Source organism: Cavia porcellus, unplaced genomic scaffold (assembly GCF_034190915.1).
Source record: "Cavia porcellus strain 051 isolate PalLab524CR breed Dunkin Hartley unplaced genomic scaffold, mCavPor4.1 scaffold_1, whole genome shotgun sequence".
NCBI lineage: Eukaryota > Metazoa > Chordata > Mammalia > Rodentia > Caviidae > Cavia > Cavia porcellus.
Genome location: NW_026947484.1, coordinates 30,174,598 through 30,310,549, shown reverse-complemented (window position 1 = coordinate 30,310,549; position 135,952 = coordinate 30,174,598). Strand labels below are relative to the sequence as shown.

The 135,952-nt window shown below is 40.8% G+C and overlaps 1 protein-coding gene and 2 long non-coding RNA genes across 3 annotated transcripts; 2 read left to right on the top strand and 1 right to left on the bottom strand.

Moving 5' to 3' along the window:
* Positions 1-32,657: 32,657 nt before the first annotated feature.
* On the top strand, positions 32,658-53,712 carry LOC134475524 (uncharacterized). The gene is made up of 3 exons (XR_010046703.1): positions 32,658-37,786; positions 38,230-38,356; positions 52,979-53,712. It is a non-coding gene; the product is annotated as an uncharacterized LOC134475524 (long non-coding RNA).
* A 13,613-nt stretch (positions 53,713-67,325) lies between these two features.
* Positions 67,326-85,045, top strand: LOC100726021 (stereocilin). The gene is made up of 29 exons (XM_063232461.1): positions 67,326-67,374; positions 67,546-68,460; positions 68,538-68,562; positions 69,289-70,543; positions 71,491-71,553; positions 71,632-71,742; positions 71,912-72,078; positions 72,213-72,399; positions 72,505-72,620; positions 72,883-73,015; positions 73,363-73,545; positions 73,831-73,869; positions 74,049-74,216; positions 74,296-74,355; positions 74,827-74,952; positions 75,200-75,258; positions 76,408-76,531; positions 76,643-76,755; positions 78,015-78,150; positions 78,548-78,744; positions 78,914-79,004; positions 79,183-79,339; positions 80,190-80,359; positions 81,481-81,636; positions 82,017-82,159; positions 82,334-82,482; positions 82,716-82,813; positions 82,900-83,047; positions 83,261-85,045. The coding sequence occupies exons 1-29, from the start codon at positions 67,326-67,328 to the stop codon at positions 83,344-83,346; spliced, it is 5,424 nt and encodes a 1,807-aa protein (XP_063088531.1). The 3' UTR covers positions 83,347-85,045.
* Positions 85,046-95,412: 10,367 nt separating this feature from the next.
* Positions 95,413-102,837, bottom strand: LOC134475526 (uncharacterized). Its single transcript, XR_010046704.1, has 3 exons — positions 102,242-102,837; positions 96,991-97,055; positions 95,413-96,891 (listed from the first exon to the last, which is right to left on the bottom strand). It is a non-coding gene; the product is annotated as an uncharacterized LOC134475526 (long non-coding RNA).
* Between the last annotated feature and the right edge of the window lie 33,115 nt (positions 102,838-135,952).

Here is a 135,952-nt window from a genome sequence, read left to right as displayed (position 1 = left end):
CAATAGTTTTTGAAGCATTCAGTAAGGAACAAGGAAGATAGCTTATTTATTAGGAATTTTATACTCGATAAAATGATAACATTTTTCCACAATTACTAATGTCATAAAAATGATAGTGATAATATTCTGAAGGAATATCATGTAGTTCCAATGGCATGTCTTGTATTATTTTAATCCTTCATTTTAGTCAGTATTTTGTCTTGCCAAGAGATCTGACCTCTTAGGTTTTGCTTATTTTTTTTACGGAAAGATCTTTTAAACTAATAAGCTGTACAACAAATCACATTTTCATTCACACTATTTTCTTTTCATGGCTGAATTTGAGTCCTGCAAGATTAAGCTGGAAAATACAACTTTAATACTATCTGCCTTTTGCTGCTGCCTTTGATAGCCCATTTAGGGGAGGACTTAGCCTTGCTGAAGAAACATTATTTGGCAAATAATTTGATCAATTTCATTTATATTCCTGGCAATGAAATGTTAAGAGCCTACCTTACCATTACATCATCTATTTAGTGCAGAGTCCTTGGTAGGAGATTAGATTTTGAACCAAAGATCCAATTTCATGGAAATAAAGTCTTACCTAAGTGCATTAAATAGATCTTTAGTAGAGTAGTTAATACCAATTAAATGTTGATCTGTCTGAATCATAAATTATCCATTCAGGCATGATTTTATTTTTCTTTAAATAACTTTCTAGAGACTAGTTCATCTTCATTTCTTTTGGCCACCCAGATTTGAAATTTCCTGTGTTTTACAAAGCAATGATGGGAAATGCCATGAAGGGTCAGCAATTTATGTAAGACAGGAGGCAGTGTTAGGTACCTTGCATTTGATCAACCATAAGGACAAACACAAAGGATAGTCTTAGTGAAGTTTTAAATAGAATGAATATAAAATTGACTTGGCTTCTCTTTGAGTCTTTTGAATGGCATGAAAATAATACCGGATAGTGAGATCAGAACAGAGAGAAATACATGGTTCTCTTCAAAATAAAGCTTGCATTTGTACTTTGTTGGTTGCTATATGCTAGTTTATGTTAAAGATGCAGCCTACCCAGTCTTTTCTCATCCAGACATGCTTTAAAACATGTTACTTCTCACTGTGTTGAAAAGTTAGTTCCATTCAGATGCTGAATTTAACATGGTTTATCTCCTTTACATTTGCAAAGTTGCAAGGTCAGGGCTTGTACCGAAGCAGAGAACAATGGGCAAGTTGACTCAGTACTCAGAGAAAACCTATGTGCTGGAGCCTGTGCTACGTGCTCTTGCGTGTTTATTCTTAGTGACCACTGGGCGACAGCTCTTCCTCTTTCACAGCTAAGGAAACTCAGTGCTTAGGTGGTTCGTCCGAGGTTACACAGTGATGGAGTTACAGTACACCAGGATTTGACTCCAGACTTCCAGCTCCTGGGTATTTGTTGTCTTTGGTATCTCCTTCCTGCAGAGCATATGCCAAACAAAGGAGAAGGATTGAGTGGGGTTGGGACAGGCAGAGCTATAAATGCTGCTGCTTTATATTTTTACATAACACTAATTATTAACAAGGATGTCACACCCGGCACCCTAAAGAAGTACTAGTTATTCAATAAAAAACTATGCAAGCAGAAAACGCCACTTCATAGTTGAATTTTCTCTTAACTTTGAAATGAGATCTTCATGAAAGCCTCATAGACTCATAGGGGAACTGTGGGTTATAGCCAACATTGGCCTCTTGGGATAATTCTGGGCATGAGCTATTTGGGGTGCACTCTCACCTATATCAGAGAATGTGGGCCATTTGGAATATAAAACATTGGGATTTCCTGGGTACATTTTGGAGCCCTCTCATTAGGCCACAGCACTGGGACACTTAGGCAGTAAGTATGTCAGCTGCCAGCCTAAAGTTCCTATGACAGATGTGATCTAGGAGGAGGAAAAGAAACATTCTTTTGGGTACGCCTAATACCCACCTTGGACTTGAGGCACAGCGGATATGTCAGCAGACTGGCTGTCTGATAATGGAGTAGAGTACTTTTATAACCTCCGAGTGACTGGAGATTTACAACAATTCTCAAAGGCACTTGGGCCACCTCTCTTTAACCTTTTCAGGGTACCATCATAATTTCTTTTTTTGGGGTCTTTTTCGTTTTTATCGGTACCAGGGATCAAACTCATGACTGCCTGCTTGCAAGGCAGGCGCTTACGCCACTGAGCTAAACCCCCAGCCCCCCATCATAAATTTCTTTAAAACACGTAACTTTTTGGCTTCCTTAAATAATGTGAAACACTGCGAGTGTTGACAAAGGACCAAATTTTTTCTTCTTTGATTGCCCTTTGAATTTAACACTTAGGAAAGTCAGCTTTTCTGGAAACAGTTGCTGCTTACATTTCTGAGTGCCGAAATTCCCCAGAAAATTTATAAAGTCCATTTAAAAAAATTTTTCTCTCAGTTAAGGAGTGGTTGTTGTCCCTTACTGGCACAATTTTGCAAACAGATTTAAGAGAAGTCAAATGAAATTATTTTAGGAGTGGACAGATCATTAAATTAAAAACTAATTTAATAAATTAATTTTATTAAATTAAAAATTAGTCATTAAAAACTTAATGAGTCATTAACGAATTTAATACTTTGCTTTGTGCCTATTTCTCAAGGGATAACTGCTTGTCCCTTATGACTGACGCCTGGTTTGTGCAGAAGTGTATAAGTAAAACGTGACTTTGAGGAGAGAAGAGGAAACATTTGCAATTTGAAAGCTTGTGAAGAAATGAGACTTCTAAGGGACTGGGTGTGGTCTGTACGTTCCAAAGACAGCTTTGGGAAGAGCTGTGGATTCTAGTCTCCATGTGGGGGAGCTCTCCTAGCAGGGCAGGGGCTGGGTGTGCACGGGGAGCAGAAGCTGGAGTGGACGGGCTTAAATATTCACCAGCTGTCTGGATTTTGAAATTTTTATTGGGGACCAGATGATCTGCCACAAAATGCTGGAAAATCGTCATTTCCCAAGAACTTTTCTGTAGACATTTTTTTTTTTTTTTGAAAAGGTAATACATGCAACATGGGAAAAATGCAATCAGTCTGAAAAGATATACAGGGGGGAAATGTCTGTTTCTCTCAGAAACAACATTGCTGCTGCCAATTTCTTATGTCTCTCTAGGGATTTCAACCTCACCGCCGTGGTGCCTCGCAATCTTGGAAAGTCAGCACCTCGAAGGTCCTCCTGCACGTTCGGCAGTTTGCTTAGTCATTTCCTCCTATTTTTATGCTTATTCATCCTGTGGCTGTGTTCTCCTTGACATGCCTTTTTTTTTCCACCCTCCTGTGGGGAGAGATAACATTCTCAGTACTTAAATTCTCATCTGATAAGTTTTATTTTTAACCAACCCGAGTCCTTTCCTCTTTGCTTCTTATATTCACAGCTCACACACTTCTCATCCTTCTCTGGCTTTCCCAGAAGGTACCATGGATCTGCACAGAGGGTTACACTGTGCCCGTCCGGGCTTTTCTGACTGGGAGCAGCTGGTTGGGAGCTGGAAACCTAGCCTGGCCTCCAAGGAACAGGAGAATTTCTCCTGTGCATGCCATGCAGTTTTAGCCTGATTTAGGCTGGGCCATTTACTCTTACCTCCCGCTTCCCCTCTGGCTGCTTGTAAATTTCCTTTTGTCAGTAAATTTATGTTATCTTGATGAAGGACACCCGCTTAAAAAAAAAAAAAAAGAAAACAAGACAGCTGTAACTTGCAATGATTAGCGCGGCCCCCAGCCAAACAGCAGTGGCCTTGTAGCCACTAAGACTTCCACAGGGTGACAACTGTGTCTGGAGTTTACATGATGATGTTTGGATTAACATTTAAGCAAAGTAGCTAGTAGCTCGCCCAAGTGGAGGGAAAGTGTACTTGGTTTTGTTTTGTTTTGTTGTCATGTGATCTCTAACCATGTCTTTCCCAGACAAATATGTTGGGAATAAACTTAACTGCTTAAGTATATATACATTCTCTCTTTTTTTTTTCTCCCCCTTTTAGTGTTGACCCACCACCCCCTTCCCTCAAAATGACTAAATATGGTTATGGGTGAAACTTTTCCAGGGAATGCCTGAGAGAGGAGAAAGTTTTTAACCTGGAGGGGGGGCTGAGGCATGCAGGGCTGGCTGCCTTTCCCCAGAGAGGGGTGTGCATGGGAATCTGCTCATGACTTGAACTTCTTGACCTTGAACTTCATTTTGTTTTCAATGGAATAGTTGTCCCTCAAGCCTCACTTAGCTTTGTCAGTCATTTATATATGATCACTAATCATTTTTCTAAAACAATGTAATGTTTACTTGGAAACAAAAGCTTTTTTAGAAACCAGATTTGTGACATAGCTTTATAGGATGATGTCTTACCAAAAGAATGAAGAATTACTAATAAAATCTATACACCTTGTCCTAGTGTACCAACAGAGAATCAGTGGCATTTTGGAGGGCCACTGAGATCTTTTTCTTTTAGCAGGAGACATATGCAGGTCAGGTAAAGGTAAATATTAATTTGCTAGAGCTCTGCTTGGTAAGATATAAGAAGTTTCAAGGATTAAGGGTAAAGCTTGGACCACTTGCCTAGCGTGCATAAGGCCCGGAGTCTGATCTTCAGCTCAGTCAAAAAAACCCTTTTTTTTTTTTCAAGAATCCTGAGGCAAAATAAATAAAGCAGTTATCTGAACAACATTAAACAACAACAACAACAAAAAGAATCCTGACTGTTACCTCTCCCTCCCCATATCTTGCTGGTCCCTAATGGCAGTACCTGTCTTGAATTTTTGTTTTTTTAATCAGAAAAGTATTAGTACATGTATTCACAGTCTCTAGAGTCATTAGCAAATCAGGGTTTGAGATCAGGTCTCAGTATATAAACCTATGTCATCGCCACTGTATTACACAGGGGTTCTATCTTAGTCTGTTTTTCATTATTATTACAAAACACCCAAAGCAGGATAACTTTGTAAAGTTTACAAGCTAAAATTCCAAGATCCGATAGCCCCATCGGTTCATCCTCTGGCGAAGGCCTAATGCATAATGGCATCAGGGGAGGGATGTATGCAAGAGTGAGATCACGTCATCAGACAGGAAGCCAAAGAGTTAACTCTGGTCAGGCTCTTGTTTTTATGCTCTGTCACTCTAGGGAACTCAATCTGGGATACTGGGATTCCCTGCCAAGGGCAGCCCCCAGTGACCTCCCACTGGGCCCATCTTTTAAAATTCCTGTCACATCCCACACCCCCACAGTACTGGCCAAACCTCTGTCCTGAAGCTTACTGACAAACCACATCCAGCCCATATCCACCGTAATATATTTCCTAAGGACATTTTGAATGAATATTTGCAGAGTGTTTATAACAGTTCCTGTCACATTGCCATGTCAGTGGGTGCCATATTCATGTCTATCAAGTAAGCATAAAATTGAGATGACCTACTTCCCATTGTAGAAAATGTGAGTATCTAATCTCCACACTCAAATCATGGAAGGTGCCTATTTGCCTCTTCGTGTGTACGCTGACTGGTGATTAGCTTCACCATTTACACCTAAACTCTGATAGCACATAATGTAGAATGTAGATTTTAGGTCCCAAAAAGTCCAGGGCCCAGAAAAGATATGTGGTGTTGCCTTATTGGCAGTATCTGAAGGCACCGTCCTTGTTTCCCAAGGTGGATATCTGCTTCCAAACCTCCCCTTACTTGTGAAAGTGCACTGAGTGGATGAATAATACCTGACCCACTTGAGCTCTTACAAGCTATGCAGATCCCATCCTGTCTCTGAAATTCACATGGGAGCCTGACCTTGGCAATGACCTATACAAATGAAAGTAATATTGTTATGAAGTATCATCTTCTAGAGAATAATTACATCATGGCCATTTTTTCTCTCTATTAGATTATAGCCAGTTGCCTCTTGAAAAAAGAAAAAAGAAACAGACTTATGCATTTACTGTAGGGCCTAATGTTTTTCCCAAATCTCAGCCATGGGTTTCCCCCGCAACCCCATTAGTGTGCCACAGAGGTAGAGATCATCACAAAACAACAATTTCAAGACTGCAAAGCAGAGACATTGGTGACATTTAACCATCTGTAAGGGCTGAGCCCTTTCACAGCTGCTACTCCTATTCTGAACAAATAACTGAACTCAGGCTTGAAGCAATCCTTAAAGGTCAGCGTGTTCCTCTCTAAGAAGCTCAACTGTCTCCCTCTCTTTACCAGATGTGCCTTTTTCTGCAAAACCGTATCATCACACTGAAATCAGACTAGCTATATGTACTGCCCAAGGGATAAGAAGTGAGGTAATATAAGTGCCCAGGGCTTTGGGCCTTGGTGCAGTATTTGCAAGCTTTAAAAAGATTCAGCAGACATGAGGTAAGGACACTTGTTTTGAGAGCCTTAGCTAAGTGGGCCATTTTCTGGATCCTGACATCCTTGGCTAAGTGGGCTGGTTTGGGGTGGTGAACAACACACATGGGCAGGGAATGTTGCAGGTGACTCAGCATAAACTCAGACTGTGGGTCTGTGAATTCTCGTAAATGCCGAGAGGTGGAGCAGAGAGTGGGTCTGAAACTGTCTTAATTAATCACCAATGCGTCTCAGCAATTTGTTAAATAATAGACAGCAACTTCTATGTCACAAACATGTAGATCCAGAGTTAAACCTGGCTTTCAACTCCATTTTGGCTATTTCTAAGTCTGCAGCCTGTGTAAATCATAACTTCTATATGCCTCAGTTTCTTCCTCTGTAATCTAGCCTCCTTTCCCTTGAATGAGTGATTACATAACAACCCACTTACAAAAATCTTTTTGTCCCCCATGAATCTGGGTTCTGCCAGCTTGAAGGTTTTAGGGCTAAAGAACAAATGCTTCTGCCAAGAGGCACAGTGATATATTCCTTCTGCAGAGTTGGGATGCTAAGAGAACATTTGTAGCTTCAGGAGTTACTACTAGGTAATGGGCAAAAATGGATGATAGTGATTAAATCCAGTCAGCTGGAGTGACGATGAAATTGTCAAGGGAGAGTTAGGGCACTGCTCCCCAAGCAAGATTCAGCGCAATGTGAATGGACGATATTAAGCATTTTGCCCAGGGTGTATCCTAAGATCGATTCATTGTAGCTCTAGATAATATCACCCAGGTGGCACTGCCCAGGGCTTAGCCTCAAAGGGAATCAGGATTCCGGTAAAGAGCCCTGGACTAGTGTGCATCTGGGTAAAGGAAAAGGGGAGGGGTACAATTGGCAGTGAATGAGTTAAATGAGTTAAATGAGTTAAATAGTAACCAGTTCAAAATCCCGAGCTCAAAATCCACCCAGCACTGCCTTGGTTATGGATCTAGTTCAGCCTCCTGTGCCACTGCACAACACTAAATCTGGCCAATAGAAGGCGCTAAAGGTCATTGTAGGAGGAAGGGGTCTCTTATTTCAGTGTGCATCTATTTGAGTTTGCTCAATGGTTGTCAGTGGCATATATGGAGGACACCAGGTGGCATTAGTCCCTTAGCAAGTCTGATTGCCAGTGGGAGGTCTTTGACCATCAAGGAACTTTTGGAGTTTGAATCAGGCTTGACTCATTATGATGTGGCCAGCAGCCTCATCCTCTCCAAGGTCTAAATCCCATCCTTGTGAAGAAGAGGCCCTTAATCAGTACACACACTTTCCCTGTTAAGTTACTAGTTAGTTTCCCTCTTTTGCAAGGATCCCGAGTCATTCAGAATTGGTATCAAGGGTAGTTCAGAGGATATGTTATTCTTGCCCACACGTGCATACACCCCCCACACTCACACATGCAGGAGCAGTTTTTGGAGGGTATTTGTGCTTTAATCTACTATTTCCTTGCTTGCCAATGGAAATGGAATGCTAGCGGCCCACCACATGTAGTGCTGTCACAAGGAACCAAGCTACCACCTATGGTTAGTTGCGATAAAGTGTCAGTAATTGCAAATTCCTAGAAAGTGCAAACACTTGCTTGACTTAATGGCTATAGTGGTGATGATGACTATGTGGTCTGCGACATGAGCAGACTTCCGGAGTTTACTGCAGTATTTACCGGGAGAAATCATGAGGCTTGTCCTTTGTCAGTTCAGGTCGTGGTCTCAAAACCAGACAGCTCTGGTTTTAATCCTAAAAGGATTATTTGTTGTGACCACAGAACTGATATTGCACCAGATAAGATACAAAATTTAACTGTGTGGGCTGTTGAATTATCACTGTTACATTCACAATGTTGCAAGTTTCTCACAGTAAATTCCAAGTACTGAATGAGAAAGAATCAGATTCTGGAACTTGAAATATCTAGTTGGCTTCTCGTAAAACTGACAGTCCTAAAACTCCAAATCATCTTGACCTTCCTTTGTTACAGACGTTACTTCTGATGTTTAAAAATTCTACATCCTTTTGTGTGAAAATTCTATGATAATCCTATTTGGGGGAAGATGTCTTGAAGGGGATTATTATTCTCTGGGACCCACCCCAACTATCTCTGTTACCATCTCTCCTCTAATGGGGGGACATGTTTCAGGGGCACGTTATATACTTTGACCTAGGAAGAAATAATTTAGACAATCAATTCAGGAAAAATTTGAAGACTATGTTTCAGAGTGAATTCAAATACTGTTAGTGATATAGGGGAAAGGAATTCCCAACCTACTATATGTCTGGTATGAGTTCCTGTTCTCTAAAATAGAAGAATGAATTTCAGGAACAATGGAGGTTTAAAACAGAATATATTTGTTGAGAGAAAGAAAGCTTCTGTCTGAGAGACAAGAAGGGGTCCAGAGTGAGTTGCCAAAGACTCTCTCTTTTTGAGGGACTTTTATAGAGCAAAACCACAAGATGAGGCAGGTCTAAGGTAGGAAAACAAGGGACCTGGCAAGGTGGGCACAAGGTGGGACAGAACCAATAAGATTAACTACTCAGGTAAAATTGATTAAATCAGGAACAAATGGAGAAGCCAGTGTAGCAAATGGGCATGCTTAAAGAGCAGTGACTCTTCCCACAGAGGGTTGGAATGGTGATTCTTGGGTTCCTCAGAGTGATAAGAGACCTATTTAGAATATCAATCCTTAGAATGTGGGTGTATTTGTTTGATCTTTTGTCTTGAGGCCTGGCCCACAGTGGGAGGTGTCTGTCTCCCTCACAGTTAGAAGGTGTCTGGTCTTCTGCAGTGGCTCCTTTGGGGACCTAGCTCTTCTGACTGCTTGTAATATTTCTAACTCAGCTGCCTGCAACATTAGGACTAGTGTAGTTATGAATTTTCTCTTTATGTTTTTATAAGGCTTTTTGCTTTACGTGCTTTCAAGTTTTGGGAATAATGTACAATTCTTTGTGATTCTTATGATTTTTCTCTTAATGCTGGCAGACACAATACAGTTTAGCAACTATTAATGTTACTATATTCAACTTCCACTTAGCATTTTTCTAGAATTTTAATCCATTTATTTTTAACCTTCGTATAATATTTTATTTTAGGAGAATCTCTTGTAAATAGCCCAAAGCTTTATTTCTCTTCATGTAAGCCATCTGTTGTAGTCACTGATGTGTTGGATTGGCGTGCCATGTTTTACCACGTTTCTTGTTTTATTTGTTTTGTTCCTTTCCTGTCTTTGATCAATTTTTTTGTTTGCTTTTATTCTTGTTTCTGTTTTTACCCTAGTGGTTCAGAAACAACACACTACATTTCTCTAGTAGTTACATGTATCCAAACATTTTTCTATCTTCTAGATTTAATCAGAATGTATAACTTCTTGCGTGAACCTAGATTGTTTGCGTGTTTCAGTTCTTTACACATCCACTTCTCACAAGATGGTAATCTCAGATAATCTCCCACATTAGATAGTTTCCATAGTAGTTTTTTCCTACAGTAAAGAATTTGCTTTTGCTTTTAGAGACTTTTTGAGATTTTTGGGATCTCACTGTGTAGTCTGCTCTGGCCTCAAACTCATTATCCTTTTGCATCAGCCTTTTGCATACTGAAATTATAGACATCCACCACCACATCTGGCTGTACTGAAGAATTTTTAGAGAATGTTTTACTGATTCTTTGATTGCCATTATTTCTTTGTATTTATCTGGATTTTTTTTTCTCAGCAAGAGAACATCCTCTGTCTATTTGAGAAGGTTTCCATGGTGCTAACTTGAGATTCTTGTATGCTTGGATCATCCTCTTCTCATTTGAATGCTACTTTGGCTGCTTGGCCTGTGTTTAAAAAGATTTATCTTAAAAATCTTTCATGATGTGTGTTTTTTCAGTTCTTCCCTGTTGTTGCGTAGCTTTTGCTTCACATATTGAAGCTGTTTTACTAGATATATATAATTTTAGAATTTTTAGTACCTTTTTGAGTTTCTGCATTTTGAAAAATCATTGAGATAATACTTTATAAACAAAACCATATTTATAGAACCACCCAGCTTTTGTTCTTTAATCTTATTTTCATTATTTTAGTAGCCTTTAGATTTAAATATGGTTTTTATAGATTACATACCGTTGGATTACCAAATAACAATTTGCACTTTTAAGTGAGTAAATATTGAATTGAATTTTCCCTAACGCTTTATTTTGAAAAGTTTCAAATGTGAAAAAAAATTGTAAGAATAATAAACAATTGGGCTCACTAATTACTAATGTTTTACTGTTTTCTCTGTATACATATGTACACCAAAATACACATGTCTTCACACATAGACTCTCAGGAATTGTATGAAAGTGGACTAATTCCTAAGAACACTATCCCTTTCCATTCTTTTCTATCACCCACAACTTAAAGAAGGAGTGGTTTTATTTGGCTTATGTTTTAGAAATTTCAGTCTATTGTTAGACTCAAACGTGGAAGCTGCATAGTCCAAGGGCCTGCTGAGGAAAGTTGCTCATGTCATGGTGGCCAGGAAGCAGAGAATGACACAGGCAGCGATATTATGCCCCAGCGATATTATACCTTGACCAGCACCATCTCCTAATAGTAAGTCAGATGTATACCCACCATGGTCCAATTCTCTTCCAAAAACTCCTCCCCTGAGTGTACAGGGATTTGAGGGGACATCTAGAGAAGAACCACAACAAACATGGCTGGTCTCTAACCACATATAATATCTGAAAGAGTTTTGGTCCAGACAGGGCACTGTGGCCAGTAAAGCCTTAGGCGGAACCAAGGAGCTCCATCTCCCCAACCCCTAGGAATTTACCTGTGGCCCTATCTTCCCATCCCTAGAAATTTGCCACTGGTGCCAAACAAGTACCAATGGGCTACCTGTGCATCCTAATGCCCCTCAGGCACCACCCCTAACCTAAGCTACATGTATGCCCCCACTCCACGTGTCCCACGGAGAGATCACCAGATCACTGACCCCGGGGAGAGATGGCACACCCCAGGGGATCGGGGGTCTCTCTCTGCATTCTTAAAATAAAGGTCATTTATATTTCATACTTCTTATTTTTTCAGCTGCCACCCACAATTCTATCATTCCCTGACTGAGAATGACAGATGAGAGACTCCTGGGGTCCTCCCAGTCTGAGTCCCCTGCCATTACGCAGACCGGACTGTATCCTGGCTTAATTCCTCACTTCTACACTTGGGAGCTATAAACTCGCTGCTGGTTCACAAACAACACCGGCCCAATTTATCACAGGTGAGCAAACTCCGCAGAATTCTTCGACACTGGGCTAGGCCCCACGTGGGTTTTCTCCCTGTTTCCGTGGATTCACGTGATGCTCTCACATCCTTAGACAGCCCAAGGCAGAGTTTTTCTGGGCCAACCTGGGCTAACACTGAAAGACTCTCACGTCCTTCAGAGCTTTAAGCTCTCACGGGCAGAGCTGTTACTAAAACCCACGAGAAATCCACTCATGGATCTCGGTGAAGACAGAAATACGAGATTTGGAACCGTAACTGCCATTTGTTCAAAGGACGGGTGACGGCCCAACCTTTGGACCACAGTCCGTTTCTTGCCTGAGATTTAGCCATGGGAAGCATCTTTTCTACTTCCCAAAAGACCACACCTTTGCAATTCTTGATTTCCAATCTGAGTACTCTTAAATTTAAAAAAAAAAACCATGCCCATTTATAGCTTATCACACTGATGATAAGTTTACAAAACTCTTTATCTTTAAGCCTTTGTTTTGAGAATGTGTGTCCTTTCTCGCCAGCATCCCCTTTGTTTCCTCACCGCTTCCCCTCCCTGTCGCCATGCGCCCAACCCATTCCCTGCCAAGATGGGAGAGGTGTGCCCAAACGGTGTTGAGAGATATGTGCGGGCTGCTTTAGGCTTTCACGCCGTGCCCCAACTCCACGTGATGTCTCGGCTCTCATGCCATGTCCCAACTCCGTGCGGGGTCAGCTCTAACACTGCACCATACTCTGAGCGCCCCGCAAGCAGTCCCAGCTTCATGCAGTGCCCCAACTCTGCACAGGGTCCCGGTGTGCAGGGTCCTGGCCATGTCCTAGCCCCGCCCCCATGCTCCGCGCACTGGCCGCCACCGCCCCCCTGCCCTGTGTGCATTTCCGGGGCAGTTCCAACCCTGCCCCACATGCTGCATCCTGGTGCACACTCCGCTTTCACTCTGCATGCACCACCCCCATGCTGAGCGTGCTCTGCCCACGTGCCAGACCAGTCCCCGCCCCCAAGCTCAAGTGCGGCTCTGTCTGCCAGCACAGAGACAAACTCAGCAAGTCACAACAGACAGGTCATCATTGCTGATCTGATGCTGTATTTGTGTTTTCAGGTATAAAGTTCAGATTGTTTCTGCTGCCTTTTTCTTGTGTTCCAGCAAGTGTTTTCTTTCAGATCCAGATATATGCTTAGAGATGTTTTACAAATTTCTTGTTTTATGTTAAGCTTACTGCCTATATTGTACTGTATTGTTACCAATCTAGATGTTTAACAACTAAAATTAAGAGGTAATTATAAATTCCTTTTGCTGAAAGCCACTACTAATGTTCTATGTTAAGCTTACTGCTTATATTATACTGTACTGTTACCAATCTCCTGTTTAACAACTAAAATTAAGAAATAATTATAAATTCCTTTTGCTGGGAACCACTAGCTCTTTTCCAAGACAAGGGTTACATGATATATGCAAAACAACAAAACCAACACTGTGGCAGAAGCCAAACTTAAACCTTTCCCAGCCTGTCTGCCTGCCCTGGCTCAGCCTTCCACTGAGCCATAATTAACTATTCAACTGATATTAAATAATGCCGTAGCTGATTTCTTTCCTAAATAAAAAGGTAAAAACTAATAAAACAGGCCATCCTCCAAAAATCAGATGGCATTAAACATTTTAATAACATAAAAAGATACTTATATATGACATAAATGACATGTCAGTTCCTAAAATTCCCTGGACCTTGTCCTCCTATGGGAAGCCATTACTAAAGTCATAAATACCTTGTTGATTGTATCTGACTCCTGCATACTTACTTAATTCTATAGATACCTTCTATAGGACACCAAATCCCAAACAAAAAGGCAAAACTTGACCTTCAAACTCCACAGAGACCTTCTTAATATGGCTTTTCGTGTTTTCAACAACAGAGATAACAATAAAACTTGTGACACTTGAAGTTCTGAGACAGATAAACTGACACAAGATGGAGCTGCCTGGGCCCCGCCATGGACCATGCCTCAAATGCAGCAGAAGGACACTGGGCAAGAGAGTGCCCCATCCTGGCATTCCTTTGGGACCTTACCCCAGGGTACTGGACTGTCCTAGCCACCAGAGAGTTGGGTAAGCCATCCTAACTTCTAGCCCTCACAGGAAATGCCAATACTGCCAGATTCATTGCTGACAGATCTGCTTAAACTTGTTGCTGAAGACTGATGGGGCTCAGGGCCAACAACAGCCCACTTTAAGGTGTCCGTCTCAGGGTCCCAAGTCCCACTAAGTCTCAGGTAAGACATTCTCTATACTTGTGGACATAGAGGCCATATATACAGAGTTCTTCCTGAGTTTTCAGGCCGCTATAGTAAGTCCTCAATCTCTAGACGGTATTGATGGTCAACCTATGCCATTTACAAATGGCTATTTCATGCAGGTTCCAGACTGCTTCTTCCTAATCCACCCAGTGGTGCCAAATCTTCCCTCCACCATTCACTCTACAGTCCTAAATCTTTAAAATGCTTTTTATTCCCTTGTGCTTATACAGGCTGACCCAGACACTGAGGCCTCAACAGCTTACACCTGTTATCAGTAGTAAACTTCTCCTCAGTGATATAGACCACCCCCTTCCTTTCTTATTCACCAATTTCTCAGACAACCTTGGGCAAGACTGACAGATAAATTTTGCCTTCTCACCTTTGTTTATACTTTTTCAGGATACATAAAAGCCTTTCCCACAACCAGGGAGACTGATGATATACTTACTAAAGTCCTATTACAGCAAATCATTCCTAGGACTACAGCCAGGTTAGAGCAACCCATACCTGATATTCTTGGCAACCTCAACAGTGATCAAAGTTACTAGACTGCCATCCTGGTTTCACATCACTCAGACTAAGTGGTGCCCTTCCAGGCCTAGATCTAACCATCCTTTTGCCTACTCATCTCCATTTCACCAAGGCCTCACAGCCACAACTCTCAGGCTGTCATGTTTTGTTATCCAATTTGGTTTCTAATTTCTTATTCTTTTTACAGCAGGACTCTTAACAGTATTTCCTAAAGACTCCAACGTCATGCATACCAGAGACAAGCCTTCTACCTACGGTTTTAAATTTCACCCTTTCAGATGGGGAAGTAATCACCTCTCATAACTTCACTCCTCCTAACCCCACATTTATTTTTCAGAATTCTACCTTACTGTGGCAATGATTCTACCTCAACATGGTGCTGATATAATGACATATCTAAATCAAAAGCACCTTTCTTTCTACCTCACTTTAAATATGACAGAGCCATGTCTCTTCATAACATCTTGTCTCTTTGTTTTTCCAGTCTAACATATGTGCACTCACCAATGATAAAGTTGTCCTGGCTAACACACCTGGCACCAGCTTCTACATGGGCATCAACTGTCATCCTGTCATCTCCCCTAGACCCCAGTACAGCACCCCCTTCCAGCAGAAATCAGTAAAGAAAGAAATCTTTGCCCCTTTTCATAATAATAATCATAAGATGGGATATGAAAGAGTTTTGGCCCAGACAGGACACTCTAGCCAGTAAAGCTTTGGGCAGAACCAAGGAGCTCCATCTCCCCAGCCCCTAGGAATTTACCTGTGACCCTATCTTCCCCACCCCTAGGAATTTGCCCCTGGTGCTAATCAAGTGCCAATGGGCTACCTGTGCATCCCTAATGCCCCTCAGGCACCACCCCCAACCTAAGCTACATGTATGCCCCTACTCCATGTGTCCCACGGAGAGATCACCAACCCCTGGGGGAGATGCCAGACCCCAGGGGATTGGAGGGGAGTCTCTCCCCACATTCTTAAAATAAAGGTCATTTATATTTCATACTTCTTATCTTTTCAGCCACCCCACAATTCTATCAATATCCATCTTTGGGATGAGTACTATATAGATAGACAATGTTTCTGTGTTCTTACCATTGTGGCAGATTGCGGGATGCATGATATACTTGGCCTCACTATTGGTTACATGATTACTTTGTTAAGGTGGAGGTCTATCAGCTTTTTGCACACTCTACTTCTTAACAATCCCTTACCCAATATTTTAGCATCCATCAGTAATTTTCTTTCTTTCTTTTTTTCTTTTTATTAGTACCAGGGATTGAACTCATGACCACGCGCTTGCAAAGCAGGCGCTTATGTGGCTGAGCTAAATCACCAACCCCATCAGTAATTTTTACTAGCTATAAAATTAAATTGTGCGGGAGCGTGAGGGAGCTGCAGGCCAGGCAGGAAGAGAACCAGTCAGCATCTCCCAAGATCCAGCCATGTTGGAACTCAGGGTGCTGAACAAGAAAGCAACCCACCCACCTTCCTGGTAAGTGGCCATGCCATGAGTGTTCTGTGGGTGAGCCAGGAAGAAAACCAGTCAGTCTCCTGTGAGCCTACTGGTACATGAGCTGAGACTCAAACATCCCATCTCCGCACTCCGGTTAGCAACTGGGGGCCAGGGGTCTGAGCATCTCTTGGGAGGATGACCATATGCAATATAGAAAATATGAGGGATTTCCTTCTGTCTTCTCTTTGAAGGTACATATTGTTTTGCTTTGTTCTGATTGTTTTGCTCTATTCAATATTCTGTTTTGATAGTTTTTTTAATGTTCTATTTTTTATTTTGCTATACCTGATTGAATGGATAACTATTGTGAAGATAATGAGATATACTATGGTACCTATCACTGTTATCCTGCTATCCTGCTATCCTGCTCTGAAGTTCTGTACCAATTTCACTGCATTGCCTTGATTGGCTTTGTTCTGTCTTGTTCTATTGTATTTTAGTACTTTCAAAATAAAAAAAGTTAAATTGTGTTCTACTATTGCTCCTACATTTATTAGTTGGCATTCTGCTTAAGGAAGCTTTCTTTTCTCTATCATTTTGCCTCATCTGTTTTAAGAGAAAGTTTTGGTATTAGTGTGGATTCATTAATTATTTTATTTATTGTTACATTTCTTTATCAGTCATTTTGAAGTTTGAATAATGCTTCATTTAGCTATCAAAAACTCTTTCAAGATCTTGTTTGATATAGGAAAATGAAACGCCAAACTTACTATGTCTGTGAATTCATGTTCTCTAAAATTGAAGAATGGATTTTAGGAACAACAGAGGTTAAGAGTAGAATATATTTATTGAGGGAAGCTTCTGTCTGAGAGAGACAGCAGGAGTCTCGAGTGGGATGTCAAGGACTCTGTCTTTTCCAGGGACTTTTATAGAACAAAATCATGGGGCGAGACAAGTTCAAGGTGGAAGAAACTGGGAACTCACGAGGAAGATGGACATAAAGTGGGATATAACTATAATTAGCCAATAGGATTAGTAGTTCAGGTACAATTGATTGAACTGGGGACAAATGGGGAAGTGAGTCATGTAGAAAGCAGGCATTTTTAAGGAGTAGTGACTTCCCTAGGTGACTCTAGGCTTCCTCAAGGTGCTAGGGAACTATTTAGAATATCAGTCCTTAGGATGTGGATGCATTTGATCTTTTGTCTTGAGGCCTGGCCCACAGTATGAGATGTCCATCTCCCCGATAGTTGCAAAGTATCTGGGTTTCTGCACTGGCTCTTTCCAGGGCCTAGCCCTGTCTGACTGCCTATAATATTTCTAACTAACTCAGCTGCCTGCAACACTGTATCCTTTTTATAAAGGTTGACTATAATCTTCACTGTACTGAAAGAAAAGATTATTCACATTTTCTGTCTGGTTACTATCAGTCTGACACTCCTTTGAAGAATATCTGTTGATTTTCTGGCTTCATTTGGGAGGTTTTGATATAGGGGAACAAAACTCCCAACCTACTATATGTTCAGTATGTGTTCATGCTCTCTAAAATTGAAGAATGAATTTAAGGAACAATGGAGGTTAACAGCAGAATATATTTATTGAGAGAATGAAAGCTTCTGTCCAAGAGAGAGACAGAAGGGGTCCAGAGTGGATTGCCAAAGATGCTGTCTTTTCTAGGGACTTGTATAGAGCAAAACCACAAAATGAGGCAGGTCTAAAGTGGGGAAAACATGGGAACTTGTAAAGTGGGCATGAGGTAGGACAGAACTATAGTCAATGAGTATATTAATTGCTCAGGTAATATTAACTAAACTGTGGACATGGGGAAATAAGTCACATAGCAAATGGGCATGCTTAAAGAGCAGTGACTCTTCTCATAGGAGGCTGGGATGATGACTCTTGGCCTTATTTAGAATATTTAGGATGTGGGTGTGTTTGTTTAATCTTTTGTCTTGAGGCCTGGCCCACAGTGGGAGGTGTCTGTCTTCCCACAGTTGCAAGGTATCTAGGCTTCTGCATTGGCTCCTTTAAGGACTCAGCTCTGTCTTACTGCCTATAATACTTCTAATAACTCAGTTGCCTGTAACAGTTTCTCCTTGTTTTGGGTTTTGTGCAGTTCCACTAGGCTGTCTCTATGGATGAACTTATTTTTGTTAATGCCAATTAGATTTTATTGAGGCCCTCTGCTGGTTATGGAAAACTCTCAGCTGTTGCTTCTGTAGTCTCTGTCCATTCTTCTCTTCAAAAACCCCAACTTGAATGCCTTTGACCTCTTAATGGGTTTTCTGCATTTTCTGTTTGTCTCTTTGGACCATATTTGTGATAACTTCTTTTGATGATTATCCCAATCCATGAACGTGCCTGGTCTGCAATTAACTTATTCACTGTGCTAACTTGAATTACCATTTTTTAATTCTTGAAGTTCTATTGGGATTTCTTTTCTATTTGCTAAATGATAGGATTTTTGGCAGGGTTAAAGAGAGAGAATATAAAGTAAAAATAGCCTTTATTTTAAGAACATGGAGAGAAACTCAATGACCACAGGGGTCTGGCTTTTTCTGCTTGACACGTGGTGTGAGGGACATACATCTAGCTTTGGTCTGGGGTGGTGCCTAAAGGTGGCATTGCTGATGTGTGAGCAGCCAATTGGAACTCTTTTAGAGCCACAGGTAAGTTGCTTAGGGGTGGGAAAAATGATGTCAAGGTAAACTTCCCTTTGTCCTGCCTCCCACCGTTGTAATGTCCTATCTAGGGCAAAATCCTTTCATTCTCATATTTTTATTGTTAGGAAAAGGGTGAAGTCTCTCTCTCTTACTACTTATTGCTGAAAGGGAGCGTCATATTGGGGTTTAGGAAGGTCAACAGGATGGTAGTTGATGCCCATGCAGAAGCTGGTGCCAGGTGTTTCAGCCAGGACAACTTTATCATTGGTGAATGCATGCATGTTGGACTGGAAAAACAAAGAGACAAGGTGCTAGGAGGAGGCAGGCCACTTCATATTCAAGGACCTAGGTGAGATAGAAGGAAAAGTGCCTTTGATTTAGATATGTCATTTTATCAGGGCCATGGTGAGATAGAATCATTGCCACGGTGAGGTAGAATTCTGAAAAATAAGTTTGGGATTAGGAGTGAAGGGTAAAAGTTAACAGTGTAGGTAGGTAGGACTTGTCTCTGGTCCAGGAGATGAGCTGGAAAGAATAAGAGGGGTAGAGAGAGTTGTGGCTCTGTCACTGTAAGGAAGATAAGAGCCTCGGCCTTTAGGGATGTTCTTTTTGACTAAACAGCTGAGGGTAGAGAGAACCAAGACAGTTGTCACGTAGAACAACATGAAGACGATCTTACACATGATGTGGGAGTCTTTAGGAAAGACTTTTAAGAGTCCTGCCATAAAAGGGATAATTAATAGAATGAAAGAAATTGGGAACCAAATTGGATAACAAAAAATGCCTTAGCCTGAGAGTTGTGGCTGTAGGCCTTGGTGAGATGGAGATGGGTGGGCAATAGGATGGTTAGATTTAGGGCTTGTAGGGCACCGCTTGAGTGATGTGGAACCAGAATGGCAGTCCAGCAACTTTGACTGCTGTTGGGGTTGCCAAGAAGACCAGGTAGGGACCACTCCATCTTGGTTGTAGTCCTTGGGATGATTTCCTATAACAGGACTTTAGTAAGTATATCAGCAGTCTCCCTGATTGTGGGAAAGGCTTTTATCTATCCTGAAAAAGTACAAACAAAGGTGAGAAGATATTTGAGAGTCTTGTGGCTGGGCACGTGTGTAAAATCTGCCTGCCAGTCTTGACCAGGAGTGTGTCCTCGAAATTGATGAGTAGGAAAGGAAGGGGGTGCTATGTGTCCCTGAGGAGAGGTTTTACTAGAGATAACAGGTGTAAGTTGTTGAGAACTCAGAGTGTCTGGGTCAGTCCGCATAAACACAAAGGAATAATAATAGCATTTTAAAGATCTATGACTGTAAAGTGAGTGGTGGAGGGAGAGATATCAGAGAGCATGGTATAAGGGTTTGGCACCACTGGGTGAATTGGGGTAATAGCACTATTGATTACCCCAATAGCACTATTGATTATGTATTAAGAAGGTCCTGTACTAGACGGTAAGACCCATCAGGCTTGAGTACTGAGAGAATGGGAATATTATAGGGTGAATGGGTAGGTTTAAGAAAACCATTGTCTTAAAGGTGCTTAACTATAGGTTTAAATCCCTGTAAATGTTTGGGAGCTATGGGATATTGGGGAACACAAGGAAAAATTGAAGGATCCCTGAGATGAATTAAAATAGGCATGGCGTAGATAGTGCAGGTGGGATTGGTGGTATCTCAAAGTATGGCTTGACCAGGGAAGAAGCGAGTCTGGAACCTGCATGAAATGGGCCCTGTCTGCGAAGACTGCATAGATTGGACATCAACATCCACTATAGAGACTGAGGACATAATATAGCAATCTAAAAACTCAGGAAGAACACTATACATGGCCTCTATATCCACAAGTATAGAGAATGTCTTACCTGAGACCTGCAGTGGGACTTAGGGCTCTGAGAAGGACACCTTAATGGGGGCTGTGGGCCCCAAGCCCTGTCAATCTTCAGCAGCAAGTCCAAGCAGATCAGTCAGTGATGAGTCTGGCGGTGATGGAGCCTCTTGTGAGGGCAAGGAGTTAGAGGATGGCTTACCTGCTCTCTGGTGGCTAAGACAGTCATTCTTCCAGTGGCTCTTGAGGTTGCAATAGAGGCAAGGCCCCAAAGGAATGCCAGGATTGGGGCATTCTCTTGCCCAATGTTCTTCTTTGTTGCATTTGAAGCATGGTCCTGGAGGGGTTCAAGCAGCTCCACCTTGAGTTGGTTTACCTGTCTCAGAGCACCAAGTGTCACTGCTAAAAGATCAGATTGTTATTTTTTCTTTTGATTTTTATTTCTGTTGTTGAAAACATGAAAAGCCGTAAAGAAGGTCTCCCTGTGTGGTTTGAGGGCCACGCTTAGCCTTTTGTTTTAGGATTTGGCCCACAGTGAAAGGCATCTGTCTCTTCCGCAGTCATAAGACATCTGGTTTTTATCTTGGGTAGGTGTACAGCTTTAAGTCTAAAGGAAACAAAGGCAAAGAATCAGTTAAGTATGCAAGAGTCAAATAATACAATCAATAGGGTATTTATTATTATAACTTTAGCAACGGCTTTCCATAAGTAGGATAAGGACAAGGTCCAGGGAATTTTAGAAACTGACATGTCATTCATTTGTCATGTACACATTTAGGTTTTACAACTGTATATGTACCTCTTGTGCTGTTAGAATGTCTAATGCCATCTGATTTTTGGAGGATGGCCTGTTTTATTAATTTTACCTTTTTATTTAGGAGATCAGCTACAGTGTCATTTAATGCCAGTTGAATATAGTTAATTATGGCACCAATATGCCCGGCACCCACTGGTCAGCAGAGGGCTGAGCTAGGGCTGGCAGATGGGCTGGGAAAGGCTCAGACCTGGCCCTTGCCCCAGTGCTGGTCTCATTGCTCTGCATGCATTATATAATCTTTTTTTCTGGAAAAGATCTGGTGGATTCCAGCAAAAGGAATCCAAAAAGAATTTATAATTATCTCTTAATTTTAGTTTGAGCATCCAGAAGATTGATAACAGTACATTGCAGTATAGGCAGTAAGCTTAACATAGAACATTAAATGGCTATTAACATTTGAGCACTGAAGAAATTTGTGAAGCATCTCTAAGGATATTTCTGGATCTGAAAGAAAACACTTGTCATCATACATTACATAAATTTTTGTTTAAAAATTATTATTTGACTGGTGACCTCATGTTGGTCTGATCTGAATCTCTTGGCTGGAACACAAGAAAAAAGCAATGGAAAGAATCCCAATTTTATATTTGAAGGCCTGAGTATACCATCAGATCAGCAACAATGAATTGTCTTAGTCATATGAACTTTAGTTGAGGTGTCTCCTGTAAGGCTATGGAGATTATGGGGGCCTCCGATTAATGAACAAGAGCTGGTTAAAATTACCAGGTGGCCACTTTCTTGTTTATCAATCCTGTTCTGTGTCTCCTTACCCCAAGGGATTTTTTAAACCAATTTTATCATCATTTTGACCAATTGGCAAACTAAGTGGAAGCATGTTTTTTTAAATCTATAACCCAAATAAACCTTGATTAAATTGTTTGAAAATGTAAAAGAGGAAAAAAGATTGTTGAGTTCAAATAAAAAGGGACAGCATTTACAGAGCAGGCAAATAGACAAACATGGACAGATGATCTGTACATTATAAACAGACTGAACAAACAGACAACAGATATATAGACTGACAATCATCTTATAAAATTAGGGTGCACTCAAATATATTTGACCAATTTGAACTATAATAAATAGACTAGTGTGAACCTTCTTATAGAAAAATTAATAGAGATCTCTTGAAATAAGAATACCAGAAAAGGAACCTAATTTATGGCTAATCTGAGATAGCTCAGAAAGTTAAAAAAGGAACATAATCTTTTGGGGCCAGCCTGTTCCTGAAGCAGGGCAGAGACCAAGGCAGAGAAGACTGTGGATTAGATGGCCATCAAGCAACCAATCATCCGGCAGGCATGTGTGAGCAATTACCTGATGATTGGCTGCAAAGTGGCTGCTTGTCACCATGAGACAAGGAAACACAGGCTGCTGGCCTGTCACTGTGTGCCTCACAGTGATCCAGCCGCTGCCAGCGGCTCAGTGACTTGTCATGTGATCCATAGCAAGGTGGTTTTTGCTGCTAACATGAGGAGCCACAAGGGGGCGGCCATTGACCCTGAGACCCATTCCAAGATGGTGGTGCCCTGTCACGTGGTGGAGGGTCGCAAGATGGTGGCTGTCCTCCATGTGAGCTACAGCAACCATGTGGCCCGCCAGAAGGCTAGAATGCCCAAGACCAAGTATGGTGAGCACACAGGGGAAGGAGACAACCCTCAGACAGGACAGACAGCTCGGGTGGGTGGGGAGTGAGAAGTCTGAGACCAGAGAAATGCTAGGGGAGAGCTGCTAGGGTAAGGTTCAGAGGCCCTAGGGGAAGAATTAGAGACTCTGGGGGAGGGAGAAGGAGAGGACTGCTGCGGCAGTACAGAAACTTTTGGCTGAGAAGGCTGAGGGATTTGATCTTGGGGATAGGAGAGGGTGTTAAAGACAGGGGACACATCCTCTAAGGGGGCTTGAGGGCAGGAGGAGCAAGTTTGTGGTGCAGTAGAGCTAGCTAAAAATATTTGAGCAGGTGTACATAATTTAATAAGAGAAGAGCATGTTCTTAGGTTAAGGAAAGCCTGTACATACGGAATTTCTGCTAACTTGTTGCCAGTATAACAAAAGCCATATACATTTTTGAGAAATACAGTGATAAAATGTCCCCTCTTTAAACCGTGGGCTGCCATTAAGTTGGTAGCTCGGCCAAGCCTCCTGGCAGTAAAAGATTAATTGTTTAATTTTTATGGTTTTCTTTAGGCCCAGGGTACCAAGGTTATGAACCAGGTCCCCAGAGATGTGTTTTTTTGGGGAGAGGAAAAAGTATTTCCCATGATCGAATTAAAATGAGCAAAAAACCAGACCATGGCTAACCAGAAAAAGGTTGTCACCAATCTTTGGATGCACAGTTAATGGTTCTAACTCGTGCCCCCCTGGCCGTCACCAAAAGGGGCCAGGTGGAGTCCCAGAGGATCACAGGCTCTGCCTTGGACTATCCAAGGAACGTGACAACCACTATCCCAGTCCAGGGATGGAATGGGTGAGCCAGTGTGAGCTCGGCCCACAGTCATGGAGAAACCCTCAGACGGAGGTTGGCTCACCTGAGGTAAATGAATTAGGCTGGTGTTGTTTGCAGGCCAGCAGTGACAAGTTAAGCAGCTCCCGCATATTGAGAAATGAGGAATTAATTCAGGATGCGGTCCAGTCCGTGAATTGGCAGCGAGACCCCAACTGGAAGGACCCCAGGAGTCCTTCACGCTGCCTTTCCCGGTTGGGGAACCAACTGATAGGATTTTCGGCATCGTTAAAGAGAGAGAATATAAAGTATAAATGGTCTTTATTCTAAGGAAATGGAGAGAAACTACATGACCACTAGGGCCTGGCTTTCTCTGCTGGACATGTGGTGTAGAGGCATACAAATAGCTTTGGTTTGGGGGTGGTGCCTAAAGGTGGCATCACTGATGCACAAGCAGCTGATTGGAACTCTTTTTTGTGCCACAGGTAAGTTGCCTGGGGGCAGGGAAAATGACCTCAAGGTAAACGTCCCTTTGTCCCACCTCCCACTGCTGTAATGTCCTATTTAGGGCAAAATCCTTTCACTAAATCACTTGTTTCTTTAAAATAATCAGAGTTCTTTAATTAATGTACCTTCATCATTGATTATGAGCCATTGCCTTGAAAATATTTCTAGCAGTGGAGGATAACTAAACCAAAGTTACAGCCCTCTGGACAGTATTAGGTTTATTTCTGTTGTAGAATGAAGGGCAATTCTAATACAAGATCACCCTAATCCTAGCTCAAAGCTTGAGTTCCGAGGGCATCTAGGATGAAAGATCTCACAGAAGGCCTGGCTTTCTCCAGTTTATCCTCTTCTTTCAGTACCCAGCTTGCTAAGGAAAGCATCTCCTCTTTAGCTCCCTGTCTTGTATTGGCTGATACTATGTCTCTTTTACAGCCCAAAGGCATTCATATGTAAGTTCAAGTCTAATAAGAACAGCAAATCACCTCCAGACAAGTGACTTCTCTATTCTTTTGCCACTGACATTTTTTTATTCTGGTGACTTCTGTGCTGTTACCTCCTCTAACTTTTATGTTTTTATTTTATTTTGTAACACATATCAGACATCTGAGGTGTGTTTTGGTTTGTTTTATTTTCACAGGGGCTTGTCCATCCCCTTAGACCAGTATTACACAGAATCTGAAGTGTTATAGTTTCTTCTGACAATATATTTTGTACTACTTTCTGAGTTTGGAGGCTTCATATTCTTGTTTCCTACTTACCACTGTTACATGTGTATATTATGTTTTCAAATGGGAGAAGGAAGCTTCTGTAGGAGGTAACATCTTAAGTGCTTTATAATTTGTATTTACAACCACCTCAGAAAGTGGTAGAGTTGGTGGTAGCTATTGTTTCTCCCATTTTATGTAAGAGTAAAATGAGTTTAAGTAAATTCACTGAGGTCATAAAACCATCAGGTGGCCCCGTCATAGCCTCAAGCCTAGGTCTAACATTGCACTGCATCTCAGCAGTCTCCACTTACAGTACTTTAGCAAGTTACAGTAATTAAAATCATTAGAGATGCAGTCACTTAGAACTCAATTTTGATTCACAGAAATAACATGCACAGAAATAAGAATTTTGACTCAAGATGCACAGATGCTATAATACTTAAGGCATTGCTAGTCAAAGCCATGATTCCAACAATTCGACCATCTGTGTATGTACACAGCTCTGTGCTCCTCCTCTCAATGGTGTTAATACAGACAGACACTGGCAAATTCTCATCCAGGGCAACCCTATTGCCATTTCTTTTCCTATGATTTCTTTTCTCTAGAAATTTAGGGCAACAGAAAGCAATAGGCTTATTTACAAAATCTGCCATTATATTGCAATTGTGAGTTAATGAATCTACTTTTTTAATATAACAAGCTAGTAAGAGGGAGTTTTTGAGTTTTGGTCATGCGTGGGGTTCTGTATGAAGTTTTGTAAAGTGTGAGATTGTTAAGCTTTAGCATCAGATTGTGTAGGGTCAGCTTCTGATTCTGCCATTTACTGGTGTCAGATCCAGTGCAAACTATTTGACTTCTGTGTGCCTCAGTTTTCTTACTTGAAACAATATAAACATAAAGTATTTAAAAGTGTTCGACTCCATGTAGTCATAACTGAATGCTAAATCCTAGTAATTTATGTTTTATTATTCTGAATAGTCTCTTCTGTCAGGCTTTTTTCTCCCCTAAACTAAGGCATTTTATTTTTAAATTATCCAAATCAATAGTATAATATTTTTGTTTTTACTTATTTGCAGCTTAAGCCCATATTTTAAGCAGAATATAACTAAATTTTCAAAACCATAACTCTTCAAAGGATTTCAATAGTATCTAAAGCAGATTCTTTTCCAGAAACACTTAAGAACATTTGTTTCAAAAGAATTATTTGCACATATAGCACTCTATTATATCATCTTGTTAATTTTGTAATCCTTCACACTTTTTCACCAACTAGATTTGAATATCAGAAATTCCCCACAGATTCATCAGATACATATATTTTGGATTTAGGTCTTTAAGAATTGTTTTTAGGGGCTGGGGATTTAGCTCAGCGGCATAAGTACCTGCTTGCAAGCAGGCGGTCCTGAGTTCGATCCCCGGTACCGATAAAAATGAAAAAGACAAAAAGAATTGTTTTTAATCCAGCTTTGTAGTTAGTGGATTCTTCTGATCTCTGTTGAGGGTGATATTTCCTATTCAATTATCCTTTTCTTTCTCCTACGTTACTGATTTTCAGGCTTCCTAGGAAGACAATTTTGGTTTAAGATTAGAATGCTCTCTGCAGAGCCGGTGGACTCATGATGGGGTGAGCAAGCTGTGCTTCCTGCCAGTGGCTTGGCACCAGCAGGAGTAGAGATTGTCATGATGAACTGCTGGAGTGAAAAGCTGGCAGAAGCTGACGTGATTAAGATCGCTCTTGCTTATTTTTAAATCATAATATTCCTTTGACTTCAATTAATGTAACTACTTTCCTCTTCCTGCTGACACCCTGAAAAGCCCACTCAAAATCAACCCCAAAATCTAAAGAAGCAACACCTAATCAGATTCTATGTGAAGAGGCAAGAACACTCTCCCGACCTCTTGCGGTCAGGGGTGGGCTGTTCTCTCTGTGTCTCTCCCTCCAGGCACCTTTGCAGAGGTTGTGTTACTAACACTCATAGGAGATGACATTGTGCATGTGGCAGCAGTGTATTACTTAGGCTTCTATGAGAATTTCCCTCTCCACCCTCTACCTATGGAAGTTGCTAGGCAGCAAGGAGATAAAAGTGTTAGAGGATGTGACCGTTTGCTTGCAACTCTTTGTCTGTTTCTACCTACAGAGAGCAAAGCAGCTTTCCTGTGGGAATTTATCTTCAAAAGCAAAGTATTCTTGTCTTTGCTTCTCAGCCCACATGATTAGTAGTAATGGGGTGGCCTGGTTTTCCAAGGCTACTAAATCAAGGGAGAACAACCCCTGCATTTAACAGCGGGTGTCCCACCTCCTGCCTTGAATGCCTTCCCCTGCTATTGAAGGACTTTGAAGGTCACAGTACAGGGTTGGTGTTGCCCTAGTGGGAAGACTTGATTTGCTGCCAGACACTGTCTCGCACAGCTTTGTGCATTCATTTCCACATGGATACTGTTCTCTGTAAACTACGGCACCCTCAGTCTGGGTAGAATTATGTATGCCTCGAGCCATATTGGCACTGTAGAAAGAATATATAAGAATAACTCTCCCTCCAAAAAAATATAGGTTTCCCGAAGGAATATCCAATCTAGTTAATTAGGTATTATATATCCATATAAAATACTCAGTGAATGATTTGGCATTATTAACTACTATAAATTTATTTTCTATTTTATTAAGGTAAAATTGAAAAATAAAAATTATATATCTGTATTCCCAGCACTGTAAGAGGCTGAGGCAAGAACATTGCAAATTTAAGCACAACCTGGGCCATTTAGCAATTTAAAGAAATCTTGTATCAAAAAGAGGACTAGAGATGAGCTCATTATGAAGGATTTAGGTTCAATCCCAAGTACTGGGCTGGGGCTATAGCTCAGTGGCACAGTGCCTGAGTTTATGGGTTTGATTCCTGGAACCAAAAAAAGCAAAACAAAACAAAAAAATTCCCCCAAAAACCTAGCAGTGAAAAAATTATATATATTTATAATATATTGTGTGTAACGATGTAATCATTGTACCTACAATGATTAAGTCAAGCCAATTAATATACTCATTACCTCATAAACTAATCATTTCTTTGTGATATAAATATTTAACATCTATTCCTTAGCAGTTTTCAAGTATACAAACTATTATTTTTAATTGTAATCACCATGTTGGTGTACAATAGGTCTCAGTTTACAATAGTGTACAATAGGTCTCAGTTTATTGATCTAAATGATACTTTATACCCTTTGACCAGTCTTTTCCCACTCTCCCACTCCTGACAAGTACCTTTATATTTTCTTCTAGGATGAGTTCAGCTCTGGGAGTAGCAGAGCAACAGTATCGTGGTCCATCCTCCTGTGGGATAAAGGATGCAGACATGAAGGAAGCTGGTGCCGAAGAATATGATTACACTTGTAACTAAGCATGCACAAGGCCCATTTTTAGTAGTCCAGGAATGAGTGGGACAAGAGGTAGAAGTAGACATATGTGTTGGAGCGTGGAGGCAATGACCCAGGAGAATTGAGGTAATAATGTTTTCTCAAAGTTAACTGAGCCACAGGAGGCTGAGGCCTGCGGGCGGACATGAGCTAAGTTCACTTAGCATATATGTGCATCTGTCCTTCTCATTCACTTTACCGGTTCACATCTAGGCTGTTATGTCTGTAATAGATTCTTGATCGGTCTCCTTTCCTTCTCTCAGTCAGCCCCAGGCTATTTTGAAAATGGCCCTTTGAAATATTATAAGAACCTAAATAAAGAGATGCACATACACGTTGGAAGTTCAAGGGCTAACAGAGAAAGTGATGGAGAGGATGGGGATAGAGGGAGAGTGAGTCCTTCCTGTCTCTACCCCACTGTCCAGTCCACTCCTTACCACCACTTTGCAGATAAACGAAAGGGAATGTGGCTTGCACAAGTCCTGGCCAGTCACATGTGAGCCTTTTGTTTTTAAATCCATTCAAAATACACAAATAACACTAGGAAAAAAGTCAAGCACTCATGTTGTTTAAAAGCTAATGTATCGATAATTGGGCAAGACACTGTCAGATCGCTAGCAAAATTTCTTTCTTTTCACGTACTCTCAAAGTTTCAGTCCATTCACATCACCTAATGCATTTGTTTGACTTCCCTGGGAGCGCATACCGAGACAGGCATTCAGGAGCATGTGTTTTAGTAAAGGTGTATTTTAGGGGAAATGCTCTGTAAGAGGGAAATGGAGTAGAATACAAAGAGGAAAGTGGCAGTGCAAGGAATGTAGTTTTGGAGCACAAGGGAAGGTGGGAGCAGAGGTATCTGGAGCATAAAGCACACTGCTCATTGTAACTTATACTCTGTCTCTGGCAGTGTTGATACTGGTGAAGAGTCTGGGTTGGAGCCTTCTGGTAAAAGTGGTTCTTGTTGGTTGAGAGCAAGTTGAATATGGTGCTTGTGAACTTTTATCAGACAGCCCTCAGAATATCTGAGAAAATTTGGTGTACAGTCCAGTGACACTAACAGTATCTACTGTAGTTCACCTTATTCAGATCCTCTGCTTCTTGCACAAGTTCATCTTGTTAAGGTATAGCTTATACTACCCCATCCTACCCACTAGTATGCTGGTGGGTCAGAGTTTCTGAGAAAACATGCAAGAGGAAGGTTAGTGGGAAAATACTCTTGCTGTTGCAGCCGGTCCTGAAGTTACAGCTTGTGCCCATTATCTCCATCCTTTACCAGTGTTTCTAGATTCTTCTCAGCCTACACCATCACTTCTGCTAGTCTTGGTGGCTTGTCTTTGTTCTCCTTTGTCAGCTGGTATCTTATTCTCTTTTCTGTTGGTAAAGCAAAACACCGGCAGCTGGGTACTTTACAAAGAATTTTCTTACTTTATGCATTTGGAAGTTGGAAATCCAAGGTCAAGTGGTCCAAACTGGCCTTTGATGAGGCCTCATGACAGATAGCATTGCAATGGTGAGAGTACCTACAGAAGACAAGACAGGAGGCACAGGGATTAAAGGGCCAAGATATTCTTTTTATAACAACTTTTTCTTGCAGAACTACATTAATCCCTCACAGAGGACGTATTCCTAATAACCTGATGTCACCTCTTCCTAAGTCCTACCTCTCATTAGTTCCCTCTTGTTACTGGGCTCCACTGCCTAAAGATTCTACTGCTTTTCAACATCACTACACTCAAGGACAAATTTCTGCCACACATATCTTTGGGGGCCACACTGAAGCCATATACAAATCACAGCCGATGATTATAGGGAACTGTTTCATAAATGAGCCAGTGGAAAAGCATTTGTGCAGTAGTGATAGGTGTTCTGAGAATTTTGGCCACTGGTTCCTGTGGTTTATTTATGATTCCTGGACCTGCTTAAGCCAGATATACAACTTTCATGTTATTATGTATAATTCTCTATATAATCTTATGGTATATAATTCTCCATGTGTCCTCCACATGCAGGACTAAGGATCTGTACTGTGCTCCATGTAGGGTTTTTATGAAACTTTACTAGACACCTGTTCCAACTCTGAATCATTGTATCTGCCAGCTAGTAGAGTTGAGAATCACTGGGTCCTGCTCCTAATCTCTTCCTTACTCTGAGCTTTATTCAAAACTTTAAAATTATTTGGCAAATGAGTCAAAGTAGTATTCCTAAGTATGAGCTACACTCCCCGAAATCTACAGGATCATATTAAGCACTGTATTTTTCCCTCCTTTGTGATAGATAGTACAAGGTATAATAAGTCTTTTACTTTGGAAAGACTTTAGGATTACCAAGAACATTAGATCCAAAAATTTTACAAGCAGCAGGACTCTGAATCTTTGTAGCATTTATAAAATATATGGAACCTATATATTTTATAAAGGCATTGAAACTACTTGCCAGTTCTGCCTTATCTGGTCGGATTAACATGTCATCAGAATAATAGATCAATATGATGTTCTGTAGAAGATCCAGATGTTTTAGAGTGCTTTGGGATTATATTAGTTTTATGTTACTATAACACAATATGTAAGGCAGGCTTGCTTTAGGAAGCTCACTGTATTCAATGGGATGGCACCAGCTTAGCTCAACAAGTCTTTGATGAAGACCTCATAGTAGATAGCAAGAACGCATGGGAGGGGGAATCACATTGCCGAGCGGGAAGCCAGAAAATAATTAAGAGGTTGGCTCACTCTTAAAATAACTCACTCTTGAGAGAGCTCAGTAGTTCTGCAACAGCTATATTGTCGTGATTTAGATCTGAAATATACCTCAAAAGTCTCATATATTCAGAGGTGGGGTTTTTAGAAAGTTAGTGGACAATGGGTGTTCTGTACTCCCCTCCTCCTCTCCTTTCTTCTCTCCCTGCTTTCCTCTGCCATTTCCTCCCATAATGTTATTTCTGCCTTGGAACCAGCCTCCATGGACTGAAGCCATTAGAAACTATAAGACAAAATAAACCTCACCTTCTTTAAGTTGTGGGTGTTGGGTATTTTGGCCTAGTGACCTCTTTTGAGGGCAGCTTCTCCTAGTGACCTAAGGACATTCCACTGGGTCCTACTTCTTAAAATTTCCACCTCCTCTCAGCACTGACACATTAAAAGATGAAGTTCCTGGTTCATGAGCCCTTGGGAAACACTCAAACCATACCCAAACCATAGCAGGGACTTCTATCTAAAAGAACAGGGTAATGTGAGTGTATATTTTCCATCACATGTAAATGAGACTCTGACTATTTTTCCTGGTAGGATTGGGAAAAGAATGCATTAGCCATGTAAATATCCAGAACCTTTGTTAATATTCTCTAGTAAAACTGACACATTTGGCATAGTAACTATAATTAGGGCTACTACTTAAGTGTGTATTACTCCCCTACTTTCTGTTATGTTTCTTTTTAAATTTTTTTTTGTCTTTTTTTTTTCATTTTTATCGGTATCGGGGATCGAACTCACGACTGCCTGCTTGCAAGGCAGGTACTTATGCCGGTGAGCTAAATCCCCAGCCCCTCTGTTATGTTTCTTCAGGTATTTTTAAGGGTCATACAAGAGAATTGCCTAAGAATAAGCATAAATATATGGGCCTGAGTAGTGACCCTAATCTGTCTCATTGTTGCCCTGGGGAGCAATATTGGTTATTAATGTGTTATTTTAGTTAAAGGTAGGGTAATTTTAAGGGCTTCCAATTGACTTAAAATAGGAACTAAGAGTGGCCAGTGTGAGATTTTCGCAAATTAATATGTCTATTGCATTTACCTATTGGAGAACTAGAGAAAGGACCACTAAGTAGATCCATGGGCTCAGCGGATCTACTGTGATATGGGTAGGGCTGGGTTAGGAATCTGTTTATTACCTGTCCCCAAATGCCTGTGTTCTAATGGGACTTCTGGATGATATTTTGGATCTCTGGGTACCAGTGTTATTTGGGACTCTCTTCAGAACATTCCTTCAAAGATCTGAGTTCCCTCAAATATGTAGTTATTTGAGTAATTTACCCTGGACCCCATTCAAGGTGCGTTAATGTACTTATTGTAGTATTGAAGCTTCATCAGATTTATTCTTATTTTGACATATATCTTAAAGTTTTATAATTTCAAGCTACAGAAAAGTTGCAAAAATGGTACAAAAATTTTCTATATACTTCTCATTCAGATCCCCCAATGCTAACATTTTACTATATTTGTCATATTCTTTTCTTAGTTATAGATAAATGTGTATATATCACCCATTTTTTTCTGAAGTGTGTAAAACTAAATTTCAGATGTGATTCCCCTTTATTTCTAAACATTTCAGTGTATATTGTTTAAAATAAGGAATTTCTTTAAATATTCACGCTATACTGATCAAATCATAAAAACCAAAATTAATATAATACTATTTTCTGGTCTAGAGACCTAATTCAGATTTTGCTAATTGTATCAAAAATACTTTGTAGCAAAACGATATCCAGAATCATAGATTACATTCAGTTGTTATGTTTCCTTTGGTTCCAATAACCTATAGCAATTCCTGAGTCTCTCCTTGTGTTTCATGAAATTGATGCTCTTGAAGAGTATAGATGGGTTCTTGGATAACACGTCCCATAGTTTGTTGATGTTGCAGTCAGATTCAGGAAATACATTTTTGACAGAATTATCATCAAAGCAACATTGTACCCTTCTCAATGCATCATATTAAGAGGCACTTGGGTATATATTAGTCCTATCAGTAAGTGTTTGTTAAGTATACCTGTCAGTCTCCTTTTACTTTAAAATTACTCTAATATTAGTTTTAATATACTCCATAATAACCAAATGTCCTATGAGCATGGCATTTGTGATTGTGAAATCGTTGTATTCTATTTCTTATCAAATTTTCATCACTGTATTAGCAATTGGTTATTATTGCCTGAACCAATGATATATATTTGCAGCACTGGAGAAGATGCTTGTGAAAAGTTATATCTAAGTTCATTGTTCCTTCCATATTATCTGATTTCTACTGCAAGACAGAGATTTTCTTCTCCTTTATTTATATCCGTGTGGCCCCTGTGGATCTTTACTGTGCTGTAATCCTTTATTTTAAAGTTCATATTGTCTCAAATTTATTATTTTAAAGTTCATATTGTCTCAAATTTATGTTTTCTCTTCCAGTCAGTGAATTCTGGATCTGAAAACTTAGGTTTGGAAATTGGAGGAAGATTGTGGATTTCTGTTGGGGAAGCTGATCTCAATCTTCTGCTCATAATATATTCTTGATCTCCTTTAATAATATTAATTCATACTTCCTTGACTGTTTATTTTGCCTCTAAGAATATCATGTTCTATAGATTCTTACAGGTCAGCCAACCTTGGGTACCACTTGGCTTTTCTCCCTATGATGGAAATTACAACCACTTAGCTTCTGGCAGCTAAGTGCTAATACTAGACTTCTGCTATTTTGCAATTCCATGATTCTCCTAGCTAATAATTTACTCACTACTGAAACATCATCCTCTACCCATAGAGGACATTTTACAGAAGATAGCAATTTCTGAGTGTTTCTGTAATACCAGAAAAACTCCTTCACCAGTAGACTTCACATTATCTTAATAACCAGTGACCACTGAGCTCTTCCTAGAAAGCTACTCAATTAGTGAGTTTTATGGTACAAAGGATAATAATAAATCCATTTTATCAGGCACATTTCTCTGCGCCCTTGAACCTTCCTCCACGGCCTACTATGGTAGTTCTGTTATCTCTTCTTCACTTAATATGGGCCATTAAACATCCCAGGATTCCAAGAAGCATTCTAACAGCAGATCAGGAAAAGCCTTTGTAAATTTTCAAGGTGGCAGAGTTTGTCCATTGGCTCCATGTGGATAACTTTCCTTTCTCCAGCTTTATACTCTGCTTCCCTTGATCTGGTACCCTTGAGGTTCATGTGCACACAACTTCTCTCTTTTCTATTGGCACACCTGTGCCAGCTCCAGCAGAGCTTTCAATATATAACCCTTTTCATACTTGAGAAGATATAAACTTCTCAAGTTGTACCATGCAGAGTTTTGATCATAGTTCTTGCTCTAAGAGAAACAGGGTGTAGGATTAGATGCTGAGGAGGGTAACCACTCTCCTGTAAGGCAGCAGTCCCTACCTTTTTGGCATGACATTCATTCTATAGAAGGCAGTTTTTCCATGGACTGGGGAAAGAGAAGATGGTTTCAGGACAATTCAAGTACATTGCATTTATTGTGTACTTTATTCTTATTATATTATAGTATATGATGAAATAATTGTGCAACTCATCACAAGCACGATCAGTTGAGGCCCTGGCCTTGTTTTCTTGCAACCAAACATTGCCCCCTGGGGATGATGTGAGTCAATGACATCTGAAGTATGGCATTTAGGGGTCCAACATACTCCATAATCTATTTTCTGGGTGGGGTCAATACAGAAAACCCCATTTCACAAAGGTCAGGTGTTGAAAATAGAGGTAGGTTTCTCAGTGCTTTTCATGACAATCTCAGGATAATCTACCTCAACTTTAATTCAGAACATAAGGAGATTTAAAGTTGCATCAAACATATTTTGAAAGCCATCATCATTTGTGATTTCAAGCAGTTGATCCCCTTCTGGCACAAATTTGATTTCCTGTGCTTATTCACAGATGGGTTGTGGATTCATTCCTCTCTAGTTCAGATGTCTTCTGTGGTTGGGGTGTAACACTCAAATTCTTTTGAATGCTGAGATAGGTGATCATGCACCAGCTGGGAGGGAGAAGGCCCTGATTCAATTTCATTTAAAATCTTTGCTAATGTTTGAAACATGTTAAAAATCCCGATGTTCAGCCTTCAGCCCCATAATTCCATTTTAGCTATGAATGCAAATACTTTATGTGCCAACTTGAATACAGTTTCCCTTCTTCCCTGAAGCAACAGATTGAGTTTTTTGATCAGGCCAACTATGTCACATGAGTAAGCAAGTTTTGTGACTTATTCTGTATTGCTGAAATGTGCTGTCAGTGGTGACTGTTTTTGTAAAAGAAATTTCTGGAGTGGCTCTTGTAATGCAAAAACTCTGGCCAGTAATCTGCATTTAGAAAGATATCTCACTTCTGCATGCAGGATATGTGTATTCCAGGTCAACCTCCTTATAGAGCTACACCAACAGATACAAGTTAAGGATATACAGTTGAACATGGTTGATAATTTAAATCACATCTTACTAAATGTTAAGTTTGGGTGACATTTTAGAGTTAGCCGGCATTTCTCTATGGATGACAGTACATAGACTCACGTTCAGAAGTGATCTCTTTGACCCAAATAGTGAAATCAGAAAGTTGTCCCATCATGGTAGCTGCTACCTCCCTACAAATAGAATGACTGGAAAAAATGATCTATTCAGTTTTCCTGATATGTAATCATTCAAAGAATTAAAAAGTTCTGTAGCTATGGTGTTGGTTGGCCCACAAGAGCCCATAAAATGTCCTCATGCATATCCCTCTGAAAAAGATATTGTAAAACAACAAGAAGCATTGTTGCCTTCTTGTCAACACTGACATAGAAACCCAGATTGCTAATGTTAATCTGCATTTGCAGCTACTTCCCAGAATTAGCATCACCATCTTGTCTTCCTATTATCAGATATTAGAGCCTCATAAAGAGTGTGCAACTTAGATCCCATGCACATACAGTTCAAAGTAGGGCCCACACTCCTGTGAGAATCTAATGCCACTTCTGATCAGACAGAAAGCAGGGCTCAGGCAGTAATGCAAGCAAGAGACAGTGGCTATAAATACATGATGAAACTTTATTTGCTTACCCACTATATAGCCCAGTTCAGTACCTGTCCATGGCCCCAGTGCTGGGAACTCACACTCTCAGGTATCTGCCTACATTGACGAGGGGTAACTTTTATGGAATCAATGTACTCAGGGTAGTTTGAAGGACTATTTGGGTATGTCTGCCCAAATAGTCTTATCCTACTGCTTCCATATGAGGGCCCTGGATTCAGAAGAGAGGACTTGCTGGCACTAAAGATTTATCTGTTGGGATTTTGATAATATTAAAATTAATTCATGATTTCATCTTCAACGTGAACAGCCCTCTGGCTATAATGAATCAGAGTTTCTTTAATTATAGTGGGAAGATGAAGATGAAGTGCTTTTGCACTTTGATGACTGATTAACTTGAGCTTATTATTTCTACCTTTTAAAGACGTAATAGCAGCCACCACTTCCACAGTGCTTTCAGTAGGCAATTCCATCCCCTTCATGTCTGCCTCATACTTGAATTATTGCACAAGCCAACATATCTCCTCAACTTATATTAGATATATGTCTGTTTTAGTCTAGAGCTGAAATGTCCACCCAAAGCTTCATGTGTTCAAAAGTTACATTTTTGGAAGGTGATTAGATCCTGGGTGCTATGCTTATCTGTGGGTTGATCCACTTATGCGTTCACTGCTGAATGTGCTTTTGAGAAGTGGAACCTGGTCAGAAGAGGTGGGTCACTGGGAATGTGACATGGAAGGGTATATTCTTATCTTCCCATTTATTTCTGCTTCATGGTGACCATACAATGAACCACATTCCTCTGGTATGCCTTTCTATCATGCTATTTCTTCCTTGGAGCCATGGACTGAATCCTTTGAAACCATGAGTCAGAAGAAGCCTTTTCTGCTTTAAATTATAAGTGTCAGGTGTATTTTGTCCTGAAAACTGTGAAGTGACAAACATACTTACCAATCCCGGTGCCTATAAATGAAATGTTTTTCACTTTATTTTGGTAGTAATTAATATACTTTATTTTGTATAGCCTTTTTGAGACAAGGTTACACTCTGCAGTTCAGGCTGCTCTTGGACTCACTTTGTAGCCCAGTCTGGTCTTGAATTTGCAATGATCCTCTTGCTTTAGCCTCCCAAATGCTGGGATGCACAGTTATATTTAAAGAATAATTGAGCATATAGTATATTAACTTCTATATACCTATCTATTTTGTTCTTGCCCCACCTCAGGTCTTCAACTACCTCAATATTTTATATGGACATTTGGGACAATTATTTAACTAATATTGATAAAATATCCTGAATATACGCTATAGTTTACATTAAGGTTCACCTACAGTAAGTATGCTGTGCTATGGGTTTTGGCAAGGACCCAGAATCTTTTTTTTTTCCAATTTGCCATCTTAAGCTTTTAATTTTTAATTGTTTTAAATTTTAAATTTTTAAAAAGCAAAACAGAAAAAAGGGTAGAAATAATACAGAATTTCAAAAAAATAACAGAAATCAACACTAGTTAATACATTTTATACTGTAATCATAGATGTAGTTGTTCAAATTACATATATATTTTTTATCCCAAGCTTTTTTGAAGTGCACAGTTTAGTAGTGCTTCATAGTATGTTCCTGGGTGTGAAACAGATCTCTAGATCTTTTTTTTTTTTTTGGCAAGGCCTTCCTGTGTAGTTCCTGTTGGTCCTGAACTCTCTGTGCAGTCCAGCCTGAACTCGAACCTGGCAGTGATCCTCTTGTCTCAAGCTTTGGAGTACTGTGATTAAAGGGGTACACACCACATTTGGCTTGTTTAATTTCTTTCAGCAATGTTTTTTAGTTTTCACTCTACGAGTCCTTTACCTCCTTGATTAGGCTTGTTCCTCATAATTGTATTCTTGTATTCAGCCACAAAAAGTAAAAATTGTGTCATTTATAGCAACATAAATGGTATTATTAGGACATTGTGTTAAGTGATACTATTATAAACAGAACTATTTCTTAATTTTCTTTTCATTATTCATTTTAGTGAATAAAAACAGTTAATTTTTGCATTTTGACATTATACCTTATAACTTCGCTTAATGTGAGTATTCTAATTGTACGTATGTATGTATGTGTAGGTAAATTCTAGTATTTTCTATAAATAAGATCATGCCTTCTATGATAAGAGATGCTTTTACTTATGTTTAGCTTGAATGCCTTTTTATTTCTATCTCTTTCCTAATTTCTAGGGCCAGGATTCCATGTATGTTGAACAGGAGTGGCAAGAATAGGAATCCTTTCATTGTTCCTGACTTTACAGAAAAGGTTTTCAGTATTTCACCACTGAGTATCATTCTATGTCTGGTCTTTTCACAGGTAATTTTTATTAGATTGAGGCAGTTTTATTCTATTATTAGTTCAGTAAGAGCTTTTGTTTTTGCTTTTAATCTTGGGAATGTATTAAATCTGGTCAAGCAATTTTTCTATATCAATTAAAATAATCACATGGAGTTTGTCTTTCATTCTGTTAATGTGATGTATTACACTGATTTTCACAAGGAACCATCCATACATTCCATGAATAAATCCTGCTTCATATGGTATATAATCCTTTAAATATTTGTTTCTAATAATTACCAAGTTGGTGTATTTGCCCACATATTTACCTTTACCAAAGAATCTCACTTTTTTTGTGGTGCGGGGATTGAACCCAGGACCTTGTGCATGCAAAGCAAGAGCTCTACCACTGAGTCACAACCCCAGCTCAACCTCACCTTTTTTTGGCTTCATGTTGCTGTCTCCTACCTTGCATTTCAAATAGAAGAATTCCACTTAGCATTTCTTATAGACATGGTCTAGTGGTAATGAAGCTTTTATCCAAGGAAGTCTTAATTTCTCCACTTTTGAAGAACATTGTTATTGTATACAATATTCTTTATTTATAGGGTTTTTCTTTCCACACCTTGAATATATCAACCTATCACACTGTCTTCTGGCCTACAAACTTTCTGCTGAGAAATGCAGAATTCTCTTGCTTCTTCTTTCACGATTCTTTTTTAAAAATTTAATTAACTTTATTGGTACAATTTATGTGTATACGATGATCACACTGATCATAGTGAATCTGAATCTGTACATGATACACCTTGATTTGTCTTTCTCCCACATTCCCCTCCTCTGGCTTCAACCCCTTCCCCTCTGTATTTATAAATTTTTGCTTCCATTTTATCCTTCTTTTTTCATTTGTTCTATTTCCTTCCTTTTCCTCTCCTACTTCCTAGTTTCCTTTTATTTTTTTAACAATTTCTTCCCATTTCACCATATCTCAATTGTACAACATACACATTTAGCAATAAATGTCTCAAGTTTATCCCTCTTTATGGCAGAGTAGTACTCCACTGCATATTTAAAAACTCACATCTTTTTTTTATTCATTCATCAGTTGAAAAGCCTTTGGGTTATTTCCAAGATTAGCTATTACAAACTGTGCTGCTGTAAACAAGAGTGTGCATATATCACTGTGGTATGTTTTTAATTCTTTTGGGAAGATACCAAGAAGGAGAATAGCTAGATCAAATTGGACCTCTAGTTCTAGATTTTTGCAGAATCTCCATGCTGATTTTTCCAGTCTCTATACTCCCACATAAAATAGAGAAATGTTTTATTTTCCCAGCAGAACCACCAGAATCTGTTATTGGTTGATTTTTTTTTATAATAGCCATTCTTTCTGGAGTGAGATGGAGTCTCAGTGTTGTTTTAATTTTGCATCTCTTGAATGATCAGTGCTGGTGAACATTTTTTCATGTATTTATTTGCCACTTGGACTTCTTCATCTGAGAAGTATGTATTCATCTCAGATGCTCTTTCTTGGATTGGATCTTTGAATTTAGGGGCTCTGATTTTTTTCAGTTCTTTATATGTTCTGGATTTTAGTTCTTTGTCTGAGGGGCAACTGGCTAAAATTCTTTCCCACTCTGTGGATTGTCTTTTCATTCTGTTGGTGATTTCTTTTGCCATGCAAAAACTTTTTAATAAGATAATATCTCAGTTGTTGATACTATGGTACTCTGAAAAAGGAGATCAAAAAGGATATCAGAAAATTGAAAAGGTATTCCTTGCACTTGGGTAGGAAAAACCAAAATAGTGAAAATGGCTGTACTTCCAAAATTTTTATACAGCTTAATGCAACCCCAATCAAAATGGCATCAACATACCTCACAGAATTAGAGAAAACAACCCTAAAATTCATTTGTAACCAGAAGAGATCTAGAATAGCAAAAGCAATTCTGGGCAACAAATGCAAGTCAAGGGGCATCACAATCCCCCTGACTTGAAATTATACTACACAACAACTCTGATAAAAACAGCATACAAGTGGCAAAAAAAAATATGAGGGATCAGTGGAACAGATTAGAAGATGCAGAAACAACTCCAAACACACCTGGCTGCCTTATCTTTGACAAAGGTGCCAGGCATGTTCACTGGAAGAAAGATAGTTTCTTTAATAAATGTGCTGGAAAAACTGGCTTTTCACATGCTGAAGACTAAAACTAGACCCATGTCTATCACCATGCACTAAACTAAAATCAAAATGGATCAATGATCTAAATATTAAAACAGAAACACAAAATCTTCTAGAAGGGAAAACAGGTAGAACGCTTGAAGACACAGGTGTAGGCAGAGACTGAATGAGCCAGATCACATGGAAAATACTTTAGAATCAAGATTCTTTTTCATTTTAGATAGTTTTATCATAATCTTTGTGTCATTCTCTCAGACTCTAGTTTTATCATAATGTGTCTTTGTGTCATTCTCCAGTGATTGAGTGTCTTAATTTTCCTAGTACATATTTTTAATACAGAATAGAGATATTCACATTAGAGAAGTGGGGCATGCCTAAAACATACCTTGATCATTTTCAGTCCTTTTTCCCCTTCTCCACTCTCCTTCCCTGTCTCCAAGAGTCTACCTTTTAAGTTTCCTATATCTATTTTATTCATTTATTTAAGTTTTTCATATAAGAAAAAACATATGGTATTTAACTTTCTACATCTGACATTATCTCATTTCTTTTTCCTGGCTGAAATTATGTATATTCTTTATCCATTCATTTGTTGCCATATATTTATATTGTCAGAACTTAATTGTTGTGAATTATGCTGCTATAAACATGTGAATGCACGTATCACTTTAACTCTTTCAGTAATATACCTAAAGTACAGTTCTGATAAGTTCTAGTTTTAGTTTTTGGAAGGACCTTCATACGGATTCCTCATCCGTATTTGTGTGTGTGTGTGTGTGTGTGTGTGCACATGTCCTCTTTTGATGACAGCCAATTTACTGGGGTGGTATGAAATCTCACAGTTGTTTCGATTTATATTTCTCAAATGGCTAAAGCTGTTGTGCAGGCCAGGGCTCTAGCTCAGCAGCATAACAGCCTGCGTGGCAAGCACAAGGTCCTGAGTTCAGTTCCTGGCACAAAAAAAAGAGCTGCTACACAGTTGCATATGTTTTCACTACTTATGCCATTATATTTCTTTTGAGAGGTATCTATTCAGTTCATTTACTTATTTCTTCATTGGGTCACTCGTTTTTGCAGGTGGTTATGTGTTTCTTTATATATTCTAGATATTAGTTTTTTATTGGAAGAGTAGCTAACAAAGCATTCTCTCATTGAATAGATTCTCTACACTCTATTGTTTCTTTTGTTGCATAGAAACTTTTTAATTTGATATAATTCCATTTGTTGATTCTTGGTATTATTTCTTGTGCTATTAGAATTCTATTTAGGAAGTCTTTGCTTATGGAGTGTCTCAAATTTGTGTGTCCATTTCATTCATCAAATTTAGAAAGCTTTCCATCCTCATTTTTTCAAATAGCTTCTTTGCTCCCTGGCACACCTATAATACATAAGTTGGTCTGTTTGATTATGTCCCACACAAGTCTTTTAAGTTGTCCTTTTCTCTTTGATCTGTTTTCTTTTCTGATTCAACTTCAATGACCTCCTTTTAAGTTCACCAATTCTTTCTTTTGCCTAATTATGCTGTTAAATCCCTTGAGTGAATTTTTCTGTTTTCTATTTTTTAACTCCAGAATTTTGGTTAGGTTTGTCTTACAACCTCATATATTTCTATTGAGTCTCATCCTATTCATCATTTTCTTGACTTTGGTTAGCTGTCTATATTAATTTTTAGCTTGCTGAGAATTTTTACAAAAGTTATTTAAAATTCTCTGTCTGGCGCCTCATAGGCATCCCCTTCATTAGGGTCCACTTCCAAAATTTTATTTTGGTCAATTTGATCATGATTCTCTATTTATTTATATACTTTAAAATCTTTTGCTGTGATATAGACATTTGAAAAACTTCTGCTCCAAGTCCTGGCATACCAGTTTCACACAGGGAAAGCGCTTCACTAATTAATCTATCAAAGGTTTTAGGAGGAATCTTTTCTTGTGTCTTCCTGTGGATCTGTAGTTCTAATGTTCATTCAGTGGTGCTTGCCTGTTTTCAACAGCTTCCACATTCTTCTGGTCCCTAAATTCTCCACATTGGGTCAGACAGAAATTAATCCCTCTAGAAGCCTCCATTCAAGCCAAATTGTTGGAAACATGATCCATGCTTTTCTGTCCTGAGATAGAAGTCCCGGTATAGGAAATTCTTTCCCAGTAGGATACCCTGTATTGTGTAGGGGTGCAAATATGTATGCAAATACTATGAATTTTTCTACCTCTTTGGCTGAAGCTCTGTCTTGGTTTGATATTGGCCTGGATGATGCAGCTCCTCAGTCTCTGGAGTTTTCACAGAGGAATTCTGGTTTATATACTGTTAATTTGGTGTCTTTATGAAAGAAGGAAAGCTTGTAGCTTTCTAACATGCCTTCTTGCTGACATTATTCCCTTTGTGAAAGGTTTACAATATTACTGTAACATTATGCCAGGGATTGGTAATATTCTGATGTGGTCCAGCTGATGGGTAATTCAATATCCATGCCTGGATTTGCTTCCTAGAAACACTGCTAATTCCAGTTCTCTCAAGTCCCTTGGAAATAGGATTTGAGACAAAGATTCTATTGTTGTGCTTTTCAAGAAAAAATATGTGTGAAGGAAAAGAAGAGAAAGAGATAATAAAGGATCTGTTTTTAGGTCAAATTTATTACTCAACTGATTTAGGAGGAAGGAGAAGCCTAGATTGTAAATCTTACCCTGAATTGTCCTAGTTTGATATAAGAGGAAAGCCTTTGTATAGTTAGTCGTGGGTGATCTGAGGTAGGAAACCTAACTTTTTTGTATCACTGAAGGTAATTTTTTATAGCAGAGGCAGCCATGAGCCACAAATGACAATACTTACAATATCTAGGGAATGTAGATAGGACAGCTACAAAATATCTATTATACTTCTTAGAACTCTGCATGTCCTTGCCTCACAACAGTTTATCTCCATTATGAAAAGGCAGGAGAACTCTGTTTAACCATGTGCCCCATATTCGGTGGCCCACTAACCTAATGAGTGCCTTTATTTGCAGCACAGGAAATTTACAATGGAACTTCACAAGTGATAGAGCTAGAGTGGCATATTCAAAAGCCATGAGAGTTCCAATAGTAACAATTAATGGGTTAAATAAGCTCATTGTCAAAAAATTTTGCTCCTGAAAATAAAACAAAACTATAAGCGTCATAGCAATAAGTGACAACTGACAGCCTCAATATCAGGAACAACAGATAATGGAAGGGACTGTAGTAAACTAAATAGCAACTCTTTCCCTTTTTAAAGGAGTAGGAAAAAAAAGGAGCTACGATTTGTTGCTCCAACTGTTTGTTGCCCTGTGGGAATGAGAGCCCAAACTTTACTCAAGCATTTCTAGATTTAGCTTCTGAATTGAGCTTAATAAATAGAAGTTTGGTGTTTTTTACTAAGGTCACACATACTATCACTGACTACAGTAGAACCACATGTCCTGACAGCCACATGAACAATGTGAGTCTTTCCAGCTGTTGTCAGTCCCCTAGAATAAGAATAGAGGTAGATGAGTGTATTGGCCTAGGTTGTTTTGTTTTGTTTGCTAGGCCAAAATGCTTGATCTGTACAATTTAAAGGAAAAGATTATTTCTTTTGGCTCATGTTTTTAGAGGTTTAGTCCATGATTGGTTGGTTCCAAGGCTGGAAAATCATGCAGAAGGGTATAGTGCAGAGAAGCTGCTTACTTTATGGCTGCCAAAAAGCATAGCACAGGGAAAGGGTACAAGGAGAAAGGGGCCAGATACATTAATTGCCAGGGTCATAGCATTTCCTTCAACTCACCCCTCCTCCTAAGAGTCCAGCCCACTCTGAATTCACTGATGAAGTTAGGCTCCCTTACAATCCAACTACCTCTCCAGGAGTCCCTTAATCCAATAAAATGACTATCAAGATTAACTGACACAGATGATAATGTGGAAGCAGGGATATCTGCAAAATATAAAGATGATGGAAGCTGAGCAGGTGTCTGCAAAAATCTCATTTCAGAAGCTTCATGCTTAAGTTGGTATATGGTTCAGATAGATCAGCACCTACAGGAACCACAACTTGGATGTTAGCTGACAAATGCAGAGTCAGAGAGTGTCTCAAACAGATCTGGCTTCTCTTTCCCTCTCTCTCATTCCTCTGCTCAGTCCTCCTCTAGCCAGGCTGAGCTTCTTTGGTTTGGCCACTTGCCATGCTTACTGCTGAGCATTCCTTCTTTCATGTTGTTCTTCTCTTCCAAAATTGCTTTTTCTTCCTTTCCCTGTCAACCACAGCAAATAGACCTCTCTGTGCTCTGTTACCCGGGCATCATTACTCCTAGGACATTTTTCTCTTTCCAGATCGTGAGCTCTCTGGTAAACTGAATTAAGCAGAATGACCTTCTTTTCACATAACCAGATTCTGGCTTGCTCATCTCTACCTACATTGTTTTTGTTTGTTTGTTTTTGAGGCAAGGTCTTGCTAGGTAGTTCAGACTGACCTTGAATTCTGTGTATTCCAGGCTGGCCTCATACTTAGCACAATTCTCCTGCCTCAGCCACTCAAGTGCTGAGGTTACAGGCAGGCCCCACCACATCTGGCTCTATAATCTTTTAAAAATACAACCATTATTTAATTCATTATAAGGTACAATTTTAATACAAATATATTTAATTGACTGTGTAGATATAAGTATGATTTAGTTTTGTCAATGGCTTGATTATTCTGTTATTTTTTGATTGATTTAAATCTGTAATATTATTTGCTTCAGATTTTTTTTTTTTTTTTTGATACTGGGGATCAAACACACGACCTTGTGCTTGTCAGGCAGGCACTTATGCCACTGAGCTACATCCCCAGTCCTGGCTTCAGACTTTAAGAATGAAGATTTGTACCATGCTCTTTCCCCAGAATCATCATCACTCCATACTTTGCCATCTATCTTGTTAACCATTGTTCGGTATTTTAAACCAATAAAATAATACTTTAATTGAGTCATGAAATAGTCTGTGGTAGTATTTTCATACCTGCATGAAACTTTGTTTTTCCTTGAGTTAATAATTATTACTTTTGATTTTTCATAAATCTCTATATACACTCCAAGAAAAGGAAAAACTTTCAATATTCTTGAAGATATTTAATTTTTTTCCTTGGGTACAGTGTTCTCAAAAGGCGTGGCCCTTAGGTTCCAGTCAACTGGTCACTCTTCAGGTAGCTGCACAGTGATTATCCCTAGAAAACTGTATGTTCATCATTATCCTGGCAATTCTCTGTGTGTCTCCCCTGAAGCAGATTCTACATCTTTCTCTTTTTTGGTTTGCTCTTTGTTTTGCCTGGAAAAATAAAGTATAAGGGAGATAAATTTGTGAGACTTTATTTATCAGATTATTTGCATAGATCTAGAATTCTGAACTGGAAATCATCTTTATGCAGAATTTAAAAGCTGTTCAATTTCACTTTAACTTCCACGTTGTAGAAAAATTATGTGTCATTTTAATTTTTATTCTGATCTTTCCCTTGCTAACTTTTGAAGCTTTTAAAGAAGCTTGTCTAATTTTCACAATGTGCCTTTTTCATTTATTCCGTTGCAATCTGATGTATACTTACAGTCTGGAATATTTATTGTTTGTTGAACATTTTTTATTCCTGTCATCATTTTTCCTTTTCTATAACTTCTTTTATTTGGATGATTGACCTTTGAAACTAATTTAAAGTTTCATTTTTCTCATTTTCTGCCTCATTTAATTTTGTTCTATTTTCTAGGACATTGTTTCCACTTTGCCTTCCAATCCTACTATTGGACTTTAAAATATTTCCTATCATTTTATTCTATCTCTTCTTTCTCTCTGACTGTTCATTTTTTTCAACAGCATCTCGCTTAAGGAATACAAATGAAAAATATTTTCTGAGGTTGTCTGAGGATATTAATTACACTACTTTAGACTTTTTTTCTGACTCCTTGCATTATCTCTTGTTCTTCCAAGTCTCTGTTCAACTATCTTTCTTTCACGGTAGAAATTATTCATAAATATCTATGATTTGGGGTTGAATTTTTCTATTTAAGAGTAAGGTTTTTCAAAGAAGACTAGAAGCTTTGTAGGCTATTCACACTGACTGTCAATATCTGTAGGGTTTTTTTTTAATTAAATATTCTTTTGTTTTAGAAGGAATCATTTATCTATTGACTTTAAGACATGTATTAAGATGCAGTGACCTTCAACACAAGAAGACTGTGATGTGCTGATTTGATATGAAGAATTTTACATAATACTCCTATCATCACAATTGCTGCCTCTGACCTCAGCTGTGGTTGCTGTGCTTTGGCTCCAGATTTCTGAACACTGGCAGAGTTAGGCGGGTGATCTGCCATGAGGAAGGGGTCAGGGTGCTACCCTCCAACCAGCCAGTTGAAAACAACCTACTTTTATCTGTATCTGTTCCACTCAGTGCTTTGAAAATACTCCGAACCTCTGATTTCCTGAGTATATTTTTGAGAGTAATGGTTGCAAAGTGAATTAACTTGCATCTGAGTGTCTCTCATTTCCAGTTCACATTTCAATTCTAGATAGTCTGCTACATTAGATACTAATTATATTAAAAGCGTGTTGCTCTTGTCTTGCTATGATCTGAATGGTAGTCTTACCCAAATTCAAATGTTAGAACTGAACACCCAATATTAAGAGGTGGAACCTTTGGGAGTAATTAAACTATGAAATTTCCAACCACATGAACAGGGTGCATGCCCTTATGAAAGAGTCGCGAGGGAGCTCCTTTACCTATTCTGCAATGTGAAAAAGCAGTAGGGAAGTGTGCATCTATGAAGCACAGAGAAAGTTCTCTCTGGGCTTTAAATTTGCTGGTATCTTGATCATAGATTGTCTTAGTTACTTTTCTCTCACTGCTAAAACAAAATGTTCAATATCCAAAGTTAGAAGAGGAGAGATTTATTTAGCTTACAAAATTTGTGGAGATTTCAGTCCATAATTGGCTGCCTCCAAGGCAAGGGTGGCACATGACAGGGTGCAGCAGTTCTTGGTAGCTGGGCAGCAGGAGACAGCAAAAGCAGTGAGAAAAAAGGGGAAAACAAACTTCTTTCTGCTCCTTTTATCTTATCCAGAATTCTAGGATTAGGGTGGAGCAAATCCAATCAGTGGACTGATCCAACAATCACCCAGCCTTAATCCTAGCACCCTTAATCCCAGCATTGAACAATGAACCAATCACACACTCTAGATTCAGCTACATTTGAAAAAGCGCATCTAAAAGTGCATGAGGTTTTGTGGGGACATATAGACACAAACCATAACACAGACTTCCCAACTTCCAGAGCTAAATTTATGTTGTCAGTCAGTCATACAATCTAACATATTTTGTTATAGTAGCACAAACAGACTAAGATATCTATTCTCTTCCTTTTATCATTTTTTGGTCATTTTATTGCTTTAAAATTTTCTCTTTAAAAATTTTGGGGTTTTTTTGCTTGATAAAATACTCAATACTCATGGTTTAAAAGTGAAGAGAGTTATTTTGACTCACAGTTTCAGAAGTTTTAGTTCCATAATCAACTGGTTCCCAGGCAGAAATTGCCTTGTGGAAGGGGCTACTGTGGTAGAAAGTTGTTCATATCACAGAGGCTAGAAAGCAGAGAGGGAAGGGAAGAGCTATGGAGGGAGATAATACTCTTCCAGCTCATACCCCTAGTGACTGCCTCTTCCTACCAGATCCTGTATCTTCACAGCACACTCAGCCATAGTGCCCCCATGACCTAATCACCTTTCTAAAGCCTCAGCTCTGAGCACCTGAGGATTGGGGGGACATTCCAGATCTAAACCTTAACAGAAGTCTTGCCTCCTTCACTAAAATATACATATTGTTTTTTATGACTAAATATTACCTATTTATGCCAAAGATTGAATCTTTTTGAATTTTTTGCATGACATTCATATATATTACCTAGAAATATTCAAGGAACATGAATTTGAAAAGAACAAATTTCATTATGTTCCATTATTATGGGCATTGCGAAAAGGGATCACTAGGCAATGAAGGGTTAATTGATTAGAATCATTATTTTTAGATGTTTAGGAAGGCCTTGTATCTCGTGGGTAAACAAATTTTAAAATAATATAAGATTTGAAAGACTAGACTTTCAGTCAGAACTGTCATCTTCCAGTAATTTGCCAAAATGATGAACATGAAGGGAACGGGGAGGGGAACCCAGTATATGTTCTTTAGGCTTTTTAGAAAACATGGGGTTGTTCCTTTGGCCAAACACATGAGAATCTACAAAAAACAGTGATATCATAGACATCAAGGGAAAGGGTAATGTGCAAAAAGGAATGCCACACAAATGGTACCACGGCAAAACTGGAAGAGTCTACAGTGTTACCCAGCATGCTGTTGGCATTGCTGTAAACAAGCAAGTTAAGGGCAAGATGCTTGTCAAGAGGATTAATGTGCATACTGAGCATATTAAACACTCAGAGTTGTGATAGCTTCCTGAAATGTATCAAGGAAAATGATCAGAAAAGTAAAAAAGACAAAGAGAAAGTTACCTGGGTTCAACTGAAGTGCCAGCCAGCCCTGCCCAGGGAAGCACACTTCCAGTGGAAAGGAGCCTGAGTTGCTGGTACCCATTCCCTATGCATTCACTGCATACACTGGGGATGTAGCTCTGCCATTCAGCACCTAACAGCAGTTGCACTTTCTAGCCCCTACTTAAACATAAAAAATCATCCTGTGTTATAAGAATGCTTTTCTTCATTGAAGAAGTGTGTGGTTCCTCTACTCAGAAACAAATATTTGGAAAGGATTTCCATTCTATCTAGTTAATTGTATTGGGTCTTCACTCTTCAGTGTCTTTCTTGCTGAAATATATTGCTGAGGTATTGTGTAGGTGAATACCCACATAATATTTATGAATACCTACACAATATTTATGAAATATTTATATTGGCTTGAAGATCCTGTAAATCATCATGAGAAAAAGATGTATCAAAATAAAATGTAAGTTGAGAAGCCATGCTAGGTCTGGGAAGAGCACATCAAGAAGCCAGTTCACCCTTCCAGTAAGTCAGGTAAACCATGTGAGGCCCAAGAAGAGAGAATGTTTACCCTCCCTGTGAGTCAGTAGAAGCCATGCTGGGTGTGGGAGAAACACTTCAAGAAGCCAATTTGCCTGTCTGGGAAACCTTCATAAACCATGCAAGGCTCAGAAAGAGGGGAAGCCAGTTTGCCCTTCCTGTGTGCTGACTGGTGCATGGACTGAGAATCAAGAATCCCCATCACACCCCTGCAGTAAGCAACTAGCTGGTTCAGAGGACAGACTGAGCTAATAGCAGCTGAGGTATAAAAACAACTAAATGTTTGTATTGTTTGATTGACTTGGCAGACCTAAGGCCAGTAATCGGAGCATCTATTAGGAGGATAACAGCACAAAATATAGAAATAAGAATTCCTTTCTGCCTTGTTTTTGAAACCCAGTATTGTTCTCACTATTTTGTTTTGTTTCAGTTTATTGTTTTGTTTTATTCAATGTTATTTTGATTGATTTTATTCTGTTTTGTTTTATTTGATTTTACTATGTCTGATAGTATGGACAACTATTATAAAGATAAAAAGATATATTATGGTAGCCTATTATCCTGCTTTGAAGTTCTGAATTATTTTCACTACCTTGTGGGTTTTTTTGTCTTTTTAAAAAATTTTTATTTAAAGAGTAAACATAACAGAAAATCGGTAGAAATAATACAGAGAAAAAAATAAACAGAAATCACTAGTTGATGTTAACATATTGTCGTTTTACAAATAGTTGTTCAAGATACAAAAATGGAACATGTAAAATGGGAATTCAAACCACGAGAGTGCAAGCAGTTCTGTTCAACTGTCCAACAAAAACTTAATAACATGGTTGTCAACCCTATACACTTAAACATACATGCAGTTATCCATATATTTGTTTATGTTTAGATTAAACAAACTAAAGCAGGTTAAAATCATTCTGAACAAAGAATAATAGTATTGCTGGATTTCACATCATGACACTCCATGATCAGCACTGGGTATTGTGGTGTCTTTTTAAAATTTAATTTAAAGAGAGACTAAACAAAACAGAAAATGGGTAGAAATAACATATACTTTCAAAGAAAAAAAAGCAGTAAGAAATCACTAGTTGAAGATTACAGATTGTCTTCTTACAAATAGTAATTCATGATACTAAAGTGGAGCTTATAAAGTGGGGATTCAAACAGTGAGATTGCAACCAGTTCTGTTCAACTATCCAGCAAAAACTTAGAAATATGGTTATCAATCCTATACATTTAAACATACATACAGTTATCCATATCTTCAATTATGTTGAGATTGAATAAACCCAAGCAGGCTAATATGACTCTGAACAAAGAATAATACTATTGCTGGGTTTCACATTATGACATTTCAGGATCAGCACTGGATATTTTAGTGTCTCTTTTTCTTCAATGTATCTGTTCATTTCATCATGTGTCATATGATCAGTTCTCATAAACTGTTTACAGATTCTACACATGCATGAGTCGTAACATGTATTTCTATCCTTTCTATATTAGAGGGAAAAACAAAACAAAGCAAGGCAAAACAAAACATATTCCTATAAACACATGAAACAAAATAAACATATAAGACCGTTGTACAAAGGGTTCTACCGTGATTCCTGTGTTGTCTCTTGTTATCTCCAATAGAATTAGCTATATCATCAGACATAGTATAATTGAATATATCAGTACATAACAGTATTAATAAAAACCCAACTTTGTATATAGTGTAGAACTTAAAAAACCAGCAGTTATCAAACCAGAATGTGTATCATAGAATCTTGTCATCTTCAGTGTAGATGCCTATACTCTCAGACTTGATACTATCAATCATATCAGTTTTGAATAAAATCTTCTCTGCCTCATTTCTGTTATGCTCTTTTTTGCCATCAGTTTTCTGCTTATCTTCTTCATTCTGTTTTCTGCTCCATTCATTGTGGCCTCTCTGCCACTGTTCCTGGAATCCTAGTACTTTTCTCTCCTTCTAGAATGCCCTGGAGTATTCTCTGTAGAGTTGGATTGGTGGTTGCAAATTTCCCAAGTTCCTCTTTGTCTTGGAAGCATCTTGTTTCTCCATTAATTTCTAGAGATAGTTTAACAGGGTATATCAATCTGAGATGGAGGTTATTTTCTTTCAGGGCTTGGGATATTTCGCTCCAGGCTCTTCTTGACTTGATGGTTTGTGTCAAGAAGTCTGCCATTATTCTGACGGGCTTTTCTCTGTAGGTTATCTGTTTCTTGTCTCTAACAGCTTTTAATATTGAATTTCAGGGGTCTTGATTATTATATGCCTGGGTGTAGGTCTGTTTTGGTTGTAGGTGGCTGGAGTTCTGTATGCCTCATACATCTGAATATCATTTCCTTTTCCTATGTTTGGGAAGTTTTCCTTAATTATTTCTGTAAATAGTCTTTGTAGTTCCTTTGTTTGTACCCCTGCTTCTTCATTCACATTGTTTATTCTCAAGTTATAGATCCTTTTGTCATCTTCTAGCCTTTGTATTGTTACTGCTTGTTTCCTTGTTATTTTTAAAAAGTTTTCCCTTTCATACTCCCACATTGCAAAATTGTCCTCCAGTTTGGATAATCTATCCTTAGTTTCTTTCAAACTGATTTGCCATCTTTCCATAGAGTTTTTAATTTCCTGGTGATCTCTTTGAATCTGCTTCATGTATTCTATATTTTTTATATTCTTCATCAAATGGTTCTCTCCTGTGTTTGAGTTCCTCCCTTCTTCCATCTGTGTCTGCTTGAGGGGTACTTAGTATCTCTTTTATTAATCTTCTTATATCTTGCTTTATTTGGCTAAATATTTCACTTTTGAACTCATTTATGAGGTCCCGAATATATCTCTTTATGTCCACTGGCACTGTGTCTGATATTGCATGTTTGCTGTTCTCATTCTTCTTTGTATTTACCTGTCCTGGGTCAATGTTCTTAGGGTTGGGGCTTGGGGACTTTTTGTTATTGCTTCCTCGTCCCATCTTTTTAGCTTCTTCCAGGAGGCCTCAGTCTGTTTCTTTGTTGGTTACAATTCTTCCAAAGTGCTCTGGCTAGACAACCCTTCATACTGCAATGTGCTAGTGAGTTGCAGACAGGGACAGCGTATGCTGGCCTCTCCCCTCCAGATCAGTCAAGCTGCTGTGGCCTGCACTACTGTATTATTTTGCACCACTTCCCCTCAGGACCAGCCAAACCTCCAAGGCCTAACCGGGCCAGTGTGGTTAGTATACACCACCACTGCAGGAACTTGACCTCAGATAACCTATTGGGGCTCAGCCAGGTCACATGACCTAGGCCTAGCGCACTCCACCAATCCTGTTTGGGAAGGGAACAATTGACTGAAGTCACTGCTGCCCTTTGTACTTGCCAGTCCTGCCCAGCCCCAGAATGTTGTCTGCCAGAGCCCCCCTATTTATGGAATGGCTCCACTCCCATCACTCACCACAGGTCGATGTAGGCTCCCTGCCAACTCAGCTCTCTGTTCAGCTCGCTGACCCTCGAACTCAATGTAACTGCGCCTCCAGTGAGTTGAAGTGGTGGGACCTCGGACGGCTTGGCAAGTTGTGGCGGGACCCAAGTCAACCACAGTGGAACCTCGGCAAGTTGTGGCAGGACCCCAGCAAGTCACAGCGTTGGCCAGTTGCAGCGGGACCTTGGATGGTCAGCAAAGTCACCTTAATTTCTTCTTGGGATGAGAGAATTCATCTCCCTCTGTTTGGGGCTCCCCACTCTGCATTATGTTGAATTCTAAGTTGACTGTCTCCTGTCGCGTTTGTTGATTAATTCCTTGAATATCCATTCTGTGAACTGTCACATGAATTCATCTCTCCTTAATAATTTTCAAATTCTTGATCAAATAAATCTGACTAATAATGTTCCTAAGAAGACACCTTTTTTTATTCCTTTCCTGCATATTTCAAAGAAATATCTTCCAAGATCTATGTGTCATTTCCCAACACCTTCAAAGTGTAATTCCTCACCATATTTCCCTCAATTCCCCCATCACGGCAAGGCTCGCTGTATTAAGAATCAGTGTATTCTCCAGCTCCTCTGGGATCATAGACGTGATCCCAACATGAATTGCAATAACAACTCTTCTGTTACTCTCCAGCCTCAGAGAGTGGAACACCCAGAAAAAAAACCAGATCCATCGCATAACATCAACCACACTCCACTGCTTTGTTTTGATTGGCTTTACTCTGTTTTGTTGGATTTTATTCTCTTTAAAATATAAATAAATAAATAAATAAATAGAATGGAAATCACTTCAGTTAAATAAATGGAAGCTCATTTCAGTTAATAAGTTGTTTAAAGCAAAAACAAAACAAAACAAAACACCTCAAAAAACTAGCTCAAACTATAGCCTATCTGAACTGCAACACCAATACCCAGCTTTCACACTAACAAAATAAAAAATAAAAATTTAGCTGGGGGTAATGGTGCACATCTGTAACCTCACCCCTGTAGGAGTCTAAAGCAAGAGGACTGAGGCAAAAAGATTACAAGTTTGAGCCCAACTTGAGCAATCTAGGAACTTAGTGAGATCTTGTCTCAAAATCATCATCATCATCATCATCATCATCATAACTAATAATAACAGTCTGGAGATATAGCTCGGTGTGAAGACCCTCATTTTAATCCCTAGTACTGCCAAAAAAGAAAGAAAGAAGGAAATTGACAAACTTAGTATTATTGTTACAGGTCAGATAGGCTAGAGATTGCAGTCAATAAGTGTGTTATCAGGAAAACTAGCCTACAAATCAAATACTTTATACTAAGGTCATATTTTCAGTAAAAGGAATATTTTTAAATAAAACAAATCATCAACTGGATGTTAAAATTTAGATTTCCAGATACATCTTTGTTAATTAAGAAACACTTAACCTCACATCCTCCTGTGCCAGTACGATGGGATACAGAAAGTCCACAAGGCTTTGAGGAGAGATAACATGTCTTTATTGGGGGATTATTTTTATTTCTATTATCTTATAACAAACAACTAAATGTAGAAGCTTTAAACACCAACATTTATTATTTTCCACTCTTCTAAAAAGTTCTGTTGTTGTTTTATCTGAACTGATTCACACAACTACAGTCAGATGTTGGGTCAGCTGGATGCTGGGGCTATCTAGGCCTTTCCTTTCCAAAACCCTTGGCTTCTTCACTGCAAACTGGCCTTGAATTAGCAAGAGGGCAGGCTACAGTGCTCAAGCATTTATCTCACCTCTGCTTGTGTCACATTTGATGATGTCCCATTGATCAAAGAAAATTATATGGCCACCAAGGCCAGTTAAGATGGGAAGGAATTAGTAAGGGCATGGGTACTGACAGGCATGATTCAGTGGAGGTCTTTACCATAAGAATTGCCCACAGGATACAGAATTTGTATGTATATTATAAATATAATTGACATTATCACTAGATCATTATAAATATCCCAGCTCATTTATGTAATATAAAAACAGTACCTTGGGGCTGGGGATTTAGCTCAGCGGCATAAGCACCTGCCTTGTAAGCAGGCAGTCATGAGTTCAATCCCAGGTACCAATAAAAAAATAAATAAATAAAAAATAAAAACAGTACCTTGGAATTGGCTACACATTGACTTTACCATGATGGAGAAGACTGAGTTATGGCCTGTGAGTCTCAACTCACTTAGAACAGGTGAGCTTAGTAGAAAAAGATATAGCCCATTAATAATTTGGTGATCATTCCTCTTAAATATGGAGCAAAATAGCAGTCTGTACCAGTCTATATGTAAAGCAGCTTGGGGAATCTGATGCTTTAGACACTGACATTCACTGGCCCCTGATCATAATACCTCTCACCAGCTTATACAGCATTGTGTGGAGTGTCACAGGGAGAAGGGGTATGGCTGGGAGAATCCAGACAAGGGCCTGTTAGCACCCAGCCCATAGCTAGAGCTCTTGGTCTAAAGGTAGTCCTGGGGTAGTGAGGTTTGGCTACTATTTACACTTTCACCACCAGCTTATATTCAAAACTTTTGATTATCAAAATTTCTAATCAAATTTTGTCACATGATCACTTTCTAGTGATTTAATACAAAAGTAATTCTTCTGTCAATCGGATATTTTAATTATTTTGACCCACTGTTTTATCTGCTTCTGTACCTAAAATAATGCATTATGCCTGAGGCAAATGAGATATTATTTCAGTACCAGATAAGGTAAATTTATGGCAGATAGCTGTTTGGGGGCCTATTATAATTTTGATATGTGGAACTAGTTACATTTCAGCTATCCCAAAGCTATATGTGGCTAGTAACAACTACACAGAATAATACAATTCCACATTGTTAAGCCTGATTCATGTAAGATTTAGGGATGCCTGACAGTCCTTGCGTTCTCCTCATCGACCGCCATTTCACATTTTGTAGATGAGGAGGAGAAGCCTCAGAGAGGATTTTTTTTTTCACAAAGTATACATCCAAAGAATGAAAATCAGTATGTTGAGAAAATACCTGTCCTCTGAGCAGAGAGGGATTCTCATGAACCCAGGAGGAAACTGAAGTGAAAAGAAAAGTAGGAAGAGGAAGGAAAAACATGAATGGAGGGCTGGTGCCCAACGTGCTCACTGAAACTGGTCTGTGCTGTGCTGGGAGCACCATGGAGTTGGGCGACTCAAGGTTGCACTGAAGCCAATAATAGGCCTCCAATAACAGGAATTGGTGAGTCCCGGGCCATTGGCGGGAGGATGCAGTGTAGCGTGGAGTGGAGCCAAGGTGAGAACTACATTGATTCCTGGTGAGTGCTGGAGATTGGGTCCCACAGTGGGTGTCACTGGCTGTAGGACATCTTGGAATGGGGCAGAGCCTGGCGTCACAGCAGTGGCGTCAGTCAGCTGCCCCTGGCCCAGAGAGGATTGGTAGGATCCGTTTGGGCTGCGCCACACCCCTGTTTGGGGCCTAATAGCCAGGGATGAAACTGTCCCAACCCTGTGATGTCCCCAAAGCACAAACTAAGTTGCTGAAGGCACTTGTGGCTTGACTGGCTCAGAGGCTAGAGGCTATCCTGCATTGTTCCTGTGTGCGCCTCAGATAACAGCAAATTGGAGAGGACAGTAAAACCTCAGTCATCACACTTCAGAAAAACTGTAAACAATATGGAGAGGGCCAAGGACCTCCACAACACACCTGACTGAAAGAAACCAGAAACATGACAAAAGATAGAAATAAAAAAATAAAAAAAACCTCGAGCCACTGACCCTGAGAAAATAAGCCCAGGAGAGGTAAGTACAAAAGAGAACCAATGCAGCAATCATGCAATATTAGCCACAACATCAGCAGACATAAAGAAATACCTTAATAACCTCATCGATGAACTTAAAACTGAAATTCTAATTCAAGTGAGGCAAGATATAAAAAGATTAATTATAGAAATGCTAAGCCCCTCCCAAGGAAACACAGATGGAAGAACAGAGGAACTCAGAAAAGGAAGAGAAACCTTTGAAGAAGAATATAAACAAAACCTAGAATACATGAAACAGATCCAAAGAGATTACCAGGAAACTAAAAACTCCATTGAACCTGGCAAAATGCCTTGACAGAAACTAAAGTTAGCCTTTTGAAACTTGAAGAGAGATTTATAATGTGTGATCATGAAAGAAAAGATCTCTTAAAAATAACAAGGAACCAGGAAGAAACAGTTCAAAGGCTAGAAGATGACAAGAGGATCTATAACTTAAGAATAAAAAATGTGAGCAAAGAAGCAGGAGTAACCACAAATGAATTACAAAGACTATTCACAGAAATAATTAAGGAAAACTTCCCAAGCATAGGAAAAAGAAATGATATCCAGATAAATGAGGCATACAGAAACTCCAGCCACCTACAACCAAAACAGATCTACACACAGCCATATAATAATCAAGATCCCAGAAATCTACCACAAGGACAGAATATTAAAAGCAGCCAGAGAAAAGAAGCAGATCACCTACAAAGGAAAAATAATCAAAATAATGATAGACTTACCAACACAAACTCTCAAATCGAGAAGAGCCTGGGGGAAATAGTCCAAGCCCTGAAAGAACATAGCCTCCAATCCAGATTGATGTACCTAGAAAAACTCTCTCTCAAAATTAATGGAGAAATAAGATATACCCAAGACAAGGAGGCACTGTGGGAGTTCATGGCTACCAATCCAACCCTACAAAAAATACTGAAGATCATTCCAGAGAAAGAGAGAAAAAAATACCAGGATTCTAGCAACAGTGGCAGAGAGGCTTCAATGAATGGGGCAGACAGTGGAATCAAAGAGTAAAGTGGAAAAATAATAGCAGAAAAATAGAATAGCAGAGATGAGGCAGAGAAGGTAGGCTATAATCTTTAATATAGATAGTCTTGATACACTAACAAAAAGAAACACAGGCAGAGTAGATTAGGAGGCAGAATCCATCAAGATGCTCTGAATAGGAAATATACTCAACCTGAAAGAGGGTTAATAAACTGAAAGTCAAAGATGAGAAAATGATGCTATATGTGACAGAAAACCAGAGAGAAATAGGGATAACTTGTCCTGGAGCTGCAGATAGATTGGAAAGTTATGACACATATGTGCAGTGTAGAACTACACAGCTGGAAGAAAGGAAAACTTTATGGCTTTAGTAAGTAAAGGAGTACAGCTCAAGATCAAGCTCAGGGGTAAAAAGGTTCAGCACCACTCAGATAGATAATGGGTTGATCCCCTAATCTAAAAACTAAAGGAGCTAGTGAGACCCAAAATATACGAAGCATCCTGAGAAGGGGAAAGGTGAGAAACTGCCTAAAAAAGGAAGGCAGAGGACATTGTTAATAGTGTATCAGGATTTAAAAGTCACAGTAGTCTTATTGCTCTGTTTAGTTTGATTTTATTTTGTTCTGGTCTGTCTACTCATGTTAGATTTGAGGGCACAGACAGCTATACCCAAAATAGCAGGTTATACCATGGTAACTATCCTTAATTTCCTATGAACTTAAACTGAAACCCTGTATTACTTACATTGTCTTACTATGACTGATCTTATTTGATGCTGGTTTGTTAGACCGCTGTTTTGCCTTGATTGTTTTTATTAGAATTTGGTATGCTTGATAGTATCAAGTCTAAGAGTAGAGGCAACTACTCTGAAGATGACAAGATATAATAGATACCCATTCCGGTTTGATTATTAACTGCTTTCAAAATCCTACAATGTCTCCAAAGTTGTGTTTTTATTAAAATAGCTATGTAATGCTATGTTCAATTATATTATATCTGATGATGTAGATAATTCTATTGAAAATAACAAGAGAAAGCATAGTAACTACTGTAGATCACCTAATATTGTGGTCTTATATGTCTTTTTCAATTCATGTTTTTCTAGGAATTCATTTTATTGTCTTTTTATGATCTTTTTTTCCCCTATAATACAGAAAGCAGAGATATACATGTAGAGATTCACACATGGGGAGAATTTCTAAATTGTTTATGGGAACAGATTATATAATGCATGATGCAATGAACAGATACTCTGAAGAAGAAGAGACACTAAGAAACCCAATGCTAATTCTGTAGCATTATGATATAAAATCTAGTAATACTATTATTCACTGTTCAGAGTGGAATTAGTCTAGTCTCTTATGTTCAGTTTCAGCATACGTAAAGATAAGGACAGGTACTATGAAGTGAATGAGAGACATTATGTAGTCATTATTGACTTCCCCAATGTCAGGTCTTGAAGACCTAAAAAGCCGTCATCATCCTGTAGTGATTTGATTAGTTCTATAATGTTCAGTATGTATTCAATATGTGTGAAGATGGGGACAACTATTTGGAAGAAAACTAAAGACAATAAGATAGACAGTAAAGATCTCCAGTGGACTTGCTTTGAAATCTGTGTTTCTTTGAATTTTTTCCTTATGATCTGTTTTGTTCTGTTTTGTTATGTTTAATCTTACCCTAAAATTAAAAAAAAGTTAGGGGTGCCTGTAAATATTCTGTCAATGATCATGTGATATCCTCAAAATATTTCATTATGCATATGTAAATATCCCAACTCCAAAAACTCTGAAAAATATCTAGTGCTAAGCATTTTAGAGAAGGGATATTTAACTTGTATTTAGTATCATTAACTTTACTAATTAGAACCTGAATTGAATATCCATTGATTTACTGGACAGTATGTCTTAATGTTGATGAGAAAGGGATAACTAGAAACATTATAATAACTATATCTAGAATAGTGACTTTGTAATTAAATCGTTAGCCAACAGAAAACTGAGGCAAATTTCTAATGCATACATAATGTTTATGGACATATATACAACTTTAACAGTAATTTGATATTAATCTTACTTTGGGAAACTGTTCTAAAGAATTCAGAGAATAGAGAGAGCTTTAAAATTGTTTATAGAACACATTGTTGCAAAATTGTATGTGTCCATATACAAAGGATGAATAATATAAGCCAAATTGTCTTGAGTATCTTGCTAAAGCTCTTTCTCATTATGCTTAAATTTTTAAAAATTTAATAGCAGCAGGGAGTCAGGGCCTGTGTTGGTGAGACAGTGAACTTTTGAGATACTCACTTGAATTTTGGTTGCTGAATATCCCTCTCCTGAATTCTAATCAGGTAACTAAACCCCTAGTATTTTCTGCCTGAGGGAGTTTTGCAAGACCAAAAAGCAGAAGGTGCTTGAAGTCAGTGCCTCTTTTTTTTTTTAATATAACACGCCAAACTTCTTGAAAGGATGATGCAAGGGACCCCAGAGGTGAGGGGAAGAACAGGGAGTACTGAACAAGTGGGGTGTCTCTGAGGCTGGAGGCAGTAGAAGTTGGCAGGTTGACGAATGCATAGCAAGGACAGGAGTAGTGCTTTGTGGTATTGCTCCAGGAAGCCTGTAGGGCCCAGGCTGATAGCTCATCAAAGATGCTCAGGCCTTGGTGAATTCCAATGTAGATGGGTAACTGCAGAGACATTTTAGAAGGCTTCGGGAGTATATAAATTGCTCAAGAATGTGACCCAACTGTGGGGTAGGAATAAGGGCAAGGAAGTCCCAGTAATTGTTAAGACTGAATGACAGCTCTACTAATGGAACATTGTACGTCTTTTTTCACATTAGAGTTTGGACTGAGTCATCCCATTATGATGGCTTTGTAGACACAAAGAGACTAAGCCTTGAAAACTAGAGGTCATCCTCTAATCAATGAGAAGAGGATCAAAAGCCAGTTGCTAATTGCTAAAATGAATGTTGTGCTGATTTGCTACACAAGGAAATGGACTAACAGCTCATGGTTCTACTTTGGGCGAGTCACATCACTTTTCTGGGCCTTGATTGCTGCATGTCTTTGGTTGTGAAGTGCATTTATTATCAGTAGTAATGCTATGTGAAATATGATGTGGATGAGTCATTCTATAAGTCATGGATAGTATTTTTGACAGAAGCATTCTGTGCAGAGAAGGCAAATCCATCTCTGGAATAAGTGTACATTTCTGTAAGAGTAAATTGCTGCCCTTTCCATCACACTGCAGGCTGATACCCAAGGGAATAGTGCTGTGTCAGGAACTCAGGAATGGTTTCTGCTGCTGGCAGATTGGACATTCAATAGAGGCTACAGCCGGGGGTGAGTGGAAGTCCTTGTTTCAGAGCCCATGCATAATCTCCATCCCTACCACTATGGCCGTTTTGTTCATGAATTGATAAAGCTCTCTTCTGCTGAGGTCACCTTTAGTGAGCATTTACCTGGAATACAAGTATCTTCACATTCACCATACAGAAAGGTCTATCCAGTATCTCCTCTCAAAATGTGTTTGCCATTGATTTTCCAGCCATGTTCCTTCCAGCTCCTTGACTTCCCAGACCAATCATTGTTTGCAGCCCATGAATCAGTATATAATCACATATCTCACTGTTTTTTTGTCCCAAGTGAAATGTACCATCAGATCAGATCCTTGAATTGTAGCTGGATTTATTTACTATCCTCTGACATGCAAATGTTTTACCAACAAATACAAAGTTGTTGCTAAATCTTACCCACTTGGTCCAATCATGATGATGTTATCAATATAATGAAGTAGTATAATTTCTTGTAGAAGGGGAAGATTACCAAAATACTTGCCAACTACACAGTGGCACAGAAATACAGTTCATATATTCCTAAAGTAAAGGTGTATTGGTGGCCTTTCCAGTTGAAAACCAATTACTTTTGGTGGCCCTTATGAACAGGTATGGATAAAAAGGTATTGCCACGTCAATAGTTACATACTAGGATAAAGGAGACATGATAATATGCTCAATGCAGAAATGACATTTGGTAGAGTAGCTATATAGCTACAGTTGGAGTCATCAGTTGATTAAGCTTACCTTAATCTACCCAGGATCTACCCATCTTCTACACAGGCCAAATAGGAAAATTAAATGAGTATATGATGGGAACCAACATATCAAATCCTCAGTGGTGGCACTAGTTTCTATAATCCCTCCAGGGATATGACACTGTTCTTAATTTATAATTTTCCAGGTAGAAGCAACTCTTAACAGCTTCCATTTGGCCTTTCCCACCATAGTAGCCCTCATACTATGAGTCACCAATAGGGCAATTCTTTCATGTATTAATATATTTATCCCAATTATACAATCAGAGATATAACCATAGGTTTTTTTTAGGAACATACTAGATTCACTTGGCTAAAATTCCATCGATTACCTGACATCCATGGGTCTACACTTCTACTGGATGGCATATGCTGCTTGAGATCTTCTGTAATTAGTGTTAGTTCAAAACCAGTGTCCAGTATTTCCAAAATATATAATTTCCTTCTCCTCAATGTGTGGTTACTCTGGTAAAAGGTTTTAGGTTCCCTTGGGGAAGGATGAGAGAATGAAAGTACAATGTTTTGTTAGTGTACCAGGGTCCTATCTCAATGAAACCCAGACTTCCCTTCATTTGATCATTGCTAGTTGGAGTTCTATATGCCTCATTTATCTATATGTCAAATTCTTTTTCTCTACCAGGAAAGTTTTCTGTCATGATGTCTGTGAATATTTTTATAATGTCATTTGTGGTATCTCCTGCTTGTTCATCGACTCCAATTAATCTTAAGTTAGTCTTCTTTGTCTCACCTAGCAGCTCATAGGTTGATTTCTCATGATCCCTTGCTATTTCGGGGGAATCTTTCTTTTCCTAGTTGTCAACTGTAAGCCTATCTTTAATATCTGAGATCCTGTCCTCACATTGACCTAATCTGCTTTGAATATTTTCAGTGGAGTTTTTATTCTCCTGGATATCTGCTTGAATCTGCTTTATGGATTCCATTTCTTTTCTATGCCGATCTGCAATTTTCTTAAGTGCATCTATTTTTTTTTTTGTCTTTCTCTGCTCTAACATTGCTAAGCATGGTGTATGTTTTGGTAATCTCCATAATTATTTGAGAGATTATTTCTGATTTCATTTTTCCAGACCCTCATTCAATTGCTTTGTTTGTTTCCACCTCAGAGAGACCTGGTGGGGGGCTTTCAGGTTGTCCTACCTCATTACGTGCTGGATTTGCCTTTGACGAACTGGATATCTGGGACTGCATTTTTGCTTAACTGTCTTCTCATTTTATTTTCTCTCTTTTTTAGTTTAATTCCTGGGATGATGCTTGTAAATTGCCTATGGTGAGTTGCTTTATATGTAGTATTGAGGCTCCTTAGGTGATGATTAATTCTCTGAGGCATCTTCCAGGTGTGGCTGGTTTTTGGGTTTTGAGCTTGTTGGAAGGTCTTACCTCTTCTGTATGTTGTAGATGAGAAACTGTTGCTTGTTTGGCCTAGTCCCTGGTTCTTTGGCATTGTACCACAGTATTTTTGGTGACCCTTAGTTAATCTCAGTCATGTGATACCAAGACCAACAACTGTTTAAAACAGTTATGTCATTTTGTCTATAGTGGTATCAATAGCACAGCCTAGAAAACAACAAACTGAGCTAACCCTTAATTTGCAACTTTTAGCCACATGAACTAGATTTGTGATTATATAACAAGATGTAAAATAAACCAGATAATTATATACAATATATAAGCATGTAATATGTCAATTTTGTCCCCAAGGGTTCAAATTTAAAATGGATTAAGAAGAAAATGGAGAAGTGGAAGAAGAGAAAGAGATTAGAAGTAAGGTTGGAGGACAAAAGGGGATCCTGCCAGCTTGGGGAAACTGGTGCAGGAGACTGAAGGAAAAGAGAGACTGAGAAGATAAAGGGAACAACAGAATAGAATCACACCCACACAGATGTTAGGAACCACTTTCACATTCATATAAATACAGTGAAGGAGGAGAAGAAAAAGAAAAACAAACAGTCCACTTCTGGGGTTCTCTCTGGTTCACTACTAGACAACCTGTGGAGACAGAGTTCCGAATCCTGCTGATCTGTCGCAGCAAACGAACAGCTGCTTTATGGTGGAGAAGTGGTTAACCTCAGCAGGCCTGCCCTGAGACCAGACTCATTGGACTTGCCACAGTCCAAGCAATTTCCACGGGCAATTTCTGTGCCCGTGTAGGAGCTGCAAAGGAAGCCGGCAGCAGTTCTGAGTTCTGGTCTTATCCAGTCTGTCTCTAAAATGGCTCCTGGCTAACTGCTCTCTCCCTGCAGGAGAACTGAGTCCTCCACATCTGCCACTCCCTCCATTGCCTCATTTCTCTGCAGAGGCCTCCCTGGTCACCAGCTGTCACCTCACCATGACCATTCATCCCCACATTCGAACAGCTTCTCTTGGGCAGTGAGTCCCATCTCAGGGCAAAGGCGCTGCCAGATATCACTTTCTTACATGGAGTTTTCTTTTTACTCTTTCTGTGGGCTTCCAGTTGTACTTCAGATTATTCCTGGTCCAGGGGACCCACTTCTTTCTTTTTGTCTTCCTCAGGCTTCTATATTCTAGGGTTTGGACAGGGACTTTCTGAGAGGCTGTTTTCTCTGCTGCTTACTGCTTCCCCATCTTCCCGGAAGTCCTCCCCTTCATTTGAGAAGTTCTGGGGCTGTAAACTGGCTCAAGTCTGGGAATTGGTTGAGGAGCCATGATTCTTTTTAGTTGCAGTTTCAAGTAGCTTTTTGTTCATTTGCTCTAAAATTTTACTGCTTGCATAAGTCCAGTAAAAATTTAATAGGTTTCTGGGAAAAACATAATTAATTAGCTAACATAATAGGTCTGTACATGTCAGACAATTCTGATCACTGCTTTATTTCTGCCATCCATTATGGTAAGTATACCCACTTTACCTTAGGCAGTTGAGTGATGCCACTTGGCCCCTGACACTCTGCAATCCAATAATGCCTATTGCATTTAATGTCTGAACTGAGTCTGAACTACAATTCCCACTGTGAGGTCTGGCATACAGAGAAGAGCAATTCTTGTAAAATGTTTCCCTCACAAATCGGGTTTTTTTTTGTTTTGTTTTGGTGTGTTTTTTTGTTTGAGGCAGTGTCTCATTAGGTGGGGTTAGGTTGGCCTTGAATGACTTGTAGTCTGGCCTTGAATTCATGGCAATCCTCTTGCGTCAGCCTCCTGAGTGCTGGAGTCACAGGTATACACCATCATGACCAGCCTCAAATCTGTTTCTTAAAGCATTAGTGAATGGTACATTTTCTGGAACCTGCCAGGATGGAGAAGGTTTCACCTGGCAAATCCATATCAGTGTTCTCATTTCCCAGAGCTCTTGGATACCCTTTTCAATAGAAAGCCAAGGAATTCAGACATCTGAAGTTCACTCACAGTGAGCCATGTTTGATCCATGTCTCATCCAACCAAGCAAGTAAACTTCTAATGCCTTTTTAAACTCCCAGAGCCACAACATTAAATTCATAATCTCTTCTTCATGGGCCCATATCCTGAAATTCAGCCTGATCATGTTTGTTTCTTCCAACATTAGCCCACACTTAAAATCCATTCCTATACCCATTTCCCAGAATTCAGCTTATAAGAGTCAGAAAACTCAAGTTCTTTGAGAGTGAAGCATGCTTCCTCATGCTTCACCTTTAGGAGTTTTCTGAGATTTGAGGTTAGATAGGCCTAGAGTCAAAAGTAGGTGATGAAGGTAGGAGCATCAACATTGTCTTACTTGGTAACTGCATCAGGGAAGTTCATTACTGTTTCTACGAGCAACACTCAGGTATAAGTGGAGAGGCCAACACACAAGGTATGGGGGTGCACACACCTCTGGGTTGCTACTTTTATTGGGGAAACCACTTTCTCTGGCAAAATAATCTCATCTGAATTTAGCAGTTCAATGTCCCCAGCCTCCTCAAGTTCCTCTCAAACATCTCCATCCCAATTTATATGATCCCAATCTTTTCTAAGCAGTGCCCTCACTTTCACTGCAGATACCATTCATGAAAGTTGAGGAAACTTTCACCATAATTCAGCCAAATGCATTATGAGGGCTTGTCACTGATCTTCAACAACTTCAGCCCTCTGGGGAAAGGTGAGAAGATTCTCCTTCGGAAAATACTCAGATGCCTTTAGATTGTTGCTTCATGCCTGAAGCCCACTGTTTTCTTAGTAATTTTTTCCCAGAGATCCTTAGTGCAATCAATCAGCATTACATTCCTTTTCCAAAGATGTTCAAAAGTATCACTAAATTCCTTGTACTTCACAAGTGGTGATTTAGGACATCAAATGGATCTATGTAGTGTATTTAGAAACTTCACATCACAAACTATCAGTATTCTGTATATATCAGAAGAAGAAGAGATCACGGAGATGTTAGGCCTCACTGAAATACAGAAGCAACTCTAGAACTGCTATAATGATTGGAAAAATCCATCCTTACAAGATTCTCAAGAACCACTCCTGGTACCAAACTTCATATTAGTTAGGGTTCCCTAGAGAAACAGCATCAGTGGGAAATATATGTATAATTATTCAAGGGGATTTACTAGGTGGCTTACAGGATTTGAGGCAGGAGAGTCCATAATAGCTGTCTGTAGGGTCAGAGGCAGGAGAGTCTACAATGGTCATCTGCACATTGAGAGCCAAATGACCCAGTCCATGATGGTGAACCTTTTAGAGCTTTCAATAAGAGACTGTCAGCTGTGGCAGGCATGCTGTACATTCACCATCACTGACCTGAAAGATTAAATCCAAAAAGATACAAGCTTCAGAATAAGGATGATCTAGGATGTGGCACTAGTCCAAGATCAAAGCCTTAGAAGCTCACTTCAGAGGTGCCTGTGCAAGTCTGCTTTAGAAGGCTGAAGAAACTGGAGACCCATGTCCAAAGGCAAAGGCAATAATTAGAGCTCTTCCAAAACGTGGACACTTCCCCCTTTTCTCTTTTATCCCATCAGGCTATAAGCCTACTGGGATGAGTGGTCCCCACCCTGGTTTGCTGGCCTGCATGTTAATCATTCTCAGACACACATGGAAATGTGCTTCACTAATCTGCTACACTCTTCTTAATCCATTCAAATTGATATACCATAATTAAGTTACATCCTGGATGACATTCCTGGTCTCTAATTTTTCATACTTTTGTCTGTCTACTTTTTGCAACCCAAGATCATAACTAAGCTGTCTTAGTCCTTCCAGCTTCCCCTCCCACCTCCAGTTCCCTATCGTTTGTCCCTCTCTCAGAAGCACACCCTTCCCCAGAGCCAAAGGATCAAGTATTCAGTGGCTCAGGTGACAAACCTGCTGTCAGGTTACAGATATTGTTTCCTGAAAGACCACGCTATAGTGTCAGTGGAGCCTCAAGCTGCCTGCAGTGCCCTGCCTTCACCCTGCTGTCCCACAGGAGGTGAGAATAGCTAGAATCCACCTCCAGTACCAGTGCTGCCCCGGAAACATGGCTCTGAGCCTCCGGCCCTTTCTGCTGCTGCTGCTGTCCTGCACCGGTGAGAGGAACAGTGAGCAGGGCTGGGGTTGAGGGGGAGGATTGCTGGAAAAGAGAGGTAAGAATGTGTAGGTTAAACAGTTAGATAAAGGCTAAAGGACAGGAAGAGGGGCAGAGACTGATGCTATGGGTGACAGTGCAGATTAAGAAAGCAGGCCATGACTTACTGCAGGCCAGAGAAAAGGGCTTGGCTCACCCTCCCTCCCCTTTAGATCCAGGTGGGAAGTGCGCTCAGGAGCAATCTTGTCTTTGGATTCTAGGTTCTTCCCCTTCAATGATCTCCGGGTTTCTCTTCTTACAGTGATTCTGTCCCATTTGGAACCTCAGTCCCTGGACTCTGATCTTTCCCTCCTGAAGTCATTCCTCTCCACTATGGACCAGGCTCCCCAGGGTTCCTTCAGCCAGTCAAGGTTCTCCGCATTCCTGGCCAACATTTCTTCTCCTTTTGAGCCTGGGAGGATGGGGGAGGGGCCAGTGGGAGAGCCCCCACCTCTCCAGCCCCCTGCCCTGCGTTTCCATGATTTCTTAGTGACACTAAGAGGTAGTCCGGACTGGGAGCCAATGCTAGGGTTACTGGGGGATGTGCTGGCACTGCTGGGACAGGAGCAGACTCCCCGGGACTTCCTGGTACACCAGGCAGGTGTTCTGGGAGGACTTGTGGAGGTGCTGCTGGGAGCTTTAGTTCCTGGGGGGCCCCCAGCCCCTGCGAGGCCCCCATGCACCCGTGATGGGCCTTCTGACTGCGTGCTAGCTGCTGACTGGTTGCCTTCTCTGCTGCTGCTGTTAGAGGGCACCCGCTGGCAGGCCCTGGTGCAGGTGCAGCCCAGTATGGATCCCATCAATGCCACAGATTTCGAGGGGAGGGAGCCAGTTCCTCACCTTTTGCAGGGTCTGTTGGGCTTGCTTACCCCGCCTGGGGAGCTGGGCTCTGAGGATGCTCTTTGGGGGGGTCTGCTGCGCACAGTGGGGGCCCCCCTCTACACTGCCTTCCAGGAGGGGCTGCTCCGTGTCACACACTCCCTGCAAGATGAGGTCTTTTCCATCATGGGCCAGCCAGAGCCTGATGCCAATGGGCAGTGCCATGGAGGTGAGTGATTTGGGCTGGGGCTGGGAGGTGGCAGGGCAAGAAGGGTGATAGCCTCTTCCTTGCCTTTTCCCTCCTAGGAAACCTGCAGCAGCTGCTCTTATGGTAAGCAGCCGAGAGCAGTTCTGAGAGAGTGGGGCTGGGAAGTCTGCAGCTGGGAGTGAAGGCTGAGGAGAGAACTGATGAGAGGAGCTTGGCTTGGGGGCTTTGGGTGTGACTCATGCCCTTAGACATGCTTCATATTCTGTGTCCCCCTTTCCTGTATGTGAAATAAGGACGGTAATAGTAACTACTGTAGAGTTGCAAGGGATCAAATGAGTTGTTGCTCTATGAGTAAACTCTTTAGAATGGTGCCTGCCACATAGTGCTTAATTAATGTTAGTCGATAAAAGATGGAGTGTAGGGAAAAAAACCCGCCCAGCAAGACTGGGTTCCTCTACCCTCTCACTAACTCAGCACAACAGAATCGGAGCAGACATATACAATTGCCAGGCAGATTTCCTGATATGAGGCCAAACAAGGGTTGTGTTTAAATGATCTAAAACCAGCTAGGAAAAAAGAGAGAGAAATGAGGTGGCCAGGTGGACAGACTGGGGCAGCCAGAACTCCAACCAGCGTTCCTCCTAGGCAGTTTTGAGCCTTGGTGGCACAGATCTCTCTCCTTTGATCCTGTTTCAGCATTTACACCAGTAGCACCTGCACTCTCAGGAGCCTCACCTGGAGTAGGCTGTGCTTGCCACATGCCCTGCAGGGCTCTTAGCCAGGGTCAGAATGTTCAGCTAGAGGAAGTGTGAACTGACCAATCCTGCCTGTTCCTCCCTCTGCACCCAGGGGCATCCGGCACAATCTCTCCTGGGATGTGCAGGCACTGGGGTTTCTGTCTGGATCACCACCTCCACCTCCTGCCCTCCTCCACTGCCTGAGCACTGGTGTGCCTCTGCCCAGGACTTCCCAGCCCTCAGCTCACACCAGGCCTCGCCGACGGCGAGCCATCTCTGTGGAGGCCCTCTGCGCGAACCACACAGGACCAGCACTACCCTACAACAGCATCTCTAACTTCTCCATCCACCTGCTCTGCCAGCACGCCAGGCCTGCCACCCCACAACCCCCTCCTAGCATTGCTGCTGTTTGCCAGACTGCAGTATGGTATGCAGTCTCATGGGTACCAGGCGCCCAGAGCTGGCTGCAGGCTTGCCATGACCAGTTTCCCAGTCAGTTTCTGGATGCAATCTGTAGCAACCTCTCCTTCTCAGCCCTGTCTGGCCCTAACCGCCGCCTGGTAAAGCAGCTCTGTGCTGGCCTTCTCCCACCTCCTACCAACTGCCCCGATGACCTGGTCCCTGTGCCCCTCACTCCGGAGACCTTCTGGGGATGCTTCTTGGAGAATGAAACTCTGTGGGCTGAGCGGCTGTGTGTAGAGGCGAGTCTACAGGCTGTGCCCCCCAGCAACCAGGCCTGGGTTCAGCACGTGTGCCGGGGCCCTACTCCAGATGCCACTGCCTTCCCACCCTGCCACACTGGACCCTGTGGGGAACGCTGCCCAGATGGAGGCAGCTTCCTGCTGATGGTCTGTGCCAATGACACCATGTATGAGGCCCTGGTGCCCTTCTGGCCTTGGCTGGCAGGCCAGTGCAGGATAAGTCGTGGAGGGAATGACACTTGCTTTCTAGAAGGGCTGCTGGCTCCTCTTCTGCCTTCTCTGCCACCCCTTGGGCCATCTCCACTCTGCCTGGCCCCTGCCCCCTTCCTGCTGGGTATGTTGTCCCAGCTGCCACGCTGCCAGTCCTTAGTGCCAGCCCTTGCCCACTCCACACGCCTGCACTATTTTCTACGCCTGCTGACCTTCCTTCTGGGCCCATGGGCTGGAGGGACTGAAGCCCAGGGCATGCTGGGTCAGGCCCTGCTGCTCTCCAGTCTCCCTGACAACTGCTCCTTCTGGGATGCCTTCCGCCCAGAGGGCCGGCGCAGTGTGCTTCGGACAGTCGGGGAGTTCCTAGAGCAAGAAGAGCCCACTCCAGCAGGTTTTGAACCCATGGTCAGCCTCAGCTCTGGTAGAAGCAAGATGGAGCTCTTGTCCTGCTTCAGTGTAAGTGATCTTCCTAGGCAGAAGCCCGTGGGGGATTGACCAATGAGAGGCAGGGGGATGATGCTTAGAGTGATGCAAGCACCTGGCTCTAGGGTCTCACAAACTTGGGTTCACATTTCAATTCTGTGATCAGTCTGGTACAAGTTATTTAGCCTCTATGGGCAGTATTTTTTTCTTCTTTGTTATAAGCTGAGGCTAGTAACAGGACCGATTTTTTGAGGTGGTTGTAAGAATTAATGACACAATACATACTGTAGGCTTAATGCAGGGCATAATACGTAAACATGAAGTAAATGATCTTATTATTCTTTTGTGCTCTTAGATTCTCCCCCTTTCTGCTCTAGAAAGGAAGGGGAATCAAGTTAAAGGGCTCAGATTCTTGTCCTAGCAAGTGAGAACTGGGGCTGGCAGAGTATCAGAAGGTAAGGTAGAACCAAAAAAGGAAAAGATTCAGAGGGGACTACAAATCAGAAGACTTTGTTTAAGTTCAAATATGCCATAAATTGGTGTGAATTTGGATAAATAGCTTTCTGGACTTCATGTTCTTCTTTGTACAGGGAAGGAGCTTAAAATATGCTGAATACCATAACTCATTCACTGAGTACCAAGACACTTGCTCGGTTCTGTTGGGAATGTACAGATGTACAGATTCCTTGTTAGGGCCACTTTTTGTAGGCCTGGGTTCACCGAAATGGAATTAGATGGACTTGCAGTAATTTGGTTCAGGTCTACAAGTGTTTGTTGAGCCAGCTGTGGCTCTGGCATGGGAGAAGATTGAGGTGTAGGTAGCTACAGGTTCCTGACCTAAAGGGGCTTCATATCCAAGGAGAGGCGCATATTAGCTTCAGCGAAGGACACATCCCCATGAGTTAAGTTGCAGTTCTTGGGAAGCTGCAGTAAGATAGTGGAAATAGCTCTCTTGGCATCTTGTCTTTCTCCTCTGCCAGCCTGTGCTGTGGGATCTACTCCAGAGGGAGAAGAGTGTTTGGGCCCTGCAGATTCTTGTACAGGTAACAGAGGGTCACCCAAGTGGGCTGGGTGACAGCCTTGGCTTGAAGTCTCTTCCCACCATGACCTCCTATTCCCAGGCATACCTGCACATGCCCCCAGAAAATCTGCAGCAATTAGTGCTTTCAGCAGAGATGGAAGCTGCGCAGGGCTTCCTGACACTCATGCATCGTTCCTGGGCCCAGCTTCAGGTGGGCATAGAGGGTGAGAGATGCGAGGGTGGAGGGGCTTCTGGGGATTGAAGGTGCCTGGAATCGAGTGTGCAGAGGGCTTTCCTTAGTGGGAGGAGCAACACCAGGAAGGAAGTGGCAAGGCCACTGAGTGTCTCCAGAGCTCACGATCATTCCTGTGCCCCTACAGGTACCGCCATCCGAGGAGCAGGCCATGGGTCGCTTAACAGCTCTGCTGCTCCAGCGGTACCCACGCCTCACCTCCCAGCTTTTCATAGATCTGTCACCACTCATCCCCTTCTTGGCTGTCTCTGACCTGATGCGCTTCCCACCATCCCTGCTGGCCAATGACAGTGTGTAAGCATCACTCCTTCCGTTCCTGTCAGGGTCAGGAGAACCATCTACCTTCATCAGACTCTTCCAGGGCCCCTCTCTACTAAACCAGGAAGAGCTGGAACAAAGCAAAGGGTAAGACCCATTACTCTCTCTAGCCTGGCTGCCATCCGAGACCACAGCTCAGGAATGAAGCCTGAACAGAAGGAGGCCCTGGCAAAGCGACTGGTGGCCCCTGAGCTGTTTGGGGAAGTACCTGCCTGGCCCCAGGAGCTGCTGTGGGCAGTGCTTCCCCTGCTCCCCCACCTCCCCCTGGAGAACTTCCTACAGCTCAGCCCTCACCAGGTATGAGAATCATCTTCGTTTGTCTGCAGGTGGTATGACTCCTTGCAGGCCCCTCCCTATAAGTATCCCACAGACTCCAGCACAAGGTGACCCTCCCCACCTCAGATCCAGGCCCTGGAGGATAGCTGGCCAGCGGCAGGTCTTGGGCCAGGGCATGCCCGGCACGTGCTCCGTAGCCTGGTAAACCAGAGTGTCCAGGATGGTGAGGAGCAGGTCCGCAGGTGAGTGGTTGTGGGATCAATGATCAAAGCCAGAATGGGAAAGATCAGAGATATAGGTATGGCTGCGCTAGTGGATTAGTCTCCCAAGGAGGAAGGGACAAGTAGGTAATGGCCCCAGGTGGTGCAGGGCTTCAGGAGAGAGGTCTATATAGAGCCTCCATTTGGTTAGGAATCAGAATGCCTACTCCAATGTACCCACATAGTCCCTGACTTAACACTAGCCCCAGTGACCATGTGAAGGCCAGCTTCATGCCCTCCCCAGGCTTGGGTCCCTTGCCTGTTTCCTGAGCCCTGAGGAGCTACAAAGCCTGGTGCCCTTGAGTGACCCAATGGGGCCAGTAGAACGTGGGCTGTTGGAGTGTGCGGCCAATGGGAACCTCAGCCCAGAAGGACGGGTGAGCTCCTTGGCTCAGGCCTTGCCTGCAAGACTTCAGGGTCCCCCGGGACTCTGAGCAGCCCAATTGTGTCAACCCAGGCTTAAGCACAGTGGTGCCAACCCCAGACCCACCTCTGCAACTTCCATTCCTTATTCTATGGTCATTCTTGTTATCACACCTTCCTGGCCTTACCCTATCTGTTGTGTGATGTTCCAAACATACCCTTTGCCATCTTGATCTAGTGTGCTGCTTCCATCCCTGGCTCCAAATCCTTACCCAGGCTTGGGGAAATTGTTGTGGGATTAGAGAGAAGGTCCAAGTTTTAGCTGTTTTTCCCCCCACTCCCAAACCTTCTCTGGTTACAGGTGGCGTATGAACTTTTAGGTGTGTTACGCTCATCTGGAGGAGCGGTGCTAAGCCCCCTAGAACTGCGGGTATGGGCCCCTCTCTTCCCCCAGCTAGGCCTCCGTTTCCTACAAGAGCTGTCAGAGCCCCAGCTTAGGGCTATGCTGCCTGCCCTTCAGGGAACCAGCGTCACACCTGCCCAGGTGAGTCTGTCTCATTCCCTGGCATACACTTCCTAGAGCCCCAGTCCAGGCAGTCACATTTAGGGACACTATCAGCCCCTGCTTCTGCTTGGTGAGCACAAGAGGTGAACCCTGTCCCAAAGAGGTTTCCCTTGTTCCCCTGGTTAAGCAGCACCCTGAGTCAGGCTGGTCACTGGGGATGCTGGAGAGGGAGTTGGGTGTTTCACAGGGCAGGCCCTAAGGACTTGCTTGGAACTCGGTTTCTGGGACTTGAGAGCTGTTGTTTCCTTTCCCATCCCATCCCAGGCTGCCCTGCTGCTTGGACGGCTCCTCCCTAGGCATGATGTGAGTGGCAGCAACTTTCTGACATCCCCCGGAGGTCTGTGACCCTTGTTCTCCTGGTTCTTGCACCTACCCTCTCCTCCCGCTCAGTTCCCCTTTCCTTTGCTCTGTTGCCCTGTGATTATTCCTTCCCCCCCACCTAGCTCCTCCTCTTCGGGTCTCTTGTCTCTCCTGCCCCTCAGCTGTCCTTGGAGGAACTCTGTTCCTTGCACCCTCTGCTGCCCGGCCTCAGCCCCCAGACATTGCAGGCCATCCCTCGGCGAGTTCTGGTCGGGGCCTGCTCCTGCCTGGTTCCTGAACTGTCGCGCCTCTCAGCCTGCCAGACTGCAGCGCTACTGCAGACCTTTCGGGTATGAGAGAGGCAGAAGCCTTCCATTGCCTTACCCACATCCACACACACAAACACACACACCACCGAATCTCATGCAGGTGAAAGATGGTGTTAAGAGTACCACTGGTGTGGGTGCTGCTGCGTGTGTCCCCGGTCAGGTAATGTATGAAATCTCCCAACCGAGCTCCTCTCCATGTTCTGAGACAGGTTCATCTGGCTAGTGTTGCCTTATAAACTGCCCTGCAGTGGCCCTGAAAGTGTAGGTTAGCTCTGTGCCCACCTAGATATTAGCAGCTCCCTCCAGTCCCAGATGCAGGACAGCATGGACTGCACTGCCCCACAATGTCAAAGCCAGAAGGGCCTGAGAAATCTCCTCCATTGTCATGTGAAGCAATCAAGGCTCAGTAAAGCTAAGGGATACAAATTCATCAGGTTTCTAACTAGCAGCAACTTAACCACAGTGGCCTTCAGTGTGAAGGAACTTAGGTGTCCATTGCTAAGGTGGCAAATGCCATTCCACCCTAACCTAGTTTTTGGTCCCTTTCTGCTCCCATGGGTCCCCTTCTCCAAGGGCTGAGTGCAGAACCTCTCATCTGTCCCTATACTGTCACACCTGTCACTGCCAGCAGCCCACGCCCACCATTTGGCCAGACTGCCTGCTTCCCCTGCTCCCATTAAAGCTGCTACAGCTGGATGCTGCAGCCCTTCTGGCAAACCGGAGGCGCTACCGGGATCTTCCCTGGTCTGAGCAGCAGGTAATTATCTTACTTCGTCTCTCAGAGATCCCTCTCAACCTCGTCTACCTCCTTTACCCACCCCTGGCCCAATGTGGTGCTTGTTCCCTAGAAGCCCTCATGGTGCCCCCCCCCTCAACCTCTCAGTGAGAACAGGCACTGGGAAAATAACATCTGATGGGACAGAGTAGAGAGGCAGGGCTGAGTCCAAGGATCAGGTCTTGCGGTTAGTATCTCTGCTGGGAAGTGGCTCTTCTTTCTATTTTAGGCACAGTTTCTCTGGAAGAAGATGCAGGTACCCACCAACCTGACCCTCAGGAATCTTCAGTGAGTAACTTGGGTTGAACAGTCAATTTAATTGACGTGTGTGTGTGTGTGTGTGTGTGTGTGTGTGTGTGTGTGTGTGTGTGTGTGTGGTGGTGCTGGGATTGAACTCAGGGCTTCATGAAAGCAGAGCAAAGGATCTGCTACTGAGCCGCACACTGAGCACCAGCTAACATTTACTGAGTGTTGACCATGTGCGATGTACCATGTAATATGCCACAGGGGACACAGATAATGCATAGTCTCAGCCTCATCATGATTCCCCTGGCTTGCCTCCCCCTTGCCCTCCTTCCTGCCTCTCTACAGTGCCAGACCCACATTGATTAGAGCTTAGAGACTCAGAAGATCTGTGTTCAGGTCCCTGTCCTGGCACCTACTTGTGCTCTTGGGCAAATCGTTTAACCTACGCCTCAGTTTTCTTTTCTGTACAATGAGACTAGGGCACTTAGCTCATAGGTAGTCACTGTGAAGATTAAATGAGATAAGACATGTAAGATATTCTATATAAACTAGGTCCGATGATATATACCTGTAATCTCAGTTACTTACGGCTGAGGCATGGAAATCACAAGTTTGAGGCCAATGTAGGTAACTCTGTAAGACCATAAGCCAAAATAAAAAGTAAAATAGAGATGGGATGTATCTCATTAGCAGAGTGCTTGCTAACCACTCCCAAGGTCCTGGGTTTAATTCCCAGCACACACACACACACACACACACACACACACACACACACACATACACACACACCCCAGATATCTAACATAGTGTTTTCTCAGTATAAACTCTGAGTAGATATTTGCTGTTAGTTTAATTTAAGGGGACTTCAGAGCCACTGGTCAAGCAAAAATAAAAATAAGTATCATCTTACTTATACTTACTTGTAAATGAACCAGAGGCTTTAGAATCTGAAGACATGGCCCTAGGCCCAGTTTACCATGCTTCTAGCAGGTTGAAATTGGAATGTCAGTAGACCTGTGTGAATCTGTTTTCTTCTCTGATAGTCAGTAATGTCTGGGAAGCCAATGAGATTGTCTATGTATAAACAGCCCTCAAACTGTAAATGACCAGAAATGAGCATGTCCTTGTGCTGCACAGGCTGATATCAAGGAGCAGCCAGGCTCAGCCATCTGTCCACTCACACACCCACAGGGGTCTAGGCAACCTGGCAGCAGGCATGACCTGCGAGTTTCTGCAACAGATCAGCTCAGTGGCAGATTTCCTGGAAGTGGTACACATGCTTTACCAACTGCCTACTGGGGTCCGAGGGAGCCTGGTGAGCGGGGGACTTGGGCATGAGTGGGAGCCAGGAGGCCAGGACCCTGAGTGCAGAACCCTACCACCTGCTCAGCTCAGTCCTGACCTGCTTCCCCACCCTGTCCTACAGAGGGCCTGCATCTGGGCAGAACTATGGCGGAGGATGACAATGCCAGAGCCAGAATTGAACACACTGGGGCCAGAACTGAGCGGGCTTGACACCAAACTACTCCTGGATTTACCGTAAATGCTATACCCAGAGATACTGGATCCTCATTAAGCTCAAGTGAGAGTAGACCTGCACTTAGGAAGTACCCAACAGAAGCATTTCTCGGTCTCGTGGTTCCTGGACATCATTCATAGCCCAAAGCAGGGGCTTCTATTCAAATGACTCCAACACAAGACCCCAGAGGGTGGTGATGCTGCTGTGGCCTGCTAAGTAATCTTCATGTAACCTAGGCCACATTAATAGAGATACAGTATGAAAAAAGGGAGGTAGTGGTCCACTTCCTCCATAGTGGACTGTAGTTTACTTAGAATGCTGTGTTCGGTGTGTTCAGAGGAGTGAATGAAGAGAAAATCATGAAAAACATGATAAATGCATTTAAATCCCCAAGAGCCTACCAAATAGACAGTATTGGTTACATGAGGCAAGATTGAGTTAAAATCAAATTTTTGTACAATGTGAAAAAAATGGAGGTAGTGAGTTCCTAATCCCTGGAGCTATCCAAGCCTAAGGAAATGGACCCATTGCAGCAGTGTTGTACAGCAGATTCAAGTATGGGTTGGAGAAAGAGAAAATTTAAGGCTTCTCCATCCCAGAGAGTCTAGGAGTTCATGATGTCTCATTTATGTGTCTCTTTTCTCACTTTAACCCCCCCCCCCTTTCCCATTTCCTTTGAGTCACAAGTCAGAGGTGAACAAGGCAAGGGTTGCAGTCTTCTGGGGGATTTGGAGATGGTTAGAAGCAGATCACTCCATCCTTACGTTTTTATAGGTACAGATTTTGGCTCTTGTACAGTTTGGCCCAGTTCCAGAATTGACAACCCTGAATAGACTGCATGATGTCAGATTTGTGGGCCAAAGGGTTTTGTTTTGCTAATGTCATTCAAATCAATTTAAATATTTTTGTTCTCTGAGATAATTTAGATTAGGAGAAATCTAATTGCCTACAGGAAGAGAAAAATCCTGGACCACAAGTTACACAGAAAGCAGGATAAGAAAAATTTAATGGTACCTAGTATTTGGGGCTTCTGAGTCCATTACATCAGATAAGATAGTTTATTTCTTTTCAGAACACTTTAAGTATGTTACTCTCTTTGTTCTTTCCTTTCAATCAAGTGGTGATAAGTAGCTCAGGGCTGCTTAGTATCAGTGCCAGCCCAGGGTCACAGCACTTGATCTTGTGTTACATCTTGTCAGGGGAATGTGAGGTTCTGAGGGCCATTCTCAACTTGGCTGAGTTGTGACTGAGTGTCCCTGCTGTCCAATTACTGTACCAGGATCCCGCTGATGGACAGACTGTCCAATGAATCCATTATGTTGGTGGTAGAGCTGGTACAAGGAGCTCCAGAGCAGCTGCTGACACTGACCCGTGTCCACCAGGCAGCGCTGGCAGAGAGGGCACTGCAGAACCTGGTAAGAGCCCACCCTGCTGGACTCACAGCTGCTGCCCTTGGCAGTGCATGACCCTCGGACAGGGATCTTTGCCTGTCTCCCAGGCCCAAGCCCCTTCTTGCGGACAAACGTGTTTCCTACCTATAAGGGCCTCTAGCCTCTAGATCTGCCCCTGGATTCTGTTTCTCAATAACCTGCTTTATGATTCCTGTCCTTCCTACAGGGGCCTGAGAAATCCATTGGATCCTGCCTTTTAGTCTTTCTGCCTTACTCTTATCTGAGTTCATTCACTATTTAAGAAAGTGAACAAAGATAACATCCTAGGTTGTTAAACTGGAGGCAGCAGAGAAAGAATTTCCAGGAATTTGGTACACTGAGTTAGAGTTGCACTGTCTTAAGACCTGATGCCCCTTTCCAGGTGCCAAAGGAGACCCCGATCTCACAGGAAGTGCTGGAAACACTGGGCCCCTTGGTTGGATTTCTGGGTACAGACAGCACACGACGGATCCCTCTACCGATCCTGCTGTCCCATCTCATTCAGCTGCAGGGCTTCTGCCTGGGAGAAACATTTGCCGCAGAGCTGGGACGGCTGCTGCTGCAGGAGCCCGCTCTTGGGTATGGACCTTTGGGAACTTCAGATTCTAACTTTTCCTATACCCAGTCCCTCGACTGCCCCCTTCAATGGCTTAATGTCCCTGGGAGCCTGAATCCCCACTTCCGCTCTGTTCTCTTCTTCTCAAGGTTCCCTCAGCTCCCAGCATATGATCATCTTCCTGTCCTTTAGGAAACCAGAACTGTGGAGCCAGGAAGAAGTAGAGCAAGCTGGACGCCTAGTATTTACTCTGTCTGCTGAGGCTATTTCCTTGATTCCCAGGGTAAGATGGAGGGAGTAAATGCACAGGGGATCAATGAATCCCAGGCCGAGGAGGACACGGGAAATACAACCTGGGTCTGGGGAAGACTGCTAAACACAGGCAGGTTTTGGAACTACAGCTGCAGCAGCTGGCCCTGCCCTATTCAGATCTCTCCCCAACCTTCTACTTTCTTATGCAGGAGGCTTTGAGCCCAGAGACCCTGGAACGGCTTCTAGAAAAGCAGCAGAGCTGGGAGCAGAGCAGAGTTGGAAAGCTGTGTTGGAGACCACAGCTTGCTGCCAAGAAAGCAGCCCTGGTAGCAGGGGTTGTTCGGCCAGCTGCTGAGGATCTTCCAGGTGAGGCTACCTCAATACTCAGATATCCAGCAGAGTGTACAGGGGAGAGTATCAAATAACGCTCTCAGAAGTCTGGCCTGTGGTGTAGCTTGGTGGCCAAGTGTTAGTCTAGCATGCATGAGGCCCTTGATTTGAACACCAGGACTGAGGTGGTGGAAATCTGGGCTCTGTAACGATGATGTACCCTTTAACCAAATCTACAAACCTTCTACTCTCTGGGCTTTTGAGGTGATTGCCAGGGTATCTTGTCCATCTTGATATCTTAACACCAAGGAATCTTCATTAGGTTTTTAGCCCAGGACTCTATTTTCTTGTTCTCTTATCAATAGACTCAGCTCTGTTTTGGCTAAGCAGGGAGCTTTCTGTTGGGAAGATCCTTAGAAGGATTGAGACATTGTGAGTCCAGAGACCTGGGTTTTAACTCAGCTCTGCCATAAAATACAAGGGCAACCTCCTCAGTCTTCCACCTATGAAATTATAGTCTTGGCCTCTCCAAGTGCTTCCTTCTTCTTCTGATACCCTCTAAACCAGTGATGGCAAACCTTTTAAAGATTGAGTGCCCAAACTGCAACCTAAAACCCATTTATTTATCGCAAAGTGCTAGAATTGCAATTAAACCTGAATACTGAGGTTTTAGTTTAGAAAAAACTCATACAATAACATCTTCTGTCTTAAAAGAAAAACAATATGTGTGCCTTAAGTTTGCCCCCACTGCTGTAAAGCCTATAAATCTCACTCTATAACTACCCCTGCTTAAACTGCTCCACCTTATAAAGGTTCCATCTCCAGACATCTCTCTGGGCATATTTTAACACTACTCTGACCCTCTGTGCTTGCTTTCCCCGTGCAGAGCCTGTACCAACTTGTGCAGACATCCGAGGGACCTTCCCAGCAGCCTGGTCCGCCACACAGATTGCAGACATGGAACTCTCAGACTTTGAGGACTGCCTGGCACTGTTTGCAGCAGATCCGGGGCTTGGGCCTGAGGAACTACAGGCAGCCATGGGCAAGGCAAAGAAGGTCAGGGATGGGGAAGCCACTAGCAGTTAGAGGGGGGAAACAGGAGGCAGTTGGTTAGGCATGATATGGAACACAAGGGAATGGAAAGCTGGGAGAGAGTCAGGAAAACGAGATAAAAATGGAGAGTTTGGATCACAAGTAGGTCAGAGGGGATCAATATTGAGGAAATGGAGCTAGTACTCAAATAGAGGGACTATGTAATAGCCAGATTTTTGAAACAACCCAAATGCTCATTAATTGAGGAATGGATAAAAAAGATGTGGTATTTTTATTCAGTGGAGTACTACTCAGCTATAAAGAAGGATATACTCAAGGGTTTTATTTATCTGTAAATGGAAGCAACTAGAGACCATACTCATAAGTGAAATAAATCAGACTCACATATGTAAGTACCACATTGTCTTACTAGTATAAGAAACTGAAAGTAAGTAAGATCCACAAGTTACAATGAATATAGTGAAAGGGAATGAACCTGCTCAAAGGGAAATCATATTGTTTGATCAATTTTGCATGTCTATATCTGGTAACCTGAGCAACTATTTTGAAGATAACAATGTGTAATATAACAACCATTGTTAAATTCTTATCATCCTATTTTGAACTCCTGTATCAATATTTTGTTGCTGTTTTCATCATGTGACTTTTGTTGTTATATTTGTTTTGTTTGCTTGATTTCTAATTTTTCTGTGCTTTTTTCTTTTTAAAATTAAAAAATAATAGAGGGACTAGAGAAGCAGTTATCAACTGTCAGTATCAAAACCATCTGGGAAGCAGGTTTTTAAAATACTAGTGTTGGGGTATAATGCCAGCTAAGTATCTCGGTTTGGGGGCCTCAGCATCTGCATTTTTAACGTGCGCGTCAGTGAGTGTGTTACACACAGAAGTCCAGAATTTATGGAGTGGAGTTTGCTTGTGTTTCTGATATTCTAGGGTCTTTCAATAACCCTTTAGTCACGGGAACTATTGTCTAATGTCTTCATTTTACTGTGGAGAAAAACTACAGGAAAGGCAAGTGATTTGCTCAGAATTCCACTGCTAAGGTCAGAGGCCGGGTTGAGACCCAGCATTCTGACCCTAGTCCAGTGCTTTTCCCATTCACTTTGTTCTTGTTTTCCTCCCAGCTGTGGGGTTCCCCTCGAGGATTCCGTCCTGAGCAGATTCTGCAGCTGGGCCGGCTCTTAATAGGTCTAGGAGAGCGAGAGCTCCAGGAGCTGATCCTGGTGGACTGGGGAGTGCTGAGCACCCTGGGGCAGATAGATGGCTGGAGCTTGGTCCAGGTAACATTTCCTCTCCTGCCTCTCTGAGGATCCCTGAGCTTCCATCCCACAGACTCAGAACTGTGGCTGGCCAAGGGCCAAAGATTTCTATCTTCATAACCATACCAGTGACCTTAGAGACTCTGTGGTTTATTCACTCTGAGGTCTTGAATAAAAATATTCTCTCCTGCCTCTTTTCTGAGGAGTTCCCTCTTTCTCTCCTTTTATAAAGGGATAGGGGCAGTCTTTGTGGTTATTTTATCTTCTGATCCTAATAATGAAAGAATAGAATTCAGCACCACCCATCACTCCCTGGTCACTTCCTCATCTAGTCTAATAATTCCTTTGTCCTTTGTCCTTTTCTCTTTGTCCTGTGTCCTCACTCTCCACCTCCTCTGTAGCTCCGGGCCGTGGTCTCCAGTTTCCTGCGGCAGAGTGGTCGGCATGTCAGCCATCTGGACTTCATTCACCTGACGGCCTTGGGCTACACGCTGTGTGGACTGAGGCCAGAGGAGCTGCAGCATATCAGCAGTTGGGAGTTCAGGTCACTTGTGGGGGGCTGTGGGGGTGCTGAAGGAGGGCTCCCCGGGGAGGGAGGATCGGGAGGGAGGCATCCCATGGGAGAAGGAAGTGCATCTGAAGCCCTGTCTTCCCCTGTCACACTAACACAACCTCAGTCCCCACGCTCACTTCTCCCTTCCTTCCCACTCTTCCACAGCCAAGCAGCTCTGTTCCTGGGCAGCCTGCATCTCCAGTGCTCCGAGGAACAGCTGGAAGTTCTGGCCCACCTTCTTGTGCTGCCTGGTGGCTTTGGCCCAGTCAGTAACTGGGGGCCTGAGATCTTCACTGAAATTGGCACAATAGCAGGTGGAGAGGCTGGGCCACTGCTGGAACCTGTTGCCATGGTTTGGTTTCCATAGCATGGGTAGACTTAGGGGGAGGACTGCCCTGGACTCGTAAAGTGCAAGTCTGAAAGGTGTTTAAGTAACGGCTTAGAGGCATGTTAGGGAAGGTCTGTGGTAGGGAGAGCACTTAGAGATCTATAGGTTTGAAGACAGTAAAAGGCTACTCTATGGCATGCATCTTCCATTCTTCAACAGCTGGGATCCCAGACCTGGCTCTTTCAGCTCTGCTGCGGGGACAGATCCAGGGCCTGACCCCTCTTGCCATTTCTGTCATCCCTGCTCCTAAATTTGCTGTAAGATTTGATGGACTGGGGCCTGGGGTGACTGCAGGACAGCCAGGGGGCTACATAGATGCATTGATTCTTTTCTCTACCACCAGGTGGTGTTCAGCCCCACCCAGCTGTCCAGTCTCACCAGTGTCCAGGCTGCGGCTGTCACTCCTGAGCAAATGGCCCTTCTGAGTCCTGAGCAGCGACGAGCAGTTGTATGGGCCCAACATGAGGGCAAAGAGACTCCTGAACGGCAGAGTGAGTTCCCAACAGCTGGACCCTCCATCTAAGCTCCGGCTTGACCTGAAATCTCAGGTCTAACATGGCACTGTCTGGCCTTTACTTCTGCCTCCTTCCCCACAAGGAGATCCTTGGAGTGAAGGGTCCATAGGTAGAGAACTAGTTTCAAAGTTTCGAAGGCTTCTGGGGAACAAAGTTGTGATGTTCTTTCTATTCCTGGTGTTGTTATAGGCCGAAGCTCAGCTTGTTGCTCTCGGTGCTGGTCACAACCTGCCTGGGCCCTGGCACTGATCAGCTTCCTTGGGCACCTGCGGTGAGCTTGTCTACAGCTGAGGGAGATCACTGTCGAGAGAAGCCTTACATCATAATGAATAAAGTGCATCCTAATTATTCTCAGGAGCTGAGGAGGAATCTGGGCAAATGCTGATGCTTGCCACTCACCTGAGAGCTGGCTTCTCTGGCATGTCACACCTAAAGTCTCCTTCCATCATACATCACCCCACTGCTTCTTTTCGTTTCCTGGAGGCTATGTATAAATAACACAAACAACTGGAGTATAGCAAGGCGTCCCTACTTGAGTGGAGGCAGGAGTGGGGGACAGGTCCAGGGCAAGTATACCTGGCCACCATGAGAGGGGTCAGAAGCCTGGATATCTTGAGTGTGAGAGAGGAAGTTAATGTTTGTTGTAGATAGGATGATAAAGGATAAGGATATCCTGCCTCTTTCCTGATACCATTCTCAGGCAATCAATTAGTTGATCTCTAATCCTAGAACCTTGCTTCCCAAATCTGAGTTTCTTTAGCACTGACTTTCCTGCTCTGGAAACTCATTTCCAATCACCTTCCCACCAACTTGAATTTCATTTCAAATTCTATTACATTCCTAAGGCTCCCTCACGGTCATAACTCAATCACCACAGACCTACTCTGCTAGCCCTAATCCCTTAGCATCTCACCTCTGACTTGCCCAGTTGATCCAAGAGAGTCGAAGACACTGCCTGTGGCAGAAGCATCTGCCCCACCATGATTTTGGAGTCTCAAATTCTTCAGTATCTTTGGGAAGTGCCTGTCCTAGACAGGAGATGGGGGCTGGAGGGAGAGACTTCCTACCTACTCACAGATCTTTCCTTTGACTTCAGTCACAATGAATCTGGCTGTTTCAAAGTGCCTATTCCTTCTCACTCCCCAGCCACAACCCCTTCTTTATTTATAACCTCTATAACTTACTTTGTTTAGCAGGGGCAATGCGATGTGCATTCCTGCCTAAAATTGGGTCCAAGTTATGGACAAGTGAAGAATCCTAAATGGTCATTCCACATGGACTCCCAGCCATGCTCCTGGATCAGCTGTCCCACTGGAGTCCACAACTATTCTATTAGTAAAAAATCACGGATATGTGGCTTTAGCTAGATCCACAGGAACTGTAATATGTCTAGAATTAGAAACCTGGATGTAAATGAGAAATATTGGAGATTTTGGGGAGAAAACAGCTTGTTACTGTCATCATGCATGCAAAGGAACTTGAAGGAGTGATGCAGTAAGAATGACCCAGGGAAGTAAACAGAGGTGGTAAACTGAACTGAGAAAGAAATTAATTATTCACTGTGTTCTACATGCATTATCTCTACTTTGGTAGGTCCTTGCAGACAGAAAGTGAGGGTACAAGCTCTGAAACAGGAAGAGGCAAGAGAATCTTCTGTTAGCTATACGAGGAACATATAGGAAAAAGCAGAGAAATGTGAAAATAGAGTAAAAAGCCAGACTGATAGATATCTGAGTGAAAAAGCAAGAGCAGGCACAGGAAGGGCATTCTTGTTTCATGGATAATTATCCTAACCATGCAGATGACTACTAGAGATGGAGAGACAGAGGATCTGCCGGAGCAGTGGACATGAAGACCACTATCCAACATAGGGGAAAGGGACCCTGTTTACCTTTCAGAAAGAACATGGGCATGAGAGATTCTTACATGCTGAACAGAGGGAAACCCTTCCACCAAGAATAATAAATAATACTGTGAACACTGAGACTTTCTGCAGATCTCTTACTTTACCTATGTTATTTCATTTATTCCCCATGACAATGTAAAACTTTGGAAATTTTATCTCAGTTTTATAGATGAGGAAACTAAGACACTAATTTAAAAAGTACTTCTATACTCCCTCATGGTGAAAACGTTACCTACTAGTTGCCAAAAATTGTATGTTCTTGGCTAAAACCTAAAGTCTCTCTCTTTTTATTTTTAAAGTTCAAAACAGAACCGCATAAATGAAAATGTACAGTGAGAACTGGGATTATGGCAATTTCTAACGTAGAATGGAACATAGCAGACCTGGTCTGCTTAGAATTGCAGATTCAGTTGAATCACTCATGGAGAGCCATATACTCTGGGATTTGAGCTCTTCTATCTTCCACCTCCCTAGTCTCTCACTCTTAGCTTAAAGTCTTAACTTGATACTTCAGCAGAAATGTCAGAGTTCATAGTCAAGGCTTATCTTGCTTGATTTAGAACTGGGGGACACCAGAAGTGGTGGCACATGCCTGTAATCCCAGGACTTAGGAAGCTGAGGCAAGAGGATCGATGTAAGTTCAAGGCCAGTTTGTATTACATAGTGGGTTCAAGGCCAGCCTGAGCTACATAGTGAGACCTGATCTCAGCTCCCTCCCCTGCCAAAAGAAAGAACTAGAATATTGCTTCAGACACATGAACATGCAGGATATTGACATAAACTCAAATGTTTTTCTTATCTGTATCACACAATCCCACACCACATATCCCTGGCACTGGCTTGCTGTCTGTTAGTCTTTCTTTGCTTTATCTGACAACTTGTTTTATTTAAATCCTCAGATTTTGGACATTTTACCTCCCTTTTCTTACAGTGACCGTATATCCTTGTTTATACTCATTTCCTGGATTAATTAACAGTGATCCTGTTTACTATCGGAAATGTCCTGAATTGGTTGATCAGTGATAGCCCTAAGCTGCTCTTTGGTTTTTCTTATTTCCTTCTACTAGATTCCCTAAACACCTCTCTCTAATATCTTTGAGGCTCTGGCAGAATCTTTTGTACACTCTCTTCACGTTGCTACCCTTCTCCATGGAGATGACCTTTTATGACCCTCCTCACTCATCCAGATCAAGAAGCTCCTCTCATTGTTGTGCCTGAGGGTAGGAGGTAAAGGGATCAAGACAAGACAAGAACTGGGAGACAGAGGAAAAAGGGCTTTTGTGGGTATGGAGAATAAAAGAGGTAAGGAGCAACCTCATATTGAACACCTGGCCAGTCTTGGGCCACTCTTGCTTCAGTCAGCAGTGGGGACACAGGCTCATCAAACAGAAAGATGTCCAAGAGCAAAGCCACTTCAGTTAAGAATACTCACAGTGGCCACTGGGCCTCTCAGATCACATGTCTTGGCTAGCCCACCCTCTGCTGGAGCCCTTTTTACTGTCTGCTTAAACATGTTATCCTTCCCTGCCCATTTCTTAAGATAGCTCTCTCCCACCATCAACATCAGCAGTGTAATGACTATGAGTCAAGAAACAATCAAGGTGTAGGGACGGGAGCTACAGAATGTTGCACACAGCAACACAAATCAGAAGTGGAATACTTGGCTCACCTTATGGCATCCAGGTCAGTGGTGTGCTTCAACACCTGGGAGTCCTATCCGTTGCGTTGGTCCTGAATTGCGGGATCAAACAGGTCAGTAAATACCTGAAGGGAACTGAAGAGGGAGAGGTGGTTACAGAGAGAAAATCCTGCCTAATAATCAGTTATGTATTAGTTTACTGGGTCAGAAACTTGAGTATGAATGGTTCAACTATCTTGAGGGAAACCAAGATTTTTAGGGGGAACAGCCTGAAATAACAACAGTACAGGGAAGATGATCAGGGGAGATTCTCAGGGGAGCCTCCTATCTCACATGTCTCATCTCCAGCCACCTTGCCCACTGTCTTGATGAAGGCACGACCAGGGTTGTCCATACTGGTGTAGATGCACTGATCCAGTGTCCAACCAATGGGTATGTTCTTGTCCCAGACTCACGCATAGAATGCTGGGATCAGGTGATGGCCTACGAAGTTGTTCTTTCACAGGTCTGTATACTTAGTGTTGGGGGTGTTAACCACAGAAGCAGGGCAGAGGGGCATAGACCTACCTCTGGCAGTTGGGAGAGAGCAGTAAGCCATGTCTGGCTGTGTCCTATGGAAGGAGAAGGAATTAGAGGTAAGCTTAGCCTTGAGAACTTATTTAGGGACTTTCAGGTAATCTTTCCCAATAGTTCTAACTACATATGACAGGCTGGCTTACTGCTCTGAGACCTGTACATTTCTTCCTCTTATGAAAACAACATTAGGGGAAAGGAAAGACTAAGGGGCAGAATTCAGGTAATGGGTGAGAACAACATGCAAAGATGAAGTGTGAAAAGGATAGTTCCTGGACTTCAGTTTAAGGATTTGAGCAGGGGGTGCAAACTAAAATTCTTTGGTTCTGAGAGCTGTGACTGCAGGTTGCAGGTCCCCCAAAATTCTCTTGCTTTAGGGGTATGGGCCCATTCTCAGCCTCCTGAAGTCTCCAAATTGTACAAACCCTGAGCTCCAGGCCTTCACAGTTATACCCGTTGTCTGTTGCACAGTTGTTTTTCTTTACCGCCACCTTCATTCTCATCACACTAGCCCCCAACAGTTTCCTCACAGGCCTCAGGCACCTACACCTGTGGGGATCCTTCCTTCATCATTCACTAGCAGTTCAAACAGATCCACAGAGTTTGGGCAAAGCAGAAACCCAGAAGCTAAAGACATACGGAAAAAAGTGTTCAACATTTCTGCCCATTAGAGAAATGCAAATTAAATCAAAACTTACAGTTTCAAATGATTTTTTCAAGTTAAGTATTCCCATTATCAGTGCTTACATCATAGTAACAAAATAAATAAAAAGAACTTTTATACATTGGATAAACTTGTTTACAAATGGTAAACATGATTAGTATGTTTCTCTAGTAGTGAGAATCTTTAAGTATTCTTTTCATTATCCATTATCCTAGTAAGCTATAAATTAAGGTCTTGTCCTCTATCAAATCCTACTGTTTTCTATCATGCGAGGACAACTATCAAAACTGACACAAAATAATCCATTATTAACTTTGGCAATTTGTAGCTATATTATGGAATTATCACAAAGTAAGAAAAGGAATTTTTAACATTTAGGACAAGTATGAATCAGTAATATACCTTTATAGGAACACAATACAAATTCTTGTCTTAATATATAAACTGCTATTGTCACAATCTGTTGAAAAGGCTATTTGAACCAAAACATGACTCTGATTAATAACTGAGGTAAACAAACTGAAATGGGCAAATAATAAAGGACAAATAATAAACAGGTGGTTGCAGGTCTTCATGTATAAACTTTTCGATCTTGCCCTTTGTCATTTTCTGTTCCACATGTGGCACACTTTTGTCCTCATGAAGAGACGAAGAAAGCTCGTTCCATCTGCTGCTTCCCCTCCCCTTCTCCCTTCAAATCCAACTAGGTTAAGTTTTAACTTCCTAAAGGCCATAAAACAAAGGCCTGAGGTACTAGCTCCTGACATCCTGGGTCTTCCCTATCTGGTAGCCCCGTCACAAATTGTGTTAATTGCATCAGATTGTATTAGATTGTACATTCTTCACAGAAATAGCTTCGTTTATATCATAGTAATACCTGTAACTGTAAATGTGTGTCTTCCTTTTCCCCTGGGTAAAAGATTGATATGTTAATCAATGCTCTCATCTGTAAAGAATTGTAAAATCTTACCCAATTGATATGTTAACCATTGTTGCCCTCTACAAATAGAAAGGTTGTGGTGCTAAAGTAAGGTAATTATGTCAGGAAACTCAGAGATAAAGTCTACTGACTATGCTAATCAAGATTGGGAAGTATGTCAGAACCAAGCCACACAGGAGCTAGGTGACCTAAAAATAAGCTGTGCAAAACAAGACAGTTAATCAACTCTGACCCACTGGTCGCCCCTCATGATCTGACCAATCACAAATGGACAAATCACCAACTGTTCTGCTCTAACTGCTATGATTGGCTTCTGTAACAATGCTTGCTTGCTTTGCGGTTTTCATCCTTAAAAACACCAGCCTTGCCCCAACTCAGGGTTCTCCGTTTCCACCTGTTTGGAGGACCCCGTGTACACGGAATAATAAAAACCCCATTGTTTTTACATGAGAGCGAGGCCCTTGGAGTCTTCCTCGCGACACCGGTCTAACATTTTGGAGGCCCCAGCGAGATCAAACTGAGAAGAGACCTCCTCGCAGAGGGAGACCCCAACGGCACCTCTCTGGGGTAAGTAGTACGGCCAGTTTTTGTTTACTTTCATTTTGGATCGATCCGCCATTTCCTTTCGCCCCAGGCCGAACTCCGGCTCTACTTCACGGGCAAATTCTGTTCTTGGGTGATCGGGGGACGCCCCACACGGTTTTCCGTGACTCACCGTCTGCGATAGGATTTTCCTATCGATCTGGGGAATTTCATTCCCAATCTGTGGTCCGTCTGGGCCAATCTGGGGAATTTCATTCCCAATCTGTGGTCCGTCTGGGCCAATCTGGGGAATTTCATTCCCAATCTGTGGTCCGTCCGGGCCAATCTGGAGGCACCCCCTAAGGTGACTCGTTTGATGTGAAACTAATGCGTGAGAGTGAGGTGGCCGGCCTGTTTGTCCTGTGTGTTGTGACTGTTGTGATCGGTTATTTGTTGTGTCGCGCGTACGCTAACCACTCTTTGTCTTCAGAACACCATGGGACAAACGACATCGTCCCCATTGTCCCTCACCCTCGACCATTGGTCGGAGGTTCGAGAGAGGGCTCACAATCTCTCCTTTCAGGTTAAAAAAAGTAAATGGCAGACTTTCTGCTCGTCTGAGTGGCCCACATTCTCCGTGGATTGGCCACCGGAGGGGACTTTCCACCTTCCCCTCATCTTAGCAGTTAAGAACATCATCTTCCGCCCTGGACGAGAGAGCCACCCCGACTGGGTCACCTACATCTTGGTATGGCAGGACCTCAGGGAGGAGCCCCCACCATGGGTAAAACCCTTCCTTCCTCCGCCCTCTCCTTGGTTGCCTGTTTAAACTTGTTACTAACTTAGGGGCTTGTTGCCCATTTCTGTTGCAGGATCCATATGGCTTATTAGATTCAAGGTTCATGATAAGAAAAATTATTTCCTTTAGCTGACCAAACTATGCAAGAAGCTCCCTTTGTTTGTGTCTTTAATGTTGTGGCACCTTGTTTAATATGTAAGACTTCAATTGATTGCTTGCAACCTCAGCATGCCTTTTAAAAGGAGTATTTTTTTCTCTCTGGTGAAAATGTAAACATGTGCACATATATATGTATATCTATGGTTGTTAAGAGTCATGTCAACTTTGCCAAGTAAAAACCAGGCGGTACTATATTTGAGCCAGTTAAAAGGTTACAGTTTTGTTTTTAAAATACAACATTTTTATGTGGTAAAAAGACATAAAATAAGTATGTTTTGGACTACTAGAAGGTGACTTCAAGGGTTTTGTTGAGAGTTTTGATGTTGTCTGAGAAGTGAGAAAAAAGGTAATTGACTGGTAATAGTAAAAAGAGGGACAAAGAGAGTGGTCTTCAAGTAAAGGTGTCTGGCTATGCCAGAATGTAGAAAAAGATTAAAGCTTAGTTTGAGAGGTATTATTGTAAGTTGTAGAAGGCTCAAGAGGATGTGAATTTTATTTGTCTTGGTTTATAGTACTACAAATAACAGGTTTGACAAAAAGTAAATGTGTTCAGAATTTGACAGTATTAGATCAGTTTTGGTAAAAGTATACATAAGATTGTACTTTGCTGCAAAATGTTTTCATTAAAATGAGATTATAGGTGATATTAAAAATAAGATACAAGTTCTTACATGTGCCGTGAACATCTGGGAGATTATACAGCACAATTTTGTTACCTATGAAAAAGCCCTTTTTGTTAAGAATATAATTTTAATAAAATAATGGCCTGTCACGTGACACCCTTGGACAAAAAACAGTGTGCCATCCAGATGAAGCCGGCTCTCTGATCCGGAATGCCAAAACCATGTTCTCCTTTTGTGCCACCCTGACTGAACATCCAGAGGTAAGGAGGTTTCCCAATATCGCTAGTTGTTCTCTTTGTAACTCAGTCGGCCCCACATGTTAGACAAAAATTACAAAGGTTTGAGAGGTTTAAGAAAATGCCCCTCAGCCAGTTAATAGAGATAGCACAAAAAGGTCTTTGAGAACTAAAAAATTTACAAAAAGATAGCCAAGGTGTTAAAATTGCTCTATGAGAAAAAACTTTTAAAAAACAGACGAGACTTTCTGGGGGCAGTTGGATACTGTAGGCTAAATTTTACTGAAAAGCTTGCCTCTATATGACTCCCATAAGGGAGAAACTCAAAATTCGCTGAACTGTACTGATGAATGTAAACAGGCCTTCCAGCAGCTCAAGCGGGCCTTGACAGAGGCCCCAGCCCTGGGACTCCCTGACGTTACCAAGCCTTTCATCTTGTTCATAGATAAACTCAGGGACATTGCCAAAAGAGTCCTAACTCAGGACATTGGCCCTTGAAAGAGGCCTATAGCCTACCTCTCCAAAAGACTTGATCCAGTAACAGGAGTATGGCCCCCTGCCTAAGAATACTAGCTACTGTGACAATGTTACTTAAGGAGACAAAGAAACTCGCTTTGGGCAAGTGATTTCTGTGGTAACCTCTCACAGTTTAGAGACTCTTATCAAAACCCCTCCTAAAAAAAAGGCTCTCAAATGCCAGAATTCTACTGTCAAGCCCTGCTTCTAGACCCAGAGTTAATGATATTCAAGACTTCTTCAGCTTTAAACCCAGCCACCCTTATGCCTGATGATGATCCGGAGGAACAAAGGACACCTCTCTCCATGAGTGCGCTGACATCCTCGAACTGCAGCAGAACCTACAGGCTGATCTTACTGACCAGCTTTTGGGAAATGCCGACAACTGTGCGATGAAAGCAGCTTCATCCAAAACGGCAAACGAGTGGCCGGGGCAACAGTGACCGCCAAAAAGGAGGTACTCTGGGTTAAGCGGGTAGAGTCTGACACTTCTGCCCAAAAGGCGGAGCTTGTTGCTTTGACTGAGAGGCTAAAACTAGCCACGGAAAAGAGGGTAAACATTTTTTTTTACTGAAGACATCCCTTTGCTACTGTACATATACGGGGAAGCCATCTAAAAATGCTCCACAGATTCTAAATTTGCTGGCAGCTGTCTAGCTGCCTCAATGGGTTGCTATTCCTTACAAGGCTCACCCAACCAGAGATGAAAAATAGCAACCACATCAGAGGGGTCAACCAAGAAAGTAACTGCTCTGATACTAGTCCTATGACCTTGTCAGAACTAGTCTACACAAAGAAAGACCTACAGTTGGCATCTCAACTTGGAATAAAGTCTCCCACCCCAAGGGGCTAATACCAGTTACCTGATAAACAAGTACTGTTACTGGAGGCACTAGGGTGGGAGCTGTTTCACCTTACAGAATTGTTCAGAACTCAGTATTTTATTCCAAAACTCTACAAACTGACCACCTCTTCGAGCTCCAGATGCCCACAGTGCTTGTTAGTCAACTCAGCCAAGAGCTCTGCGTTGGAGACCACCCGACATCAAGAAATTGTTCCAGGAGAACATTGGGAAATAGACTTCATAGACATGGTAAAACTTAATTTACAGGGACACCGCTATCTCTTGGTATTAATAAACACTTTTACTGGCTGGGTAGAGGCTTTCCCTACTAAATCTGAGTCAGCCTTAGTGGTAGTTAAAAGGCTATTACATGAGATCATACCTTGATTTGGCCTCCCACTATCAATGGGGTCCGATAATGGCCTGGCTTTCATAGCCCGAGTCACCCAAAAGTTAGCCCAGACATTAAAGATTAATTAAAACTCCACTGTGCCTATCAGCCACAAAGCTCAGGGCAAGTAGAACGTATGAACCAAAGTCTCAAGGACATTTTAGCTAAGCTGTCTTCAAAAACTGGCAATAATTGGATGAGCCTTCTTCCCTTTACACTGTTAAGAGCTAGATATACCCCATATGTTTCTAAAATTTCCCCCTTTAAAGCCATGTTTGGGAGGCCCCCGCCATTGGTTCCAAGATTGTCAGAAGACAAATTAGCTGAAATTACTAATCGAGATCTTAAGTCCCTACAGACACTCCAACCTGTGTTGGCCTGGATCCACCAGCTGTTTAGACAAAAACACTTGGACCTGCCTTCAGAGACCAAGGCCTCAAGGACTCCAGTCTTGGTTCGATGTCATCACCATGACTCACTCGAACCCCACTGGGAAAGACCTTTCACCGTGGTGCTCAGTACCCCCACTGCCATCAAGGTAGCAGGAAAAACTGCGCGGATTCACTACACTCATGTAAAGCCACTGGAAACAGCAGACAACGAGAGACATACTCAGTGGACTACACAACAGACTGGTAACCCTTAAAGTTAAAAATTGACTAAAGCATAGTTAGATTATGCTGGTCATAAACTGTTTTAGCTTGCTTGTTTTGATTTTAATAACATTGATGCCGACCTTGCATGGCGGCTTTGGTCCCCCTGTAAGCAAAAAAAAAAAAACAATTGTTAAAGATCTTTGTATGGGAGCCCCCTTTAAAAAATGTAAAACGGAATTCTCCCCTATCTCCTTCCCTTGATAAGACCATTAGTGACCTTAATCCTAATCCTAGCCATTGTCCCTTGCCTCATTAACTGGATTACCCAATTCATAAGGGGACAAGTCTCTCAGGTCAAATTAATGGTCATACGTCACCAATATGAACCCCTAGCTACAACAAACCTCTAAGATTAGAGGTCATCCACAAAAAAAAAAAAGGGGGGGGAATGAAGAGACGAAGAAAGCTCGTTCCATCTGCTGCTTCCCCTCCCCTTCTCCCTTCAAATCCAACTAGGTTAAGTTTTAACTTCCTAAAGGCCATAAAACAAAGGCCTGAGGTACTAGCTCCTGACATCCTGGGTCTTCCCTATCTGGTAGCCCCGTCACAAATTGTGTTAATTGCATCAGATTGTATTAGATTGTACATTCTTCACAGAAATAGCTTCGTTTATATCATAGTAATACCTGTAACTGTAAATGTGTGTCTTCCTTTTCCCCTGGGTAAAAGATTGATATGTTAATCAATGCTCTCATCTGTAAAGAATTGTAAAATCTTACCCAATTGATATGTTAACCATTGTTGCCCTCTACAAATAGAAAGGTTGTGGTGCTAAAGTAAGGTAATTATGTCAGGAAACTCAGAGATAAAGTCTGCTGACTATGCTAATCAAGATTGGGAAGTATGTCAGAACCAAGCCACACAGGAGCTAGGTGACCTAAAAATAAGCTGTGCAAAACAAGACAGTTAATCAACTCTGACCCACTGGTCGCCCCTCATGATCTGACCAATCACAAATGGACAAATCACCAACTGTTCTGCTCTAACTGCTATGATTGGCTTCTGTAACAATGCTTGCTTGCTTTGCGGTTTTCATCCTTAAAAACACCAGCCTTGCCCCAACTCAGGGTTCTCCGTTTCCACCTGTTTGGAGGACCCCGTGTACATGGAATAATAAAAACCCCATTGTTTTTACATGAGAGCGAGGCCCTTGGAGTCTTCCTCGCGACACCGGTCTAACACTCAAACTTGCTAGCTAGATGTGAAGGCTGAAATAAGGTGATACCCTTACTTTTTTAAAGTCAGTAATAGAAAGTAAAGGAGCTACCAACAGTAAAACAGCAAACCATCTTCCTCTCACATGTAATAACTAGGTACAAGGGTTTAACAAGTTGCTGGGCTAGGTATCAGTTTAACTCTTTAAAAGTCAAAGTCAAATGTTTTTCTACCTTCTTGTAACATGACTTTCTATGGACAGAAACCCAGTTTGTGGGATGGAACAGGTCCTAGAAGGCTTTGATTTAATATTAATAGCTTATCAGTCTTTTTTTTTTCTCTACTGAGTTTCAACATAGCATTAGAATGACATAAAAGATGGTAAGCCAATTTACTTGGCTCTGGGAACTAATTAAAAACATGAAAACTCGACTGCTTTTCCCAACAGAATCCCTTGCTCCTCTGCCCTGAAGTCCTAACGGCCTCACAGGGCCATAGTCCATACAGTGGGTCTTAGGAATTCCTCCTACGGAATACACAGTACCATGTGTAATCATCTCCTTAGAAGTCAGTGGTTTGCAGAAGGAGACTTTGAGGAGGTTGAGAAGTTCTCCATGCAGCAAAAATAAAAAGGAAACAGAAGGAAAGAACAGAGAAGAAACTTGGTGATACATTTCACAGCCATGGGTCTCAACTTACTTTATTAAGTGATGGGTATGTAAGTAACCTGAGAATATTTCACTTGTTTAACCACTCACCAATCCAATTAAATACAGGATGACTAAAACTTGCATTTTTTATTAATTTTATAAGACAACAGGAAATAAGGGCTGGGGATTTAGCTCAGTGGCTCAGGTGCTTGCCTGGTAAGCGGCAAGGTCATGAGTTTGAACTCCGGTAGCAAATTTTAAAAAAAGATAATAGGAAATTTAAAAATGAAAATTTTATCAAATTAATACAAAAATCAACTGGTTGAAATGACACCTACCTGAGCAAATCTGGATAGTAAACAAAGCTCAAAGCTGCCCAAGTGATGCTACAGGTAAACTGTTAAGTGGTTAAGACAAAGAATTTAAGACAAGGGACTTAAAAGGTCTTCAGGAATCCTCTTCAAAAATCATTATCAGAGGCAGGGGATTCAGCCCAGTGGCATAAGTGTCTGTCTGACAAGCGCTACATCGTGAGTTTGATCCCACGTACCCCCCCAAAAAAAAATCATTATCAGAGTTTAAATACAGAGACAATGGTGGGGAAAAATGACTGTAACATTGCACAATGGAGGGTCACATAAATATTTATTAAAAAAATAAAAGGACCAAAGGGCAAACACCAATTCAGTTTGAAAGAATGCATAGATTGGAAAGGTATTTTAACTGTACTAGCTTTGTTTTCAACTAACTAGTAAAATTAAAAATGCTATCTTTTTATGGTTTCACATGTAAAGTTTTTCTAAAATTATGATGTCTTGTAACCATGTTAGAATTTTAATAGTAGCAATTCTTTTAAATATAAAATAATGGTCCTTCTCTCAAACAGTGACACTTTTAAAAAATTTTTTTATTTAAAGAAAAAAAGCAAAACAGAAAAAAGAGTAGAAGTAATATAGAATTTCAAAAGAATAAACAGTAAGGAATCACTAGTTGATAGGTTACATATTGTCATCTTAGAAACAGTTATTCAAGTTACAAAATTAGAGTATACAAAGTGGACATTCAAACAGTAAAACTGCAAACAGTTCTGTTCAATAATGCAAAAAATTTAATAATATGGTTATCTGTCTTACACACTTAAACATACATGAAGTTATATCCTTTAGAGCACTTTCTTTTCCTCTCTTTTTTACAATAACAATTACACATTTTGGGTTTTATTACTCCTACAGTTCTTATTACTTTTTTTGAAGAGAATAAAATCAAATGTGACCAAACAAAATAGAGTCAGTCAAAACAAAAGGATGGACATAGTACGTGACCTAAAAACAAAATACAAGATGATCAACAATGGTTACTATAATGCCTCTTGCTATCTTCAAAAGAATTGCTCATATCATCAGGTATAATAAAATTGAACAAACCAATAAAAATGAAACATTGGAGACATTACAGGACTTCAAAAGAAGATAATAGTCAAACCAGAATGGGTATCACAGTGAATCTTACTGTCTTCTAAGTAGTTGCCTATACCCTCAGACTTGATACTATCAAACAAAACAAAATAGAGTAGTATCAGTCAAAACAAGACAGTTAAAGCAATACAGGGCTTCAAATCAAGTTAATAGGAAATAAAAAATGGTTACCATAATATATCCTGCTATTTCTGGAATAGCTGTCCATGCCATCAAATCTTGTACAAGAAGACAAACTGAAACAAAATGAAACCAAACTAAACAGAATGATGAAAAACAATAGGGGTTTCAAATCATGATAAAAGATTAACAATGACCACTGCCTTCCCTTCTTAGACAATTCCTCCCCTTTGACTTTCACAGGGTGCATTGTACACTTTGCATCCCATTAACTCCTTTAGTTTTTAGATTAGGGAGGCAGCCAGCTATTCACCTAAGTGATTCTGAACCTTTTTACCCCTGAGCTTGTATCCATTTACCTCCAAGAGCTTCAAGGTTTATTTTCTTTATAGCTGAGTCGTTTTTCATTGTATAAAAGTGTTACTGCTTTCTAACCAATTTGCAGCTGATGGGCAAGCTGTCCTCACTTTTATCTGGTTCCTTGTCATACAGAGCACTGTTTTCTCATCTTTGACTTTCAGTCTATAAGCCCTCTTTGAGGGTTAACTGTATTTTTTGTATAGAATACTGATGACCCTAGCTCCTGATCCACTCTGCCTGTGTTTCTTTTTATTGGTGAATTGAGGCCATCCATATTAGTGGTTATAGTCATCCTTCTCTGCCTTATCTCTGTCATGTTATTTTTCTACCATTGGTTGTCCATTTTTCCCCTTTATTACACTGTCTGCCCCATTCAGTGAGTCCCCTCTGCCACTGTTCCTGAAACCATAGTCTTTTTTCTTTCTCTCTCTAAAATGTCCTTCAGTATCTTTGGTAGGGTTGGTTTGGTGGTCAAGAACTCCCCTGTTCTTTGTCATGGAAGTATCTTGTTTCTTCATTAATTTTGAGTCAGAGTTTTGTAGGACACATCAATCTGAGTTGAAGGTTATTTTCTTTCAGGACTTGGAATACTTCACTCCAAGCTCTTCTTGATTTGATGGTTTATGTTGAGAAGTCTGCCATGATTCTGATGGGTTTTCCTTTATAGGTGATCTGTTTCTTTTCTCTGACAGCTTTTAATATTCTGTTCTTGTGTTGAATTTCTGGGATCTTGATTATTATATGTCTGGGCATAGGTCTATTTTGGTTATAGCTGGCTGGAGTTCTGTATGCCTCATATTATCTGAATATCATTCCTTTTCCTATGCTTGTAAAGTTCTCTTTAACTATTTCTGTAAATAGCCTTTGTATTTCATTTGTGTTTACCCGTTTCTTCACTCACGTTTTTTATTCTTAAGTTATAGATCCTCTTGTCATTTTCTAGCCTTTGTATTGTTACTTCCTGATTCCTTATTCCTTTTTAAAAGATCTTTCCTTTCACGACTGCAAGCTGCAAACCTGTCCTCAAGGTTTGATAGTCTATCTTTAGTTTTTTTCATGCGGTTTTTCCAGCTTTCAATGGAGTTTTTAATTTCCTTGTAATCTCTTTGAATGTTTCATGTGTTCTAATTTTTTTATATTCTTTATTGAAGGTTTCCCTTTTTCTATGCTCCTCTATTCTTTCATCTGTGTCTTCTTTAGAGGTACTTAGCAATTCTTTTATTATGTTGCTCGTATCTTCTTTTACCTGTAATAGTATTTCTGCTCTAAGTTCTTTTATAGCTTCATGGAGTTGTTTCTTTATTTCAGTTGCTGTTGCTTCAAAAACTGCAGGTGTGCAACTCCTGATCTTTTCTGTGTTTACATCTCCTGGACCAGTACTGCTTGGCTTGGAGGCCAGAGACTACCTTTTGCTTCTTCCTCTTGTCATGTTCCTGGTTTCTTCTGGACAAGTGGGTAGTGGGGTCCCTGACACTTCTTGTATTGGTTATAATTACTCTGAAGTGTGTTGGCTAGGGGTTTCTGCTATTTGCTGCTTTCCCCAGTCTGCTGGTGGCTACTGGAGTGTAAGCAGGGGTAGAGCAGGTTGGCCCCTCCCTTCTGAGCTGATTAATCACAGTGAGTCTTCATCAGGTTAATGTGTACCACTGGGTGGGTGGGGTTGATTAGGGATAGCTTTAGGGAAACCTCAGCAGTGGATACTGGACCTTGCAGAGGTGGGACTCAGTCCTAGCAATTTCCACCAGTCTGCTCCAAGCTAGGAGTGGCTGAATGAAGCCAGCTGCAGTTCTGTCTCTAGGCTTATCCTGCCCAGCTCCAAAATGGCACCCAGCCAATTGCCCACTCCTGTGGGAGGACTGAGTCCCCCACACTCACTGCCAGCCAGTGAAGTTCTCTGGTCTGCTGCTCCCCTCTGCCACTGCGTCTCCCCGCCAAGGCCTTTAGGCTTGCTAGCCACCAGTTTCACTGTACCCATGCATCTTCGGGTTCCAAGAGCACTTTTGTCATGGTTATTCTGGCTCCAGTGAAAGCACTACCAGCTACCACCTTCTTCTGTTTAAGGTCTTTTTTTTTTTTTCCTCTTCAGTTCTCACTTTAGTTTCTTCCTGGGTTGAAGGGACCCACTTCTTTCCTTCTTGTCTTCTCCAGAATGCATCTGGACTATTTCTCTTAGAGAGGTATTTACTCTGCTGCTTACTGTTCCACCATCTTTCCAGACTCTCCAAACAGTGACACTTTAGATGTATTTAAAATATTATATCTTCTATGTTAATATTGCACAATGAATTAAAAATTAGCATACTTGGGTTTTGACCAAAGCATGAATTCCAATTCATTTACTGTAATAAATTAACCAACTCAGAGAAATCTGAGTTTTGAAGAACGTAATAAAGCTTTGAGTGTTTTAAAGAATGCATTTTAAAGGAAGTAAGACTGGGACTGGGGCTTCCAGAACCAATGCTCCAAAGAGGAGACGATAGGGAGCTTCAGATGAGGGTACAGCAGAAGAACCACTACTAGTGAAAAAAAAATTTCCCCACTCCCATCAGTCAGCAATGTTCAAAGTTCACTTTTCTTCAAAAAGTGAAAAGCTGAGGCAACAACAGAGCCAACTAGAAGATAATATATTTTATATGGGAGATAATGAAAACTTAGATCAGAATGGTGGAAGTGAAAATAAAGAAACAGATAAGAGATTGGGGTTGACTTTCTGTTTTAGCAATGGTCAAGGCTAAACCAACAGACCCAGTTAATAGTTTTACTTCCAGTATCTTCAAACATATGAAGAGAAAAAAAAAATCACAGCCAGGTGTGTTAGCACTAGCTTGTAATTACTGTACTCTCAGAATAGGAGTAATGAAAACTCAGGCTGGGCAACTTAGAAAGATCCTGTCTTACATAAAATAAAAAAAATAGGCTGGGGATGACATATGGGGATGTCATCAGGCTCATCATCAGGGTTCAATCCTTACCCAGAAAGAGGGAAGGGGGAGAGAGGGAGAGCAGAGGTGAAGAGGAGAGGTGGGGAGAGAGGAAGAGAAAGGGAGAACAAGAAAGGTGAGAATGAGACTAAAACAATGAGGTCAAACTAGTGGGTGTCAAAAATATTCATAAAGCACTGCAACGAGAAAGTATATATAGCTGACAATAAGAATCCCCATGAATCTAGAAAGGAACTAGTTGTTTGTGTAAGTTTCAAGGCTAGGACTGAAAATTGCTGCCATAAACCTTTCCTTAGCATATTGCCCTAGCACAAAGGGAGTTTCAGTGAGGATGGAGGAGACCTCCACTTTCAATTCCACTAGGAATGGAAGCCATATGGAGGTTAGGGAAAATCCAGACTAAGTACACAGATCTATCAAGATTAACCATGACCTCTTTTGCCCATTCTGAGACACTGTTAAAGCACAAAGCTTGGTGTTAAATATGCTTGTAATCCTAGCTCTTGGGCAGGTAGGAGGATCACATGCTCAAGGTCAATGTGGGCAATTCAGCAAGATCCAGTCTCAAAAAAACAAAACCAAACGGACACCCCCCACACACACTGTGCCCCAAAAAGCAAAGCAAAGCAAAGCAAAGCATCCATTATACTGAGGGATGGGCCCTGGTAGTTGATAATGAATTCTAACACATATTCACCCAACCATCATTATTATTTCATGCCTACCATGTGCCAGATGCTATTACTTTAGCTTCTGAGTGAAAAACAGCAGTCTGGTAGAAGAATCAAGCAGTTAGTGGTCCAAGGAAGGACAAAATGAGTTATAAACTAAAATTTGATGTTGAAGATTAGTGTTGAGGGTAGGATTCAAGTAAAGGAATAAGAGCATATACAAAAACAAATATTAAATAATCCTTCATACATTTTTTTCTACAGACACTATGTCTCAAATATTATTACTATTGTTCTACAAGGTACCACAGTGGGCCAGTGGTATGCTCAGTTGTACACTGTTTACCTAGCGTGTTAGTCAAGGTCCCCAGCACTACAAAAGGAAAAAACCATTTAGCTGGTAGCACAGAAATCTACAACATTAATGGATGTTAAGGGCTTAAAATTAACACCAATGAATAAATTTTCAGAAATATCACCATTAAGTAGTACTGTTTATTTCTCCTAGAGAAATTTAGATACTCCTTATAAATATATAGATGATTTATGTCATAATAGAAATCTACAAAAAGCCAACTGCAACAGGGAGGTAGATGCTGTGAAGATGGGGAGGTGATATGGGGAAGAGAGAAGGGAAATAAAAATGATCAATGTGCCTATGTAAAAATTAACCCAGATGAATGTAATTATTATATATTGCAAACATATACCAATAATAAAAAATCTTTCACTTGTAAAATGTAAGTGGAAAACACTTAAAAAAAGAACTTGCCCAAAAATAGGCTCATTTTTGCCTTGTAGTGGCTTATGCCTACAATTTCAACATTCTGGAAGGCTGAGGTAGGAGCATCAAAAATTGCAGACAGGCAGAGTTAAATTAGTTCCACCCTAAGGAATTTATACTCTTGTTGGGTTACATTTCCCTGAGGTGGAGTACTGTACTTCAACAGTGGCTAATTACTCAGCGGGGTCAATTTTTTCCAGAAATCTAATTAAAATGGACAATTTGGTCAGCTTTTGATGGTATTATCCTTGTTCACTTCCTCTTTCTTTTTGACAGAGGCCTGTGCCAGTACTGAGAAATAAACGTTCATCATATGGTGTAAAAATTGTACACCATATGATGGAGAAAATAATGCCTCCCTCAGAAAAAGCACTTATGACTGTTCTGCAGTCTCTGGGTGTCCTTGGCTAGAAATCAACGGTCAGGGAAAGGCGTGAAGAAGAGAAAAACTCTGGGGAAGGAAAAACCCAGGACCTGTGCACTTGGGAAACGCTCGCTTCCCCTTGGGGACATGGGAAGCCTGGAGAACATTTACACCCACTCACCCACTGACCCCTTGGAGCGGGCTCAGGTGGCTAGGCCCTCTGCAAACAAGCGCCAGAGCTCGAGGTGGGGGCGTGCCCCCTAAGAAGAGGAGTCTTCGGGTCGGGGCTCCGGGGCATGGCAAGTCGCATAGAGTTCCGGGTCTTTAGCGCCGAGCCTCGGCCCCAGCGCGGCTCAGGCAGCCGACGGCACTGCGCATGCCCAGCCGCGCCGGCGCTCCTGGGCGGGGCCGAGCTTTCTCACCGCGGCGCCGAGGCTCCACCCTCACAGGGTCCGCGGGGCTGGGGCGGAGATGCTGCCCTGGCAGCTGCCGCCCTGAGTCTCAGCCCGTCGGAGGTGGCGGCGAGGCCGGCTGCGGGGAGTTGCAGCCGCTCCAGCAAGCGCGAGCAGACCGCTGCTGGCTGAGCGCTGCGGGTTCCACGAGGCCAGGCGGCGACCGTGAAGCCCCGCGCCCCTGCGGTCGGAGGTCCTCACTCCCATACCCGTACTGCGGAGTAGTCGGCCGCAGCGGTGGGGCAGCTGGCCCTGCGCTCGTCCTTCAAGGGGTTCGCCAGGGCGGAGCGCCCAGGAGTGAACTTGGGCTGAGGGAGGGGCTTAGCCCGCTTACTTGAAATGTGGCCGGCGTGGGAAGGAGGGAGAAATGCAGCTGGCCTCTGACAGATGGAGTGTCGGAGTGGACAAGTAAACTCAGGCTGGTGCATTTTATCCAAAGTTGATGCCAGATTGCCATAGTTCAGTTAAGAGGCCGCTCCTCTAGTGGCAGTGTTACAAGCAAGCTTAGATAGAAATGTTATAGTCAGTCAGATTGTCTAAGGAGCCAGTGCAGAAGATGAGATACCTTGCAACTGTGGGAGAGATAGACACTTCTGCTGTGGGCCAGACCTCAGGACAAAAATAAATTGAAATTACCCACATACTTCTAAGGATAAGCATCAGTAAGTGAGGTCTCTATCACCCTGAGGAAGGCAGGAGTCAGTAACCCAACCCCCTATAGGAAGAGTCCCAGTGCTCTTTAAGCATTCTTCCTTCCTAGGCGACTCACTTCCCAGTTTGTCCCCGATTTCAATTTTCCCTGAGCAACTTTATCATATTGGTTGACCATAGCTTTGTCCCACCTTGCAGTTTCCCATTTTTCCGTACCTTGGACCAGCCTCATCTCATGGTCTTGCTCTATAAAAATCCCTAGAGATGGCAGGGTCCTTGGCAACCCACCCGGGACTCTTGTTTCTCAGACAGGAGCGTTCTTTCTCTCAATAAATATAATCTGCTCTTTACCTCTGTTGTTCCTAAAATTCATTCTTCGATTTTAGAGAACATGAAGTCTTACTGGACATCTAGTAGGTTGGGAGTTTTGTTCCCCTGTATCACCAGATGCTTTTTTAAAATGACTTTTAAATTAAAATGACTTTTAAATTGAAACATGAAGGTACCAGGATGCTCTGTGACTGCACAATCTTACTTTTTTTTTTTAATGATACTGGAAATGGAGCCCACAACCTTCACTCTGTGCTAATTTAAAATTCTTTTATATTGAGATAAGATCTTGCTAAATCCTTAAATCGACCAGGTTGGGTTTAAACTTGGAATCCTCCACCTCAGTCTCCGAAAGTCCTGGAATCACAGGTGTGACAGCACAAGACTTAGCCTTCTGTAATAGATATAAGGGAAAGAAACTCACAACCTGCTAAACGTCCAGTAGGACTTCATGTTTTCTAAAACCGAAGAATGAATGCCAAAGATTCCGTCTTTTCTAGGGACTTTTATAGAGTAAAATCATGAAGTGAGGTGGGTTCAAGGTGGGAAAAACTAGGAACTCACAAGGCAGATGGGCATAAGGTGGGACAGAACTATGGTTAACCAGTAAGATTAATTGTTCGGGTAAAACTGATTAAATTGGGGGCAAGGAAGTGTGTCATATAGAAAGCCGGCATTCTTAGGGAGCAGCGACTCTTCTTATAGTGGGTTGGGATGGTGACTCCTGACTTCCTCAGGCTGATTGAGAACTATTTAGAATATCAATCCTTAGGATGTGGGTACATTTGTTTGATCTTTTGTCTTGACCCACAGCAGGAGGTGTCTGTCTCCCCACAGTTGCCAGGTATTTGGGCTTCTGCACTGCCTCTTTGAGGACCCAGCCCTGTCTCACTGCCTGTGTTTCTAACTCAGCTGCCTGTAACACTATTAATGTGCTAAGAATGAATGGCATCAGCTCTGGGCAGTTGTGCATGCCCTGTGTGGTGACTGCTAGCCACCTCTATTATAATAATGTATAGAATACATAGAATAATTGAGAGTCACTAGTCATTTCATTCTTAAAATTCCACCTGGAATACAAGGGGTTTTTTGTTTGTTTGTTTGGGTGGTTGGTTTTTGCCCCTCCTCATCCTCTTTCTTTTAAAAAAAGCTTCATGACCAGGAGCAAGAGCAGTTAGGGCGAACACACCAAGACTCAAAGCTTGTTGAAACAAAAGAAACTGATAGAAGAGTCATAATGTTACAGGCAGCTAAGTTAGATAAAATATTATAGGCAGGCCCCACCTGAAGGAGCCAGTGCAAAAGACCAGCTATCTTGCAACTGTGGGAGAGATAAATCTCAACAAAAGATAAAACAAATGCACTCACATCTTCAGAATAAATATCTGGGATTGATATTCTTAATACGTATCCATCACCTTGTGGAAGCCAGAAGGAGCCACTAGCCTAACCCCCTACGGAAGAGCCTGTGTTCTGCATTCATGCCCACTTGATATGTGACTCCATTTGAACCTTATTTAATCAGCTTTACCTTAGCAATTATAATTGTATTGGTTGACCATAAATCCGTCCCACTTCATGCCCACCTTGTGAGTTCTCATTTTTCCTCATCTTGGATCCACCTCACCTTATGGTCTTGTTCTATAAAAATCCTTAGAAAAGGCAGAGTCCTCAGGGATCCCTTCTGTCTTTCTCAGACAGAAGCTTTCTTGCTCTCGATAAATATATTCTACTCTTAACCTCCATTGTTCCTAAAATTCATTCTTCAATTTTGGAGAACATGAATTTGTACCAGAAATGCAGTAGGTCAGGAGTTTCATTCCCCTATATCAGTAGTTTCTCATCCACAATGTGCAAGACTTGCACTGACCTGACACACTACTAGGGCATGTTTGGTCGGCAGTCTGTCTCTCTACATTTAATACTCTCGTTCATGTCCTCTTAAGAATAGGAAGCAGAGAGAGAAATTTAAGGGCAGAAAATTCAGGGAAGATTGGTTTGATTGCTGGTTGGAAGTTCCACTAGACTTAACAGGATTTTATAAATAAAACTTTGTAGTATTGATGATTGAACCCAGGGCCTTTTCAATGAGCTATACTCCCAGCCCTTCTTTAAAATTTCAAGACAGGGGATCTCATTAAGTCGCCCAAACTGAATTCACATGTGTAATCTTCCTGTCTCAGCCTCCCAGAGTACTGGGATTACTGGCCCTGTACCTGGTTTATAAGTAAAATTCTAAATACTAGAAAATAGAGCACATACCAGTCCTTTTTAAGTTACTATCTTGGCTAAGTTAGAAAAGTTTCTACCAAAGATACTCAAAACTCATGGGCGTGATCAGTGTTTGTTTTAAACAATACATTAACTTTCATTCTGTTCCAACAAGATTGTTAGTTGATGTGAGTAAGAGCAGTGCAAGATGAACCCTTGCCGTGAGGAATTTTTCATGGATAACCCTGTCCCCAACTTTATCTGCTTTTCAGTGTCCCCAAAGACTTGTACTGTATCTGTCCTCTATCCACCCCCCTCAGACTCATGTGTTGCCTCTGCTTGGTCTTGCATTCTTATGTTCACGAAGGCCTCCTGCCTCATTCTACTGAGTAGCTAGGTCTACAGGCAGCACTAGCTTTTAAAAAATGTTTTATTCTAGATCCTTTCTGTCAGAAGAACTTATGCTGGGAAAGCATTGCTAGCTAGTGTGCTTTCCCATAAAGCCTCGAGGTGTATGATGACTTTCTGGTGAATGTTCAGTAGGCACCTCTTTACTTATGTGCCAAATGGGCTACGGAGTTTATCTGTTTTTGGGTAGCTCCTTTCAGAAATGTCTTGCTAAATAAAATTTTACTGAGTTTTGGAGTACTTGCCTGTTGGTTTCCAGGTTTTCCTTGTCTTGAACCAGAATTTGAAAGTTTATTTCAATAGTTTATTTGAAAAATTGAAAGTGGATGTTAAGGGAGAAACTGGCTCTGCACAGTGAACTTGAGCTCAACAAAAGAGAGGAAAAATTGAAATCCAAAATACACTGGTACCTTGGTTCATGAACTTAATCCTTTCCATGATTCTTGTTGCAAACTGAACCAGAAGAAACTGAGTCAAATTTCCCCAATAAGGTCAACACTGAAGCTAATTGAATTTGATTCAGTTCTCATCCAATTTGGTTTGTGACCAGAATTGGGGAAAAAATTAAATTTGTGAATCAACATACCACTATAAAAGTACATGCTGGAATACACAGGGCAGGCTACTGTGAGGAAAACCACTGTAACAAGCTCCTCATGGTGTCTGTGTCCTTGTGTTCTGACTATGCCTTAAGGGACCCCATGAGAAGTCCAAATGTGGGGCCTTGGAAATTGTCTGGGGCATGTCTCCTGGGATCTGTTCATATTTACTCCACCAACCAGCTTTGCCATGACCTACCTTCCTGTCTCACATCCTTGCATATCACTAATTTTTATCCACAGCTCTTCATCATCTGCCTAATGACTTAATTTCTTCCTCCTCAAGTTCCATTTTCTTCATATTATTACAGATTATGTAAGTATCCTTTTCACTTTCCTTTCTTCCTTTCTTTTTTCATTCTTTTTCTTTTTTGCTCTTTTTGTGGTGTGGGTGTTGCTGAGGGTAGGATTTAAGTTTGAGCCTATCTTAGGCCATTTAGCAATTTAACAAGAACTTGTCTCAAAAATTTAACAAGGCCTTGTCTCAAAACAAAAAGAAGTGTAAAGGCCCTGGATTCAGTCCCTAGAATTGTAAAGAAAAAAAACGAAGGAAGAAAAGAAGAAACGAAAAATTTAAGCCAACACTGGTAATTCTGTTTTGCACTTTAACCATCAGTTGGCTTATTGTATAGTCTTTATGTTTTGTTTCTAAATTATAAGAAATAAAGAGATTTTGTTTGCAAATTTTTTTTCTGAAAATTCATTGTGAGCATGGATAGCCCTTATAACATCATTATAATTTTATTGGCATTGACATTTAATGCTGTAGAGATGGCTTGATACAGTATATAAAATTTTTTAATCAGATGAGCACAATTTATAGGACATAATGAAGATTATCTTGAGATAAATTTGCAGAATTATCATTCTTAAGCTCTGTGAAATTGTATTTCAACATCAGTGTTCTTCATTATGGACATAATTATCTTAAATGTTATTTAAAACAATAATAATTAATACCTAAGTGTCAAAATCTACAGTTTGTTTTGTTCTGGGTGATTGAGTGTTTGTCAAGGGCACCACTCAGCACATGTGGAGGTTCTCAGATGGTTCTGTAGGGTAAAAATGGAAATGAAATTGGACTTCACTAACACTTCGTAATGGCAACCCTCTGGAACATCTTTCAGAATCCCAAGGGGTTGGCAAATTTGTTTCAAATGCTTTCTGGTTGAAAAGCAAAACCAAACCTAACCAGACCAAACACGGGAAGATATAATTCCCAAAGTCATACATCCCTAATTAGTTAGTTTAGCCTTTCAAATCCAGATTTTACATGGAATCTTTGCCTTTAACAGCTATGTGATACATCCTAAAATTCTCAGTACTATTTGTTAAATCAAAAACACACCCTCAGGAAAGGAATTAGGAAAACAATCTCATTCACAACAGCTTCAAAAAAGTTAAGTATTTACGATTTATCTAACAAAGGAAATGAAAGACCTCTCTAATGAAAACTACAGTGTTGTAGTCAGAGGTTATAAGGAAAACAATTATATAAAGGACACATAATTTATAGTATTATTTATACTGATCAACCAAAGAGTCAAATACAAAGAAGGTGCAGGAAATCTGTGCACAACACTAGACTTAGAAAATCCAGTTGAGGGCCTGGATCCCATGGCAATAACCTGCATGAGTTCAGCTGGAAGCCTGGAGCCCACCACAGTGACTTATTCAAGTCTATTTCATGGATCTGCACTGGGAAGGCCAAAAGGTCAGCAGTGGAAACTAAAAAGTCTGTGCTCGGCGTGAAGGATTTGTGCCAGCAGGCTGAGAATTCTTTACTGGAGCCAAGAAGTGATGCTCAAAATAAGAACCAGGGCTGCTCTAAAAAGTACCACAGCTATCCTCAGTGACAGTAAAGTCCTGAGCTCTCCAACAGTGAGACCACCTGAGTTCATATCATGAAGCCAGCATGACAAACTTCTTCTGGAAATAGCACACATCTCTTCTGGATCCAGGAAGTGATGCTCAAAAGTAAGGACCAAAACACCCCCAAAGTGAACCACAGCCATTCTCAGCACCAAGGTCCCAGGCCCCTCTAATGATGAGAACAGCCAAGTTTGTATCAGCGAAGAAGCTCCTAGAGAACCAACAGCTCCAAACAACAATTATGAGAACCCACAGTGCTAGTCTTCCTCTCCAGTTCTTTTTATGCTGGCAATACTTAGCCCTATGCTGATTCAGTTCAGCTGGTATTTAAAGTTACCAATCCACTACATACAGTATTCTGAAAAAAGAGATCAAAGAAGATGTCAGAGAATGGAAAGACATCCTCTATTACAGGACAGGCAGAACAAATATTCTCCAACTGACCATATTGTCAAAACTGATATACTAGTTTAGTGTAGTCCTAATCAAAATACCAATAACATTCTTCTCAGAACTAGGGAAAATATCTTAAAATTTATATGGAACAAGAAGAGACGTAGACTAAAACCCAATCCTGGACAATAAGAGCAAAGCAAGAGGCATTGCAATCTTGAATTACAGATCGTATTTCAAAGCTACAGTGATAAAAATAGCACAAAAACAAACATGTAGAACAATGGAATAGAACAGAGTATGTGAAAACAAGCCCAGACACATTTGGCCATTTGATCTTTGACAAAGGGACCAAAAACATGTCTAAAGAAAGCTAGAATCTTTCTTTCTGGGAACACTGGTTACCTGCATGCAGAAGAATAAATCTAGACCATATCTTTCATTCTGTATCAAAACCACAATGGATTAAAGCCTACACATTAAAACAGAAATAATCTGCTGAAAGACAAAATAGGCAAAACTGTTGGAGACATAGGCACAGACAAGGACTTTATGAACAGAATTTCAACTGCACAAGAAATAACAGCAAGAATCAACAAATGGGATTATATTTAAAAAACTGCACAGCAAAGAAAATAACCAACAGAGTAAAGTGATAACCTGCAGTATAAGAAAAAAAAATCCAGCTACTCCTCAGACAGTGGACTAATATTTGTAACATACAAAGAACTAAAAGGAAAAAAAAGAGAGAGAGACTTCCCCAATATAAAAGACCTAATTTTAAAACATAGGCAATTGAAATGAATAGATAGTTCTCAGAAGAATCATGAAAAAGTGCTCAGAATCTTTGTCCATTTGAGAAATGCAAATCAAAACAAAACATGCTGCTGAGACTGTAGGAAAACACGGCCCTTCTATATTGTTACTGGGAATGTAATCTAGTACCACTACTGTGAAAATCAGTATGGTGTTTCCTCCAAAAATTAGAAATTCCATTTTACCCAGCTATACAACTTCCATGTATCTTCCCAAAAGAGTTAAAGACATCAAATTATAGTAATTCGGACATATTCATGTTTATAGCAGTACAACTTAAAATAGCTAAAGCTTAGCAATAGCTTATAAGGTATGTCTGCCAACAGATGAATGGATGTGGAAAATGTGGTGTGTATACACAGTGAAGTAGTGCCACTCAGCCATAAAAAGCACAAACTAGAGTCATTCGTAGGAAAATGGATGCATCTTGAGACCATAATGCTTACTGAAATAATTCAGAAACAGATTAAATATCAGAATGTGTCTTTTAGGAGGAATCCAAAGTATAAATAATGAGCAAGATAAAAGATAGATGACAGGAAACAGGGAGATAGGTCTTTTGCAAATGGAAAAGACACAGGAATGGAAAGAGAGGGGAGGGGGGAAGAGAAGTATAAAGGACTAAGATGTGATTGTGTATATGTACTGATTCACCATGTGAATGTATTCATTAAATATTACAAACCTGTACTGAATATTTTAAAAGTAAATTTTTCAAGCACACAAAAACCAACAAATTGCAAAAATGAACACTTTTTCTACGAAGTGTGCTTAAAAAGGACATTGTAATTTGGACTGAAAAGAGAGGCTTAGTTCCTGCAAAATAATAGAAAAAGTGTTTTTCAAAGGGGTTGAAAAACAACCAGGTAACCACAAATTTAGGAAAAGTAATGGTGACCATGTAACTAAGCTACTAATGAATTTAGGCTTTTTAGATTATTTACGTATTTATTTATTAGCATTGGGGATTGAACCCTGGCCTTCATGCTGAGCTGCATCCCCAGTCTTCTTTTATCTTTTATCTTCAGGCAGGATCTTGCTGAACTGTCCGGACTGGGCTTCAACTTGTGATACTCCTGCCTCAGCCTCCCAAAATGGTGGGAGAATAGGCATGTGCCACTGCATCTGGCTAGTTACATATATATATATATATATATATATATATATATATATATATATTAACAATTTGAAGTGTCATGATGGAAGGTAATTCTGTCCTTTCCACAGAATCCTTAGGGCCTGATGGTATTATTGTTTAGAGTCAGTGTGGCCTTTTTTTGTGTTCTTAGGATTTTATTGGTCTTATTTTCATGTCATGTACATAACTTGGCCAAATTAATATTTTATTGTAGTCCTATTTTGTATAAAATTAAATATTACTTATCCCAACAGAATTGTAAGCACTACCTGAAGCTTTCCAGCTATTGTCTTTAGTGCAACATCCATAGAAATTTCAGTGTGCTATGTGGGACTTCCCTTGAAACCTGTATGAATGTATCTGATTGTCTCAGAGGTGACTTGTTTAAGAATAGGGAGTGGCAATATACGATTGGCCAATCACAGCTATTTACATTTGCCTGACTTGTTGGATTGAATTGCTATCTTCTTTCATCCCAAGAGAAGACTGTTCAGGTGTAGATCTTCTCCATTAACTCACCATGATGGCTAAAAGGTCAGGTTGGACCGCACTAAGCTCTTCAGCTCTACTATTAAAACTCTTTTACTTGCTAAGGCAGGCTGAAAAAAATTTTAAAGTTATATTTTTATCTCCAGAGACTAAGTGTTTTCATCCATTGGTACAGAATGGAGGCAATTACTTTGACACATTATGTCTTGATTAGGCAGTTTTTGCTATTTGTTCCTATGAATCCCCTTGGGTTCATTTAAGTTGTAAAAAACTCTCTCTTTCTCTCCCTCCCTCTCTCTCTCCCTCTCCTTCTCCCTCCCTCCTTTCCTCCCTTTTCCTCTCCCTTCCCTCCCTCTCTCTGAGACAGTCTCTTGCTGTGCAGTTCAGGCTGGCCATGAATTCACTGTGCAGCCCAGATTGGCTTCAAACTTTGCAGCAATCCTCCTGCCTCAGCCTTCTGAGTGCTGAGATTACAGGCCTGTGGCACCGTGCCTGAACACCATGTCTTTTTTTTCTCCAAAGAATAAAAGAGCTGCTGCTTCTTTAATTTGCACTTCCGTACTCAAAACCATCAGATTTGTCTTTTGAAGACTCTTAATTTTTAATTTTTAAAATTTGTTTTAATTAATTAATTTATTGTGATATTGGGGACTGAGCATTTATACTGAGTTATGTATCCAGCCCTTTTTTATTTTTTATTTTGAGACAATGTTTTATTATGTTGTTAAGTTTCCCAGGCTGAGCTAGAATTTTTTATTATCCTGCCTCAGTTTCTCAGAGTGTTAGGACTATAGCTGTGCACTCTCATATCTAGTTTGGTATATGTGCTGGTGAAGCGAGCACACCATATTTTATTTAAAACCCGTACTTTAAACTACTTCATTGAGTCTGTGGGTCCTGTTTTGAGAAGGTAAAGACAGAATAAAAATCACAGTGTTCTGTTTCCCAATCATAAATCTGATTCTCAGTCCTTAGAACCAGAATTTGTTATTGATAAAATTTCCTATTTTATTGAATGTAAGCTGTAATCAATGTTGAAATGCACTCTTTACTACTAAGAAATAAAGACCACCCTGGGGCACATCATTAATTGTAAGATGTATCCTAATATCAGGATGGATTCTGATATAAGTGAAAAACTATCTATCTTAGAATTAGAGAAATGTTTTACATAAAAGAAAAACTTGCTAAAGAAGTGCCTAGCCTAAAAAAAGCATAGCATTCTCTGGTTACAGGGCTACATGCCTATAATCCCACCACTCTGGGAAAGTGAGGGAGGAGGATCACATGTTTGAGGCTAGCCTGGCAATTTAATAAGACCTGGTCTCAAAATTTAAAAAAATGCTGGGGATTTAGCTTATTGTGAACATCCTGAGTTCAATCCCAATTAATAAATTAATATTTTAGAAAACAAAAATAAAAAAGGGCTGGAGATGTAGCTCAGATCCTAGCTTCAATCCCAAATACAGGGGAAAAAAAGCTTACAAATAAGTATAATATAACTTCATTCATGTCAGAAGAGGCCAGTACATTCTAGAGAGTTAAATATATGACTATATTTTTGTCTTGGTCCAATTTAGGATAACTGTAAGGTCGTAGCTCCACAATACTGATTTTTGCTTACCTTTTAGATCTATTTTGACCACAGATTTCCCCTAGGGCAGTGGCTGCAGCACGCTGTTTTTATTATTGACAACTCTAAAAGGTTTGCCATCACTGCCCCAAGGCATGGCATACACCTGTTAAATGTGTAAAAGAAACCAGGTATTGTGTGGTACATGGCTATAATCCCAGTGAGGCAGGCATTAGGGTGCAGCAAACCTGTTAAGTAGTTGGTGTGACCTATTAGTAATGGAGATGCAGGATGCATGGACAGAACAATTCCCAAAGCCTTGCACCTGGGGCTAATCAGAAAGTGATGTCTTAAATTGCTCTTTCCAGACACAAACAGGTTTTTGATTGGACACCCTAGATTTGGTGTCAGGGTCTTTTGCAGTGTAGTTAGGTTGGCCTTAAGTTCACTATGACCGAGAAGTCGGAGATACAAAAGACTGCAGCCATTAACCTTGCAGCCACTACGTTCTCGCTTTCATAATGGTGAAAGCTCTCACTCTGCAGAGCATATTTATTTTTCTACTTTTAATGCAGGTAAACCTTGCTACTTCTTTTGTCTTGATGAATTTTTTTTTTTGTTCAGAACTGCAAGAACCCAGAAAAAATGTCTAGAAGGAGTCCCCAGCTCCTTAGAACCTTAGGAACATCAGTATTCTGGAAGGCTGAGGCAGGAGGCTCTTAATTTTCTTTCTTTCTTTCTTTCTTTCTTTCTTTCTTTCTTTCTTTCTTTCTTTCTTTCTTTCGTGGGACCAGGAATCAATCTCAGAACCTCACACTCACCAGGCAGGTATTGTACCACTGAGCTATATCCCTGGCTCTGAAGATCTCAATTTTGAGCCCAGCCTGAAAAATCTGAGGACTTAGAACCTATCTCAAAATGAAAATATAAAGGCCCTACGTTCAGTTCCCAGTAGTGGTGTGTGTGTGTGTGAAAATGATAAAGGGGTTGAAAAGTTAAGGTGATGGGTTAAGGAATAGCAAGTAAGCAGCAAATAGTACCAGGGTTCTAAGGAGTTCACTTCATTTTGAAAAAACTTTCTTTTGGTCAGAGAAGGAGAAAGATAGCGAAACACTAATTTCCTATTATAACACAGAGAGCCTCATGAATTTGGCTTTGTTACATATCATGAGCCTGTATTTTTATTCTTTTATCGAATCTTGCAAACTTTGGGACTACCATTACCGCTGGTGGGGATGGTAAAATGGGAAATCCAGAGTGAATAGAAAGTGACTCGCAGATGTCAGACATGCCATTGTCACCAGGAGGCAAGCTGTGGCTAGTGTTCCCACAGTCAACTCTGTCCTCCCCTGCATCTCACAGATAGAAGCCACAGGTAGAGGGAGAGAGACAGAGAGAGAGACAGACAGACAGACAGACAGACAGACAGATAGGGACAGGGACAGAAAGAGAGAGAGACAGAGTGTAGGAATGAGCACAAATGATTTATAAGTGAGCACGCTCCATCATTCAGCTTCTCACTCCTTAGCGTTTTATTCTTCCTTTGCTCTACATTCACAGAATTGCTGGGCTCCATAATCTGCGGCCATCGATGCTGACTTCAGAGGTGGTAACGTGGTTTATCTCTGAGAGCTTTCTTAAGAAGTTGTCCAGATTCTCCCTCTCTCTTCTGGAAGAATGGCTGGAATGTCTCTGACTTTGTTATTAAAATGGTAAGGTCAGACACCCTTAGGATCAGTTCCTAGGGATCCAAAAATAACAAGAAAAAAGAAAGAAACAAAGTTTATCTTTCTTTGATTTTGTTTTAAAGTCAGTGAGTGCAGGAATTTTTGGCATTAGGAGGTAGAATCTAACTACAGAATCGATCCCAACCGTGGTATCTGCCAGCTGCTAAGCACTAAGGTCCAGGCATTACTTCAGGTGTTTTGCATATTCTGTCATTTGTGCAAGTCAATGAGATGAGCACTAATTTTATTTCCTTTTGTATCTAAACTACTTGAATTACAGTGAGTAACTTAGTGTAGAAAGGCCAACAGGAAACAGTCTCCTGAGGATGCTGTTTGAGGGAGAGCACCCAGGAGGAATGGAGGGAATGGGATGGAGAAAGGCAACTGTGCCTTGGTGCTTTCAAGTATGTTGCATTCCTAACCTTGTGTCTGTCCCACAGCCAGTGCTTCCTGAAATCATGGTGCTGGGAGGCTTACAGACCAGGCTGTGGCTCCAGCTGCTAAAGATCTGCCAGCAGCTGCGGATTCTTAAACTCTTCTGATGCTGCTGTCAACTTCAAGGTACTATTTTGGCACTGGTCAGGCCCTTCAAGGTGATTTGACTTGTGCAGAATGTCAGTTGGGGTTGGAATGGGAGGTGTTGTGGATAGACATGGAGGCTTAACATTTAACATGTGACAACTCTGAGTGGGTCAAAGAAGGCAGTGGGATTTCCTGAGAAATAGTATTGTATGAGAAAGTTCCCGCAAGAAGATACTGTGGGTAAGGTACTGTGGTTCAGAGATGGCAGCTCTGGGGTGGAAGAGAGGGTTTGTTGGAAAGGACAGGAGGGTGTGATTGGGCTATTGGGGATGAAACTAGTCTGGCCCTCCCCTGATTTGAAGTCCTTGCCTTTAGAGCATGAACTTCCTCTTGATTTTGTCTTCTATATTTTTCCTACTTTGAGGATTATGAAAGGGTTTTGGCCCAGATAGGACACTGTAGCCAGGAAAGCCACAACCGGAAGCAGGAAGCTCTATCTCCCCTGCCCCTAGGAAGTTACCTGTGACGCCATTTTCCCGCCCCTGGAAATTTACATATGGCACCAAACCTAGGACCAATGGACTACCTGTGTATCCCTAATGCCCGCCTTAGGTTCCACCCCAAACCAAGGCTATTTACAGGCCCCCACGCCACGTGTCCGCCTGAGAGATCGCCGATGCCAGCGGTGGGGGTGCCTGCCGGTCATCTCTCTCCGTGTTCTCAGAATAAAGGCCGCTTTTTGTTTTATATTTCTCATCTTTTGTTAATATTTTTCATCTTTTGGAAATAACCCTAACAGATTATACCCATTTAACTCACAGGACTTGGAGCACAAGGACTCCTTGTAGGCAGGGCTGGGATTGGAGGTGGTGGGGATGTTCTTGGGTCAGGGGAGAGAATTTGGTTTTGATACTGGGATGCTCATCCAAAGTACAGGAGTATAAAAGTATCATCTAGGAAACTGGAATAGAACCAAATTAGCAGAGGGAAAGAGAAGGCATAGGAATGGTGAGGGGTATTAGCTCTGGTCTTGAGGTTAGGACAGCTAGTTTCTCCAGGTTTTACAAATTTAAACACAGTCTCATCGACCACCTCAAATAAAGTATACTCCTAGGGTCTGGTTTCCATGATTTAGTTATCTTTTTTGAAAAATGGTTAATGAAAAAACTCCAGACTGAAGAATGAATAGTTAAAAAAATTGCAAATGGTGGAAAGTAAGCCAAAGTCATAGAAAACTATAAAGAAATGTTCTTATCTTTCTTTAAAAATTAAAAAAAATTACACAGTTTTGAGAGGTTTAGATCTCTGCCTCCATCTATTCATACACCTTTCTCCGTTGGGTCCTGTCCAATTTCCTACTGACAGACTTCATTCTCTTCATAATTGATCATTGAAATACAGTGCTTCAGAGTGTCTGGAAGGCGCCTGAAGTCAGCTGCATCTTCAATAACATCTCTGTCATTCCTTGGCTCTTGCTTGGCTCCATTATTCTGAAATGTCATAGACATTATGGATAAGCCGAAAGGAAGTGCAAGTTTCATGGAGGAGTGGCTGGGAAGAAACTGTACTGAAAGCTGAGACAGAGAGATTGTGGGCACTGAGAACCCAGTGTAACTGAAAGCTTGGATCCTGGACTGGATATTTCACTTGGTTTCTCCCTGTTCAGTCCCTCTCCCTAAGTCTGGCCACTGCCATCTCCCAGTTTCTAGGGCCCTTTGGGAAAGCTATTCAATTCCAGAAATTAGGAATGGATTGAGTAAGCAGATAGCACATGTGGTAGCTCAGCACAAATCTGATATATTCAAGCTGCAGATATGGAGGGGCTGCCTCCACATTTTCAAACATAAGTTTGGTTTTCAAGAGCTGCTTTTTTCACTCCTTTTCCTGATTGTATGTTTTCCCTTTGGATAGCAGATTTGTCCCAGAGTTAAGCCATCCTCTGTTTTAATATATTTCCTGACTCCTTATCCATTGCCAGGGGATCTACCACTATTTTTTACCCTTGTACAGCCATTTGTCCTCTCACTTATTTTCTTCACTGGGTGATCTGTATCTATTTATTTTTTCTTATTGCTCTTTAGTTTAAGTATAGTTTTATTTACTCTTTTTTTCTGTTTTGTTTTGCTTTTGGATACCGGGTCTCACTACGCGGTGCAGACTGGCCTTGAAGTCATTTTGTAGCCCAGGCTACACAGCAATCTTTTTGCCTTGGCCTCCCAGATACTGGGGTTACAGGCATGTGCCATCAGGCCTGGCTTGTTTTTTAATATGTATGTGTGTGTGTGTATTTTCAAGAGGCAAATTTTGTCTACTGCAGCACTGAGGTCAAGCCATAGCAAAACTGATGCTGGGTTAGCAGTGTATACATCAATGGGGCTGGCTGCACACAAAGGAGCAAGAGGTACATGTATTAGTTAAGGTTCACCAGAGAAACAGATTCAATGTGAATAATATAATATAATATATAGGTATATAAAGAATTTACAAGATAGGCTTAGAATGGCCACCTGCAGAGTCAAGAGTGGAAGAATGCAAAAGAGTCATTTGCATGCTGGAAAGCACAGGACTCAGTCAGAAGTCTAAGCTCACTTCAGCGTTCCCTGTAATTCCATGTCCCAAAACCAAAGGGTCCTCACTGGAAGGCTGAAGAGTCTGTGCTGGAAGCCAGGACATGACATCCGCCGGTGATGGTGAAGACTAGAGCTCCTTTGAACAAGCAATAGTGAGACAGCAGTCTCTTCTCCTGTTTTATTCCGTCCAGGCTACAAGCCACACCCAGGGTGGGTCTACTCTTTTCATTAAATCAGTCATCCAAACAGATCCAGAACTGAGCTAAACGAACCCCCAGGCCTTTATTACTGAAGTTGACTCCACAGTTGACTGTCACAGCCCACATTAAAATGTAGCTGAAGTTAATCTTGCTCTTTGCAGTCCGCCTTAGTCTGACTTCCTCTTCTTCTCTAGGGAGTAAGGCTGAAAGAGAAGATAGGAGGTGGCTTCTTGAATTTGACTGGTGTAGGCCAAAGAAAACATGGACTGATAGGGCTTAATTTAGAATAAAGATCAGTTAAGATTTGTGTGGGAAACTAGAATCCAGAAAAGAGAAGCCTTTATCAAATATGTATATTTTCCAAATATTCTCATCTCCCTAGCATCATAGTCTGTGTCATTATGGTGCTGGACTGATGAATTTACAAGACAAGTAAAGATGATAGCAAAAGATAATGAAGTTAGTTGAAATGAAGTTAGTTTAGCTGAAAATACAGAAATCAAAATGTCAATGTCTAATGAATATTTCTGCTGAGTAAGTTAACTTATTGTTTCTGAGATATAGGTGATACTGAAAGGCATTGGGTCAGGCAAAAAAAATTAGATGCCAGGGAGGCCTAAGCCCCTTGGCTTTCCTTTGTCTCCACAGGTCTTGAGTCAGTCACTTAAAAAAAAAATCATTGTTTTAACTCATCCTTCTTGCAACCTCTGCTTCTTAACAAGAAATCTAATTTAGCTTTTCCTCCCTCTGTGACAGTGTGTGTACAGACCTCTCTGGGAGTAAGGAGGTCATCAGAGGTGGTAGTGTAACTGAGTATTGTTTCCATCATTTACTCTGCTAATGTTGCTTTTCTTGCGCACCATGAACTCAAATGAGACACAATTTATATTGATTTCTGATGCCAACAGACAGTTATTTTCTTCATTCTACCTCTCTGCCATTGCTCAGAGAAGTGGTCAAATCAGTAAGTATTCCATAGGAACACCGGGGACGTGTGTATGTGCACGCATGCATGTGTGTGTGTGTGTGTGTGTGTGTGTGTGTGTGTGTGTGTGTATGTGTGCCTGCGTGTTGTGTGTGTGTGTGTTTTGCTCAAGACTGAAGCTAAGGGTTATGGGTAGTAAGCAAACTCTGTACCACTGAGCTACAACCCCATCAGGAATACAGTTTAGAATGATAAAAACATTGTGAGTTTGGCCAGAAAAGAAGCTCTAGGAAAGTTATGACCTGCAAGGATGGAACAAAGGAGAAATTGATTGCTGAAATGACTAGGAAGGAAAGACCAAGTGTGTCATGAGAAGACAACAGAAGAGAAGACCTGAGAACATCAGGACTCCAAAAGGACCCTGGTTTTTGCAGTCCCAGAGTTGCAAAGTGACAGAATTTGCTTTGAAAGAGGCCCAGAGCTCTGTGTTCCATAATGGTGGAAGTTATTCCTCAGGATTTGGCTCATAGATACTGAACACCTACAGCCAATAGAAGAGGAAGACTGGCTTCTGGTTCAGGTAGTGGAAGACACTGGCATCATGCACATGGTGCTGGTGTTAGGTACATGTAGAATATACGACTTGTGAGGACAAGAAGGCTCCCACTCTGATTTCAGAAGAAAGGCCTGGAAGGCCAGGCAGTGTGTCCTTGAGAGGGAAGGGTGTGAAGCTGTGAGGGTGAAGCCAAAGACGCAGTGGAGACCTCAGAAGTTTGGAGAATCCAGGAATGTGAATCATCTAAGGAAAACTGCGTGGAGAAAGTAGAGCTAGCCCAAGAGAGAAGCCATGCAAGCTATAACCACCAGTAGTACTGCAGGTGCAGGGCCACCAAGCCCTTCAAGGTTCCTAACTTGCCACAGTGTACCAGGGATGCTGGAAGCATTATTGTGAGATTAAATGTTTGTCCTGGTGGATTTCAGTCTTGCTTTGTTCCCATTCCTTGTTTTTCCCCTGTTTTTCACTTTTGGAATGGAAATGTCTGTCTTGTGCCATTGCATGTTGGAAGTGTTTAACTTTCTTTTCATCTGTACAGGAGCTTACAGCTAAGAGGGTCTCGTAAATCTCAGGGGAGACTTTTGACTTGGACTTTTCAGCAATGTTGAAACTGTTGGAACATTGGCAATTCTTGGGGATGGACTAAATACCTTTTTCATCAAGGGTCTTTGGGGGGATATAGGCAGAATGTTATGGCTAGTGTTTAGATATCCCCCACAAAGTCTCATGAAGTCATAGGTGGACTTTTTCAGAGGTGGTTGAATCTAGAATGTGTGACACTGGAATTGATTCATACCAGGATCACGGGCACTAGGATTAAGGATCTGTGTGGTTGTCCTTGTTACTTTGCTACCTTCTGCCTACCACGAACTGTTTCTCTCCTGCAGTGCCACCTACCTTGGAGCCATCTGATTATAGACTGAAACATCTACAAACTGTGAATTAAATAAACCTTTCCTCTCTACCGCTGTGGGTGTTAGTATTTTGTCTCAGCAAAGAGAAAAGTAATTAAGACAGCAATTTTATGTCCTCTTATGTTTGTCTTGCTGTACCACTGAGCTATACCCCTAGCACTCCTCCCACATTTTTGTCCCCTATCAATACAGAACCATGTAATAATAGCTACTGAAAAACAAAAGCATTTTTTCTGTCTAAATACAAATGTTCTACAAGTTCTCTGATTTAAGAATGAAGCCCCAATGGCAATGCATCCATTATTCCTCTAACTTCCCCATTTGCTTGCTGTGGCTTTCATCAAATTCTTAAATCAAGGAAAATATTTAAGCTCTTCGTCAGGCTCTGAATGTTCCTCCTAAGCATTTTGGAAATGAAGTTAGGATTTAGATACTGTTAAGATATAAATAAACATTACATTTTTAAAACATTGTTGTATTAAGATTTTGTTTTATAGGGGCTGGAGCTTTAGCTCAGCGGCATAAGCGCCTGCCTTGCAAGCAGGCAGTCATGAGTTCGATCCCCGGTACCGATAAAAAGAAAAAAAAAAAAAAGATTTTGTTTTACAACATAAGTTTCTAATTGATCTCTAATTATTCCCATATGTTCAAATACCATAATGGAACATAAATAATGTGTTCACATCTGATAGGAGAAAAATCAATACTTGTTTTATTGTAGTATAAAATATATAAAAATAATGTAAGGAAGAAAAATTTTTATAGTAGCAGCCAGTTTCTACTTACTCTATTAGCTTAATTTTTTATTTTTATGTTCAAATAATTTTTTATAAATATGTGATGATTTTGCTTTTTTACAATATTATATTGTCATTGTGTTCTGAAGTTTAATGTATAAGCTTAAAAGCATTTATTTATCAGATATCTAAGGGTTTAAAACTAAAGATAATCCCAAGATCTTTTCAACAGCCAGGCTCTAAATTTTAAAAAAAGGATCTAGTTCTCTTTTTAGCAAAAGTATTTGCTTGTTTGTATTTTAAACAAAACTTTTAATTTCATTTATGTGCCACCAATAATGTTCAATTTTGAAGACAGGAAAACTATTCAGTGCATGAATATAAGACTTTTTAAATGCCACTTTAGGGGAGATTTCTGATTTTTACACTTTTGCAAAGTATGCATCTGAAAGACAAGCATAGATCTTCATGATGTTTACATTTGTATTTTCTCTATTTGCTAGAGTGAAATAGGTATCTTTAACTTTTTATTTAAAGCCAAATAAAAACTTAGTAGCTCACACCTGACATTTTAACTACTCAGGGAGCTAAGGTAGGAGGATTACTTACAAGTGTAAGGCCAACCAGGCTCACTTATCAAAAGCCTATCTCCAAAACACAAAGTACCAGGAATGTAGCTCAGTGGTCCTTGGTGTCAACCCCTAGTACCACAAGAGAACAGAACTAAAGAGAAATATTTTGCTTAGAAACAATTTTTGGCTTATAGAAGAATTGCAGTGTATGCCTGACAAGCAGTTTTCTCTAATATTCTACATAACCATTATACAACAATCAAAATTCAGAAATTAACACTATATAATGCTAGTAACAAAGCTATAAACTTTATTAGAATTTCATAGTTTTTTTTTTACATGTGTCTCCGCTACCCCCCAGTCTGGATAAGAAACTGTGTTTAGTTGGAATGTCCTTTCTTAATTTGTAATATATCCCATACTGAACTTATTATCATTCATTCAAATGTGTTGTTCCTCTTCTAATACCAGTGAAGATTGCTAAGCAGTTTCTCTGGGTTGGTGGAATCTTCACTGATCCATTTCATGCTTAATTCTGGACACTTTTCACTTAAGACACCATTTCTTGCACTAAAATTCCTTGAGTTGAAAAAAAGAAAGGAAGAAAGAAAAGGAAAGAATTTGTATTGGGGTAGAGGATGTAGCTCACTAACAGAGTGCTTACCTAGCATGCATATGGCTTTGGGTTTGATTCCTCCCCTGCCTCCAGCCTATACACACACACAAAGGAATTCATTTTGAGCAACTCTAATCATGGTAGTGATAACATCTGTATGATCTGAATTAGTGCATGGTTTGTCATAGGCACTTTATAATAAAAAGAATGAGCAAAATTAGATGAATGGATTGGTAATATTTTTGCTTTACAGTTGTTATTGCACTAATATGTGATAGGATTAGGGCCTATCACATACAAGTATACATACAATGCAAATATGATATCAAAATGCAAGCATAATTTCAAGGTGTCTTAATCAGGGGAGTGAAAGGTTATGCTACAAGACTGATTTAACTCCTAGTTCAATTTGTGGATGGTACGTAGAGAGAACAAAGCTGCATCAGCAAGCAAACTCTGAGAACCATCTCTGTGTTCAGGCTGCTCATGGACCAGGAACAGACAGACCCCAGCCTCTCCCTGTGGGTCAGCACCATTTATGGGCCAGAGCTAGAGAGAACAAAGCTACTTCAGCAAGCAAAACCCATCTGGGAACCAGCAGCATGCATGGACTGCTGCCAGACTGGAACAGAGAGACCCAAGCCCTGCCCCTTCTGGCGCATGGGCTGGCAAATAAGAAGTACCACCCCCCTACACACCATAAGTTTCTCTGGCTTATCCAGAGAAACACAGGCTGTGATGATAGCTATGGAGGTGATATGCAATTGGATACCTGTGGTGCTTTGGTGTTTCACTAACTTTGTAGTCTATGGCTAGTGGTCTGATCATAGGTTCAGAGGACAGTGGTACGCAGTGTGAAATCTAAGGAAGATCTTCTTTCCTGGGGTTGCAGCCATTACTGATTCCCTATGGTCTTGTTTTGGAAGTCCTATATGGTTTCCATGGTCTTGTTGGGCTGGGTTTTATTTTCTTTTAATTTGTTTGATTATGTCAAATCTGATGGCAGGAGCAACTGTTTCAAAGATAGCAAGATATATTATGGTAGCAATTTTGGATTTACTATAGGCTTGTTTTGAAGTCCTTTATTGCATTCATTGCTTTGTTTTTATTGTTTCTTATTCTGTTGTGTTTGATTTTCACTATATCCGAAGTTATCTGCAGCTATATTGAAGACATCAAAAGGTATTATGGTAACTATTATTGATTTTGTAATGTTTTAAAGTCCTGTATCTTTTGCACTGGTTGTTTTGATTGGTTTTATCCTTTTTTAAATAAAAAAAATTTCAGGGGTTCAGCACAAAATAACCTTATTTTTCACTCATGAAGATTCTAAAATTAGTTGCTCAATTATTAAAGGCAGCTATAGTCAATTGGCTGTAATCAACTGAATTAATGAGTAATGAAGCATTAGTCCTAGAGGAAATACAGGGTTTGGTTCTTGTGAGGCTGTGGTTACATTTTTATCAAATAATCATACATAAACTTGTGTTTGTGTGTTTCTGTTTAAAGACACTTTATTTAATACATGTTGCTGATTTACTGACATTGGACTCATGACCATCAACCCTATAGTTCACGCCTGAATTAAGCTTATCCAACACATTTTCACAAGCCTATTGGTAGGTGCCACTCACATCTAGGGTGGGTCTTCCCTCATCAGTTTCCTGGCCTGCATGTCAATCATCCATAGACACACCCAGAACTATGTTCCACTGACCTGTTAGCTGTTTCTTCATGCATTCAAATTGACATACTACTATGATTAACACTCACAGTGTGTATTAACGTTATAGTATGTGTTATATGAGAATGATTTTGTTTGAAAGAAAGTAGTTGTTAAAAGTTATTGTGATTTTCTAGATTATATCTGGTTTTATATTAAATGTTTGATTTGGAGTATTTCAATTAATGCTCATGATATCAGATAGGTCTTTACTATACTCAACCGATAGGTAAACAGGAGGGAGAACCTAAATATTTTCTCCTTTATCACACAGCTCTGGCCACAGAGTTGGGTTTAAGTCAGTGCCAATGATTTGGAGTTTATTCTCTTTTCAATTTATTTACATTATCCTTTATTTATGTACAGAATACCTATACATGGAGTAACTGTGTATATATTCCTTACTTAATGACTCACTCAATAAATATTTATTGACTGGCTACTAGTCTGTACAAGGTGCTGTTGTAAGTATTAGAGGCAAAGCAAGAAATATCACAGATCTGGTCTTGCCCTCTGTAGGAAGAGATAGGACCCAGATCAACAAGGCAACTCCGGAAAAACAGTGATTTGAAACAATTCCAATGGGATGCTGTTACTGAGAATAAATCAAGATTGCATTTGAACTTAGACTTGGACAGGGATGGGGTGGTCTTCAGGACACGATCTGAAGTGGGAGCTTTCTTTTTTTATTTAGAGAAAAAAGTAAAACAGAAAAAGGGTAGAAATAATACAGAATTTTTTTGAAAAGTAAGGAATCACTAGTTGATACGTTACATATTGTTATCTTAGAAGTAGTTGTTCAAAATAATGCATAAAAAGTGGACAATCAAACAATGACACTACAAACTATTCTGTTTGATGAACTAACAAAAACCTAGTAATGTGGTTATCTATCTTGCACACTTAAACATACATACAGTTATAGCCTTTTTAAAAATTTTTTTTATTTTAAAGAGATTAAGACAAAGGAGGACAGAGCAAAGCAGATCAGAAGAAAACAATGTAAGCAACACAGTATTTCACAAGACAACCCAATATTAACAGTAGCTACCATAATGTCTCCTTATTTGAAATAGTTGAGCATACCTTCACATACAATATTATCAAACATAACAACATAGTATAAAACCATTCAAGAGAATGAAAATATTACAACCAAATAACCAAAAATGAACAATGGCTACTATGTTATATCATTTTCCATAAAAAAATTGTTTATACTATCACATATATTAAAATCCAATAAGATACAACTTGATAGAACCAATGGAAACAGAAGAACAAAAGCATGGTAAGACTTCAAAGCAAGATGCCATTAAATCACCAATGGCTATCATAATGTCTTGTTTTCTTCTGAATAGCTGTTCATATCATCACAGATAATAAAATCAAACAAAACAGAATAAAACCATTCCAACTAATGAATGGAAACATTATAAGGCTTCAAAGCAATGTAATGGGGAATGATGATTACTGTAAACTCTATGTACTTTTACCATTTCTTACACTAGGGAGACTATACAGTATTTATACATGTGAGTTTGATTTATTTCTCTTATGAGTATGGTCTCAAGTTGCGTCCATTTATTTGTAAATATCTCAATGTATCATTCTTTATAGCTGAGTAGTACTCCATTGTATAAAAATACCACATCTTTTTTTTTTTATCCATTCCTCAGTTGATAGACACTTAGGTTGTTTCTAAGATCTGGCTATTACAAATTGTGCTGCTATAAACATGGGTGCACATTTATCACTGTGGTATAATGTTTTCAGTTCTTCTGGGAATATGTCTAGAAGTAGAATAGCTGGGTCAAATGGGACTTCCAATCCCAGCTTTTTGAGGAAACTCCAGACTGACTTCCACAGTGGCTGCACCAGTCTACACTCCCACCAACAGTGCAGGAGAGTTCCTTTTTCCCCACAGCCTCTCCAGCATTTGTTGTTGGTAATATTCTTGATCCTAGCCATTCTTTCTGGAGTGAGATGGAATCTCAGTGTAGTTTTAATTTACATTTCTCTAAAGACAAATGATGATGAATATTTTTTCATGTATTTATTGCTAGTTGTATTTCTTCATCTGAGAACTGTGTATTCATCTCAGATGCCCATTTTTGGATTGGGTCTTTGAATTTTGGGGGTCTGATTTTTAAAAATTCTTTGTATGTTTTAGACAAAAGTCCTTTGTCTGAGGGACAGTTCACAAAGATTTTTTCCCAATTTGTGGATTTCTTTTCACTATGCTGGAGATTTCTTTTGACATGCAGAAACGTTTTAATAAGAGGTGATCCCAGTTATGGACTCTGGGAAGTATTTCCCGTGCAGTTTGATTCTTGTTCATGAATTCTCTACCTACTCCTATGTCTTCAAGATTTTTACCTAACTTGTCTTTCAACAGATTTAATGTTTCTGTTATAATATTCAGATCTTTGATCCATTTAAATTTTAGTTTAGTACACAGTGATAGGCATGGGTCTAGTTTTAGGTATAGGGAGAGCCAGTTTTTCCAGCACCATTTATTAAGAAGACTGTCGTTCTTCCAGTGAACATGTTTGGCCCCTTTATCAAAGATAGAGTAGTTGCGTGTGTTTGTAGTTGTGGTTGTATCTTCTAATCTATTCCATTGATCTTCAGATCTATTTTTATTCCAGTGCCATGTTGATTTTATTACAGTAGCTTTGTAGTATAACTTCAAGTCAGGGATTGTGATGCCTCCTGCCTTGACTTTGCTGCTTAGAATTGTCTTTGCTATTCTAGGTCTCTTCTGGTTCCAGATGAATTTTAGGAGTGATTTCTTTAGATCTATGAAGTATGTTGATGGTATTTTCGTTGGAATTGCATTGAATCTGTATAACAGTTTTGGGAGAATGGCCATTTTCGCAATATTTATTCTTCCCATCCATGAGCAAGGCATGTCTTTCCATTTTCTGAGATCCTCTTTGATTTCTTGTTTCAGGGCATTATAATTTTCCCTGTATAGATCTTTTACTTCTTTCATGAGATTAATTCCTAAGTATTTCAATTTTTTGGATGCTAGTGTGAACCGTGTGGCTTCTCTTATTTCTCTCTCCGTGATTTTGTTGTTAGTATATAGGAATGCTATTGATTTTTGAGTATTGATTTTGTATCCAGCTACATTGCTGAATTTGTTTATTATATCTAAGAGTCTTTCAATGGAGTTTTAGGGGTCTTCTATGTAGAGCATCATCTCGTCTGCAAATAATGATAACTTCCTATTTTCCTATCTTTACTCCTTTTATTTTTCCCTCTTGTCTAAATTGCTCTAGCTAGTATTTCCAGTACTGTGTTGAATAGGAGCAGGGATAAGGGACATCCTTGTCTTGTGCCTGATTTTAAGGTAAAGGCCTTCAGTCTTTGGCCATTTAACATGATGCTGACTGTTGGTTTTTCATATATGGCCTTTATTATATTGAGACAAAGACCATCTATTTCAATTTTCTGTAAGGTTCTTTGTCGATGTCCGCTCCTGGCCGGCAGGAAAGACACACGACAAGGTCTGGCGGTGGTCAGGCTTTTCTTTATTCTCTCCTTATACAGTCTGCCCCGAAGCCTCTACCGGTCCACTCTCCGCGGCTCCTTCCGTGCTTCAGTCTGCCCCGAAGCCTCTACCGGTCCGCTCCCCGCGGCTCCTTTTGTGCTTCAGTCTCTCTCGGGGGTGGAGGCACTGGCTATATATAGGATTAATAGCTAGGCAGACTACCCTGTGAGGCGGGAACTTAGTGGGGTGATAAGAAACAGGTGCCACACAGGCGGGCTCGATGAGAGGGGTAATCTAGCCCAGGCTTTTGTACTTTCCCACAGGCCTCGCAATCACCGCGTCTGATGACTTGACAGTGCCACGGCTCCCAACAGTTCTTATCGTGAATGAGTATTGGACCTTATCAAAAGCTTTTTCTGCATCTATAGAAATGATCATGTGATTCTTTTGGCTCTATTGATATAGTGGATGACATTTATTGATTATGTATGTTGAACCATCGCTGCATGACTGAATGAATCCCACTTGGTCGTGGTGTATAATCTTCTTGATGCTTTGCTACATTCTGTTTGCCAATATTTTATTGAGGATTTTTGCATCTGTGTTCATTAGGGAGATTGGCCTGTAGTTCTGTTTTTTAGTCGGCTCTTTCTCAGGTTTTGGTACTAGAGTAATATTTGCTTCCAGGAATGACTTAGGAAGAATTGCTTCCCTTTTGATTTCATTGAAGAGTTCGAAAAGTGTCAGCATTAAGTCTTGTTTGTATTTTTTATAGAATTCTGCAGTGAATCCGTCTGGGCCTGGGCTCTTCTTTGTAGTTAAGGACTTAATTAAATTTTCAATTTTGTTAGTAGAAATTGGGTTATTCAGCAGTTTTACATCTTCTTGACCCAGCTTAATACTTCATATATTTCTAGGAATATGTCCATTTCTTCTGTGTTATTGAACCTATGAGAGTAGAGGTTTTTGAAATAGGTGTTGATGATCTTCTGTATTTCCACAGAGTCGGTAGTGATTTTGCCTTTTTCATTCCTTATTGCATGAATTTGAGCTTTTTATCCCTTTTAAAAATAAGGTTGGTTAGGGGATTATCAATTTTATTTCTTCTTTCAAAGAACCAACTCTGATTCATTGATTCTTTGGATTGTTTTCTTAGTTTCTATTTCATTAATTTCTGCTCTGATTTTTATACTTTCCTCTGTTCTTTTGGCTTTGGGCTTGACTTGCTCTTCTTTTTCTAGATGTTAGAGATGTAGCATCAGGTTGTTTGTGTTTGTTCTGTTTTCCTGATGTGGGAATTCAGTCAAATTTTCCTCTGAGGACTGCTTTCATTGCATCCCACAGATTCCAGTAAGTTGTATTTGTATTTTTGTTTGCTTATAGGCATTATTTAATTTATTCTTTAATTTCCTCTGTGACCCACTGATTGCTCAAGAGTGTATTATTCAATTTCCATGTGTTTGTGTGTTTCTTACAGTTTCTTTTGTCATTAATTTCTAGTTTCATGGCACTATGATCTGATAACATGCATGGGATAATTTCAACTCTTGTGCATCTACTTAAATATTAAGAGAATGTCCCATGTACTGCTGAGTAGAATGTGTATTCTGATGTTGTTCTCTGTATATGTCTATTAAGTCCATTTATTTACAGGTATGATTCAGTTCTGTTATTTCTTTGCTGATTTTCTGTCTGGTTGATCTGTCCCTTGGTATCAATGGTGTGTTAAGTTCTCCTATTATAGTTGTGTTATTGCTTATTTGATTTTTCATTTCTGTTAATACTTGCTTTGTAAAGCTGGGTGCTCTGGAATTAGCAGCATATATTTTTAAGATTGTTATCTCTTCCTCTTGATGTTTTCCCCTAACTGGTATGTAGTGACCTTCTTTATCTCTTCAGATCATTCTTGGTTTGAAGTTCACATTATCTGCAAACAGAATAACTACCTCTACTTTTTTTTTGGTTTCTGTTGCATGAAGTATTGTTTTCCATCATTTCACTTTCAGTTCATGAGTTTCCTTTTGGGTTAGATAAGTTTCTTGTAGATAGCATATGGTTGGATGTTGTTTCTTGATCCATTCTGCCAGTCTGTTTCTTTTAACTGGTGAATTGAGACCATTTACATTATAACTATTATATATTGGTTTATTGTTGACATGTTATCTTTCTGCTGTTGCATCATTATCTTTCCATTCTGCTTAACATCTGCCTTGCTTACTGTTTTTTTCCCATGTATATCTAGACTGTCTTTCAGTATTCTTTGAAGGATTAGTTTGATGATCATGAAGTTCTTCAGCTGTTCTTTGTCATGGAAGTATCTTATTTCTCCATCCATTTTGAAAGACAGTTTTTCAGGGTACATCAGTCTAGGTTGGAAGTCATTTTCCTTTAGGATCTGAAATACTTAACTCCATGCTCTTCTTGACTTCATTGTTTATGTTGAGAAGTCTGCTGTAATTCTGATAGGTTTTCCTTTACAGGTGATGTGTCTTTTCTTTCTAGCAGCTTTTAATATTCTATTCTTCTGTTGGATTTCTGGGAGGGTGATTATTATATGTCTGGGTGTAGTTTTATTTTGGTTATGGCTTTTATGGTTTTATTTTGGTTATAGGAGTTCTATATGCTTCACTAATCTGCATTTCAGTTTCCATTCTCATATTTGGGAAATTTTCAGCTATTACTTTTGTAAACAGCCTCTTAATATTATTTGTGTTGTCCCCTTCTTTTTCATTTATCCCTATCAATCTTATGTAGTTTTTCTTTGCATCATCTTGCAGGTGTTGAATTGTTATTTCCTGATTCCTTGTTATTTTTAAAAGATCTTTCTTTTCCTGTTCACTAGCTGCACTCTTGTCTTCAGGGTCTGAAATTCTATCTTTACTTTCATTGAGGCGGTTTTCACAACTTTCAATGAAATTTTTGATTTCCTGTATATCTCTTTGAATCTGCTTCATGTATTCTGTTTTTTCTTATATTTTTCATCCAAGGATTCTATCTTTTTGCATTATTCCTTTAATTTTTTAACTGTATCTTCTTTAGATGTGTTCAGTATTTCTTCCATTACTTTTATTATTTCTCCTTTTTTATATCATTTCTTCTTTTACCTGTGAGATTATTTTTAATTTGCATTCCTTTAAAGCTTCCTAGAGTTGCTTCTTTATTTCAGGTGCATGGCATATATTTTCTTCTATGTACATGGCTTCTAGGCTTTCTTGGGATTGGCTGGAGGTTTGAGATTGCATTTAGCTCTTTTGTCTTGTCATTTTCCTGTAGTTCCATGTTTCAAGTGATGTTCCAAAGCTTCCCCTGAACGTGTTAGAAATTGCCTCGTATGTCCTTGGCTCCTGGGACTGAATGGAGGTTGCTGAGTGTGGTCCAGTCAGGTCCATAGGACCACCCATGCCACCTCCGGTGTTCCAGAGTGCTGGGCAGGCTCCTAACTACTGTGGGTGATGATTCAAAGCTCTCCCCAGGCAAGCACTGATGTGCTGGAACTCACTTCATGTGCCCTCAGCTCCCCTGATTGAAGAAGGTTGCTGGACGTGGTCTAGTTGGGCCCGCAAAATCTACCAAGCCTAGTCTAGTGTGGCTAGAACCTGGGAAGGCCCTTAACTGCTGGGAGCAATGATCTTAAACTCTCCCTGGGCCCATGATGGTGTGCTGGAACTCACCTCTGGTGGGCCCAGTTCCCCGGATTGAAAGAAGGTCCAGTTATATCCTTTAGAGCTCTTTCACTTTCATTATCACAAAACCTATTATACATTTTGGGTCTTATCACTCTTTCAACTTATTATTATTTTTTATACTAGGAAGAGACAATACAATATTTACAAATGTGAGTCTGATTTATTTCACTTATGAAGATCAAGTTGCCCCCATTTACCTATAAAAGCCTCAAGACCATACTTTTTATAGTTGAGTAATATTCCATTGAATAAAAATACCACATCTTTTTCATCCATTGTGTGGTTGATGGGTATTTTGGTTGTTTCCAAGATTTAGTTATTACAAATTCTGCTGCTATAAATGTGGGTGCACATACATCACTGAGACATGACCTTTTCAATTTTCCTGAGAAAATACCCAGGAGGAGAATAGGTGGATTGAATGGCACTTCCAATTCCTAGTTTTATGAGGAGTCTCCCTATTGATTTCCACAGTGGCTTCAGGGAGCTTTCTACCTTGAGCTGATGCCCTCAGGTGTTGGTGAGGGAACAGAGAGCAAACCACTGTAGTAGGAACAGGACCAGCAGCAAGAGTTGGGGGAAGTGGGGCACCAGGGGTAGGCAAGTCTGATCTGTGGGGCATGTGGCTCATGGTCGATGACAAAGATGAGTACGAAGATGCTATGTACATCTTGGCTTTCTATGAATGACGAATGGAGTTTTATGCAGCCTGATTCAATAAAACAAGCATGGGAAGCAGGGGCTGTCATCATCACTTTGTAAAAACCAACTGTGAAATGTGAGCTGTTAAGAATCTCTTATTTCTTCAGTAATGCAGAAATGCCTACAGAATCCTGCAAAACGAGCTGAATTGATACACAGTGTGGTCAAAACACCTACTACATGCTTGTGATTGACTTCATTGTTAAATTAATACTCTTCCTTCCCATTGATCTAGCTCCACTGGTGGTGATTAATGCTGGAACATGGTGACAGATTCTTCACTTGTCTCTTCTGTCTAGTCAGTTAACATTTATAATCAAAATATTTTCTTCCTATTGTTAATAACAATATTCTTTTGGAGCTCTTATGCCATATGAGGACAGAATGTTACTTTTTATTCATTCTTTAAGTGTGTAAGTGTGGGCTGAATTACTGGGAACGTTGCACTATTTCCCTACAGGGATTGTGTGAAGCCTGTGCTTTATGGTGTACATTTGTACCCAGGCCCAAGCCTGGTAGAAATTTTATCTTTTCATTACTATAGCATAACATTTAAAAAAAAAAAGATTATATACTGAGAGTTAAGAAAAATCCTGGTTTGAATTTTTATACAGTCTCTTTGTTGGAATGAGTTCTGGACAAATCACTGAACCCTATACGGTAAGCCTGAGTTTAAATGGATTTCTGTTCCAGAATCATTGTGAACATTAAACATAGCACGTAAATGTGCTTCTGACTTCATAGTTCCCCTCTGGTTACTGTGTTTTTCTTTGTCCTTCTTTTAGGGAAAAGCCCCTCATTTTCTATGCTAGCCTGTCTCTAGCTTTTTTGGAGCTACTCCAGGCAGGTCTCATCTTTCCACTGAAATCATTCTCATCATGAAAACTCACAATCTTGCTCTAACCACAAGTGATGGTCATTTGTGTGTTTGTCTCCCACCACTCCTCACTGCCAGTTCTGAGTTTACAGAACTTCATCTCAGAGACACCCACATCCGGGCTCTGCTGTCCATAGCAGCCATGGCTTCTCTCTCCCCTATTTATACTCAACCCTTCCCTGAATTCATTTCTGCAGAGTAATCATGCTAGTTTCTTACATCTGCTATAAACAACTTATCATGAATTTGGTGGTTTAATACAATTGAAGTTTATCCTCACACAGTGGTAGAAGTCCAAAATCAGTTTCTCTGGGCCGTCAGCAAGAATTTTATTTCTTGCCCTTTCCAGCTTCTGGTGGATTCTGGCAATTCTCAGCTTATAGCTGTGTTAATTACAGTCTTTGTCTCTGTGTTTATAGTTCTTTCTTCTGTGCGTGCATGTGTGCATGCATATGCACATGTGAGTGTGTGTGAAATCATTCATTGCCTCCATCTTATATAAGCATATGGGCCATTGCTCCCAGGATAATCCATGAAAGTCTCCCTTCTGAGGGACCTTGACTTAATCATATCTCTTTTTGCCAAATATAGTAATTTTCACAAGTGCCAGATATTAGAAGGTACATTGTTTTGAGAGGACATTTTTCAGGCTACTGTTGTATTAAACAGCAGCCAAAACTGCTCAATAATTATTTGCTTAACATTGTGTCTTATGTCTCTTCTACATTGTAAACTTTGCATGGAAAAGGCCTTTTGTCCTCTTAACCTTAAAAATATGAAAAAATATTTTCAACTGCTTAATACTAGGACTCTGAGACAAGGAAGTAAACCAAATGTCTTTTTGGTTTCAAGTAGAATTTGGTACATACAAATAATATTTTTGCCACGTGTGAATGTGAGTTTTCAATTTGCTTGATTTCCCAGGAGCTATGAAAGTAAAATAGTTCATAAGCCTTTTTTAATTTGTAAAACTTGTTCTGTGATTGCCTATGCTGCTATTCACATCTTACACTCCAATAAACTATATTAATCTATTGGTTTCTAAGGTAGCAATGGGATTAAACCACTTGGTATTACATGAATACCGTGTAATAGATGTTTAATTGGCACATGCCCAGAAGGAAACAACACATTTTAAACACAAATTAAACATTTGGGTGAATAGTTAGTGTATTAAACATCCAAGCTGGAAAGTCAAGACACCAGGTTTTTCTCTCTTATTTTGCATGTGAGAATGAGATAGCTCAGAAGAATCTGCATGAAGACACAGCTCCTCACTCCTCATACACAAATTCATATTTCAAAGGCTTTCATATATGTCTCCTCATGGGCAAATTAGGTAATAGTTTAAAGGGCTAGATGTCCTTTGTTTAGATTACCCTAGTCTGTGTGTGCTAGCAAGCTAGAGTCCCCTTCCCAAGTGATTTAAACCTTGACCAAATCTGGAGAATGATATTTCTGTAAGTCATCTACTTTTGTGTTGATCAACTTTTTACTGCTGTGATAAAATACCTGAAATAGACAATTTAAAGGAAGAAAGATTTACTTTGGATCACAGCTTCAAACATTTCAATCCATGATTGCCCCAGTCACTTTTGGGCCTGTGGTAAAACACTACATGTGCAGAGGGAAGCTGCTCAATTCACGGTGGCTGAGAATGAGAGAGAGAGAGAGAGAGAGAGAGAGAGAGAGAGAGAGAGAGAGAGAGAGAGGCAGGGGAAGGGGAAGGGGAAGGGGAAGGGGAAAGGGAAACGGAAACGGAAACGGAAGAGGGGAGAGGAGAGGAGAGGAGAGGAGAGGAGAGGAGAGGAGAGGAGAGGAGAGGAGAAGAGAGAGATATGGAGACCAGACTTTTGGTATTCCTTTCAAAGATACAGTCCCAATGGCCTAATTTCCTTCCACTAGACCCAATTTTCTAAAAATTCTGCACCCTCTCAATAATCCACAGGCTGGAAACCAACCTTTTAATGTAAGGACCTCTGGGAGACATGTAAGATCTAAACCATAATACTCTTCCTGTAGCCCATAAATCTCTAGATAATATTTGCCAAAGTTGGTTCCTGCACAAATTTATTTGTGAAGCAGAGATACCAAGTAGTTTTTGACATATAGATTATCAGAGACCCCTGAAGTGAGCCCCACTCTCCTTCCAGGAGTTACAGTACACAGAAGAAAGAAAGAAAAAAAAGAGCAAGAGACAAAATGGTGGTACAGTGGGGCTCTGGGGTGGCCAGTTGTTCAGGAAGAAGAAAAGGTCACATGGCAGCCAGAACTTCACATTGAGGATGGATGCCTCAGAGGAAAGAGGTGATCCTAGGTTAAGAAGGAGCTTTTTCTGTAGCATCTTTAGTCTTAGTAGTTTTAGTCTTGGTCTTGGTTTTAGTTTTAGTCTTAGTCTTAGTCTCGGTCTTATCAGGTGGGGGAGGTTGGGCATCCCTAATGAGATAATGGGACATTTCAAAAGGGTGATATCAAAAATCCCAAATCTCAGTTTATCCTTTATGGAAGTGTGTAAAACTAGCCATTGGGGACCAATTCATGGTCCCCAACATAGATGTTATAACTTTTGAGCCTCTTGTCTGAGACTATGCATCTATCTGAGGACAAAGCCTTTCTAAATCTTTGCAAAACTTATAAGAGACAAACATACTGTTGATGACAAGTTGGTAGAAAAAAATTATTGGACCGGAGAAACCTTATTAGGTTTTGTTAATGAAAACTATACACCCAAAACCTAATCTTTTCTTTTTGTCCCAAATTTGTTTGGAGGGAATTCTATGTTCTAGGCATGGTGCTGGATTTGATCTAAAAAATACAGCCTTTCTTCTCAAAGGGGAGAAGATATCAGATCTAGTAAGATACAAAATAAAAGCAAATAATCTTTACAACACTGGAATTTATGTTTGTGTTGCAAGGTGATGTTGTCCATTTTCTCCTTGCAGTCCAGGCCCCACTGATCTCTAGTGCAGCAGGAAGACTGCAAGGGATAACCTCTGTGGTTGGACGGGCTTTAATGTGGCCTCTGAAATCTCTGCTTTTAGGGGCTAGGGATTTAGCTCAGTGGCATAAGCCCCTGCCTTGCAAGCAGGCAGTCATGAGTTTGATCCCTGGTACTGATAAAAACGAAAAAGACA

Bases quoted from the DNA above. Each gene is read 5' to 3' on its own strand.
- LOC100726021 (XM_063232461.1), top strand. From the start codon at position 67,326: ATGGCTCTGAGCCTCCGGCCCTTTCTGCTGCTGCTGCTGTCCTGCACC. The intron at 71,743-71,911 runs GTGGGCATAGAG...GTGCCCCTACAG, and splicing joins GTTCCTGGGCCCAGCTTCAG to GTACCGCCATCCGAGGAGCA. The intron at 78,151-78,547 runs GTAAGAGCCCAC...GCCCCTTTCCAG, and splicing joins AGAGGGCACTGCAGAACCTG to GTGCCAAAGGAGACCCCGAT.